At 39.6% G+C, this 144,179-nt stretch overlaps 2 protein-coding genes across 2 annotated transcripts; one reads left to right on the forward strand and one right to left on the reverse strand.

Annotated features, from left to right (window-relative positions):
* Positions 1–22,870: 22,870 nt before the first annotated feature.
* LOC137281997 (F-box-like/WD repeat-containing protein TBL1XR1) lies at positions 22,871–102,269 on the reverse strand. Its single transcript, XM_067813756.1, has 15 exons — positions 101,767–102,269; positions 93,370–93,507; positions 84,658–84,803; positions 78,283–78,433; positions 55,753–55,885; positions 55,139–55,277; positions 54,683–54,746; positions 52,708–52,805; positions 51,008–51,068; positions 45,436–45,557; positions 31,159–31,233; positions 29,747–29,874; positions 29,018–29,183; positions 28,048–28,149; positions 22,871–27,367 (listed from the first exon to the last, which is right to left on the reverse strand). Exons 2-15 carry the CDS (start codon positions 93,425–93,427, stop codon positions 27,341–27,343), a joined length of 1,470 nt encoding a protein of 489 aa, XP_067669857.1. The 5' UTR covers positions 93,428–93,507; positions 101,767–102,269; the 3' UTR covers positions 22,871–27,340.
* Positions 102,270–117,289: 15,020 nt separating this feature from the next.
* On the forward strand, positions 117,290–118,507 carry LOC137281199 (polycystin-1-like protein 3). The gene has a single exon (XM_067812320.1). The coding sequence runs from the start codon at positions 117,290–117,292 to the stop codon at positions 118,505–118,507; it is 1,218 nt and encodes a 405-aa protein (XP_067668421.1).
* Positions 118,508–144,179: the final 25,672 nt, after the last annotated feature.

The raw sequence follows: 144,179 nt of genomic DNA on the forward strand, positions 1-144,179 counted from the left end.
GCTGTTAGTCCACGGCTTACTTTGCACCTACAATTAATAAATGAAATCATAAATTATTTTATATAATAATAATATATACGCTTTATTGTTAGTTAATAGCAATTGTTAGTATACAAATCTGCGTTGTGATATGAGTAAGATGGAAACATTCGCTCCAACACAACCTGTAAGTACTCATAGGCAAAACGAAAACCTGACCTCTCCTCCATGTTGCGTTTTGGCGTACAATCACATGTAGGAGTACGGAAACAGTTTCTCATGAACGTATGAAAGAAACTATTTACAAAACATAGCACACAACACAACTTAAAAATATTAAACATAAATCATCACTGATACATTTACTATGGGTCATATCTTCACATGAACAACTACAAACTAACGTCATAGCAGAATCAGTTGAATTTGTATCCACCAATCAGAAGCCATACAGACTGTAAGCTCAGTGTGTGAGCATGGTACTTTCAAATGAGGAAGTGAGTACGATGCAACGCTGGAGAATTTTAATCCTGAATAATATTTTGGTATTTTACATATGGTAATGTCAGCTTTAGCTGAACTGAAGTAGGGAAACTAGTGTTATTTTGTAAGACTTCACCAACTGGGTGTTAAGTATCTCAAAATCTCAAAAAAAGCGTTCGTGCAACCATTGTTATTGTTCAGTTTTCGGTCAGTGTATTCTTGTGAAGAAATTAACACCTACATAATTAAACAACAAGGAATTGAAATATTTGCAGATTTGCACTGCGAAGAACACATGTTTTCTCAATGATGTAACGCTAAAGCTTCACAAAGTATCACTACATATCATTCGGTAACTGCATCACTCCTATCTCTGAATAGTTCATCTGTGTTACGTCGCGTTTTGTAATGTTGCAAAGCATTTACGTATTTGTCTTACCTCTGGAATAAGGTGTAGGTCTACTGCTTCCAGAGTAAGGCTGCGACTGTGTCACTGGAACTGTTCCGGGGTAAGGTGGGGGTTGATTCACAGGTGTTGGTGTTGCAGCTCTCATCGGTCCGGGTGGAGGAAGAGTTGGTGCAGGCATCACAGGTTTTCCATGTCCAGCCGGTGGGAGCGGAGTCTGTGGCTGTTGGATACTGTTGGAGTTTCCCACCACAGCCGGTTGAGTCAACACAGCAGGCTCAATGTCCGGTTCTGGAACTTCATCTGGTAGGTCAACTAGATGGTGCAATTCAAACTCTTCCACCTTTGCAACATATTCAGTTGCAGAAGCCATAGGTTGCTTGAAGACATCAGAGGTGAATGAAATACTCTTTTTCACCCCCGACTATTCCAGTTGGTGAGATGGGTATATATCACCCCATTGAATGAATTTATAGACAAGTAATGTCTTTCAGCGAACAGGAAGCTGGTGTGGTTGCTGTTAGCCATCTTCAATGCAGAGGAAGCAATGATGACAGGAAAGGAGTTGGTGCTAGTAGTTATACTGATTTCTCAACCGTATCATTTCACACATCAGAGTGCGCACCTTTTCCACGCACCCCTATCCTTTGAAATCCATATTTGTAAGGAAAGTAATCAATAGAACAGCTTTTACAAACTGCAATGTCATCATCATCATCATCATCAATATATAACACTTGATTTGTTCTTTACATTCCCAAAACTGCAATGTCACTGGTATGTTTCACCTGGTTACTTCTCTTTCATCTCAAACACCTGTACATTAAAGATATCATGTGATCTATTCAGTTCACGCTGTAATAACACTGACAAGTTTGAAAGAATGCTTTTCATCTACACCTGTTCAAAACTTCATCACATTATAAGTAATATTTTTTACCATGTCATCTTTGCCTTTTACAAATTTTGTTCAAAACCTTAGATCAAAGTCATGTATGATGAATAAGTTTCTCAGAGTTCTATACAATAATAGCTTTATGAATCATTACCACTTTACTTTGTAACCGAACCAGTAGTTTCAGTAGCACACAGAGAGGTTGCAGATAGGGTTTATGTATTTAACTTTGAAGATTTGCATTTTTCTTCACTCACAAATTGCAATCAAACACACTTGGTCACATGTTTAGCTATCCTCGGGCTCTACTCACACCATCACCAGCAGAAAGGTAAGTTGAATTTTTTTATTTTTTTATTTTTTTATGATATCATTAGTTGAAATATGAATCATTCACAATATTTATTTAAAACAGTTGTTCTTTAAATGTAAAATTTCTATTTTTTATTACCATGATGGAGTAACACAAGATTCTATAAATAAGTATAATACATGTTTCTTTTCTTTATACAGGTGCTTGGTCATTGATAACCATAAACATTTAAATGGTGAATAACCTTTAGGTAAAATGTCTACTCATAGCACTTGTTTAGTGTTTACTTGTGAACTCTGTAATCAAACTTTTAAATATAAACGTAATTTAGTATGCCATGAGCAGTATTGTGCTCGAGAAGATGCTTTGTATACCTGTCAATATTGTCAAAACAAATTCAACAGAAAAGACAGTTTGAAACGTCATACCAAGACCTGCAAACAAAAAGTTGTCTATTGTCGCCAGTGTCCACATTGCTTTCAATATTTCCTCAATGAATCAGACTACCAAAACCATATAACATACTGTTTGTCAAACAAATGTCATAGACTAAATCATTTCTACAAGATTCCTTAAAACTTCATTATTCAAACGATCTATTTATTTCAACATAAGTCCAGGGTGCACCGAAATTCTATCCCCTTTGTCTATGTAATGTATTCATCAAACATTCGGTGTATCCCCTCTTATCATAAACCCCCCTCCGGGCAGGACCCTTAATTCTCAAACGCTATCAATACATGTCAATTAACACCTCCCTAAGTCGCCTAATCTTACGCATGTACTTGTGCATGGGCCAGTGACCTTGCACAATGTGGCGTAATGTCCCTGTGTATAAAAACCTGGCTGATATGGTCAGTGGAGAGACCAACCAGTCGAGGAGACCATCCGGTGAGACCATCCAGCGAGACCATCCAGCGAGACCAACCGGCAAGACCAACCATGGAGACTAGATCACCGACAGAAGTGGACGGATTGTGCGTCTAGTCGGGGTGTCGGCCAAGGCCGTCGCCCCACCTACGACTACGTCGACGATGAAGTATCGCCGTCGGTCTTCTGAATGTGTGTAAGTGACAGAGCGGGTCTCCACATCGGGATCATTGGCCATTCAGTCCTGATGTGCGTTCTGTCACATGTTTACCACTGTATTTACCATTTTGACCATCCTTCGACCAAACAGTAATAAAATATGGCTGCTGCTGTCTTCATCTCTAGCACCGACTCATGTCCTCCCTGTCTCTTGACCACCATCCTAAACTACCACCCGAGAGCGACGACCACGACGGACGCTCTTGGACACAAAACTAGTCATCATAAGTGTCAAACATGTCAACATTCCTTTCGCACTAGTAAAACCTTGAGAATGCACAAGAATGAAACTGGGCATGATATGATAGGTAGAGGTAAGGCTAAGAAAAGGACTAAAACAGCTACTGCATCTGTAGCTCCACCTGATTCTGACACTGACAACACAGCTACATTTCAACCACCACAGTCTCCTCAACCTACTACTTCTGACAGTGATGCTTCCAAACCATGTACTAGTCAAGCTTTAAATGGTGATGTCAGAGATTATGATTTTCATGATAAAACTGCTACTGATGCATTAGAATTTCTCGTGCGGGAACAGATTAATGTTATTTCAGCTCTTGAATCAGAAATACAGGAAAAAAGATCAATCAAATGGTCACTATGTCTACATATCAAATGGAGAAACCAAATGAGGATGCTAATTCAAATTATCATGAAGCCTATTTCAGAAGTGAAATGCAGATAGCCACACAAAGCACAGATTTGATTGATCAATACCTTGAAGCTGTAAACAAAATGTTGCAAACTTTAGATGACTATGAAGGAGTGCATTCAGGGTTAAATGTGTCTGCTATTGTTATGCTGAAACTCACTGTTGTGAAGTTTAATCCATTTAAAGGCGGAAGCTACATACCATTGCCTGCAAGTTTGGCAAAACATACTAGATGTATTACAAATATCAAAAATGAAAACAATGATTTATGTTTCCCTTTATCCATTGTGTCAAAATTTTATCCAGCTCCACAACACAAAGACCGAGAAAGTCATTACCTTCCATATTTGAATACTCTTAACTTAGTGGGTTTTACTTTTCCCATGACTTTAACACAAATTCCTCGTTTTGAACAACTCAATTGTTTGAGCATCAATGTGTATGGTTTTGAAGATGATATCTTGTATCCCTTGTACATCTCTAATCAGTTCAGTGTACAAGAACATTGTCAGGTGGATTTGTTGTTATTGACTCAAGAAAGTGAACCAGATGATTTTGAGGGAGTGCTAGGGTTAGAAAATAATGAACCAGCCATGGATGTAGACAAAAAGCCTAACACACATTACTGTCTCATTGAAAATTTAAATGGGTTAGTCAGAAGCAGAAATGGTAATAGAAACCAGTGTTTTTTGTGTAGGAAATGTTTGTGGCAATTCACTTCTTCAGATAGGCTAGAGGCTCATAAAGCCTACTGTTACAAAAAGGCTCAAAGAGTGGTTTTACCTAAACCAGAAGAAGCAGTGTATCAGTTTGGGTTAAGATCACAAAGCAAGACTGAGAGGGCTAAATTTTTTATTGTAGCTGATTTTGAAAGTTTATTAGTAGCAGAGAGAAACAATACTTCACGCGTGAACCGTCATGTACCCTGTGCTTATGCTTACAAGGTGGTGTGTACTGATGAACAATACTCCAAACCTATTCAAACTTATGTGGGGGAAAATGCTGCAGAACATTTCATTGAAAATATATTAAAAGAATATGATGAGATTATGAACTTGTTTGCTTCAGTTAAACCAATGCAGCTTACCAATGAAGATAAAATAACTATTGCAAATTCAACTCACTGCGGTTTATGTAAACAGCTGCTTGGATCAGATAGAGTATTAGATCATGACCACTTGTCTGGTAAATTTAGACAAGTCTTGCATAAGAAATGCAATCTTAACTTTCAGTTAAGAAAAAAGGTAATCGTGATGTTTCATAATTTGGAACATTATGACGCACATCTTTTGTTCGAAGTAGCACACAATTTTGGTGATCGAGAGATTTCTGTCATACCTCATACCACAGAACAATTTCTATCGTTTACTGTTGACAATAAGTTGGTCTTCTTGGATTCCTACAAATTTTTACAAAGTTCTTTGGATGCACTGACACAAAATCAGTTAAATAAAGGACTTGATTCTTTCATTAATCTGAAAGAAGAATATCCACAACATGTAGACTTATTAACGCGAAAACTTCCATTTCCATATGAATACATGGATTCATGGCAGAAATTGCAGGAGAAGAAATTACCTCCAAAAGAAGCTTTTCACAGTTCATTGACTGATCAGGACATTAGCGATGATGACTATGCATTCGCTCAACAGTTGTGGTATACATTTGTATGTCAGTCTATGTCAGATTTCATGAGATTGTATGTGACAGTAGATGTCTTGTTACTAACTGATATTATTGAAACCTTCAGAACTGGTTGTTTAACTGACTATGGACTAGACATTTGCCATTACTATTCCATGCCAGGTTTCTGTTTAGATGCTGCTATGAAAATCACAGGAGCAAAATTGGACTTATTTACAGATGTAGACACTTATAATTTCATTGAAAATTCTATTCGTGGTGGAGTAAGTGTCATTCGTAAAAAGTATGCAGAAGGCAACAATGAACACATGGATAATTTTGCTCCTGAGAAAGACACTTCCACACTTCTCTATTTTGATGTGAATTCATTGTATGCCACTGTAATGTTACAACCTCTTCCTATAGGAAATTATCATTTCCTTGAACCTGCTGAGTTCAATAGCATAGACTGGATAAAAATAGACACACAAGGAGACCATGGTTACATCTTAGAAGTTGATTTGAAATACCCTAATCATTTACATAATGCCCATGCTGCTTTCCCTATGGCTCCCACCCATGATGATATCCCTTTTGAAGAGTTATCACCCACACTGAAAAATCTTCTTGCTCATTTTAACAAATGTCCCATCGAAAAACTTCCAAAGCAATCTTCAGGTAGAAAACTTTTTTGTACCTTGAAAGACCGCAACCATTATGTCGTTCATTTCAAAACTTTACAGCTGTATTTGAAACATGGTTTGGTTTTGGATCACATACATAGAGTGCTTAAGTTTAGCCAGGGCCCATGGTTGAAACCCTATGTTGAACGAAACCTGAGTCATCGTAAAAATGCCAAAGATGATTGTGACAAAGACCGTTACAAATTAATGAACAACTGTGTTTTTGGCCGCTTCTGCATGAATAAACGCAAGCACAAATTGGTGCAAGTGATAACACAAAGATCTAAACTTCAAAAACTAACGGCCAAAACTAACTTCAAACAGGTCAAAATTTATTCAGACGAGGTGGTTGCAGTGGAAATGGAAAACACAAAAGTTGTTTTAGATCAACCCATTGCTGTTGGTTTCACCATTTTGGATCTGGCCAAATATGAAATTTATGACTTTTACTACAATGTCATGCAGAAACAGTATGGACATGAACATTTGGATTTGCTCATGACAGACACAGACAGTCTTTTCATGCAAGTACATGCAGCTCCACATGAACATATCCTTGATCCTTATGTTTTCATGAAGCAAAATCTCCATTTGTTTGACACTTCCAATTATATGCCTGATGACTACAAGAGGTTGTATTCTGACAAAAACAGAAAAGTCACAGGTAAGATGAAGGATGAAGCAGGTGGAAACATTATCTTTGAGTTTTGTGGGTTAAAATCAAAGATGTATTCTTTTTTGATGAAAACAAATAAAGAAATTATTGAAAAGAAAACCGCTAAAGGTATTAAAAAATGTGTTATCAAGAAATTTCTCAGACATCAGATGTTTAAAGAGTGTCTATTTGACAACAGAGCTGTCACCTGTTCCTTCCACCTGATTAGATCTTTCAATAATACCTTGTACACAAATGAGGAAAGCAAAGTGGCTCTGACATCCATAGACAACAAACGCTTTATTTTGGATGATGGTATTCACAGTGTACCTTATGGTTATTCACCATCAGATTGAGTCCAGAGGAAAGAAAGAAAACTGAAGTCTTTAGTCAGGTATATGCTTTTTAACACATATCTTATCCTGCTAAGTGTATCTATCATTCCTTTTTTTTTTTTTTTTTTTTTATGGTTAATATTAATCATACTTATTAAACTTGTAAGATAATTTGATTTGGTGATCATTGATGTTAATTGCAGTTTTATTTTTCTTCAACAGGATGGCAGACACTCAGGATACATATAGAATAATGCAACATTTGTCAAGGACTTTTCCTGGTTGATGCTCATCGAGAAGATCACCAAAGACTATTTACTGTGACAATTATGTTTGTGTTGCAAACAGTGCTAATTGCTAGCAGTTGACATTTGTGTGCAATCTAAAGAGATGGGGAAAACATTCACATCAAACTTATATACACATACCAGAGGTTTATCATACGTGCTGTTCAGTAAGGAATGCTGTATGGAAGAATAAGAAACTGTGCACATGACACAGTATATACCATAAGAACTGACAACTATGTGTTTGTGTAGCAAACAGTGCTAATTGCTAGCAGCAGTCATTAGATGTTGTGTGCAATATCAAAAGAGATGTGAAGAACATTTGATCCTCAAACACAAAGAACTCATAATAAAGTTCCATCTTTTATTCCTTGTTGTACATACCATAACAATCAATATGATTTCATTAATACGATTCCAATGTTTTGGATTTGTTCATCCCAGGCACACCTTGTGATGCTTTTCTTTTCATGCATAAAGAATTTTTAACAGTCTCTGTTTTCTTTTTCTTATGTATTTTAGTGATCAGACGATTGGGTACATGTAAACGTTTTAAGAGTTTAAGAAACCGTTTATAGGCTACAGGTGAGTGTTTACCTCGTGGTGACAGAATAAAAAAACGAATCATATCTACAATGTTTGAATTTTTCACAACATCTCCATTTGACAAAACAAGTTGTATATTTGAATCTACATCTAGTTGTCCATTTTCTATGCTCTTTTTCACTAAGAGCCACATTGACATCAATTTCCCAATAGTCTTGGTAGAAGTAATATTTTTTATTAATCGTACAGGAACTTGAAACAGGTGTTCTGGTTTCTTGCTGCATACTGGTTGATCCATGTTGTGAACCTGTTGTGAAGTGTCATCATTATGTGGTTCACTCACTTTCTGAGGCTGAGCTGTCTGTTGTGTCTGTTGAGCTGTCTGATGAGCTTTCTCTTCTTCTTGTTTTGTAATGAATCTCTGGTAATTGTCTCTTGTCAAAAGAATCATTGGCTTGGACATCTTGTATAGTGGTTAGATAGGTTAGATAACTCCTTATGCAAATAGGAAGAATTGAATGGTGTAAGATGAGGAGCTCACGTTTTCTGTGTCTACTGACACCATTGTTGGCTAGCATGCGAATGGTCTTTTTGCGACGAGACAACCAAGTTTTATCTTCTTCCGACACCTCTATGTTACCCATGAGAATATTATACACAAGTGTAATAATTGATAGGAATTGATCTGATGAAGCATGAGACAGCATAGCCTTTCTCTGTATAGGATTAGCATCTGCTAACACTGTTAAGAAACTTACATGATTTTTTATCAATCCACTCATGATGATGGTGTAGTAGGGTGGCTATTCCGCTTTCAAATGAAGAAACACATGTTTAGTTATTGTTATTTATCCCCACACAAAAATCTTCTTTGCACTGGTTACAATCATGCGGTGGGTCACTTTGCCAACTTTCCAGCAAATCTTCACCCTTAACACACACAGAGCTAGTGTGTTTTGCGACATCGTAATCTTGTAAAGACATAGCCTTTTGAAATATATTATTAGCTACCGCTCTGTCATTTTCAGTACTGAAACATTCATATCCTACCCTTCCATCTATCCATATATCTTCAGCCAATATGTTGGGACACAGTCTGTTATTCCACAACAAGTCTTTAATGACTACAGTCCATGAGTCATAGTGATGTTCTATTTGTAAAGCAGCATAATCGTCTCCCCACACTGACACTGTAAACAACATTCGAGAAGCTGTTTCTTTCAATGTTGTACCATTCTTTCTGTGTTTTTCAATAATGTTGATGGCACAGTTCCTTTCTTTCACTGCATACATTTTGTTTGCTGAAGGAGAGGTGGCTGTAGTAGAATGAGTGAAGTGAAGTGAATTGACTGTTATATAAGGTTGATAGTTGTTGAAAAAACATGATGATTTAGCATTTATTCACAGTTGTATGTTTCGGAGCTGCTATCATGTTGATATAGTTACAATGAGGAGACAGTCTGAAATGTTCAGCCATTGGGTCATCTTCTGATAGCCACTGTGATGCATAAAGTTTACACTTGAAGCAGTAGACTTTATCATATTGTCCAGTGTAAATAAATCCAGCTTCAGCCATGGCTTTAGGCGATTGTTTGATCTGAATTGGCCATGTCTTGAATGAAGCCAGTCTATCATTAAACTTTTCTCCATAAGGAGAATTATGTGTCAAACCAACACAATCTGCTTCTGCATGAGGAAAACATTCAAATGGCCCACATGTATCCATAGTTCTGTTCAGTTCAGTGGTTGTAAATGAAATGGTGTATCAAATGCATCTATGTGCATATTTAAATCATGCTAAGTTATTTCTGTGGTAGGTAGACTGTACACATTCCATCATCAGTAAATATGTTGGTCCTTAAACGTCCTTACTGTTCATCAGCATAAGGTGACACATCTAAGACAAGATAACCATATTTCTTTCCTCCTACTGCATCTTGAAACGATTCAGCAAAATACTTAGCTTGACCTGGAAATACTTGCGATGCTAAAATCTTGTATTCATGTGCTGAACGTGGATTGGACAACAAGACAAAGTAATGTGTGTTCAGTGACATTGTTCTTGCATATTCGCCTTTAGGGTAGACACTTTGCATAATGTTGATCACTGTAATCCCTAAATGATGTGATAGTGTGGTATACAGATCTAAAATCAAAGGACTTTTACAAATTTGTTGCATGTAATCATCCAGGACAAGTAAACATTGTTTGTCTGATTCATGAGAATAAGCTTTCAGTTCCTCTTCAGTAGGCAAGTGATCTTGAAATCTAATATTGGAAACACTTTTTTCAAGCTCTGAATAAATGTCTTGCCACACAACATAACAGTAAATAATCAAGTGAGGTGGTGGATCAAACATGGTATCTGCTTGTTTTATAAGACGAGCAGTCCAAACACTTTTACCACTAGAGGATCCTCCAGCTACAGAAATTGTAGTAGGTGTATGAAAGGGTAACAGACATTCTTCCATGGTGAGTTGCACACTTTGCCTGTGTATTGTACTAGTGAGTTAAAACCTCACATGACTTCTTTTTTATACAAAGAACAACCACAGGATTTAAACTAAGCTACTTTTTATTGTGTTTTTACTTGCCATGCAAATATGATACATAATTTCATTGACAAACAAAACAGGATGGAGTGCAATATTTAAAATAGCGACAAATATATTGTGATACAAACATATCATTCCAATTAAAGTTTTGTACATCAAACTGATGATAGAAATGATGAAAAGTCCAGTTGGCACTGAATTTACATAGCAGATAATACAAACAATACATTCCACATACATTTGAATCTACTGATTGTAAACGTATGCTACTGTAGGTGTAGGAATGAACATAAGACTTTAGTTAACTATGAAATACATCATCTACAGGTTCAGCTAAACTATCAAACAGTTCTACTTTATTTCCTTTAAGATAGATAGCAATCCAGTGTCGACCTTTCTTGCTTTTAAAGTCAGTATTTACAATAAGTCCAACTCCTTTCCTTATCATAGAAACTGACAGTATAGGTAGGGTGTCTTTGGCAAACACACCCAAAACATGATTGTGTAAAACAGGGTCACATTGTAGTTCACTTGACAGTTCAGTTGCTTTCATCTTCTTTACTTGATGTAAACATTTCTGGCTCTATCCACTTCTATAATAGAGTTTCTTTCACTCATGATGATACAGCTCAATGTCTTTGTAAGAGCAGATTTAAATTCTATTTCTAGTCTAACATTTCCTGATTTGACAAGATTAAGATAGTCAGTACCTATTTCATCAAGATGATAAACAAACAGAGCACTTCCAAGCAAGAAGTTCTTTCTTGAAATGAAGTTTCCTTTGTCTTGACTCCAATATTTGAAGTTATCAAATAGGTTGAGATAGGTGTCTGCATCATCTGAGGGAGTAGCTCTTCCAGGGACACTTACTCCATTGACATACAGGTTAACAGTTTTAATCATGCTAGATTGAAAGTTAAAAGGATTCTTAGTATACTTCCCATTGAAACTGTCACTGTCTACAAACCCAATGGTATACTGGTTAGCAATAGGGTTTGAGATATTGTCTATGGTATGAGTTAACTGTGAGACCGGAATGCTGGTGACCTTCACCTCAGACTTAATGAAAGGATAGAGAGCATTAGAGTTGTTTTCAAACAAGGTGTTGTGAGCCAGGATGAGTGCAGGGTTGACTTTCAATCTGCAAATTTTGAGATAAACATCCAACAGGTTAATACTGTACTCTTTATCAGCTACCCCACTCATCAGACAGAAGTCAGGAGATGATCTGAAGAATTTCAAACTCAGGTCTACACCATTAATCATGTGTCTGTTCATGTCAAACACATCTTCAAAAAGATTACCAGACATGGTCATTTCTTTGCTCAATGCGATAAAGTTTGCTTGTGTTGACAACCCACTGTTAGAGCCTGTGACTGGATCAGTGGTTTCAATATCATCATTATCATCTCCTTCATCTTTATAAAACAACTGTGAGCACAGTTGAGTTGATTTCGCATCAGCTCCATACTTCAGCAATGCTTTCATCATGCTCTTGTAAGCATAATGGTTGTTTGTGGAAGAAACCAATTGTCCATTGAAATAAACTGACAGTGAACTGAAGATGGATTGAAGGAACAGGTTCACACAGGAACAATGTTCATCTTTTGCTAATGGTGTTCCATCTACATGAGTAACCTTCAGTTTCACATGTAGTCTTGTTCTCTTCAAATCAATGTAATCACTACCTGAATTGGAAACATGGAATTCCAAAGGTGCCGAATCATTGATTTGACTAAGTGGACGAACATTTTCATAGTAATGTTGTTGAATACATGTCTGAAAGGGTGGCAGGGTAAATAAGCTCAAAGAGTCCGGAACTACTTCCTGAAAACTTCTTTCACAGGACTGCACTTCAGCACATGAGCTGTCTTTGAAGGGATGGTACATGTGCGACGTATCTTCTTGGTTGTGACCACTTGTTCTCCTGCAGCTCTTTTTAAGGACTTGTGACGCTTCTCTTTGGCATCTGCTCTTTCCACCACACTTTGAGGTTCAGAAGTCATCTGCAGTTTGACATTAGTCTTGACTTTTGATGAGTCTGGTGAGTGCGATGTAATGATTTTAGGTTGAATTTTTCCATTTACAAGAGGGGAACTGTTTGTCATGTGTGTTTTAAAGTAATTCTGCCATTTGTTATAATCAGGGACATAAAGTGGTAAAGACTCCATATCAGTTGGTAAAGGGGTAACGTTGAAGGTGAAGTGTGAGGTGTGTCTCCTCTTTTAAGAATGAGAGAGGTGTTCCATCACTTGCTTTTATACATACTTCAATGTCTGGAGATTCTTTAACCATGACATGAATATTGTATTCATTGGCAAATTTGAAATTAGGTCCCTCTCTCAAATCAATTTGTCTCAACAAAGGAGCTTGAGTATCGCCTACTAATGAACTGTCGCATAAGTTACACAGCACATCTACATAAGGGTTGTTCATGTGTGTGAGATCAGTCTTTCCAAAACTCAGTTCAGTGAGAGAAACAACCCAAAAACCATCAAACACTAATCTTTGATTCAGTTTCACTCGAAAATGATAAGGAGAGTTTTCTTTAAAATATTTACTTTTAGAGTCTGAAGACTTCAGAAACACATATTTCTCCATTACAAGACTTTCAGTTGACTTTCTTCCTCATAAGAATCGAAGGAACTAGGCCAACCTAGCCAGTGAACCAAAAAATAAGTCTTTCCATTCATCCGCTTCTTTTTTAAAACCTTTTCCACCTGCCACTCAATATCTTCTGCTTTATCAACCTTCTGCAGTTCATTAGTGTAAAATGTGCCTTTGATCATTTCATCATGAAAATCTTGGATTTTGTAGAGAGGAATTTCCTGTCTCTTGTAACGGTGAGCTACTTTAAACAATTCCTGTGTCCACTTCAAATCAAGTTCCTTGCTGAATGCTCTCTTCAGATATGGAATGCGAACAATGTCACCTACTTTATATTTGAATTTCTTCCTTTTGTGGAGACTTTTCAGTTGGTTCATGTAAGGTTTGACATATACATGTTCCCAAACTTTCAGTTCATTAGCTTTACTGACTTGAGCTGGAGATACACCAGGTAGAGAGGAATGTAATGTATGATTGTAGTTGTGTACTAGTTTAGGTAGAACATCTAGGTAGTGCTTGGTGTTGTTGTGAGTCATGTACCGGGTGATCAAAGATTTCAATGTCCTGTTAAAACGTTCCACATAATTACTTTTAATGTTTTCATTGTGTGCAATGATATGAGTTATGTTTTTCCTTTTTAAGAATGAGCGAAACTCTGCTTTGAATTCTGATCCATCATCTGTACGTACCTTCTTAGGTTGTCTAGTATTCAGTATTTCCTTGAAGGCTTTCAACACTGTTTCAGGTTTTTTATTGGTTAAAGGTAGAACAAAAGCATATCTGCTTAAGATATCAATAGCTACCAGCAAATATCTTATACCATCATTGTGTTTGCTAAATCGTGAGAGATCCGTTAGATCCACATCAAACATTTCATTGATGAAATTGACTCTGACTTTCAATCTCTTGAACTTATGCTTGACTGGTTTATGTAAAGTATATGCATCTTGATTATTGACAAATAGTTTCACCTTCCTCAATTTGATCTTGTGTGGTTTGTTTTTCGCTAATTCATCACGAAGTTTTGATGGACCAAAATATGCTCCTGGATTTTGAGCATTGAAATAATACTTTTCCAATGCTTTCTGTTGCTTAGTGCTGTTCTTCTTTCCAGAATTCATGATGAATTGAAAAAAACATGTTTTACAATGAATATATAACATAATGGAAACATACATTTACTGATATATATATATATATATATATATATATATATATATATATATATATATATATATATATATATATATATATATATATATATATACATAATGATATGATACATGTTTTAAGAATTGTTTGTGCACACTGTTTAACATTGAGCAATAATAAAGCGGTTCATCACACCAACTTTCATAAAGTTCTAGAGCTGAGAAATATAATCATGTGAAAGTGATTACCAATATAATTTCATGTATGATACATAATATACACTGTGACATGTGTGCAACATAACAGCTGCTTTACATTATTGAGGTGACAGACAGTTATTCCATAATAAGTTCTTAGTCATGTGCACTGTTCTCAAGTACTGTACCTCTTCTAGTGTGTAGATAAAGAAATGTGATGATAACATTGGGATGACAGCTTGAAAGTGACACCATGTTTCTTCTTTTATGATGATCTAATTCTGTGTTTACCACATACACAAGGATGATGTTTGATAAAAACCACTATTGACAAATGTGAATGTTTAGAATTCAGACAGTAAGGATATGACCCTCAAAGTCTTGAGATACCATGTGTTCCATCATACCGTCAGGATCATGATAACACAGACAGTTCATAAGATCCATACAACACACATGACACCGAACCTGACCACTATTACAACTCATATGTCTTAACATATTATTGTGGAGACATATACTACAACCTTTTTGCAGAGGTGTGAGTTTTTCTTCTTCAAATGGATCATCCAACAAAGAATTGTCTAACCATTTACCATCAAAGTAAAACATATTTGGATTCCAGTCATCCAGTGAAGGAAATGTTGTGGATTCTATGATAGGTGGTGTTGTGGATTCTATGATAGGTGGTGAAGTTGACAGAGTTGACATTAAATTGTTGGGAGGAGTATTTATATCATCCACACTGTAAAGAGAAACAAAAACAAGATAATATAGTTTGTGGAACATACAAGAGCATTATGTGAATGAATAGAAATGACAAATTACAAAGAAAGACATAACCTTGAAGGAGACGAAATACCACTTACTTTGGAGGAAAAGTGATTGTTGCAGCAGGAGTTGATTTCTGTTTTAGTGTGCTGTGCTTCTGTTTAACCTTCTTTGGTTTACAATTCATTGATTCCTTGGTAGTGCATTGCTTCTTCACTTTTCCACTCTTCTTAGCTTTAGGAAGAGAACTGTTAGAAGGTTTAGCATTAGTACACGCACCGACAAGTTTAGTGTAATCCATCATCAAATTCAGAAGAGCAGGGGATACTAAGGGAAGCTTCTGTTGTACAGTTTTCATCTTCTCTGTGATGTGAGTGTATGTGGATTTGTACAATACACTTGTCCTCATCATGGTTTCATGCAAATGTACCTGAACATTTATGATGTCCCTGACTTCTTGAAACACAGTAGTAAGTAACTGATCTGTGGAAAAGTCCACATGTGGAATGTCCAATATATTCTCTGCCATACTGACTATGTACACAGATGCTTTTCTCAATGTTGTCTGGTTGATAGTGACAGGGAAAGTGATTATGAAATAAGTTTTAAGTAGAAGGTGCAACATGGGATTGTGTAAAACATGAGTTGTATGATTGGACATGGAGTAGAACTACTACCATTTGATTGGTTCACAAGCTTATCCAGTTGGAATACCTTCATTTAATTGTTGAATGTATATTGTAAAGGAATGTTATTGCATCACACCACAGTTATGCTAAGTATTTCCATTGTTTAAGCAGTTGCTCCACAGTTATGCAAAGTATTTCCATTGTTTAAGCTGTTGCTCCACAGTTATGCAAAGTATTTCCATTGTTTAAGCTGTTGCTCCGCACTGCTCCACAATGCTATTGTTTGGGAGATGGAATGTGTATTGTTAAGTTCAGGAATGTTATTGTTTAGCTTGGAATGCTATTGTGTAGCGCATATTTTCCATTGTGTGGCTGTAAGTGATTAATTATATACTACTCACGTTTTTTTTCAATAGTCCAGGGCTTGAATAATACCATGCGGGGTCCAACCCATATTGCTTTGAACACGTTTTCCTGAATATCTCAAACACATCTGCCAGCAACAACACAGGCGTTTTCAAACATAAATCACGATAATCACCTAGATTCTTACAGCCTAGTTGTTCCCATACATTTTAGCGTGTTTGTAATCGTCTTCGAGACAGATGCGTCAGTCAGTTTGCTATAAAAGCGGTCAATAGGAGGCAATTGTGGGTTGGGGGACACCCTCATGTGGCCGTAAGCGTAAGTATGGACACCATCCGGGGCTATCCATCGTTTTGTGTTTAACGGTGATAGAGATGTCTTGTTTAATGTCAATCCGAATATCTTATGCCCATCACTACGAAGTGTGTTCATCTGATGTTTGAAAGTTTTTTTCTCGAATAGAGTCTGTTTGTATAGGGTATGCATGAAATGTCGTTTCACCACGTTCTTTTCCACACCCTTAACGTTTCTTATTTCAGCGGCCATCATTATACAATAGAGGACTTATTCTGTGCACTATTACTTTTTTACCTGTATGTCCGAATAGATTTATAGCGAAATCTGGGTTCTGTTTTTCTATTTTTCAGACCTAAGATATGGGGGTGGGTTCATGTATACCTTCCCAATTTATCCCATAACCTTCAGGGTAACTGTTATTGTTCGTGCCTTCGCCTCGGTCCACACTTCCTCATTTGCCTTCGGCACAAGTAATGCAGAGCAGTTGCTTGGCCGTTTATATCTGTCCATAATGTCCTTCAACTTATCATGAATTGGTTATTTGACAAGTCCATTCTCGATTGAGGAGGATCCTCGTGTATGCATTCCGAGGTGGAATTATCATCACCGAAGAATACCTTTAAATTCGCAACTAGTTCAGTGACACTCACCTCTTCCTCGTCTTCAGCTGTTTCTGGATTCGGTACTGGTGTACCGTGCCATGTCACTTTCCAGAAAGTCCATCTCATCGTCCGAATGGTGTTCCGATTCTGACGATAGTTCACCGTCCTCGTTTTCAACAACATGGCGGCTTAATGTTTCTTCACAAGCATTCGGGTCTTTCTGTGACTTTCCGGATGATCCTCAGAACACTTCAGTAAATGCAATCATAGCAGCACCAAACTGTTGTATGGTCTCCGATTGTCCCTGCTGTGTCTCCAGCATAGCACCCAGTAACTTCTGTATGTTTTTCGATGTCACCGTTTTGCTTTCCTAAGCCTATGTTGACGGCATGACACTGTCCGTTTCACTGCCTTCTTTGGTCAAAGTTGCAATTCTGCCTCTTGCTTGTTGACTGCACTGGGTGCCTGATTGGGATTTGGAACTTTCCTCGCTTTGCACAATTGCTAAAATGTTTTTGCAAGTCGGTTTCCATACCGACGCCACTGACTTAACCAGTTCAGTTTTTTCAGACGGACATTCTCCAGTGCCTGTCGCTGGCATCCCCATTTTGAACTTTGGCCTATAGAGCCGACCATGACCAGCGGTCAATTAACCCTCCAGAGGAAGTTTAACCCCCAATGTAGTCTGCTGCAAATGTTTCTTTGGGTGGGTACCAAACAGCGTCGTAGTACATGGCAGCTGAAGGGATTCGTGACTTTAACTGATTTCTTCTGCAGACAATGAAAGATGCGTACATAGACTAATGGTTAGCACAATCTCACAGAATCCCGTTTCACAGAATAGTGCGGTGGAATCCATACATAATAGTGGACATCAGTACTTGATGCAATACCTACCACAAAGCGTTATCTGCCTGCATCACCGTGGATAGCATTTGTGGATACTATCTTACTGATACTTATAAATCTCTTAAAGAAGTTTCCTCGTCTCATTTGCACCTCTTTTTGTAAAGCCCCAGATCTCGTACCCTTACACTAGAATAGGAACAATTTTGGAATAAAATATCTTTTAAACACTACTGAAGGAGCCAGATATTTTCGGAAAAATGGCTGTATTGAAAAAAGTGTTTTAGTGGATCGTAGTGCTAAGGTTTCACGGGCTTTGGACCAATATACTCGGGATGAAAACATAATTTCTAGGAATTTATAGTAAGTTGCAGTCTGGATTTCAGATCCTCTATAATACTGTCATCAGATGGTGGATCAGTAATATTATTAGGATATATTATTAGCAGTTGTTGTGTCAGGGTTCAGCTGGTTTCTGAAATATTCATACGACTCCACTGATATATTCAAAGTGGGACTACCATCACAAAACGATCATTTGATACAATTCCAAAATGATCTGCAATCATTGTCATTTATGACATTATTTATATTTTCCATTATTTTATTGTGTATTATCACATATAACTATTATCAGAGACCATATAATAGAGGGACGGCCCTCAAGCCAATGCGCGAAACCATCCGCGCTACGGCTTGTACTGCGCAGCCTATCCGGAAGCTTCGAGGAACGTGTGTTCACCTCAGTCATAGATTTTGCGTATTTTCATAACAAAGGTAAGATTTAGTTTTTCTCATTTATTCTCATGTACATACATATATTTGTAAGAGTGCATCTGAGGTTTTTAGTGGTGCTAAAGCGTATACATGTCTTTGTATTTGATGAATGCTGTCATGTGTGATCGTTGGTCTGTGAGGACAATGGCGGCGGTGCAAAATCGGCGAAAGTCCCGATTTTGATTTTCAAGAACAGCTACATATTTTCAATACCAATCCTTAGTTACCGGGGTGTAATAAAAGCAAATTAGATAAAGTTTGGTTTATTGGTATTTATAAATCTGTGGAGGACGTGTAATTCCTTATTTTGACTCCTGCAATACGACGAAATGTGAATGTTTTCTGAAATATTTACTCCACAACACTTGATTTCCGCACGCTTTCACAATAACAGCTTACTACTAGCATTTTTAAAATAAGTATGTGAACATTTATGGCGAATTCCTCTTTTGCTTGGTACTAAATTTATATGGCTATGATCTGTAGTTTATTTTTTATGATTTTTTACGTAAACCCGCATTTCCATCATGTACTGCACATTTCAGATACCATGTAGCAGACGACACAACATTAATTTTGTTTGTTAATATGACCCGAATATATGTTTAACCCATTCTTCAAAAGTCTCATGCACTTATGGGTTGTAAATAATTGTACATATTTCCATTTTTGTTCATTGTGATGATTATGCTTGTAGCAAATATCCTTATTTTTCATGAAATAATACATTTTTCTGTTTTGATCATTTTTCATCTTAATGAAGTTTAATTATGATTCAAAGTACCTTATTCAACTTTATACTTATATCATTACACCAATCATAGCATAAACTTATTATTTTGTCTTGTAGATGCCCAGGAAAAAGAAAGTTCAATGAACAGTTCTTGATTGCAGGTAAGTAATAATGGAAGTAATATTCAAAATGGTGTCTCTGTTAACTAAGGGTGCACACCAAAGAAATCATTTCATTGGATGAAAAATTGTTGATAAAAAGTTGATAATTTGTAATTATTGGTATTTATTTATTCTATAGGTGTATATCTGCAGAAAAAAAAAGTTTGAAATATCAAAACGTTTGCATAGTCAAGAATTAATTTTGCTTCTTTTCTTATGTAAGGAAAGATACAGTGTTAATTAAGTGCAATATTCCCATCTTGAGAGTAAGTAAACAGATCTTGTTTGAAAGAGCATTGACAACCAGCTATCATATAATTTCAACAAGTATTTAGAGCACTGAATTCATGTTATAATTTCTTTAATATCAAAATTGTTCCTCTCCTTTTTTCAGTTCAATAGATGTACTGTGTGACAAACAGTGGAAGTCATTCTTCATTGACCTCACTGATGAACGCACAGACACCCCATGCCAGCAGGAACAGACAGATTATGATGGCTGTTCTGCCATTAATTCTGCGGTTTAGCAAAAACTTGGTGAAGATGTGAATAAGTCTGTGATGGCTGCTGACTTTTTCTATACAGGTGTGCATACTCTAAATAAAATCTTCCTGTATGCACATCTGATCATATATGATCCAAAGTACCTCTCGAGAGCTTGATAATGAGCTTCAATGGCAAAACCATACAGTGTAACTGTATTGTCACAATAACTATGAAATAAAGAAATTGACTGTCCAGATAACTTGGTTTTGTCTTCAACTATAAAATCGTTTGTGACATGGGAATCTCTACTAAGGGCTTTTACGATTTGAATCAGATCATGACCAAGTATTGAACCTGACTGTGATGCATCATCCATCATAGGGTTGCAAATACACTATCTTTCAGGCATCCATCATTTGGACATCACTTGCAAGACGCAAGACCTTTGAACTGTGTTTTTCATCAGGTTTGAAACTGTGGTTTGATTGTTATTCTCTTAAAGATATCCGTGGACGAAGTTGTGTACAGATTTGATATTTTTCATTTACAATATCATGTTTTAATATTTTAAAAAAATTAGTGTATTCTTTAGTGTTAGTCTCAATTTCAAACAGTTGACATTCATATTTGTTTTTAATGAAAGCTTGAAAGAATATTATCTAAATAGTTGTATTTAGCAATACATATACATTTATTGTTCTTTTATAAAACATATAACATAACATCACAATCACACCTGCACAGTCCCAGTCAGTTGCAATTCCGGTATTTTCGGAAAGGTATGTGACAAAGTTTTCATAGTAAGTGTCATGATAAAATTAAAGTTATGAACCCTATGAAAATAATTAATTTCATTGGGTGGTGTGTTTGGGGGGATGCCTCACGATCTTTATATCATGACAAGTTCAAGTTCTCAAGTCATTGCTTCATTCCCTCTCAATCTACTGTGAAAGAAACGGTCAAATGGTCACAAGATCAACTATACGCGGTTACTGTATGTAATGTTGTACATTGACGTTTGTGAAAATGGTCCTCGTGGTTTTAGTAGTTCTGAGTAGCTTTCCTTTGCAAAAAAAACATATTATAATGTGCCTCTGTCTCCGTACGGCTCCGAAAGCGTTATCACTGTCAGCCCCAAACTGGCATTCAAACAAACATTACTATAACGTTAGTGGATAACGTGTAATCGTGTTTCGTTTCGACTATCAGCTTCAGAAAGTTACGCAAATTAATATGAAATCAAAATCCGAGACTAATAGCGTCATTTAGTGAACCACCAACCAGTGGCAACGGATACTTAAAACAAAATCTAGAGGTTATGTGATGAAGTTCAGCGAACATCGGGGATATTGACAACAGTACTGTTACGTGACTGGCCTAAAACGGCACGGATTTCGCGAACGATACACATTTTCAGCGATTTTGTCAGTTGACATGTGCGACAGTTTAAAAGTTGACATCTTCTGAGAGACAAGGTAGAGATTACGATTAGTGTAATCAGTTTATTGGAGCTGTTCATGTAATCTTTGACTGTCAGTCGCAGCCGGTGAAATCCAGCTAAGGAATTAACTCTCGGTCCGGATATTAAGCAATATTGTTTACGTGGTTACCAGAGTGTTCATTTGCGAATGTCTGCGCATCTGCTGCGCATGTGTTCCGGCAACCGGAAGTTAGCAGCAGGGTGTCGATGTGTATCAGTTACATGCCAGACCGTAGCGCTGATGTTTAATGATGAACTGTTGGAGAGGGCCGTCCCTCTATTATATGGTCTCTGCTATTATCAAAACGCAACATTTGTACCCCAATGACCACCGACCAACGTGCCTGAGGCACCGAAATCAAGTTATACAAGTCAGAACCCGCCATCACAGAAGGTTTCATCAGCATGGATCCGGTGATGATACATCTCGTTATGTCAGCATACACAACAAATGCCGACTTTCATCAGACCAATGAACCCTATGCCAAGTAGCAATTTCTAGGACCTGCACGTCTGCCCCATCAGACAAGCAGCCTATGGTCTTATTTAGAAACTACTGGTGGCGAATCGCAATCACTCTCTCCATTGCTACACGTTTTCGGCAAGCTTCATGGGAATGTGTCCTGCAAGGTTCTTTACTTCATTCGTGGCTATATGCTTCCTCACAAGCGGATCATCAACCATGTGGTTACTGTTTAAGTCAGCTGCAATACCGCTGTAGAACATCACTGCATGCCATCGATGTGTATTTTCTGAAGGCCTGCATCTTGCCATTTACTTTTAGAACTATAATTGTCTTGTAAATCAGGAAACATTAGTGTACCCACTGCAATAATGAAATTTATAAACCCATTGGCCATGGTACCATTCACAGAGCGATGTGACCAACAGCTATTGACAGTGTTGAGCATGTTTTTCATATACATTCCTTTTAATTGGGTACTCACAATGTTGGACCAATATTCTGAAAAGTGCTCTTGAATAGATGTGCATAATTATTCGTGTATGATTTTACGCACTGAAATAGAACAGCATGAACTTATTTCATCCATTCCCATCAGATCCCAAGTAACCAGTTAGTTTTATTGTCAATGGCACATTTCTCTCATCAACGGTCATTTGAAGCTAGGATTCAATCAATATTTCAGGTCAATCTTTCCCATCCGGTGTTCAAAATGCACCCGATAGACATTAGTGTAGTGTGTCTTGGTATTTTTCTAAGAACAATAACTGTCTGATAGTAAAACAAATCTGAGATCAAGTAATTATTTAACTTTTTTATTTTTCCATTTTTTTAAACATCTCAACATGATACAAAACATGAGTCTCTGATGGACAAAGTGTGAGACATATGTACACCAACACCTGACACTTCAGCGGCCATCACTGCGGCAGCAGGAGCAGCAGCAGCAATGTGTCAGATCCCAATGTGATGATGATGATGATGATACAGAGCGTATACTCCGATCCAGTGACTGATGACAGACCATGCACCGTACAATACTAGCAGCGCTGTACAGCAAGTTTACCACAGTCAGCATGACACACCATTTACACAGCATTCTTGTGTGTCCACACCTACCAATGCACCTTTGTTATGAAACAGAGCGTCCATGCCACACACCCTACTTTGTGTACACATCATGTGATATAAAACCCACTGTACAATGCAAGAAGGATTCCGCAGTGAGATGCATCTGACAGAACTGGACACATCCCCGTGTGCAAGAAGCAGCCTTCATTACATGACACAGTGAAAAGCATCTGACAGTGCAAGACACTTTCTCCAGTTAATGAGGTAATCTTCATTACATGACATTATACAGTGAGAAGCATCAGTACAAGACATCTTGAAATCTGAGCTACATCCAACAGTGGGATGCAGTACACAGTGACACCCTACAGATCCCCTGTACAATCAGACTACAATCACAACCTAATGCTTAATGTGAGAATGAGACGATACCTGAAGATGGAAACACTAGCTTATCACTAATATGAAACAAATTAAACAGAAAGGCAAACATTCATTCACAAATGTAACACCAGCAATTCAGTTAAAAGGTTTTAATACAAACCTTCATGAAAATAACTCTTCTCACATGCACTGTGGTTGTTTTTGAGAACACCTTCCTTTCATGTACACTTATTTGAATAAATACGTTCCTTGTCATAACTTTGTTTACTGAGGAAGGAAATAGCTAATTGTGAATGTCATCTTGAATATCTTCATTCTCACACTAAATCAGACAGCACACTTCTTTTTCTGAATGACAATTCCAATGGAATACCCTAAAACATTTACTTCAATAATTAAAATTGAGCAGAGCAGTAGGCACTGATGAGAGGAATATCTGACAGACCACAACAATACCGAACAAACATGTTCAACCAATGTATATGGACAGCTGCACAATATGTTCCACTATATGTCCATGAACAGCTACTTTACATGGACTGTCACAGAACATGTCCAATTTCTGTGCATGGACAGCTGTAGAATGTGTCCAAATGGTGTGCACTGATAGCTGCAGAATATGGTCAAATGGTGTGCATTGACAGCTGTAGAATGTGTTAAAATGGTGTGCACTAAGAGCTGCAGAATATGTTGAAAAAGGACAGAAATATGAGATTATGATAATGTCTTCAAATATATGTGAAAAGTCGGTTCTTGATATGCACTTGTGTTGTCATAGAAAATTCCAATGAGACACAGGTTTAGGATGATAACTTCACATCAGATGTTGTAGCATGATTCCCTGTAGAAAGAGACTCATAGGACATGTAAATGCAAAATCTTGTGAACTCAGGAGGACCAGAGACATACAAGTTTTCGATATCAAATCCTGTGTTTGTGACAAGATTTCAGTGTGTCTCATCTTTGAAATTTGAACACACTTGAAGGATGAACATTCCACAACAGATTTTCTTTCACTTGGGGCGTAGTGCAATGCAATGATGACTCTAAGAGTAAGGAGTAGTTCTGATGCTTTGGACTGTAGTTCACTACATTACAGCATTTACCACTTCAGCTGAACTAAATTTATCATTAAAGCCAAAGGATAAGATCCTGCCTGACTGAATTGAAGTAACTATGCATGGTGCACAGTGTTACATGAAAGGGCCAACCCTAACCCTGGTCACTGTATACAACAAGAGTAATACACCAAACGGGGCATTGGACACTTGCAAGTAGCTCACACCCCTTAAAATGAAATATTTTGAGGGACAATGACAACTTAAAAGTTTCAGTTTTGTATTTCATCTACAAAATATTTTCTGAAGAATAACTTGTTCTAAGGACATAACAGATTTATCTTAAATAACATTTCTTAAATTGTAATTGATAGCAGATTTTGTGGAAGTCTTTAAGAAAACCAATTAAGTTCAAGTTGCATGCAGATTCAGGTACTGGCAGCAATGAATTTGAAACTATGGACTATCACTATGGACACCCCTACCCTCCAGTCTGGATGACAAATGAACAGATGTGAAGTCACCTCTCAGAGGCTGACATAGGAACACTGCATGGGTTACCATAGTAACTGAGTAAACTGATACATGAACATAAGTGGTTCCACGATGGTGGCAGCAACATCAAACATCACAAACTACGTATATCAAAGTAAAATTAGCACATTTACTACTCATCATCTGGTGGGAGGCCCGTACAGCTGGTAACAGATCCATTACCAGTTACAATGTCACTGCAGCCAATAGGCACTAGCAACAAATGTACTTTGGATCTTGGCATGACATCAGAGCCAAAATGCTTGAATTTACAATTCAGTAGTTACCACTTCTAATCCAAAACAGGAAACATTAGTAAAGATAATAACATGAACTACAAAGCGATCTGCTGTCACTATTCTCAAACAGGATTCTTGCATATACATTTTTATACTGACCTATTCTGGCTGTCACTATTCCCAAACAGGATTCTCGCATATTCATTTTTATATTCACCTAAAGAAGTTGCATAAAAATTATAAGTTTACTTGAAGTTTAAAAACTATTTAAAATCAGATGATGTATGTTTATCAATCTGTGTTTGTTTCCAATGAAAATAAACACTAAATTAGAATTTACAATTTGTTGTAATATTTACAATTGATAAATCACTTAAGATTTGCGGAAAACAACATGATACAAGAAATAATGTTATTAACAATTCCTACTTGCTAGGAAACAAACCTGTCATGAGAACTATGGAATTCATAACTGTATTGAAAAATATATATTCCAATATAAAATCTTCTAAACCTCCAAATTATGAAACTAATTCCTGAAGTCCACAGTTTTATCTTGAACTCCAGAATAACTTGACATATATTCTTTAATTGGCAGGTCTGGTATCAACTCACTGTCAACAGTAAATGCATAAAATACCTCCATAGAAGTAGTGAGTGGGTGAGCGAGCAGGATTTGCTTGAACCAGTATTTCAGTCGCGTCACTGTTGGCTGACAGGAGTGAGGTCATCACTTGTGTAACTGAGGGCAATGGTACAGTGCAAGATATATTAGAATCAAACTAAGGTAGGCTCTAGTATTCAAGCCAATAATTTTACGTGGACAGTAGCCATTCAATCACTTCAGTAATGGAAGGTAACAAGGTATACAGTGATAGACAGTGGTGAGACACTTAAACCTAGAATACTTACCCTAGGCTCTAAACCTATCACCAACAATCTCATCTGTTCCCAGGAACCTAATTTTTACATCAAGTGAAGTAAATCTTTCAAGCATATATTCAAGAATCAAGTGTGATAGACAGTTCGGTGACAAGAACAGCATATGTATTTGACAACTCTTAACCGTAGCACTTTCTAGCACTTTGGGAACGTGTGGAGGATTGCGAACTCTGAATGCAGCAGAACAGGAAAGTAAATGATAATTAGAACATTGTTAGTTTCTCTGCTGCTTGAATATATGAAGATCACTAAGGAAGATGAAGATGAAGATGATGAAAGCTGCTCATGAAGCAAGTGAGGACATTCATTGATAGGCTTCTCATGAGAGAAGCCAGTTTCAGGCAATGGACCTATCTTATGACATTCTCTCATACATGCAAACACACTCAGATACGCTCCTTACACACATAGCCAGGCTTTAAGCACTTGTCAATGTAACGCTGACTTGGGCTCCATTGTGAAAACTGAATGGAAAGAAAGGAAGTGCAGTATTGGAGCTAGCTAACCTCTGCTGACGTATGTTGTTGCGGTGGTCATACTGCTATATCCTGGGACTCAACTAACAGTGTCAACAGCACTTCGAAGGATTCTGTGGTGGGAATGGATGCTGTTCTGTGAGGAGGGCATGAAAAGTCCTCCGTACAGTTTGTTTTTAGGGTGCCACCGCAGCATTTCTGGAGGTTTCCTTGCACCGGGGAAGACACTGGCTACACCTTCACATCAACCAATGTCAAGGTCAGTTGTGTTGTTCCAGCATCTAAGCTTACACACAACATTGTCAGGGTAAATATGCTGTCCACCCCGTGGAACAAACGTGTGATCATCACGTTCTACATTCCAGATCCCTGGACACCCTACATGCCTGTGAGTATCGTGGAGATCACTTCAGTGAGCTTATTTACTCCATGGCAGTCCCAAGCAGGCTCCCCAGAAAGCTGTCTTTGAGTTGTCAGTCAAATGTGGCGACTTCCTCCTCTTTTCCACTGTTGCCATAACGGCACCGTTATGATGGTAGTTAATCACAAGGTTCCCTGTTCCAGTTTACTTCCTCAAGTCTAGTACAAACACCTACAACACACACATGTCAAGCCTTATTTTAGGGCACCTGTTATCTCCTTACTTCTACAACAACACATAATATCATAAATAGGAGAAACATACAAAGAACTACACATTCGGTTAAGCAATTTCAACTTTACAGATGCCAATAAGTATTTTGACAGAAATAATAATCATGATAAAATGAGGCTCAAACTATGGCCTAAAAAACTGGAACAAACATGTTGAACTCCGTCATAAACTTAACACGTACTAACTTTAAAATGTTTTGTTTAAACGCAGATTAACTGCTGCAACATGAGACTATGTCTGCAGTCAGAGAAAATTTATGATATCTGTTTATAGCTTGGACCAATGAAGCTGAAGACCTACTTTGAGTTTTGCTATTCAGGTGACAGTGTGACAATGTCACTTATTGCACTATGGAAGACAACATATATGCTGGCTGCATCAGCATCATCCCACCACCACCACTAAACAGCACTGTGTTCCCTTACTGCTTTGTTGAGTAAGTTAACATGAGTGCCCAGCATGTCAACATGTGGATGGTTTCATGATTAAATGTATATGGTACAAGTACAGTAACATGTGATCATTGGCACACAGCTCATACTGAGAACTACACATTTCCACAAACTGAATACATCTCCACCAATAACGGCAATCACTGGAAAAGAACAGCTACTCACTGAGCCATCCGACGCACTGGCACCAACTTTGTCCCCTCGATGATTCCAGCAAACCTCGAATATTCCCCCTGTTCCTCTATAGCTATTAACTAGTGTTCCATTCTGCAATAAATGGTTGGGCAGTCAGAGCTAATATACTAGTTCATGCTCAATACATCATTCCCTTTGCACTTGAATCAGCTATGCTGGTATCAGCACTTGTGCTCTGTTGCACTACTGTGTGTAAATTATCAGTCATCAAATGCAATGCCTTCTTAGGGCATATTGCAAGTTCAATATCTAGCACAAAAGCAGCTGACAAACATTGAGCACAGTGTGGTCGACTGTGGGACCGACCATCAAAGGGAAATAACTCATAGCTCCATGACAGTGATAAGAAGGTTTTACTTCACAATAGTCACAATAGAGATTACTTAACACTCATTATCATTCCAAGGTATTTTACATGTATTGCTTACATAGGGCCTTTTCATGGCAAATGTTCAACTTTCAATATTTTTTCAAGGCCTTGCAACCCCTGGAATATGAAGCTGCTGTTACTGATTTCAAGTCTTTTAACCTTGTACAGTTGGATTAAACTGACAAAATTGTTAGATAAGTTTGTCTTTTATCACAATAATTCCCAACAGCAACATATACTGGACAAAATAAGTTAGGGATATTGATATGTCTATTACTGCTATTTTATCAGTACGTCAGTAAACAAATATATCATTATTCACAACTTCCATATTTACATATATCCCTAACTATTTTTGTCCAGTACTTACAGACTTGTAGAGAACCAGAGTAACAGAGAAACAGCCATACGAGGGAAGTATGACATTATACCAGCTGAACAGACCCAGAAATATTTGATATCATGACCACAGGTCAAACCAACAAGGAAATGATTGCATACAACTAAGTCTGACCCCTGATCCATTTACCGCCCTCTTGTGACCAGACTGCTGGGGAATGGTGAACCTACCTGCACATTCCATATGTGAACACACTTGTCGAAGGACCCGCTGGCCAAGTACCTGCCGTCTGGACTGAAGGCCACACTGTAGACAGGCTCCTGGTGCTGAGTGAGGGTGTGGAGGCAGGTGCCTCGATCCACCTCCCATAACCGCACCGTGGAGTCAAACGATGCACTGAAACAAACAAACAAACAGCGTACAAGTCCAGGAATCAGTTTAAGGGACATGGATACTACACAAGTAGCACTCACGTGAACACTCCCTCCATGACTGAATGATATTCCCTTAGTAGCCACAAAATTCCCATCTATATTTCCACCATCAGCAACATCTGCGATAAACTGTGTCATGCTACCAAGTTGTTATCAAAGGAGACAATAAGTTAGCGAATACATATGAGATGCTTTTTTGGATATGTTTTCATGAAAACATTAAAGTAATAACGAAAACATCATAAATTATTACAACAGTGTCATGTGTGGAAAAATTATCATGCACACAAGATATCCTCCATTAACAATATTGCCTTGGTGCTGTTAACTTGAACAGCATTGTGACAGGGTAGCAAACATTAACAAACCAGAGTCGTTGGTTCCCTAAATCTGCTAGGATCAACACACTGTTGGTTTGCCCTTTTTGCAAAGAACATCAGAGACCTATTGCTAATGGTTGCACATGATCCTACAGCTGAGCTCTGGCTCAGATTAATGGAGCACAAAGGCCATTGGATCACTCACCTAGCTAAGATTAATGGAGCACTTGGGTTGTTGGTGCCTGGTCCTGTAGGACTCCACTTGATAGTGTAGATCTCCTTGTTATGAGCTTGTAAGTCATAGACACATGAATCCTGCTTCATACTCCAGATCTGCAACAAAACACAAGAATATCTGTTAACTCAGACAAATAGTGAGTACTGGGTCAGCTCACTCCCACACAGTCAGTGCTGGGTAAGCATTAACTCCTACTACAAGCAGTGGATACTAGTTCAGTCCACACCTACTACACAGTCAGTGCTGGACAAGTATTAACTCCCACTACAAGTGGTGGATACTGGTACAGTCCACATCCACTCCACAGTCAGTGCTGGACAAGTATGAACTCCCACTACAAGTGGTGGATACTGGTACAGTCCACATCCACTCCACAGTCAGTGCTTGGTAAGCATTAACTCCTACTACAAGCAGTGGATACTAGTTCAGTCCACATCCAATACACATTCAGTGCTGGACAAGTATGAACTCCCACTACAAGTGGTGGATACTGGTTCAGTCCACATCCACTACACAGTCAGTGATGGACAAGTATGAACTCCCTCTACAAGTGGTGGATACTGCTTCAGTCCACATCCACTACACAGTCAGTGATGGACAAGTATGAACTCCCTCTACAAGTGGTGTATACTGCTTCAGTCCACATCCAATACACAGTCAGTGATGGACAAGTATGAACTCACACTACAAGTGGTGGATACTGCTTCAGTCCACATCCACTACACAGTCAGTGATGGACAAGTATGAACTCACACTACAAGTGGTGTATACTGCTTCAGTCCACATCCACTACACAGTCAGTGATGGACAAGTATGAACTCACACTACAAGTGGTGGATACTGCTTCAGTCCACATCCACTACACAGTCAGTGATGGACAAGTATGAACTCACACTACAAGTGGTGGATACTGCTTCAGTCCACATCCACTACACAGTCAGTGCTGGACATGTATGAACTCCCACTACAAGTGGTGGATACTGCTTCAGTCCACATCCACTACACAGTCAGTGCTGGACAAGTATGAACTCCCACTACAAGCGGTGGATACTGCTTCAGTCCACATCCACTACACAGTCAGTGCTGGACAAGTATGAACTCCCACTACAAGCGGTGGATACTGCTTCAGTCCACATCCACTACACAGTCAGTGATGGACAAGTATGAACTCCCACTACAAGCAGTGGATACTGGTTCAGTCCACATCCACTACACAGTCAGTGATGGACAAGTATGAACTCCCACTACAAGTGGTGGATACTGGTTCAGCCGACATCCACTACACTGCTGGGTAAACTGTGGAGTGAAACTGCTGCTGTAACATCAAGCGAAGGGTCTGCAAGCACAGCCTGCTACCAACATCAAAAACACATTCTCACTTTTAATGTCATATCATCTGAACATGATGCCAGCAGCTGCCCTTGGGGGTCCCATTTGATTGCGTTCACCTCATTCTGAAACAACCAAACATGATAATGTTAATCATGGTCACTCACTCCAAATATACCATAAACACTAGTAATGACAGAATTCACTGATTCATGCATGAAAGGTTTTGCACGATAAACAACACGATTCATTTGTTTCATTATACATCCATATCTTGACGTAAATTAATTATCATTGTGATGTTGCAGCTATTTTCATATAGAATTTTCAATTACAGCCAGTCTACAATCTATTTGTCCTTCTGACGAACATGAGACCTCCCAGATAAATAGTCTTGCTAGCTTTTCTTTTAAGCCTACATAATGCTTTGTACCAAACAGGAGTTTTTGTAAGTACCTTACTGAGACATTGTAAGTTTCCAGTTTACAATATAGCTCGGGTGCTGAAAAAGTTTGCAGCAGAAACAGTACCTCCCACCACGTTATGTCTCTTGAACCACGTCATCTCTCTACCACCACGTCATCACTCTCCTACGTCATCCCTCTCCCACCATGCCATCTCTTTCCCATTATGTCATCACTCTACCACCACATCATCTCTTCCCGACTTCATCACTCTACCACATCATCTCTTTCCGACTTCATCACTCTACCACCATGTCATCTCTGTCCCACCACGTCAACACTACCACATCATCTCTTTCTGACTTCATCACTCTACCACCATGTCATCTCTGTCCCACCACATCACCACTCTACCAAATCATCTCTCTCCTATGTCATCACTCTACCACGTCATCTCTGTCCCACCATGTCACCACTCTACCAAATCATCTCTCTCCTATGTCATCACTCTCCCACCATGCCATCTCTCTCCCACCACACCATCGCTCTCCTATGTCATCACTCTCCCACCATGCCATCTCTCTCCTACCTCATCACTCTCCCACCATGCCATCTCTCTCCCACCATGCCATCAGTCTCCTACGTCATCACTCTCCCACAATGCTATCTTTCTCCATCATCACTCTACCACCATGTCATCACTCTCTTACGTTATCACTCTACCACCACATCATCTCTCTCCTATGTCATCACTCTCCCACCATGCCATCTCTTTCCTATGTCATCACTCTACCAAATCATCTCTCTACCACATCATCCCTCTTCTGTCATCACTCTACCACATCATCTCTCTCCTACGCCATTACTCTCCCACCATGCCATCTCTCTCCTACGTCATTACTCTCCCACCATGCCATCTCTCTCCTACGTCATCACTCTCCCACCATGCAATCTCTCTCCTGCGTCACCACTCTCCCACCATGCCATCATCATCACTCTCCTATCACGACCTCTCTGTTCCACCATGCCATCTCTGTCATCACATCATCGATCTCCCACGATCTCATTTCTCTCCCACCACATCATCTCTGTCTCACATCTGTCATCTCTCTCTTGTCATCACTTTCCCATTACGTTGTCATCACTCACCCACCATATCTCTTTCCTACCTCCTTCAAAGAAAACAATACCTTCACCTGGGTCACAGTTGTAAGTCATCTGCATGTGAGTTTCTAAGCCTCAAATTGCTGCATTTTGAGGAGAATGAGCCAGAGCTTGTTACTTTACTGGCTAATTTTGTGTCATGAGTTAACTGTCAACTAAGAAGTATGGAGCTGTGAAGCATGAACAGTGAGATTTTAATTCATACTGTGGCAAGCTGTATCAACTTGTTTTGATAAATAAAAGTTATCTACAGTGACAGTTGGTACAATTATGTGCCCTTTGATAACATTTAAAGAGAATGAGCAAGTAACGGTTATATGTTCGCCTGTTGGTACAGAAAATTATTGTTTAAAATCTGTGACATTTAATTGAATACTGAGCAGAGTTGAACCAGAAGAAAGTTTAAATCATGTCTTGTTGAATAAACAGTGGACTGACTTTATGTAGTGATCTGATCACATATCTCTGTTGTAATTTTCTCACAGTGTGTTATGAGAGCGTATTTTCTGTCCGTTGTATTCAGTTGTATTATAGATTGAGTGATAATTGGGTCACATCTTTAGAGTTTTGGGTGATAGTTATTATGGGTCACATTTTGTATTGTAGATGTTCAGTGATATTAGTATTTTAGCGAAGGGTCTTTAAGGTAGCGCTTTAGAGTTGCCTCCCTTTGAGTATGTGTTTTGATTAATTGTTGACTACCGTGAGACTACGAGAAAGTTTCAAGTTGGTCACAAAGCGCTTGAATGTTCAGGAATCAGTGACTTTGTATATAAAGGCTGGTTAACTGTGTTGACCATGGAACACACAGATAGCTCAATACATATTAATGAAAATTTTGGACTTCTCAGAGTAATACTTTGCTGGTTCTGAGGGGATTTCTTATACCTTTTGTCACAGTAAATTTTTAACCGAAACACAGAGCAACAAAACTGACCCCTCTTGATGAGTACAGTGAGCTTATCACGTTTCTCTCTAGTAGTTTTCTTACATATAACAACAAAACACTCTTAACTAGGGAGTACAATGAGCTTATCAGATTTCTCTCCAGTAGTTTTCTTACACAGAACAACAAAACTGACTCTACTTGATGAGTGTGGTTGATGGGTACATGGCTAGAAGATATAACAAGATATAACTCTCCATGCGCTCTTCTATAACACCATCAGCTACATCCAAGTTGGTATCAGCACTGTACCAAGTTGTCATCGTCAGTGTTCAAGGTGTCACTGAAGGAGTGAAATAACCTACATGGGCATACTGACATAGGGGGGAGCTACTAATGTCAGCTGCTAAAAACATAATATATTTTCTCAGCAACACTACCATCAATGAGTGAGTGAGAAAATGAGTGACTGAGAATGAGAGAGAAAGTGAGAGTGATGATCAAGAAACAAACAGTCTGCTTATACAACTAAAAAACAGCATAATATACAAAATATATTGTCACAACAATTCAAACAATACAAAGTATTTTGTAACACCATCAGCTACATCCAAGTTGGTATCAGCACTGGTACTCTGTACGGCTACCAAGTTGTCATCATCGGTGTTCAAGGTGTCATTGAAGGAGTTCAATAACCAACATGGGCATACTGACACTGGGAGATTTACAAATGTTAACTGGCTACATGTTCTCAGCAACACTACATAAGTGAGTAAGTGAAAATGAGAGAGAAAGTGAAAATCATCAAGAAACAGTCCAATTACACCACTAAAAAAACCCAGCATAACACACCAAATATATTGTTGTAAACTATTGTAAACAGTACCAGTGTTCACAAATAGTGTTTCAAAGTAACAAGACAATGGGTCCTGTAAGTTTCAGATGTCTGTCTGATCCACTGAAAATTCACAGGCCTCAGTGAATAAAAATTAAACCTATTTTTCAGATTTAACCATTCTTACAATTGGCATACAAATTATTAATAAACACAAAATTTATAAACAGCAAACAAGTGTGACAAGTCACATGTGACAACTTCAGTCAAAGTGAAATATACAGTCAGAGAGTGAGACGAGGGTAAGATGCTATTTGTGAACACTGCACTAGAAAATATTTTGCAACACCATCAGCTACATCCAAGTTGGTATCAGCACTGGTACTCTGTACGGCTACCAAGTTGTCATCATCGGTGTTCAAGGTGTCATTGAAGGAGTTCAATAACCAACATGGGCATACTGACACTGGGAGATTTACAAATGTTAACTGGCTACATGTTCTCAGCAACACTACATAAGTGAGTAAGTGAAAATGAGAGAGAAAGTGAAAATCATCAAGAAACAGTCCAATCACACCACTAAAAAAACCCAGCATAACACACCAAATATATTGTTGTAAACTATTGTAAACAGTACCAGTGTTCACAAATAGTGTTTCAAAGTAACAAGACAATGGGTCCTGTAAGTTTCAGATGTCTGTCTGATCCACTGAAAATTCACAGGCCTCAGTGAATAAAAATTAAACCTATTTTTCAGATTTAACCATTCTTATAATTGGCATACAAATTATTAACAAACACAAAATTTATAAACAGCAAACAAGTGTGACAAGTCACATGTGACAACTTCAGTCAAAGTGAAATATACAGTCAGAGAGTGAGACGAGGGTAAGATGCTATTTGTGAACACTGCACTAGAAAATATTTTGTAACACCATCAGCTACATCCAAGTTGGTATCAGCACTGGTACTCTGTACGGCTACCAAGTTGTCATCATTGGTGTTCAAGGTGTCATTGAAGGAGTTCAATAACCAACATGGGCATATTCACACATGGGGAGGTACAAATGTCAGCTGCTAAAAACATTATATATATATATGCATATATTCTCAGCAACGCTACTATCAATGAGTGAGAGATAAGGAGAAAATACAAGAGGGAAAGTGAGAGAGAGTGCAGGTGAGTAATAATCTAAAAACAGTCCAGTTATACCACTAAAAAACCCAGCATAACCAGTGTTTGCCTTAACGCAGAAACCTGCATTTTTCACACACACACACACACAAAAAAAATATATTTAGTGTGTTTGTTTTGCACGCAGATATTAAGAGTATCTAAACACTGAAAATATTATAAAGCTATGAGGCTGCTCACAGCTTGGAAATTCCCACTGCTACAAAAAGTATGCAGCCTGACGCCCAATGGAGCTTCGATACTGTAATATTACAGGTAAATTGTTAAACCTATGAACGGATGGTAAAAGATTATCACAGACATAAACTGAGTGTCTTTTTAACTGTAGAAGGCAAAGCAATATAAAGAACAGGCTATATATCGCAAACAATGGCAGGTAGATACCAAACTAGGGACCATGAGGACTTACAGTGCCTTGGCTACCTGCATGATCCTCTTTGCAATTTAGACAAATTTAGCCATACATAAAAGCACATATATGTTGCATAACTAAAAGGACGGGATGAATACATTTATCTTAAAAGAATTAAAAGAATCATCTTGATTGACAAATGTAAGTTTGAACAATTCTGAATATGTATCTATATGTCTGACTTGGATTATCTTTAACCTATTTATGCATATCGTCCCTTTTCTGGGATGGGTACTTCAAAAGAGCATGACTCTCCTATTGTTGAAGACTGAAACTAGCAGTATAGATGTGAACGAAGCTGAGTAGTTGTGGTAGTAGTGGTTGAACCATTCACATTACTTGTAGAGTTTAAGTTTTAAAAGCATGACCACTTCCAGAGGTAAGACAGGTCCTTTTCCAATTCAGGGACACGAGACATACAGTGATTTTTTTTAATTGGTTCCTTACTTACTATGCAAGTTCATCAGAACGTGATTCAAACTTTCGTTGTTAAAATAGAAAAATCAAATGAAAATAGTTTTCATTTTATCCATACTCATGTTCCACTAAAGCACTTAAGTTAACTTAAATTAGGGACTATATTAGGCTTATGTGGTGGGAGATCAACCTCTTAAATCTTAAAAAATATCTCTTTTAATTTAAAAACCTTCATGGAATACAACCAAACTGGTTCTATAAATTATAAGCAACTATGTGTATTAATAAATTGAATCCCATGAATGTTTTCTGAACTAACATCACAGTATGTATTATGGATGTATCCCCATGTCCTTTGCTGTGGAGATTCTTAACCCATTCAACACTGTAGGCTGAAAAATCAGCCAGGGAGTAATCAAAATGATACTACTTTAGGAACTTTACTAACATATGATTTATTTATCAAATCTATCACTCATCATAATAACCCGTGAAGGTCCCGGGGTAGAATAGGCCTTCAGCAACCCATGCTTGTCGTGAGAGGCGACTAATGTTATCGGGTGGTCAGGCTCGCTGACTTGGTTGACACATGTCATCGGTTCCCAATTGCGCAGATCGATGCTCATGTTGTTGATCACTGGATTGTCTGGTCCAGACTCGATTATTTACAGACCGCCGCCATATAGCTGTAATATTGCTGAGTGTGGCGTAAAACTCAACTCACTCACTCACTCATCATAATACCTGTCAACACTTATTACATTTCAAATGGCCACATATTATCGCCAGAATTAGAATTATAAACTACTTTCCACAATGTTATATACAAAAAAAACATGCTTCGGTAATTAGTCCACATCAGAGTTCTTAGTGAGCAAATTAACATTGTTTAGAGGATATTTAAACAAATAAAAAAAACCTGAAGAATACAATCAACAACAGTACTCATAAAAACTGTCAAACGAACATAATAACTATTTCCATCTTTATTGTGTGATCGGGTAATGTAATTCAAGCGACATCTCGCCGCTGTCATCGCTTCGAACTTCATGCTCAGACATAATGTTTAATGCTAAAATAGAATAGCAACATAGAATAGTTTCGTAAAGATGGACCTCATATAGCATACATGGACGAAACATTTCTTCAATCCAACTATGTAAAGAGTTAATGTTGGCAGCATGATGATCATGGCAGTGTCGGTTTAACACCTCCTTCTGGACCTGGTCAGAGACTTGTAATTGTCCATCAATGTTGTAAGGATGGTTTTGTGTCCAATGTCCAGTATATATTCAAAGCCAAGCTGAATCTGGAGACTATTACCATGAAAATATTTTCTGAAATGGCTGTGAGAAAAACTGATACCCAACCTTCCCTCAAGCTCAGTGGTTGATTATGGACAATGCACTTGACCACTGTAAGATCATGGATAAATGCCTCACAAATGATAACAGAAAGCGAAAAATACAAATGTGTTGTGCATAAATTGTGGCTGAGCATCATATTTGAGACTCCTTAGTCAAGGGTTCTTATTTTATTGAGGGTTTTAGATAAACACACTTTGAGTCAATATCACCTTTAAAAATGATAATAATTTCATAAACTTAATATATGTCGGGTTCACCCCTTCCGGTCATCTCATATTCAAAATCATAATTCATAATTTCTTTTAAAAATAACAGTAAAAACAACCTTATAAACAACTAACTTTTCATGTCCACAATGGAAATAAATTGAGTTCTCTTCCAACAATCATGTCTGCTAAGTCAAAACGTGTTTGTGCCAAACATGTTAAATGCTGAGTTGTTGTCATTTGCAAAACAAGTACTTGAGTACAGCAATATCACATGGACCATATTCCCCTGGTACACGGTCACATAGTGAGTGAGTTTTCGTTTTACGCCGCACTCAGCAATATTCCAGATATATGGCGGCGGTCTGTAAAAATATTTGAGTCTGGAGCAGACAATTCAGTGATCAACAACATAAGCATCGATCTGTGTAATTGGGAACCGATGACATGTGTCAACCAAATCAGTTTGCCTGACCATCCGATCCCCTTAGTCGCCTCTTATGACAAGCTGAGTCGCCTTCTATGGCAAGCATGGGTTGCTGAAGGCCTATTCTACCCCGGGACCTTCACGGGTCCACGGTCACATAGGAATAAGGCTTCTCATACCACGCAGATATCAACCAATCCAACTTATATGGACGAATGTGAAAGATCCAAAATATGTGAACAGTACTATTACTGATGCTATGAAATTCGCAGTCAGGCCTAATCAATCCAAACTTCAGATATCCGAATACCTCTGTTTCCAAACATTCTTCACTAAAAAAACCAAAAACAAAAAAAAACAACAGAATTTCCCGGTTACAAATTACCTTGTATATCCAAACATTCGGTTTCCGTATCTGAAAGGTCAATTTTTCTAACGAAACAGCAAATATGTATAAATTTGCGTCTTATATCTGAACACCAAAGCTGCCGTCAACAAGATGTCCATGTTTACTACTACTCAAAAGTCAGTGAATGACTTGAGCCGCTATATTGCGATTTTCTCACATCAATTGCTATACAATCGCACTCAAATTTATCTGCAGCGATTTGAAGCTGCATCCTGTTCAACTGTACAATTACAAATAATAAAGTGTTTAAAGTGTTTTACTGAGAAAGGCTTTGTTGTTATTGTGCTTTGTCAAGGATATTCCTGTTGATTTCTGCCAACTTTTAATCTTCGAAACATAATTTCTGGTATGGAACTTTGAACATCATTACACAGCAAAGTATATGGTAAACTCTGAACCTCGCAGTACTGTGTTGTTTATGTGTGACGCTGTGTTCGGAAGTGTTCTGCAACACTATGCCTCCCAAAAAGAGTCTGCTAACGAAACCATCTCATTTGATACTACTTTTGATATAGACTACTCGCATCATGAAAAGTTAGATCTCATAAGGTTTGAAAAAAATCTCATGTTTTTGGTCCCATGTGAGATCTCACATCTTTTCAGAACCAGGTTTATCCCTGAACTGTGCTCACTGCATTGATCTTTGACCTTTGTTGCTGCTGAGGTATCAAAACATAAAGTCTGTCGTGTATACTGCTTGTCAAAACATTGTGCTGGCTGCTAGTTAATTCACTGTCCTTCAAAGACACATATTTATCACAGGGCGTGTAGGTTTATTGAGAAGAAGCAATCAAAGTTTGAGATTGAGTCGACACTGATTTGAATCGTTGATTGGGCAAGCATAAATACAGTCAGAGGAGTCAGACAGCTGCAAATTGCTACAGACACGTGAACATCATTCCAGAAGGAAGCCACAACAACAACGAACCAGAAGATGGCATGGTTCTGTCAGAATTGGCAGAAACCCTTCAGGCATATGCTGGCAAGACTGAGACCATGCCCATCACCGTACGTGAGTTTGATGAGGTCAATGACAATGAGGAAACCTGCCAGACCTTCTCAGATGAGGACATTAGCAGCATTCACACGAAAAATCAAAGTGATGGTAAAGAAGAGGAAGACTGTGACGAGAATATGCCAGCCAGCCAGACATTAACTTCAAATCAGGCAACATCTCACATTAAAAATCCCATTTATCATTTCGGAAATGTCACTGACCTCACAAACTTCAAGCAGCAAATAACAACTCTGTCTGTCAACAATCAAAGACTTTTTCAAGCCGATGCAATTTATGTCGTGTCATGCAAGATGCCGTGTTGAATAAATACTGGACATGTAGTTACGTTTCAATGTTAATTGTGTTTGTATTCACGTGAAGCCAATCCCCTAGGTCCTGATTCAGATATTTGAAAGATTTGTTTGTCCAAACAATTCAATAAAAACCCAAAGTGTTCGGATAAACAAGGTCTGACTGTATCAATCATAAATGTGTAAAGCATTCCCTGTTCCCAAACAGTAGCATAAAGGTGAAACTTTTTCTATTTTGAGGGAAAATAGCAAAATATTTGCCAAACCTAAGACTATGTGTTTTGGCTGTTGATACTAGATATTCTACTTTCTTCGTGAGGAGGTAATTTTATAAGTAACAGGGTTATCAGTTTGAAGTAAATCTAAAAGTGTTTGGCATATTAGCTACAGTGATGATAGTTCATAAAACACTTGACTGCCATTTCTCCTGAAACTTGTTTCTGAGTCCGCACAAACAACAATACAGTGGAATCTGTCTATTACGGACATGATTAGGACAGTCATTTTAGTCCAGATTTTAAAGAAGTCCAGATTGAAAAACTTATTTCTGTTAGCGTTCTGTAGAGTTACCTCCCTTGCTAAGAACAATCAACAACTCGAACAGTTGGGTTTTTTTATTTGCTCATACGCTTGTTTATTATTTCATTCATCATTTCATCAGAAAAAGTCTGTCAACGCAGTCTGCTTCTGCCTCTGTAGATTACCTCGCAACACGTTTTCTGTGACTTCCTCCAAATTTAGAATGAGGGAGGAAATCAGAGCCACTGCTTTCTGCAAAATGTCTAATGTTTCTTAACATTTTCAGTACCTTTACGTGAGTCAGATCAGAACTAGCGTGTTCCTCTTCAGCTTCCCCTTCCTCATCTGATGTATGTCCAGTTTCTGTGTCCATGAAAGATGAAACCATCTCCCTTTCGCACTCGTTATCACTTGGATTTTCTGTTGGAATGTCTGAGTCAAATGAAACAAACTCATTTTCACATTGGGAGTGATTGCAGGGATCAAGTTTGACAGCGGTAGATCGTCTTCTTTGTCACTGCTTTTCTTTTTTTTTTTTTTTCAGCAGTGTGGAATCCACACTCCTCAAAGCACTTTACAACTGTTGATTACAGTGTTAATCCAACATCTTAATCTCCATATCATAATCACTCCTTAAGCTTGGAAGGCGTTCTAAGAAGTTGTCAATCACGTCTTGGTCCCGCTGGCACTTTACCCCTTATTGTGAACTGTTTGATGTTGTATCTTGATTTCCAGCTAAAAAACATTCATGTGAGGCTTCATATTCAACAACACCAAGGTCTGTGACATACTGTAGGGCTTCTCTCTCAATATGGGCCCGGACAACGGCCTATAACCTGTCATGTATAAACAATTCAAACTGACACTGAGTTAACTGACACTAATTGACGAGTGTTAATTACCCAATGTGAACAGAGGTAAGAGAGATGTTTATTCAATGGACTGTTATTTCAGTCAGCCACATCCTGACGACGAAGTGAACAGAAGTAACAGAGATGTTTATTCAATGGACTGTTATTTCAGTCAGTCACATCCTGACGACGAAGTGAACAGAAGTAACAGAGATGTTTATTCAATGGACTGTTATTTCAGTCAGCCACATCCTGACGACGAAGTGAACAGAAGTAACAGAGATGTTTATTCAATGGACTGTTATTTCAGTCAGCCACATCCGGATTTCACAGCATTATTGTCAGAGCAAGTTGATTGTCAGGACTGCTATTTTTGTCCGTAATCTGTAATTGAGCGACTCCGCAATATAAAGCAAGCATTAATGATAAATTTGGAATAATTTTGCTGGGACTCAAAGAGGAGTCCAGGTTTGTGAGTAAAAAACATTGCACAGAGTCTGGATTTGACGGAATCAACTGTATATCTTTACAAGGTACCTTAAGAGGCAGGTACCCTTGGATTCCTGACAGATGGCTGGCTGGGCCTAATCCTCAAGAGTTCAGAGGCATGAGATCGATCTCTGAAATCCTTTCTGGATGCCTCTCTGCCTCCAATGGTCAGCCATGGAGACAATCCAGTTGTCCACATGTCATGGCAGATGACAGAAAGTAGCATTTTCCAAATGACTTGGACAAATTATTAGTTGAGTCCCTGAATGTTGTTAGTTAGGCAAACACTCTTGTCTAGTCAGCCTTTAGGTCAAAATCACAAGTCTAAGTAAACTTAGTCTCAGCATATTTCGCTATACTCCACCACTGAGTCTAACAAGAATCATCAGAAGATGACATATCCCCCTGACACCCACATACTTGAAAGGACAAATCATCCGACAGTTACTTATTGTGTTTTAAGATCAAGTCTCAACTGTTTCAATGGAATTCATGAAAAATATAAATGCCATATATCTGTAATCAGAAAAAGTCACTATTTCAAGATCTGTCTCGTATATCTGCCAAGATCTTTTAAAAGATATGAAATGGTTTTCGAGTTGTGCTCCGGAAATGAAGTCAGCAACATGTTCATGGAACCGAGAAAATAATACATCATAAAAACCTCTAAATAGCAAAAGGCACCACTTTGGCATCTGCCACACATATCTACCAAGTTTTATTGACAGATATTGAGAAGCATTTGAGTTCTGCTCCGGAAATGAAACACACCTCTCACTTTGGAGACTATGTCTGAAACATTTCCATGGAAAACGAGAAAACGATAAATCACAAAAACCTGTACATAGCAAAAGTCACCACTTTAGGTACTGATTGATATATCTACCAAGTTTTGCAGAAAAATATTGAACGCTTTTTGAGGTCTGCTTTGGAAACGAAACCCACCCCACCATAAGACTAACACCAAAATGTTTCATGGAAAAACAAAAAAAAATATAAATGCCCAAAATCTATAAAAAAAAAAAAAGGCACAACCAATGGCTGAGATTACTATATCTATCAAGTTTGGTCTAAAAATATTGAACGGTTTTGGAGTTATGATCCAACAACAAAATGATAACGGACGGACGGACAGATGTGGCATCGACTATATCCCCCTGCATTACATCCCGGGGGGATAACAAAACCTAGTTGAAGGTCGCTTGAGGTAAAATTTGAGCAACCAATGACTGTCCAATCAAACGTGAGACGGTTAAATAGACTTAACCAATCAGACAATGGCTACTATTCAGGGATCGAAGAGACTTTCAAAATATTCAGGTCACTGACACAGATCTCTCCACAAACAAAAATCGTTCGGGTTCGAGATAAAAAGTTCAAAAGGTATGTGCGAATGTACACTTTCGTGATATGATAGGCTGTGTTCTGATTGGTCAATCTCAAAGGTTACCTGATGCGACCTCCCTAAGGTTTTGTTAGACTCAGTAGTGGAGTATAACGAAAAGTACTGAGGATAAGTTTACTTAGACTGAAATCACAAAGGTATGATTCTCTAAGAGTGATTTCTCTATAAGTGGTCCATAACGCCTGCAGGCTTATCTCTCCCATCCCTGCCAAATGAAACACTGTCTTGCTCTGTGCAGTTCATGCTGCAAATGGGAACAGCAAGTGCTGTGCATGCTCTGTTGAAGTGTTGGTAACTGCTGATGTCCTGGCCCATTGCTCAGACTTCAAGCACGGCTTCTTGGTTGGAGATGATGCGTTCTGAACATCCTACATAACAGGCCTCTACCGAGGTCGCAAAACAGCCCCAGTTAAGATGATAAATATCCAGTTGAATATGGCAGATGCCAAGCTGATCTGAGTCTAACTAGTGAGAAATATTACTTGCCTCCAAAGCAAAGGAACATCTTGATACGATTTAATCCTCTCAATGCTGCCGTCGAACCCATTCGACAGGAGTGCAGGATAATGACATCTCCAAATAAAACTTGCAAGAACTATTCAATGAGTCGGAATTAGGTGTCATATGAATTATGTATGGAGTGTACTAATTCTCACCTTTTTAAATATATAATGTTCAATACGTTTATATACCTTAAAATGAAACGCCCGCGAAATAAAAATGAGATCACCGAATTTCTCAGCACGCAGTCGAAAATAACGGCCATTGTTGACTTCCAGTGCACCACGTCGTGTGGTACCCAGTCTAATATTTTCTTCATAATGAAATATTTTTTGATAGTTTAATCTATATTTTTTGTTCCTTGACGGAGAGAAAGCCCATAAGTTTCCCATTTTGTAAAAATTAGTAACTTTCGGCTCAAATAATTATAAACAAAACCAATCTCAATGTTACATCATCGTTGGACGAACAGGAACGATAATGGCAATGGCGGTAAACAAACAACTCCACATGTATCGTGATGCCGAAGAAAATGTGCCATCCTTTTGACATATCCAACTATTTTATCTGGAATTAATTACACGGTGTGAATAGGTAAATGTTATTGTCTCTGCACAGAAATTACCAGATTTAGCGATTTTATTTTGATTTTGTTTGATAAACTTTGCAACATTCACAAAGTTGAAAGCCGTAGGTGACCCGAAAGGGCGTGGCCAAACTCGCTGTAAATATCAGTAGTAAGAATATTGAAATCGGTTTGCAAAAATTGGACAATCTATACGGCTCCTAATATAAAACGCATCCGGCTGTCAATCAAGCAGTTCAGTTAAATTCAATAAAATTTACTTTATTTATGTTTGTCTTGCAATTAATATCTGTACGTTTAAAATTATCTGAATATTTTTTTATAATAATGTTTATATTTGTATCTAGTATTAATGAGCTGAATATTTTTCAGTTGTTCCTTATTTAATTACACACCGACTGTTTGAAATCACCCACCCTCTTATCAGCGCCTTTTGCTGAAATTAATTAAGTCAGTATGAGGATTATGAAGTTGTCTGCAAGAAGCTCAATATTTAGTAGTTCATGCGATTGTCAAAATTAATCTTGATTCTTTGTAAGATTTACCTAAGATAAAAGAAGGGACTAATTAAACTTTAGAATTTACCCCAAAATATACAACAACAAAAAAACGAAAAAAGGGGGGAAAATTCTGAGACATATGTAAACAAGTGTTCCAGAAGAAAATCTATGAGTTGCCTAAGCATCTACGCAAGGGGAGATAACTCCCGTTGATTCCATTTTGATGGACAAGGTTTCTAACAAGTTTCAGGATATAGGACAATCAAGTGTTAGGGGGACGTACTTGTAATAATATTTTGTATTACATTTATAAGGTGACATGCATACAGAACATAATTTCCACTATACTCTGTATATAGTTATTAGGAGTTATATCCAAGGTAGTGAAACAGTCATACAAGTTCCACAGTGGTTTTGGGTGGATTAAGGGACGCTGGTGCACTTACTGTGTGTCCTTGGAATGTCTTGGTGGGTCTGTCAGAGCCAAGCCGACAGACATGAATGCACTGGTCTGTAGAACATGATGCGAAGCTGGTGTTGCTCTGCCAGTCTACATCTAATGCAGGAGCTGAAAGTAAACATACACATGTCCCATTGATCTCTAACGGATTTTCTAAACTGAAACAGTATATTGAAACTAACTGTTAAACAAAGGTATCCATAATCAAGTAATATGGCACAAACCTCACTGATCCTCAGGAACAAAAAGGACCTCGTATGGCAGTGACCATAAGACAAAAGCATTTTAGGTTTAATCTTTTCCTACAGATCAGTCTTGTTGACAAATCTGCTACTTAGGATCCACATCCATCTTGCCAAACAAGAGCACATACTTCGACAAATGAGCTCATCCATCTTCACAAGACAACATCCATCTTGACAAATAAGGGTACATCCATCTTGACAAGTAAGATCACATCCATCTCAACAAACAAGGCAACATCCATCATGACAAGACCACATCCATCTTGACAAACAAGACCACATCCATCAGGATAAAAATAGGCAACATCATCCATCCTAACACGAAGAGCACATCCATCTTGAGAACAAGATCACATCCATCTTGACAAACAAGGTCACACATACCCATTTTATTTTAGATTATTCAAAGATAAACTTTCACGTTTTGGGTGGTGTAAAGTATGAGCTGTCTCTTGTGACTATGTGATCCAAAGTTGCAAAACCGTTGTTTATACAGAACAGAATCATAGATGATCATATACATCACAAAATGCTTTTATCATTGTACTACTATTAATTTCTAGAGGCCAGGACCTGGTTGTATCAAACTTTAATGAAGCATTAATCTGCCACTAAGTGTTCATTAACTAATGCATCATTAAATAAAGTTGTATTAACGTTTTGATGATGTTGTGTTGTCATTACATTGTCATTAAATTAAAGAAGGTTCTGGGATATCATCGGAGCATCATTAATTCTTGGAAAAGTGGATGATGCGCCAGAGACTTATTTGAGCAGCACTGGATCTACCTAAATACAGCTAGAAACTTACACATAAATGTAGAATATTAAATTGCCTATCCTGTAGTGTAAACTCAAGTGCAATTACTGACAGATCAAACTGAGCGTGCTCTTATTTCGCGCCTACCATAAGACACTGCTATATGTTATCCCACATTTTGTTATGCATTAAAAACAGTAAATTTCTCTGCTTTTCATCATACACAGATAAAAGTGCTTTGCTCTATATTATGAATTTGGGCATTTTTATGGAAAGTGTGAATGAACAAATACAGTCTGATATCTGAACAACAAGTATCTATTAAATTAGTTTGTGTGCTAATGTATAACATTATACACTTGATCTAAAAAATGTGCTGAAATGGATTTTCTTCTGTCACGTTAACTGAAGAGGGAGAGGTCAATATAATAGGTGCATCACTCTGCTTTCCTTACTTTAAGTCACTTTAACCCATATCACTGTGAGAATTTGCTGTCAGTAACAACACTAACTTTATGTGGCGTTTGGTTCACATAATTATTGAAAACAATGATAGTCAAAACATCTATGACAAACATGCACCTGGCCATTGATTAAATAGGCCATTGGTCTGGTCTGTCAATAAAAGAGTATAAACATATTCATTGAACAAGACAATTTCTTTGAAAATGTGTGCATATTCATTCCACGAAATAATCAAATCATCTTAAAAAGTGAAAGAGTAATCCGGAGGACAAGGTGATTGTGCTATACTATTCAACCTTTCAAAGAAATTCCCAAATACTGGTAAACACATACAAGATGATCCATGACCTGACAAATGACCCCAATTTGCATACTTGGGAATGCCCCACAGAACGATCCACTTGAAACAAGAGGGAGACAGGCTGTCTGATAAATATCCAGAAGTTCATTTTCCCCCGTGCGTTTCACGCATGAATTGTTATAGCACACTCGATTTGGGAACAGGTACCATCCCAAAGAACTGAATCAACACAATATACTGAGCAAACATCTTTAGGACCACCGATCCATTTCACGAAGCAAATGACATTTTCCTGGGGTTTTTTTAACAAAATTGCTGAATATCTAAAATGCTTGTCAATGCCCCAATCATCTATTTGTCTTCGTTTCAACTAAAGGTTAGCGTGGAATATCAGTATCTTATGCCTGAAATTGCAGACTTATCAGAATGAATATGCGGTGTTGTTTTAATGGGTAATGTTGACTTTTCATCTGCTGAATATTAAATAGATAATAGCTACATATAGTTAATTGTGTTTCATTTAACTTTTTAATATGTTAAAAGTTATCTGTTACTGAATGGTGGTGGCTAAAGCAGAGTAGCAAGGGTGAAATGTTTTTATCCCATAATTTTGTTCCTATTTCTCTGTACGGACTGATTTTCGTCCATAATTCAGCTGGTGATCGACCGGGAATACATGTCTTGGAAATATATATTACCGGTTCAAGAGAAATGGTTAGTATTCAAACAATATTTCCAAATTTCTGTCATATTTTTATTATGGTCACCAAAATTGTGTACAGAAAACTGAAAATACCTTCTGACAATGATAAGTCAGTGAGAAATATCTTTGTACGCAAATTTGTCGGTTTGAGGATTACTCAGTACCAGACTCAGTAGATTTATCAGTGACTAAAAAATATAAAATACAGACAACTCACCAAAGATTACTCTTTTTTTATGACAAAGTATGGGAACAGTAAAATCCTGATATAGTATGCGTCAATTATTATACAAGACACAACAATGCTGGAAAATTTGGCGGACTTACTGATTTATGCTTTAATTATCACTCTTTGAATCAGTCTCGGTGTCTGAATCACTTGCAAGTCTTAAGTCAATCACTAGTGTTTCAATTTCCCTTTCTACTGTGATTTTGCGTCGCCAGTAACCATCTTCAATTGTTTTAACATGTTTACAACATTCCGACCATTCTTTTGCACCGATTGCAGACATCCTTTCATTTATGGCAACTCTTAAGGAACTTTTTGTGAACTGCAAGTTTTGTGAAGCGACATAATTTTTCACATTTGCCCAAATTAATTCAATCAGTTTTAGTTCTGCGTGGTATGGAGGGAGACGTAGTACATGATGACCATGTTGCTTCAACATCATGTCTACTCTGTAGACAGGGCCCGATTTGTTGGATTTTGCAAGAAACAATAGTTTGGCTTTAGGCATTTTCTCATCAAATGAGATATTGTGCTGTTGTAGCCACGCTTTTATTTCATCTTTTCTGTTGGCGGTTGTCAGACATTTGTCCACTTGCTTGCTATGATATGGTGCATTATCCATAACGATGACAGAGTGCAGTGGAAGGTTTGGGATCAACTTTTCCTGGAGCCATTTGGAAAAATTATCAAAGTTCATCTCGTCATGATAGTCTGCTGATTTGAGTTTGGAATCAAAAACAAGCAAAGCATATGGAACAAAACCATTTTCACCCCCTGCATGAACCACAATAAGCCGAGGTCCAGTGCCAGATGGAGGTTGAACCCCATTTATTACGACTTTACCCTTAAGTTGCCAACACTTTGGGACAATGTGGTGTATATGCAGCGATGTTTCATCGATAAAGATGAGTGTTCGATTTTCTTCTCTGTATTTCTTTATTGCATGACATGGATGGCATCATGCAGTACAGAACATTTGTGTGAGCTTTTAATATTCTAGTTCTTCCAACGACACTTTCTGTACTGAGCATACAAAAAACACACTGAGCCCATGTATTCGATGAATGGGCGAATTGATGTCTAAAAGACTGATAAAATGCTGCTCAGTATAAAGTCTGATGTTTTCTCTGTTTACATTTCTAGCAAAGAGCTGTGTTATGATCACAACACTCGTTTTCACCACCAGAGTGTTTCGTTTTCTTCTACCTAGTCATTTGGTTTTAGTCACTAAGACCATTTGGAATTTGACTCTAAACTGTATGAGGAATTCAGAGATCCTTTGTTACAACTGTTACTAATGAAATATCCATTATACAACAGACGTCCTATATGACCTGCCTTTAAACAAACTCTGTCCAATATGGCGGAAAACTCACTTTGTCATTCGTGTTTGTGTATTTTCCATAAAATCCTAACTGATTCTAGTTTTATCAACGTTTTAGAATTATTGAGATACATTTCTACAGTTTGTACAGCTGTACAAATATCTGCTTTAGTTCCGAGGTTTAGCCGTAAAAATGCCATTTTGACAGACAACAGAGATTAATGCTTACATGTTTAGTTCTGGGAATTGTGGGAAATATTTAGGCTAATCACTGAATTTAATGAAAATATTAACATTAGGACATAGAGGAATATTAGGAATATACACTAATAAGTGTTTGATACAAACATTTTCAATGATGCTATTAACTAATGATGCATTAAGGATTTATTGTATCATTAGGGTTTAATGCTGGCATTAGTTAATGACGCAATGATACAATCGGATCCATGGTTTCAAAGAAATGATTAAATATACAAGAGTCATCAGAAGATGACATATGCCCCTGGCCCCCACATGTTTGAAAGGACAAATAATCTGAGAGTTACTCACTGTTTCTTAAGACTAAGTTTGAATTGTTTCCATGGAATTCATGAAAATTATAAATGTCATATATCTGTAACCAGCAAAGTCACAATTTCAAGATCTGTATCATATATCTGCCAAGATCTGTTGACAGATATGAAATGGTTTTCGAGTTGTGCTCTGGGAACAAAGCCCACCATTCCACTTTGAGACTAAGTATGAAACGTTTCCATGGAACCGAGAAATAATACATCACAAAAACCTTTAAAAAACAAAAGGCACCATTCTGGGGTCTGCCACACATATCTAGAAAGTTTTACTAACAGATATTTAGCAGTTTTTGAGTTCTGATCCGGAAACGAAACACACCTTTTACTTTTTAGACTAGGTCAAAAACGTTTCCATGGCAAAACGAGAAAATAATAAAGCACAAGATCCTGTATACAGCAAAAGGCACCACTTCAGGTTCTGACTGATATATCTACCAAGTTTTGCAGAAAAATATTGAACGGTTTTTGAATTCTGCTCCAGAAATGAAGCCCATCCCTCCATTTTGAGACTAAGTCTGAAATGTTTCCATGAAAACCAAGAAAATAATAAATCACAAAAATCTGTGGAGAGCAATCTGTAAATAGCAAAAGACACAACCATAGGCTGAAATTACTATATCTATCAGGTTTGGTAAAAAAATATTGAAGAGTTATGCTCCGGAAACAAAATGATTATGGACGGATGGGGGACGGGTGAATGGACAGACGAGGCCTTATTAACCCCCGCATTAAATGCCATGGGGATAATAATGTGAATTTCTAGTCATTTTCACGCTGAAAGAGAATACAAAATTGAGATCTTTAGTGTGCACACTTTGTACCAATAGCGGCACCAATTTGTTCCTATGTTTACTAAACAACAACATACAACCATACCAGCTTGACTGACATCCCTAGTTTATGAAGAGTGGAAATATGAAAAACATACTCTTAGACAGCTTGAGTCTTGTTCTTACCTGAGTGAAACGCAAACTGCTGAGTGCTGTTCCCTGAACTGGCATCCCAGATTATCGTTGTCTGAAGAGTACAAGAACATGTTATACACATCACATCCGATAAATTTGATAGGAACAGCTTGATTAAACAGATATACTCATAGCAGACAATCTTTCAGGTGTGTATTTTCATACCACACAATTTTTCTTCCTGTGTTATGCCCACATATCTTTAAAAATCTATTTTCAAGACAGCCAATCTAAAGTTTAGAAACAATGTTTTCAAAATTATTCAATCACATTCTTTGGGAAATAACATAAAGTATGCAAAGGTCTTAAATCAAATAAGAAATTACGAAACTAAAAAAAATAAAATAAAAAATAACAAATAAAAAAAAGAAAGACGCAAATACCAAAAAAACTAAACAAGAAGATGACATATTGCCCCGGCCCCACATATTTGAAAGGACAAATCATCTGACAACTACTTGATGTTTTTTCTTGGATTAAGTTTGAATTGTTTCCATGAAAGTCATGAAAAGTATAAATGCCATATATCTGTAAACAGCAAAAGGCACCACTTCAAGATCTGTCTCATATATCTGGCAAGATCTGTTGAAAGATATGAAATGGTTTTCTCCGGAAACAAAGGCTATCCCTCCATTTTGAGACTAAGTCAGAATTTCTTCCATGGAAACCAGGAAAACTGAAAATGCCAAAACATTGTAATTAGCAAATGGCACCACTTTATGGTCTGCCCCAAATATCTGCTAAGTTTTGCTGTAAAATATTGAACGGTTTTCAAGTTGTGCTCCGCAAACGAAGCTCATCCATCCATTTTGAGACAAAGTCCGAAACGTTTCCATGGAAACCAAGAAAATAATAATAACAAAAACCTGTAAGTACCAAAAAGCACCACTTTAGGTTCTGACTGATGTATGTAACAAGTTTTGCAGAAAAATATAGAATGGTTTAAGAGTTCTGCTCCGGAAATGAAGCCCATCCCTCCATTTTGAGACTAAGTCTGAAATGTTTCCATTGAAACCGGGAAAATAATACATCACACAAACATGTAAAGAACAAAAGGCACCACTTTGGGATCTGCCACACATTTCTACCAAATTCTGCTGACAGATATTACAAAGTTTTTGAGATGTGAATATATCACAAAAACCTGTAAATAGCAAAAGGCACCACTTATCTACCAAAGTTTGCAGAAAAATATTGAATGGAATGAAAAAACAAAACAAAAAAAAAATAAATAAATAAAAATGCCAAAACTTTGTAAACAGCAAAAGGCACAAATATAGGTTGAGATTATTATATCTATCAAGTTTGGTCAACAAATATTGAACGGTTTCTGAGTTATGCTCCGGAAACAAAATGATAACGGACAGACGTGGAATTGACTTTAATCCCCCGCATCACATGCCGGGGGATAAAAACGTGAAAGTATAGGCCCTGTAAGGTGTTTTAGGAGAAGGTGTATGCCTTATGAGAAGGGATGACACAAGAAGGAATAGCCCCTGCAAGTGTTTACATGAGAAGGTATAGGCCTTGCAAGGGGTGACATGAGAAGGTATTTGCATCATAAATAGTCCCCTGAAACAGGTATTTCAAGAAAACAGCTCATTTATAGCCCCCTTTCACTGGTAGCCATGGATTTAGCTCCTTAATTGTAAAAATAGAACAGGGACCACTTGAAGAGGCTTGTCACTCACCTTGTCTACACCTGCACTTAAAATATAATTCCCTCGCTTGTTCCACTTGAGAGCGAAAATAGGTCCTTTATGCTGCCCTAATGTGTTTACTAAACGACCTGTAATGCAACCAATTAAAGCTGACAAATCCTGAAAACAATGATGATTTTTTTTTTATCTGAACCAAATGTAGTGATGCAAAGATGACTCTGGATAGTCTGCAAATGGGAATATATACTACAAACAAAAATGATGGGAACACCTTAAAATATGAAAGTCCTATATAAACTTAAAGGTGGTGATGTCATTTATACACTAAGGTAAATGTAACATTTGTGTGCCCATGGGGCACTTGAAAAGGGATGTTGGAACATGCAGTGAAGCAAGCAATTTAATATTCATTGAGTTTGAGTGAAACGCAACATTGTCAAATGCATCACCACCATGTTGTTATTCAAACACAACAGCCTATAGTCTGTTTGCAGTGAAAACATACTGATAAATTTCACTTTAAACAAAAAGTGAATCAACGTGAAATTAAGATTGCGAATTCTCATAATTTAACCTTGCCAAATGGACACATAAATCTGAGAATATTATTCAACTTACCAAAAAACTTGTTTAACAAATAATTATAGTTTTAAATCTCCCTTTTTGGTTTGTATTACATGGGGGTATGTTCATTGACTCTTTCATCAACAGTCAACCAGAGGCTTTCACTGCCACGACGCCAAGTTCCCAGGTGACTCTAGGGTCATACATGAAGCCTATGTTTATCAAGGAAACTGTCTGCTTGTAAAGCATTATTCCTACTACATATCATCCACTGTGTCACAACTCTAATCCTACTGCTTATGAATATGAATTTATTCTATCATATAATTCAAATGATAAAACAACTTAAAAGTTTATTTCTACTGAAAATGCAAGTTTACACATCTATAATACAAATGTGGAAATGTTTTTCATTTGTAATATGTCATAATATCCCTTTACCTTTTTCTTCTATTTTTCATATTTATGTAAATCAGAAGATTATTTAAAACAAAAATTCTTAAATATGTATGGTCGCCTGGTTTCTGATGACACTTATTTGTTGCGTTCTGCAGTAAGGACTACGATTGGTCAAAACCATCCACGTTACCTTAGGCAGCCAATCACATTACAGCAATGGAATTACATGATCGCTTGTGTAAAAGATGGAAATAATAAGTTCTGATCTATATTTGACAACCTTCATGAGTACCGTTGTTGACTTTATTATTCAGTATTCAGTTTGTTTAACTATTTTCTGGAAACATAGTTACTTCTCTCTTGGACAACTTTCATGATGACCCGTGGCTGAAGCATGTGTCCGAGAATGGTTTTTTTTCAAAAACATTTTAAAAAAATAGTACAATTCTTATCCAGTTGACTTACAATCATCTGAAATTTAATAAGTGTTTTCAGACATTGGGAAAAGTGACAGATTTGATAGAAGAATACGTCAGTTGGGTTCCGAAAATTATATATCATTTTGATGCAATTACTGGGGATTCAAGTGTTGGCTGTATTTTTTCTGGCCTACAGGGTTGAATGGGTTCAATGAAATGTTGAAAACAATTTGTGTTGGCCAAAGTAACACTCACCACTACCACACATGCATTACTTTCATTGTCCCAAATACTGCACTTACACCCTTGTAATAGTGATGTGAAACTATGGTTGTTTGCTATAAGCCTTTATCCTAAGTTGGACACAATTTTCCGATTTACACGTTGATTTGGAAACAACTGTTTTGGAAGCATGTTTGATGAAGCTGATATGATATAGCTGATATGATGTAGCTGATACGATATAGCTGATATGATATAGCCCATGTACTTTCACATGCCACTGTATATCTCAAACTATATTGAGAAAATGAGTCCTAATGTTTCCATTTCTAGAAATAACTGCTAGACTTTCACAAATCAAAATGTCAATCCAACAGTTGGACAACTCCTGGCCAACTTACCATCTGTACTCCATATTCTGGCATACCCATCATATGACCCTGTAGCGAGTAATGTACCATCACACTGAAACATGAACAAATACACGAGTAATGTACCATAACGCTGAAACATGAACAAATGCACAAGTAATGCAGCCACTACAAAACAAAAAATCATCAATTCAACAAAGAAACATTGAAATATCTCATGTGATGTAAAGAGAAAAATGGCTTCACCATAAGATTTTCTTTCTTATTCCAGTGTCCTTTTCGACAACACAAATTAGCAGCATTTCATCTTTTGTTGCATAGTGGACATTTTCCCTTGTTTGTGACAGAGACTATTACTAGTTCACTCATTGTGAGTTCGTGAGCTGATTTTTTTTTCACTTCTGAGCAAGATCGAAGAGTTGTTTCCCTTGGTGACTAATACAGAGCAGCACATGCTGACAGCCTGTTGTCAGGAGCCATACTAACATTCCAGTCCAGAGACGTGACATCCTTATTACTGGGGACCTCAGTACCCCCCTTCTGTATACAGTGTCTCAGCACCAGCTGGTTGGCATTGCTGCTGTTGTCATTCATGTTCCAGATGCGAGCTGTTGAGTCTCCAGACCTGCACAAACCAAATATATTTCACAAAATACTGACTAAAGCAGCACTGCCATGCATGTTTTGAATGTAACATGTTATATTTGGGATTACACTTTCTCAGTAAAAAACAGACACTAGTACCTTTGTTGGGTCGAGTCTGATCTAGAATTCGAACCACACTGTCATGATTAGGCACCAAATACATCGTCCATACAGAGGCTTCCACAAAATGGTAAAACAACTGGTAGAGTAAATCACAGACTTTGTGTAACCCCTGATAAGTGTAATTTGATGTCTCCCTTGCCTAAAGCTGTGAATACACAATGACATTTAGGAAGGGGTCACAAGTAACATGTTATATTTGGGATTACACTCTGTGTGATGATCCATGTTAGAATTGGTCTTCAGGAACCCATGTTCGTACTATCAACAGGATTGGGTGACTGAATTAACTTACTGCTTTGTTTGTCATTAGTCAGTGCCATCAGTCAACTTACCCTGAAGCCAAGAGATCATTGGTTGGGTTCCAGGCACAGATGAACACCTCAGACTCATGGCCGCGAAGCACTGTGGCTCGGTTGCCTGGTATCTCCACAGCTCCATCAACCTCCATTGTGTCTGTGTGGTTTGCTGAAAACAGATTGAACTGAATCAGTAGTAGAAATTAACCGTCTAACCAAGCCATCCATATAGCATCACACTGTTTAAAAAAAAACAACAGATATCAGGACACCCTCACTATCACGTGTGTCACAATTAGTTGATGTCGACATCTTACATCATAGACAAAGCTGCAGAGCATAACAATAACATCTGTATTGGTTCTCTCACCAATAGCGGCAACAGGGATACATAGCAAAGGTGAGTGGGCGAGAGTTCATATTTATTGCCACACTGGCAATATATCAGCCAGATCATGGCAGGCATGCCTAAAAGGTGAGCCTAATAGCGTAACCAGCAAAGATAAATTAAGTTTTAGGGAGGGGCACCTGCAGCTGGTCGACAATTCAAGATTAACATGCATAGTACTGCTGGAAATTGTCCTCTAGAACCACAATCGATCAATGATTATTGATGTCTTCTATGGATCCATTATTGATAAATGATCTACTACAAGTATGGATTTATGAACACAAGACCAGCTGATGGGATGACTGCTACACGACTGCTTGTAACAAAGGTATGTCATATGCCAAGAGATCGTCACCTATTCTTCCTTAGAAACAGGATTCTGACACTTTGACAAAAAGATATTGAAAATCATGTAGTATTTGACAAGTAATATGGATTTAGATCACTATTTTCACTGTTAAAAATGATACAATCAATATGTCAATTATTTGTGTGTGTGAAAATTGAGAAATGCTGAAGTCACTGATATACATGTTTAATTTAATACAGAAATCTGAATAGAACGGCTATACATCTATGAGAAGATGTGGCAAATATCATAAAGCTATCCATTTCCAACCTTGTTCGTGAATTCAAAGATAATTAAGCCTTTCACAAATACAAAATGTTTTCTCAAAGAAAACGAGTGGGAAAGCAGGTATTTTGTTGACAGCCTGACCAGTCAATCAAATTGCTTGTTATATGTTATATCACGTGTCATATTCTCCTGAGCATTCGTTGTTTTCATAACATACTACATTTACATTAATCAGTGCTTGTAATTGGCATTAATCAAGCATGTAATTGAACATGGGCCTCGCTTCACAAAACTCTCGTAAGGTTTAGTTCTCGTAACTTTACTCATAGCACTTGCAAATCTTATGTTACAGTAAATCAGGATAAAAAAAAACAAACAAAAAATAACGAGAAAAGTTACGAGATCATAGAGTTACCAGAGTTTTGTGACATCGACCCATGCACAAGAAGACAAGAGTTATCAGAAGATGACCTATCCTCCCAGCCCCAACATATTTGAAAGAACAAATCATCTGACAGTTACTTGACCTTTGTTTTGGTCTAAGTTTGAATCTTTTCCATGGAAATGATGAAAAACATAAATGCCATAAATCTGTAAACAGAAAAAGGCACCAATTCAAGTTCTGTCTCATACTCTGCCAAGCTCTGTTGAAATGGTTTCAAAGTTGTGCTTCAGAATCAAAGCTAAAGTCTTAATTGTTTTCATGGAAACCAAGAAAACCAAAACTGCGAAAAATCTGTAAACAGCAAAAGGCACCACTTTGGGGTTTAGTTCACATATGTGCCAAGTTTTGCAGAAAGATGTTACAAAGTTTTCAAGTTGTGCTCCGGAAATGGAGCCCATCACGATATTTTGAGATAAAGTCCGAATCGTTTCCATGTAAACCCAGAAAATGATAAATCACAAAATCTGTAAATAGCAAAAGGCAGCACTTTTGCTGACAAATATTGAGAAGTTTTCAAGGTTTGCTCCGGAAACGAAACACACCTCTCACTTTTGAGACTAAGTCTGAATCATTTCCATGGAAAACGAGAAAATAATAAATCACAAAATGAGTGAGTTAATATTTAACGTCATATTAGCAATATTGCAGCCATATCATGATGAGAACGATTAATTATAAAAATACAAATGAATTAATAGCACATACCTTGTAAAAACCTGTCAACGAAGGACTGTAAAACTAACTAGAATATCACAGAGTAGAATGTAAAACAAGTGATAAGACCTAAAACAATGTATCTATAGAGGACAATATAATATATAAATGAGCTATGGTACATTTACATTTTACAGTACTTCAACTCCCTTACTAACAATTTGAGTTACTAATCTTCCAATCATAAAATATTTATCTATTTACAATTCATTTAACAAATCTAAGTCCTTTAAAAATGCAATAATTAAACGAGGACTTATAGGGCTAAAAAGATCCTTCATAGTACATGAATTAAAATACTGATCCCTTGTGATGGAATACTCAACACAGTCAAGCAGACTACGCTTGACTGTGATTCTTTCATCACAAGGGAAACAAAATGGAGGATCCTCACCTTTAAGCAAATATTTATGAGTATATCTTGTATGGCCAATGTGAAATCATTGCATGATGACCTTTTCAAATCTGTACTGACAACCAAAGTAGGTTTAACCAATATAGGGATTTATATCATGTAATTTATTAATACCTACTTGAGTGTCCCACTTCAGCATCAGATCACGAATGTCAGGTCTGACGAGTTTTATATTCAGTTTATGGAATAATAAATCACAAAAACCTTAAATAGCAAAAGGCACCAATATAGGTTCTGACTGATATATCTACCAAGTTTTGTAAAAACATATTGAACCGTTTTTGAGTTATGCCCCGGAAACGAAGCCCACTCCACCATTAACCTCAGACCAAAACGTTTCATGGAAAAATAAAAAAAAAATAATAAAAATGCCAAAAATTTGTAAACAGCTTAAGGTACAACCATGGGTTAAGATTATTATACCTATCAATTTTGGTCTAAAAATATTGATCGGTTTTTGAGTTATGCTCTGGAAACAAAATGATTATGGACAGACGGTTGGATAGACAGACGAAGCGTCGACTATATTCCCCTGGCATTACATGTCAGGGTATAAAGTAAAAATACCAAAAATCTGTAAATAGCAAAAGGCACAACCATAGGTTCAGATTATTACATCTTCCAATTTTGGTCTAAAAATAGTGAACGGTTTTTTGAAAGAAAATGATTACAGACGGACAGACAGACAGACAGACAGACAGACAGACAGACAGACAGACGAGATGTCAACTATAGACATTACATGCCAGGACGATCAGTCAGTAAACTTTGTCTCTGTATTTTTCGTTACACTCCACTACTGAGTTAAACAAAACCTAGGAGGTCGTGCCAGGTAACCTTTGACTGTCTAATCAAACGCGAGAAGGCTGAATGGATTTTACCAATCAGATGACGACTACTGTTTAGGGTTTGGTGGGACTTCGCTAGTCACTGACACTGATCCATCAGTAAAGGCAAATCTGCATAAAACACAAGTATTTGACCTGCAAAATATATTTTGGGCTTTCTGATGACATGGTTACCATTAGCTAATATTTCCGCGAGCTGACATTCTTGAATATTGACAAAAACTCTATTTTTAGCGACTAATTAATCACTGTTGACAGTATTGTAGCATGCTCCATGTGCTGTACCTGGTAGCGATCGTATGGAAAACAGCATTCAGAATCATTCGGGTGCAAACCTCTCCTAGGTAAATGTTCAAAAGGTATGTGCAGATGTCCACTTTTGCAAATTTGGTAAGCTGTGTTATGATTGGTCAATCTCAAAAGTTACCTGATGCGAAGTCCAACTTGGTTTTGTTAGACTCATTAGTGGAGTGTACCGAAAAGTACTAAGACTAAGTTTGCTTAGACTGCCGGGGGGATAAAAATGACTGCTCCCTTGACAAGCTATAAACAGACTTGATTTCCTGTATCATGGCTGCAATTGCGAGTCTATTTTTGAAGGTAATATACGGTGTTATTGACTGGAAACTTTTTCAATCAGTTATCAAAGTTTGATTGTCAAAAGATCAATAAACTGCTTATTTGAACAATCAATGCAGCACTAATAATGGAACATAAACAGGTTAATGGCCATTGTTTGATACATCTCCAAGTGACTACTACAATGATATTTTGCATACAGCATAATTTGAGCACTAACTACCACAGTTGCCACTGAACATATTCCAGCAGACAGGAGCCATCTGAGCAGGTCAATGAACATGTTCCAGCAGACTGCGGTCATCTGAGCAGGTCAATGAACATGTTCCAGCAAACTGCGGTCATCTGAGCAGGTCAATGAACATGTTCCAGCAGGCAGGAGCCTAGCCTTCAGCAATCAGAAGCAATCTCAGCAGGTCACTGATTGTTCCAGCATGTCAATCTGAGTATGTCACAGGAACATGTTCCAGCAGGTTGCGGTCATCTGAGCATGCCACTGAGCATATTCCAGCAGACAGGAGCCATCAGAGCAGGTCAATGAATATGTTCTAGCAGGCAGGAGCCATCTGAGCAGGTCAATGAATATGTTCCAGCAGGCAGGAACCATCTGAGCATGTCACTGAACATGTTCCAGCAAGCTGCAGTCATCTGAGCATGCCACTGAACATATTCCAGCAGACAGGAGCCATCAGTGCAGGTCAATGAATATTTTCCAGCAGGCAGGAGCCATCTGAGCAGGTCAATGAATATGTTCCAGCTGGCAGCAGCCTACCCTTCAGCAATGAATGTTCTGAATGTTCCAGCACGTCACCTAAAATGTTCCAACAGGCAGGCACCATCAGAGCATGTCAATGAACATAATCCAGCAGGCAGGAACCTAGCCTTCAGCAATCAGAAGCAATCTCAGCAGGTCACTGATTGTTCCAGCATGTCAATCTGAGTATGTCACAGGAACATGTTCCAGCAGGTTGCGGTCATCTGAGCATGCCACTGAGCATATTCCAGCAGACAGGAGCCATCTGAGCAGGTCAATGAATATGTTCCAGCAGGCAGGAACCATCTGAGCATGTCACTGAACATGTTCCAGCAAGCTGCAGTCATCTGAGCATGCCACTGAACATATTCCAGCAGACAGGAGCCATCAGTGCAGGTCAATGAATATTTTCCAGCAGGCAGGAGCCATCTGAGCAGGTCAATGAATATGTTCCAGCTGGCAGCAGCCTACCCTTCAGCAATGAATGTTCTGAATGTTCCAGCACGTCACCTAAAATGTTCCAACAGGCAGGCACCATCAGAGCATGTCAATGAACATATTCCAGCAGGCAGGAACCTAGCCTTCAGCAATCAGAAGCAATCTCAGCAGGTCACTGATTGTTCCAGCATGTCAATCTGAGTATGTCACAGGAACATGTTCCAGCAGGTTGCGGTCATCTGAGCATGCCACTGAGCATATTCCAGCAGACAGGAGCCATCTGAGCATGTTAATGAATATGTTCCAGCAGGCAGGAACCATCTGAGCATGTCACTGAACATGTTCCAGCAAGCTGCAGTCATCTGAGCATGCCACTGAACATATTCCAGCAGGCAGGAGCCATCTGAGCAGGTCAATGAATATGTTCCAGCTGGCAGCAGCCTACCCTTCAGCAATGAATGTTCTGAATGTTCCAGCACGTCACCTAAAATGTTCCAACAGGCAGGCACCATCAGAGCATGTCAATGAACATAATCCAGCAGGCAGGAACCTAGCCTTCAGCAATCAGAAGCAATCTCAGCAGGTCACTGATTGTTCCAGCATGTCAATCTGAGTATGTCACAGGAACATGTTCCAGCAGGTTGCGGTCATCTGAGCATGCCACTGAGCATATTCCAGCAGACAGGAGCCATCTGAGCATGTTAATGAATATGTTCCAGCAGGCAGGAACCATCTGAGCATGTCACTGAACATGTTCCAGCAAGCTGCAGTCATCTGAGCATGCCACTGAACATATTCCAGCAGACAGGAGCCATCAGTGCAGGTCAATGAATATTTTCCAGCAGGCAGGAGCCATCTGAGCAGGTCAATGAATATGTTCCAGCTGGCAGCAGCCTACCCTTCAGCAATGAATGTTCTGAATGTTCCAGCACGTCACCTAAAATGTTCCAACAGGCAGGCACCATCAGAGCATGTCAATGAACATATTCCAGCAGGCAGGAACCATCAGAGCATGCCACTGAACATAATTCCAGCAGGCATGAGTCATCAGAGCAGGTCAATGAACATGTTCCAGCAGACAGGAGCCATCTTAGCATGTCACTGAACATTTTCCAGCAGACAGAAGCCAGAAGGCAGGTATTGAAATCAGCTTCGCTAATATTACTAAAGTTGTGACGATACACCCATGCCACGATACGATACGTATCACGATACTGGTAGTCTAATACATATGATACATATCACGATATTTTGTCCTTGTATACAGAAAAATAAAAGTACTGGAAATAATGTGCTGTTATGTTATCATTTCAGGGGAGGTATTCTTCTCCCAAGAAAAATAAAAACACGGCATCATGAAAGACATTTTATTTAAAATGTTTAGCATGTGTCAGTAAAATAGTGTTTTCCCCAAAAAATGGAACAGTAGGGATAAACATTGTCACAACTGGCTTTTTTGCTCAGATAACAAAATAAATTTGTGAAAATTATCTCAGTTGGAGCATGTCCATGGCAATATTTTCCACAAAAATCTAAATAGAAGGGGAGACAGTGTTTTCGTAGACTGCTAAGTATGTAAGTATCGTGTTGAATCGATACACGACAATCGTATCGATGTATCGTATCGTGCAGCTCTTGAATCGTGATAACTTGCATATCGATTAATCGTCACAACTCTAAATATTACGTTTGTTACTTGCAATGATTCCAGTTTAAATATGTCATTAAATTTGATGTACAGAAGGTACATGAAGTCCGAAAACGTATTTCATCGTTGAAAATACGTGTTTGTCTATATATCCGAATTTTAATGCATTTTACTCAAATTTTGAAGGAGTTCTAGTCGAATCGCATTGGTGTAGTTTGAAGTTAAAAATTGTAGAGCATTCATTTAATCGTGGAGGTTGGCATCTCTGTTAATGGGACAACTCACCCTCCTGTAGATACAACACATTGGTGTGCCTGACAGTGCACAACCCATTGTTCCTTTAGATACAACACAATGGTGTGCCTGACTGCATCTGGGACAACCCATTGTTCCTTTAGATACAACACAATGGTGTGTCTGACTGTGCATCTGGGACAACCGATCCTTCCTTTAGTTACAACACAATGGTGTGCCTGACAGTGCATCTGGGACAACCCATCCTTCCATTAGATACAACACAATGGTGTGTACTGATGGTGTATCTGGGACAACCCATCCTTCCTGTAGATACAACACAATAGTGTGCCTGACGGTGCATCTGGGACAACTCATCCTTCCTTTAGATACAACATAATGGTGTGTACTGATGGTGTATCTGGGACAACCCATCTTTCCTGTAGATACAACACAATGGTGTGTACTGATGGTGTATCTGGGACAACCCATCCTTTCTGCAGAAACAACACAGTTATGCAGAACTAGATAACCCACTGCGTTACGTACTTGCTTGCGTTCATAGCAACTGGGGATCCTAATTTTCCTTTGAATAAACAAAGAAATTGTACCCACCTCACACAAACTCACCTCTTAATTGGATATATTGCCAAATTCCATTACTTATAAAAACAAGAGTCATCAGAAGATGACATATCCCCCTGACAAAAGGCACCACTTTGGGGTCTGCCACACATATCTACCAACCTTAGCTGACAGATATTAAGAAGTTTTTGAGTTCTGACTAAATCCCAAACATTTCCATGGAAACCAAGAAAATAATTAATCTCAAAAACCTGTAAATAGCAAAAGGTACCACATTAGGTTCTGATTGATACATCTACCAAGTCTTGCAGATAAGTATTGAACGATTTTTGAGTTCTGCTCCGGAAAGGAAACCCACGCCATCATTAGACTAACACCAAAAGGTTCCATGGAAAAACAAAAAAAAATTAAAAATGCCAAAAATCTGTAAATAGCAAAAGGCACAACTATAGGTTGAGATTATTATATCTATCAAGTTTGGTCTAAAAATATTGAACGGTTTTTGAGTTATGCTCCGGAAACAAAGTGATTATATACAGACGGACAGACGAGGCGTCAACTATAAAAAGAAAGGCTTATGTGTTTGTAATTGTATTTGATCTGTAACATGAAAAACAACTAGAAAAAGAACAAGTTGTGGGGTTTTTTTGAGCATTTTGTGTGCTGAAAAAAAACCCTCTCAATAAACCTTAGTTACTTTATCTATTTGGAGTGTACGTTTGTAATATCAAATTTATAGGGTATTTACAGAAATTTGAGTGTACCTGCCCAAAGAGACAGGCAGGAGTTGAGTTATCATGTACATATTCGCATAATTTAAGCAGGTTATCTGTACCTCTAATGGTGTCTACTGACTATTTACCTAGAACATTTTCAAGAAAGTCACAGATGGATGAATGCATCCCATATAATGAACTACTCTCTACTAAATTATGTGTTTCAGGGTGAGTGAATGAGGGAGTGAGTGAATATTTATCATCACATCGGCAATATTTTAGCCATATCGTGACAAGAACACATTTAACATTGAAACAGAACATGTGCATGCTATATGAACCTGTTGTCAAAGGACTGTTTCATGCACATTACATGAAACGCCGAGAACAGGTTGGTTTTGGCTAAATAAACGCTCATCACGTTCCGTAGGTGCATTTGTTTCAACAACCGTGTTTACCTCCGTGTAATAAAATCAATAGTAGCCATTTGAAACTATGATTGTTTGTTAAACAGCTTTCACCCTAGGGTGAATAAAATTCTGAGATTTAAATGCTCAGTTGGTAAAATTATGAAGATTTGCAATCTTACTTTCACTTCATATGATTTACTTTTTTATTTAAAGTGAAATTCATTTACACTGCAGTCTATAATGCATTTTTCACCACCACTGAACTCAACTTCAAAAAGTCAGAAAACAATCCAATCTTAAACACTGGGACACACCTGCTGCCTACACCCTTCACTCACAATTAAAACTTTTTATCTGAAAATATATGTTACAAATATCAAGTTCAATACAGCAGTAATTTCTTTTACCACTATCAACAATTAGCATCCTTTCAAACACTGTTATCAGATGTAGTCCACTTACTACAACCTGTTCCAGATAACAAGACACTCCATTTTCCCTCTGTAATGAGATGCTCATGTCAGATATTAATACATGACCTAGAGTATGCACCTGTTATAATGATCATAAGTTCTGCCTGTCAGTAGTTCTCACCATCACAGTTGCCACCTGTGTTGGATTGTCAGACACACAATGTAGCAGTCATTGTCAGTCAATCACCCATAACCTAAAACACTAGTCTAGAAGCATTAAACAATAGAAGGAAAATCTTGGGTCTTTTATATTCTAATTTTCATTCATTTCTACAAATGGCCAATCATGTTGTACATATTACGTTGAAAAGAAATTAACACCCATAGGCAGGCTACATCATGTCCCAAATCTTCCATTTTTCATGGGCCATGTAACATCCCCTCCCTGACCAGAACATACATGAACTGGTCAAAGTCGAATGATCTCCACCTCCTTGCTTGACATGGACTCAGCCTGCAGACAGTGCCGTCAGTCAGTCAGTCAGTCAGTCACGTGACATCTTGTTTATCAGTCCTAATGACATTCCCAAGGGCAGGCAATACTATCTGTGTGCCCCAGGTACACAAATATAAATATCACATGACCTTGACCCTCCCAAAGCTCCTGGCAACAGCACTTCCGACAACCTTGTTTGCTCACATGACTAAATATTTCCCGGAGGTTCACTTGAATGAGTCAGTGAGGCTGCAAAATCAATAGTGGGTCATGTGACTGCAGCAACTGCAATACATGTATAAACAGTGGCAGCTGTTGGTCGATGCTGCTGCTCCTGCTGCTGCTTAAACTGGTTCACCTCAAGTATCAGAATGAGGCAAGAGGGAGCGCTATTATCAGTAAATGGCATGACTCAGCCCAACCACTATATGCCACAGAGTCTAGTGCAGGCTACACGTGACTGTCCCACTTACATCTCCACCCCTCCCGTCTTCTCCCCCTGCCAGAGTGCTCACTGGTTGGCTGTAAGATTTGACTCAGCCTCTTGGCACAGGGCCAGGGTTTGTTATCTCGGTTGAGCTGCTGTGTGTTGACTGGTGTAAACAGCTGGTGGTGCTTTCTGTGAATGTACCACATTACACAACAGCATGCTGGCCCCATTCCTGGAGGAAGCCAGATGCCTGCATTCAGGTCACATAACACGCAGTAACACATATAAATATAGACGGCCAGATTACACCTCTATCTTGCTGCAACAAAAAGGTCCACAGAAATACACACAGTGAAGCTTGGTTAAAGCTGGGTCTCATCAGATATATATTTAGCATGTATTTTTGGCAATCTGCTATACTGCATGTAAACAGTTAAGAATTTTCTGGCTGAACATCAACATACAGGACAAAAATTTTTGTTATAAAAGAATTTCTGGTCACTGGCCACAACCCAACAACGATATTGAAATGTCAAATACATAATTCCACATTTTGATGGTAATTTTCCAGCCAATATTCCCTTTCTGTTCTAGCACCTGAGTCTAGTACATATTTCTTTAACTATGTGAAAGCAATAGATGCATCTATTTTACTTGTCTAAGTCTTAGTTTCTTAAGGTTTCATCTTCTTTAGTTTGTTGTCCTGACTGCATGCATAGGAATGAAGAAAGGGGACATATGGTGTAATTGGGACAGAAGCAGGGTACATCATAATTACAAATGAAGAAGGTGACATGTCATCATCAGGCATAGGTGTAGTTCAGACAGAATTAACTACTCCCAATTCAGGATACTGCAGCCCTGATGATGGGCTGCTGTGGACGGTGAGGCTAGACAGGTTGATTACACTCATAATTCAGGATACTGTAGCCTTGATGCTGGGCTGCAGTGGAGGGTGAGGCTAGACAGGTTGATTATACTCATAATTCAGGATACTGTAGCCTTGATGCTGGGCTGCAGTGGACGGTGAGGCTAGGCAGGTTGATTACACTCATAATTCAGGATACTGTAGCCTTGATGTTGGGCTGCTGTGGACGGTGAGGCTAGACAGGTTGATAAAACTCATAATTCAGGATACTGTAGCCCTGATGATGGGCTGCAGTGGACGGTGAGGCTAGACAGGTTGATTATACTCATAATTCAGGATACTGTAGCCCTGATGATGGGCTGCAGTGGAGGGTGAGGCTAGACAGGTTGATTATACTCATAATTCAGGATACTGTAGCCTTGATGCTGGGCTGCAGTGGAGGGTGAGGCTAGACAGGTTGATTATACTCATAATTCAGGATACTGTAGCCCTGATGATGGGCTGCTGTGGACGGTGAGGCTAGACAGGTTGATTACACTCATAATTCAGGATACTGTAGCCTTGATGCTGGGCTGCAGTGGACGGTGAGGCTAGACAGGTTGATTATACTCATAATTCAGGATACTGTAGCCTTGATGATGGGCTGCAGTGGACGGTGAGGCTAGGCAGGTTGATTACACTCATAATTCAGGATACTGTAGCCTTGATGTTGGGCTGCAGTGGAGGGTGAGGCTAGACAGGTTGATAAAACTCATAATTCAGGATACTGTAGCCCTGATGATGGGCTGCAGTGGACGGTGAGGCTAGACAGGTTGATTATACTCATAATTCAGGATACTGTAGCCTTGATGCTGGGCTGCAGTGGACGGTGAGGCTAGACAGGTTGATTATACTCATAATTCAGGATACTGTAGCCCTGATGATGGGCTGCAGTGGACGGTGAGGCTAGACAGGTTGATTATACTCATAATTCAGGATACTGTAGCCTTGATGCTGGGCTGCAGTGGAGGGTGAGGCTAGACAGGTTGATTATACTCATAATTCAGGATACTGTAGCCTTGATGATGGGCTGCAGTGGAGGGTGAGGCTAGACAGGTTGATTATACTCATAATTCAGGATACTGTAGCCTTGATGATGGGCTGCAGTGGAGGGTGAGGCTAGACAGGTTGATTATACTCATAATTCAGGATACTGTAGCCTTGATGATGGGCTGCAGTGGAGGGTGAGGCTAGACAGGTTGATTATACTCATAATTCAGGATACTGTAGCCTTGATGATGGGCTGCAGTGGAGGGTGAGGCTAGACAGGTTGATTACACTCATAATTCAGGATACTGTAGCCCTGATGATGGGCTGCAGTGGAGGGTGAGGCTAGACAGGTTGATTATACTCATAATTCAGGATACTGTAGCCTTGATGTTGGGCTGCAGTGGAGGGTGAGGCTAGACAGGTTGATTATACTCATAATTCAGGATACTGTAGCCTTGATGCTGGGTTGCAGTGGAGGGTGAGGCTAGACAGGTTGATTATACTCATAATTCAGGATACTGTAGCCTTGATGCTGGGCTGCAGTGGACGGTGAGACTAAACAGGTTGATTATACTCATAATTCAGGATACTGTAGCCTTGATGCTAGGCTGCAGTGGAAGGTGAGGCTAAACAGGTTGATTATACTCATATTTCATGATATTGTAGCTTTGATATTGGGCTGCACTGGAGGGTGAAGCTAGACAAGTTGATTATAGGGGTAGTGAATATCATTTCAAGAGCATATGGGTACGGTATGTCATCTCCATTTTATACCATTTCATATCAAAGGTCTTCGTGACAGATTGAGGAAATATGGGACTGTATATTGCTTCTACAGTGTACAGTGTCAATACCGGCATCACTCACTCAGTTGTTTGTGTGTGTGAAAATTGAGGAATGTTGAACTCAAGATGTATGTATCCAATTCAATGCAGAAATCAGAGTAGAATGGCTATAAATCTCAGAGTAGATGTGACAAATATCATAAGTTATCAATTTCCAACCCTGTTTGTGAATTCGAAGATAATTGAGTCGTTCACAAATACAAAATGTTTTCTCGAAGTAAATACGTGCGAGAAAGTAGGCATTTTGTTGCAAGTAGCCAATCAAACTGCTTATTTTGATTACATCTTATAGTTTCAGGAGTATTCGTTGTTTTTAGAATGTTTTTGTAACATACTACATTTACATTAATCAATGCTTGCATATTCAAAATAATATAAGTATCCACGCTGAAATTGTTAACAAGTTGCAAGCCACTCTCTGTACAAGAAGAAAAGGACAGCTCCCTCAGCAAGCTATAAATAGACCAAACTTCCTGCATTATGTCTGTGATCATGAGCCTTCCTGTAGTCCATGAGGTACACAACTTTTGATGCACACATGGGGTGACCAATGTTTGAGGTGTTTAAAATAAAGATACATCACTAATATCAACTTTAAAGCATGATAGCAATCATATATTAGCAGCTGTGGACTTTTATGGCAGTTTTAAAAAGTTGCCTGACACTGTTTCCCTAAAAATAGATATGTAATTAGTTGTAAGGTAATATTATGCGTAATCCAATATGGCCGCACTTCCTGTTTATACTGTTGCTACAGAGGATGATGTCACTGATGACATCAGAAACCACTACAAGCTGTGAAAGTGGTAAGTATTCATTAAAAACTGTTTAACAGTATTTCTGAAATAATATATGATATGAAAAGCAACACAAATCACATCATTTCATTCATTATATTGCTCCAAATGACATAATAAATTTCCCAATGTGAAGACATGCTTAGCACTCAAGCTTCATGCACAGTCTAATTCTTTGGAAAACTATCCTTTGAAATGTTCATACATTAATATTTAAATTCTAGCACTTGTAAGATACTGATTCTAGTTGATAATTATAAGCAAAATGAATTGTTTTTCTAACATATTTGCTTATAAAGAGAGCACCAAAACTGTCAATCAAATGTCTTAGATACTATTCACCTTCAACTTTTCATATATATTTTTTCAAAGCAACATGTCTGGTGGTTCCTAAAAATTTTAGAGCCTGATTTTGTCAATTCAACTTCATCAAGTCTGAAAAAGATTATGATTATATTGTACCATTTTATTGTTTATTTGATTCGATGTATTTTCTATGTTGTAAATATTTACTTTTTTTCCATCAAACATCAAAAATTCAAATATTCATAATTTTTCCCCCTTCTTCAGGATTTTTTTTTCTGACACTATCTTCTACTTATTCATATTAAACTGTAATGCATATGCTGTAAAGAAATCAGAAATATGTACAATTATTTGGGCAGAATGATGGACAATGGAAAGTTTGGAATCTTCTCCAAAACTCCTAAATGCAATTTGGTAAATACAATCATTTCCACTTAAATTTTATCAAATTTTTCTGGTTTTTTTTTATTTTTGTGTTTATTTTATTTCATTTTAAGGGGAGGTGGGAGGCTTCTGTGTGTTTTTGGAAGGTGTGTGTAGGGTGAATAGAGGCAGAAATTGTATGGTTGAAACTGCTCTTTAGTTTTCAATGATAATGTCTGATAGGATTTTAGCCTATTGATGTCAGTTACCAACATACATGATCATGTTGACAAGGTTATATTATATTGGGTATGATGTCTCGGGAATAACCCTACAATCATAATGTTTTCCAGATGTTACTTCATCATCATGACAGCCCCAGTGTGCATGATTCATACTGGCACAGAGGATACCTCATCCAGTCTGGTATCACCAAGAGATCTCGAATCATGGACTACGCTTTACAGGGCAGCCCAGTTAAAAGGACATAAACCAATCCTTGAATTATGTGAACATTTGCCTGAAGGTAGTATACCTAATGTTCACTATCACAGAAAAGGTAGGCAGATATTTACCATGAAGAGGGATTTAGCTAAACGTGAAAAAGAAAATGAGTCAATGGCAAAATCCCCTAGGAAATCTGCTCAATCAACCAGCATACTTGACAAGGTTTGTATATTCTGCCCTCCTGGAAGATGCAACAAGTACCTGAAGTCATCAAACACAAGGGAACCTCTTACACAGTGTGTGGAACTTCAAGCAGACAACACAATTAGAAAAGCTGTACTTGACAAAGAAGACAAGAGGCTCTTACCCCTGGTAACAATGAAAGACCTTGTTGCCGCAGAGGCCTGGTATCACAAGTCCTGCTACAAGAAATACACTAAAGGTACAGGAAAAATAATGCATGAGGGTGTACCACCAGACAAACCTGACGACCAGGAAGATAACAATTACAAAAAAGCTGAAGAAACCGCCCTGAATTATTTATTCCATTTTGTCAGAACAGATTTGTTTGAATCTCCTAGAGTCATGCCTCTTACAGATATGACAAATTTTGTCTCAAGCAAGATGACAGAATTGTATAGTGGATGGCATGGCAGTAGTCCAAAAGATAATTAGTGATGGGAAGACTTTTCGTGAGTTGGCATCTGCAATCCTATCTGTGGCAGTATGTGAGGCACGGACAGCAGAAAGAATAGACATTGTCTTCGATGTTTACAACCAGACCTCGATAAAAAATGCAGAGAGACAGCTGCGGGGAATGTCAAATGAAGACACTGTACAATACAAGGGGATTTCATCAAAGCAGACTATCACACAGTGGAGAAAACTTTGAAAACAAACAATTAAACAGAACTAATCAAATTTCTGGTGGACGAATGGCAGCGATCTGAACTCAGAGAAATGCTGGGAAACAGGGTACTTTATGTCACCAGAGAAAAGGAGTGCTTCAAGATCAGTAAAGATGGCTCTGTCAGAGATGAAGATCTCCAGTCAAGTCAGGAGGAAGCAGACACAAGGCTACTTCTTCACAGTGCTCATGCTGCAGACCAAGGCTTTCAGAACATTTTGATGATTTCTGATGACACAGATGTATTTGTCATGTGCTTGATGTATACCTGGAAAATTAAAGCAAAGATCTTCTTGAAGGCTGGGTCAAAACTGAGAGTACAGTACATCGAAATTCACGCCATTTCAGCAGCGCTTGGTAAGTCACTGTGTGATGCTTTACCTGGGCTACATGCCTTCAGAGGATGTGACACAGTTAGCGCATTTGCTGGCCAGGGAAAACTATCAGCTCTGAAACTCTTAAGAAGTGATCTGCTATGGCAAGGCACATTCAAAGAACTCGGGAATGATATGCAGGAATCAAATTCTCTTCAGAGTCAGCTGGAGGAGTTCACTTGCCTCTTGTATTCAGCCAAGACTAACACAAAGAAGGTGAACAAACTCAGGTATGAAATGTTCGCTAGTAGGAAAGGAAAGATTGAGCCCCATCAACTGCCACCATGTGCTGATGCCCTTCAGAAACACATTCAAAGAGCCTCAAAGAACTACCAAAGCACCATATGGAAGAACAGTCTTGTGCAGATGCCAGTTATACCATTACCAACTGGTCATGGATGGAAACTTGAAAATGGAAATCTTAGTTTTGATTGGATAGATGGAAGTCCCGCACCTGAAGGTGTCCTAGAACTGATTTCATGTCCATGTCGTAGGAACTGTTCTCTGCCTCAATGCATTTGCCTTGCGAACAACCTGAAGTGTTCCGAATTATGTAGACTGGCAGACTGCTCAAATCAACCAGATGATGAAGAAGATGATGAACACGGCCATTCTTTTTCCGGAGAAGACAGCGACAGTGATGAGGAGTTTGCACAGTAACAGAAGTGACTGTATAATTAAGAGTGGATGTACAAGTGATACTGAAGCCCCACCATGATAATAGGGGAGCTGCTATCATGTTGATATTTGTTATCATTCTCTCTGAAAATGGATTTGTTTTAATCAAAAGTATCAAATGGTTACAGGTTATTTTCAGTAATTTGAACTTGTGTCCACTGAAAGAAAATGGCAGCAATCTCAGTATTCAATATTCATATAATGTCATTGATTTGGTTTATTACCAGCCCTATGTTGCTTTTATGTATCATATTTTCTCCAATAAGGATTTGGGTTAAAGTAGCATTTAGGAAATAATCGTGCGGTCTTTATTAAACATCAGATGCAACTTTTTATTTATAAACGTATTCCCCGTTGATCCCAAAATATATTTATTAAGGAATGTTTTGCCTTTGAGGTAACGCTCACTAACAATTAATTAATTTCTCCCACCGGGCGCTTATTAGAGGAAATACAGGATATTTTAAAAGTCTAAATATCATTACTAACTATGATTACTTAATATCTGTTATATCTTTTTTAGATTATTAGAGATTTCTTAATAACTACTGCATGGGATTTCTACTGATTGTAGTACAGTGAAAATCATGCTACGGATGAGGTTTTCCGTGTAGGGGGTACCCATATTCAAGTAGCCAGGGAAAGTGTAAGCTGTGTCACCCATCTTGCTATCATGTTTCTTATTAAACTAGATATATTGAGCTTCCATAAAAATACAACAAACCTTGGTCACCTCAAATGGTACCGATGACTCAATTTTCAAGCAGTACCTCATGGACTACTGAAGGTATTTATAAATCTTGCATGCACCACTCACTAATTAACAAGATGCTCACTGACACTTCCCATTACTGGGAGTGAGTGAGTTTTATGCTGTACTCAGCAACATTCCAGCTCTATGGTTGTGGTCTTTAAATAATCGAGTCTGGACCAGACAATTCAGTGATCAACAACATGAGCATCGATCTGCACAAATTGGAACTGATGATGTGTCAACCAAGTCAGCAAGCTTGTCCACCCGATCCTGCCAGTCACCTCTTATGACAAGCATAATCGTCTTTTATGGTAAGCATGGGTTGCTGAAGACATATTCTATCCCGGACCTTCCCGGGTCCTTCATACTTCTGAATAACCTCGGGAGTAACCACGAATTGTGTTGTTACATCATTTGGATCTAACTGCATCAGAGGGTTGCTCCGTTTTTCATGTGCCATTTCTTACGGATTTGGTTTCATAACAATTTGATAGTCTGGATTGAAAAATAATGCTTATATCCTGAGTAAACAGAGGCTGATGTGTACAAATGTTTCGATATATTAATTAAGTGTATTTCTGTCGGGACTGAAACTTTGTGCTGAAGTAGGCAGAGAGGGAGTGTTTACAGTGGCTGATACTGTTGAGTCCACTGTAATTTATGGTGTGTGGGAATGAGTAAGACATGCGACGAGACCATTTAGTAACTGACTTCCACTGACATATGTGCAACTAATAAATGTGCTGCGCAAAATACAAGATGTCTGTGTGCAGATTTGCTTCAATGTGTTTGTGTCTTCACTGTAAACTTGACCTTTGTTTTAAGCTTCATGTCAGATACTTAAAAGACACTGAAACTATCTTAAATTGTTTTCATGTCACAAAAATTCTCTACATTCATTTGGGAAACAAATTCTTATGAGAGAAGTCTGGGCAATAAAAACCACTGCCATAGGTGGTCGCAAAACACTATCACTATCATAATGGTATGTCGCAAAACACTATCACTATCATAATGGTATGTCGCAAAACACTATCACTATCATAATGGTATGTTGCAATGGGCTATCACCATCATAATGGTACGTCACAAAAGGCTATCACCTTCATAATGGTATGTTGCAATAGGCTATCACCATCATAATGGTATGTTGCAATAGGCTATCACCATCATAATGGTATGTCGCAACAGGCTATCACTATCATAATGGTATGTCGCAACAGGCTATCACCATCATAATGGTATGTCGCAACAGGCTATCACCATCATAATGGTATGTTGCAATAGGCTATCACTATCATAATGGTATGTTGCAATGGGCTATCACCATCATAATGGTATGTCGCAAAAGGCTATCACCATCATAATGGTATGTTGCAATAGGCTATCACCATCATAATGGTATGTTGCAATAGGCTATCACCATCATAATGGTATGTCGCAACAGGCTATCACCATCATAATGGTATGTCGCAACGGGCTATCACCATCATAATGGTATGTTGCAATGGGCTATCACCATCATAATGGTATGTCGCAACAGGCTATCACCATCATAATGGTATGTCGCAACAGGCTATCACCATTATAATGGTATGTCACAACAGGCTATCACCATCATAATGGTATGTTGCAATAGGCTATCACTATCATAATGGTATGTTGCAATAGGCTATCACTATCATAATGGTATGTCGCAAAACACTATCACTATCATAATGGTATGTCGCAACAGGCTATCACTATCATAATGGTATGTTGCAACAGGCTATCACCATCATAATGGTATGTCGCAACAGGCTATCACTATCATAATGGTATGTTGCAATAGGCTATCACTATCATAATGGTATGTTGCAATAGGCTATCACTATCATAATGGTATGTCGCAACAGGCTATCACCATCATAATGGTATGTCGCAACAGGCTATCACTATCATAATGGTATGTCGCAATAGGCTATCACTATCATAATGGTATGTCGCAACAGGCTATCAACATCATAATGGTATGTCGCAACAGGCTATCACCATCTTAATGGTATGTTGCAATAGGCTATCACTATCATTATGGTATGTCGCAACAGGCCATCAACATCTTAATGGTATGTTGCAATAGGCTATCATCATCATAATGGTATGTTGCAATAGGCTATCACTATCATAATGGTATGTTGCAATAGGCTATCACCATCTTAATGGTATGTTGCAATAGGCTATCACTATCATAATGGTATGTTGCAATAGGCTATCACCATCTTAATGGTATGTCGCAACAGGCTATCACTATCATAATGGTATGTTGCAATAGGCTATCACTATCATAATGGTATGTTGACAGAGGCTATCACTATCATAATGGTATGTCGCAACAGGCTATCACTATCATAATGGTATGTCGCAACAGGCTATCACCATCTTAATGGTGTGTTGCAATAGGCTATCACCATCATAATGGTATGTTGCAATAGGCTATCATCATCATAATGGTATGTTGCAATAGGCTATCACCATCATAATGGTATGTCACAATAGGCTATCACTATCATAATGGTATGTCGCAACAGGCAATTGTTACGAGTGTCTATTTTCTGTATATTTTGTTATTAATTAAGTAATAATTATTACTGGGTCACAACATTTAGTGTTTTGAATATTAATTATGATGGGTCACATTTCGTTTCAATAGCTGGTCAACACTTTTAGGATTCTGGTTTTCAGGAATTTATCTGCTCCTAGTTTCCTATGTATTTACTTACGGGAGACTTATTCGAGGGCATTCTACAGTGTTGACGATTGTCGTAAGTGCCCGAACTTTAGGGAAATCACTTAGAATATATAAAAAGGCTGGTTGCTGTGTTGACGGCGACACTCATTCATATTTGCGGAGTTACATTGCCAACGATCATGAACGCCTGAATCTACATATCTGCTGTCACACCGATCGCTGTGTTTACATTCTGCATAGTTGATTCTCTCTCACACTAAGACTTTGGTGAGTTTGCTATATTGTATTTTGTGACCCATTGACTTAGATTTTGTCTCTCTTGAATTGTATTTGTAATCAGCATTGTTATATTGACTTGTGACTTTGTATATCTTGCTCTCGTTGCATAATAATACAATTTGAAGGTTTACGTCTTGTCTTTGTTCTGTTTTGCTGGTTCACAAGGGGATTTCTTACATCGTTTGTCACGGTAAATTCTTAACCGTAACACTATCACTATCATACAAATTGTTTTGCGCTCAATAGTCACCTAATAACAACTCATGAAAAGGTGACATATCTCCCTGACCCCTGCTTATTTGGAAAGGCTGTGTGAATCCTACCCCTTCCAAAAATATCACCCATCCCTGGCTTTGGGCTCCTGTGTTTTCGCATAGTGATTACAAAGACAGCATCTGCTGAATCCTCAGCACTCGTGTTACTTTTACTGAACATACCCATCTACCTGATTCTAGGAAATAGCCTTCCACTAAGGGGTGCTTCTAAAATGGAATGGATTTTCCGTTTCTGCATTTCATAATTATCCACTAAACTAGTATGAGTGTCCTCTATTATGTGTACAATTCAGTTGTACCATATCTGTAAGTAAAAAACACAGAATATGTTTAAATTGGAGATTTATGAAAAAGTCAATTTCCACATTAACTATGAAACAAAGCATGGTCACGTGGGTCATAATTTGCTACAGCTATGTTCATTGGTCATTTGCCAACTGAATTTGAGAAATGGGAACACCAAGGGTGACAGGTGCATCAGTGTTGTGTCTGCATGAGGTCGTGTTGAATCAAAAATGCATCTTTCCCTGACTAGATCACAGCTTAGCTTCGTGCTGCCATCATTGGAGTCGTATATCGAGATGTTGGGTTTTGCAAATACATATTCACTGAATTTGCGTTCGATCCAATAAATAATCATCTTAGTAGAGATGGTGAACTACTGCGTGGCTGGAACTGTCATTCATCCAAGTACAAAGCAGGACTTGAAACTGACAGGAGTTTGCACCAGTTTCTGTCAGATCCAGTCATCCGAGAAAAATGGATGTAGTTTGTTTGCAACCCACAGACATACAAACATATCACGGGAACAAGTATAACATCTGCCTAGTTACATCATGCGGGAGAGACCGGACTTGGGTGCACGAGTCATAAATCAACTTATTTTGTTTATGGCGTATGTCTTGATAGGTGTTAAGTTCAAATTGCATGTGGTGAATGATTGAAGCTGTGTACTGCATATTGTCATGAGCAGACAAGCAGGCAGACATATAAGTGTCAATAAACCAGACATTGAGCTTTCTCTGTGGTAGAGGCTGCTTACCACAATCAACCAAGTTTTTTTATGTAACAAATAGATTATTTACTTGTTTGTGTACACAACAAAGATTAAACTACTGCTCATGAAATCATACCCTGTGCTGTTTCAAGTTCCGCAAACCTATTCACTGTGCATGTGTTATGGGAGGAGTGCAGCACAACTGTTGAAACCACTTTTCCCCCCGAGCGGTGGGGGAAATTTAGTGAATCGTTTGAAATTGGACTTCGCAGGCTTTTTTTCATCACGTTTCTTTTTCAACTTTTGAATTGGCATTTTTGATGATTTGTTTTGGTAAGTGCACACCGAAAGGTATCAGAATTTGCAAAGTTGTGTTTTACGTTGCATGTGTCCTTTAAGGAAGCATGTTTTACTTCTGTCCTTTTCCAAAGTGATATGATATATTAACATTTGACGATACTGTTATGTGTAGAAATCAATATATTAGTATTTCTATGCACGACAGTATTTCAAACTGTTGTCCTTAGAAGAAAGTTAATGTTGACTTGGTTATGTTGGGTCCAACAGTTTGGCGATCAGGGCTTTTCTTAGAATCGGCTTTCAGCAACCAATACTTATTATAAGAGGTGGTCAGGCTCAATGACTTGGTTGATGCATGTCATATCCTAGTGGTGTAGACTGATGATCACATCATGTCTATCACTGGATTGTCTGGTCCACTGATTATGTACAGACTGCATCACACACTTGGAACTTTGCTGAATGCAGTGTTAAATAATCCACTAACAGTTTGAGGAGATAGATGAGGGACAGGTATTTTACTCACAGACTGTCAGAGAAGCATCTTCTCCATTAGTGTTGGCATTCTCAGTCTTAATGGGGTGGGCCTTGGCAGCAGCCTGTTTCCGAGACTCCACCACATCGGGCATAATGGCATCAATCAAGGTCAGGGACTCGAGTACTCTCTCTGACCCATCCTGAAAATGATGTAAGCAGTTAGTGCTTATTGATCAAAAACATGAAGCAAAAGTGTATAGCTAGAAGTTGATGCAAAGACCAGAGCAAGCCAAGTATCTTGTGGCAACTGTCATATTTAGGTACCACTAAGTCACAACCTTTGTGACAGCGGCCAACTTCACAAGGACTGCCCTTGGGCTCAGTTTACAGAGCACTTTAGAACTTTGGTGCATGTACTATGATGAAGACCTAATTATTAGAAAGTATTCTTGAATAAAAGGTTTCACTAATGCATTAAGATTATTACCTTGAGCCCTAGGCTTCAAGTACAGTGTAACAAAGATTTTTTCTACTGAACTACTGTAAGTATACCAGGAAGACAATTTAGTTCAGGGTAAAACTAGTTCTAGAATCCCGATACCAAATTTTCAGCATTAGACTCATGATTAAAAGCATTATTGACCAAAGCCTGTTCGTCTCCCCTCGCGCCATCTTTGATGATGTTAATGCTGTTTCGGGATGCTGTGGTTGCCGTTTTTGGATGCTTTGACTGCCTTTTTTGTGTGCTTGGTCCGTTCACAGGTGCTGTTGCAGCTATACGCAAGCTTTGTTTCCATTTCAGTAAATTAGTTTTCTCTTACAGAGCATTTGTTTCGGTTTTAAAAGATAATGTTGCAGTCTGTGTTTTGTTGTGTATGAATTCAGTCTCAACGATTTGTTCACCATTTGTATGGTAGGCTTGATAATAATCATCATCAGATTGTTTGGGTGTTTCAAACCTGCATTGTGCATGGAGTAATGCACATAATAAATAAATGGACTGTTATTATCATTATTATTATTGTTAGTGTATATAAATGATCTCACAATGTTCTAGGGTCTTCCCATCCCATATTTTTTAACACTAATAATATTTGGGTGTTCCTATACTTTTTGTTTGCAGCATAAATTGCACTAATAGTTTTAAGGTCTTCCCATACTTTTGTTTGTCGTATAATCAACACTAATAGTTTTTGGCTCTTCCCATACTTTTCTTTGTAGTATATTTAACAATAATAATTTTCAGTTGTTCTCATACTTCCTGTTTGCAGTATAATTAACACTAATAGTTTTAGGGTCTTCCCATACGTTTGTTTGCAGTATAATTGATACTAATAGTTTTCAGTATAATTGAAACTAATAGTTTTAGGATCTTCCCATACTTTTGTTTGTAGTATAATTAACAATAATAATTTTCATCTACTGTGCAATATGTAACATTTGTAATGTCATACAAATGTTGAGTTTTACATCACATCAGAATTATCTCCACCATTTAGCAACAAGACAAAGTCTATGATTACACAATGCCATTTAGAAAGTGGTCAATTGCAACATATGTCATATTTGGGATTTCACTATTTTAGTAAAGTAATCCCAGTTTCGAATCCCGGATGGGACTCAACCCAAAATGTGAGTTGTACTATGAAATCAACTCTGCATTTGCACACATTAGACGTATAAAGTCCAAATAATTTTCCCTTTTTTTTCTAAAAAAAATTCTATATATTCATTATATTATCATGTATCATGACAACAGACCCCCAACATATTTGAAAGGACAAAAAAAAATATCTGACAGTTACTTGGTGTTTTCTTAGATTAAGTCTGAATCGTTTCCATGGAAGTCATGAAAAATATAAATGCCATATATCTGTAAACAGCAAAAGGACCACTTCAAGAGCTGTCTCCGATATCTGCCAACATCTGTTGAAAGACATGAAATGGTTTCCCAGTTGTCCTCTGGAAAGGAAGCCTATCCCTCCATTTTGAGACTAAGAATTGTTTCAATGGAAACCAGGAAAAATAGAAATGCTAGGACATTGTAAATAGAAAAAGGCACCACTTTGTGGTCTGCCTGAAATATCTGCCAAGTTTTGCTGTAAGATCTTGAATAGTTTTTGAGTTCTGGTCCGGAAATCAAGCCCATCCCTCCATTTTGAGACTATGTCCAAAACGTTTCAATGGAAACCAAGAAAATAATAAATCACAACAAGAGTCATCAAAAGATGACATATCCCCCTGACACCCACATATTTGAAAGGACAAATCATCCGACAGTTACTTATTGTGTTTTTAGACTAAGTCTGAATTGTTTCCATGGAATTCATGAAAAATATAAATGCCATATATCTGTAACCACAAAAAGTCACCCTTTCAAGATCTGTCTCGTATATCTGCCAAGATCTATTGAAAGATATGAAATGGTTTTCGAGTTGTGCTCCAGAAACGAAGTCAGCAACGTGTTCATGTAACCAAGAAAATAATACATCATAAAAACCTCTAAATAGCAAAAGGCACCACTTTGGCATCTACCACACATATCTACCAAGTAACACTGACAGATATTAAGAAGCTTTTGAGTTCTGCTCCGGAAACGAAACACACCTCTCCAATTTGAGACTAAGTACGAAACGCTTCCATGGAAACCGAGAAACTAAGAAATCACAAAAACCTGTAAAGAGCAAAAGGCACCACTTTAGGTTCCGATTGATATATCTACCAAGTTTTGCAGAAAAATATTGAACCTTTTTATGAGTTATGCCCCAGAAACCAAGCTCATCCCTCCATTTTGAGACGAAGTCCAAAACATTTAGATGGAAACCTATTTAGGTGTAAATAGCAAAAGGCACCACTTTGGGATCTGCCACACATATCTACCAACTTTTGCTGACAGATATTAAGAAGTTTTTGAGTTCTGACTAAATCCCAAGCGTTTCCATGGAAACCAAGAAAATAATAAGTCACAAAAACCTGTAAATAGCAAAAGGCACCACTTTGGCACCTGCCACACATATCTACCAAGTTTTGCAGAAAAATATTGAACGGTTTTTGAGTTCTTCTCCAGAAACGAAGCCTGCCCTACCATTAGACTAACACCAAAAGGTTCCATGGAAAAACAAAAAAAGCCAAAAATGCCAAACATCTGTAAATAGCAAAAGGTACAACTATAGGTTGAGATTATTATATCTATCAAGTTTGGTCTAAAAATATGCTCCGGAAACAAAATGATTACGGATAGAAGGACGGACGAGGCATCGAATAGATCCCCCTCTACCAAGTTTTGCAGAAAAATATTGAACGGCTTTTGAGTTCTGCTCCGGAAACGAAACACACATCTCACTTTTGAGACTTATGTCCGAAACGTTTCCATGGAAACCAAGAAAATAATAAGTCACAAAAACCTGTATATAGCAAAAGGCACGACTTTAGGTTCAGATTGATATATCTACCAAGTCTATCAGAAAAATATTGAATGGTTTTTTAGTTCTGCTCCAGAAACAAGGCTTACCCCACCATAAGACTAACACCGAAATGTTCCATGGAAAAACAAAAAAAATATAAATGCCAAAAATCTGTAAATAGCAAAAGGCACAACCATAGGCTGAGATTACCATATCTATCAAGTTTGGTCTAAAAATATTGAATGGTTTCTGAGTTATGCTCCGGAAACAAAATGATTACGGACGGATGAGGCACCGACTATATCCCCCTGCATTACATGCCGGGGGGATAATAAATATTTCTTCATCAATGTCTAAATGCCTCTCAAGAATCTCATCAGACATCTACATGAAGATGAAGCAGTTTGTATCCTAAATGTGAATTATGCTACCAACTCTAAGATAATCAAGACCCAACTGAAGAAGGTGCAAGAAGTAGCCCAGAAATGTTGTGTTAGACAATAAAACAATGTCATCCAAATACTCGTCTTATTATAATATTTCTTCATAAAGAAATGATAATGAATTTTAAGTAACACGAACATTCAACATTTATTTGTTCATGAAAAATGTTAATTTATATTTTTACACCACATAAATGTAAAGACTATTTCAGATTTCTCTAGTTAAATGAGTGGTTGTTTTGGGATCAAATTCTCTCCTGGAAACTGCCCTTTAAACGCATGGGAATGTTAAATTGATTGAAATATAAATTATTTTATAATTACATTATAGGTGGGTTCACAAATTGACAACATAGTACAACTGAGGCTGAAAAACATTTTATAGCATTTCCGACAGTACTTCACATAAGCTTTTCTGTTATATTTATTATGTCTTTTAGCTTAGAGGCTGTTATGTCCATCATTGTCCACTGTTTAGTCTGTTTTTGCGGGGGCCCACTTTCACTATAACCCTTCAAATATACTGTTTATGGCATAAAGAACAAAGATCTGCTGAGCAACATTATGTAATATTTGTAATGTCATTCAAATGTAACATTCATTTTGTAAAACTATAATAACACCTACTGTACAACGTATTTAACATTTGTTGCATTACTCAAATGTAATAGCTATGATGTAATACATGTAGTAACACCTACTGTACAACGTATTTAACATTTGTTGCATTACTCAAATGTAATAGCTATGATGTAATACATGTAATAACACCTGCTGTACAACGTATTTAACATTTCTTGCATTACTCAAATGTAATAGCTATGATGTAATACATGTAATAATATCTGCTGTGCAACATATTTAACATTTGTTGCATTACTCAAATGTAATAGCTATGATGTAATACATGTAATAATATCTGCTGTACAACGTATTTAACATTTGTTGCATTACTCATATGTAATAGCTATGATGTAATACATGTAATAACACCTACTGTACAACGTATTTAACATTTGTTGCATTACTCAAATGTAATAGCTATGATGTAATACATGTAATAACACCTACTGTACAACATATTTAACATTTGTTGCATTACTCAAATGTAATAGCTATGATGTAATACATGTAATAATATCTGCTGTACAACGTATTTAACATTTGTTGCATTACTCAAATGTAATAACTATGATGTAATACATGTAATAACACCTACTGTACAACGTATTTAACATTTGTTGCATTACTCAAATGTAATAGCTATGATGTAATACATGTAATAACACCTACTGTACAACGTATTTAACATTTGTTGCATTACTCAAATGTAATAGCTATGATGTAATACATGTAATAATATCTGCTGTACAACGTATTTAACATTTGCTGCATTACTCAAATGTAATAGCTATGATGTAATACATGTAATAATATCTGCTGTGCAATTCAGAGTTGAGTTTTACACGGCATCCACATTTTTTTTTCAGCCATGCAATGTGTAAAACATAATCTGTTGTGTAATAAGTGTAATAAACACAATGAAATAATCATTTATGTGGTGTAGCATTCATTATGATCATGCATGGTGTAAGAAGTAAATACAACACTCTGACCCAGTCCCCCAGGCCTGCTACACTGACATGGGTGTGTATTTCACCAGTATAACCATACATACATGTCAAGCTGGGCTACCACAGGGCACAGTCTATGTACTGATGTACAAGTGAGCTTGCTGCATCAAGGGGAGAGGGTGGTGGGCAGTGAGTGAGTACAGAGATCTGTCCACAGAACAAGGCAGGCAAGCATAGAGTCCACAGAGGCCAGGTGGGACCATTACTCAAAGCCCCAAACACTCAGTCTATCTGGAAACCTGAGTCAGCAGGCCTTAATTCAATACATATATTCTGTTTCAACATTCACAGCCCTTAACCCATTAGTTATAGCCTGCTCCAACATTCCAGGTTATCACAGCTGCAGAGTATAGTCTGTTTCCAGATTTCATTGATCATATCAACTGTCAGCTATGGCCTGTTTCTGGAGCTACGCTGATTATAGTCAGTTTCACCCTGACACATCCATGCTGAATTTGTGGCTGTGGTGACCCAACATTACATCATATGACAACCTGCTACATTAGGTGTGATATAATGGTGTGAGCCACTGTAATAAGTGGCTGGCAGGCAGGAATGAGTTTAGTTGGAAGAAAGGCTGATGTTAGCTACAGGTCACTCCAGGGGTCAACCCAGGATTGATGCTTCAAAACATACACTGGTATTGTTTATCATGCCTCAACACTTCTACAATATACATTGTTACACAGCACATCCACATGCCAGATTTCATGCACGGGAAGCATTCATCAAGATTAAATGCTTATTTTGTAAACGCAATGTATAGCAACAGTAACAGCTGTCAACAGATAGACGGACCAGTACATATCACTGCCTCACTGAACAAGGAGCATTTTCAATACTTTCCAGTACAGAGACAGGTTACTGAAGATTTTGCAGGAGCAGTATTACAAGTGTTTAGAAAAAGAGATCATTTGGCATGTTATGATTACAAATGTCCTACCTCTCCAATGCTGATCTCTGCCTCAGTATACTGCAACCCCTTCTGGATGATGCTAAGCAGGGCAGCTGGAGGCACCAAAGCCCCATTGATGTTAGACTGGCTGATATGACTCTCAATACCAAATGTGTATGCTGAATGCACAAACCCTGAAACAATGGCAACAATAATGATGTACACTCAAAGACCACATGATAATGATGATAATAATTCACTTATATAGTGCCTAGTATCCATCTGACTAGTTGCTCACTGGACGCTCTAATCAGAATCTGATTATTACCCTGGATAACCCAAGCTGTCTTAGGCGCTAGAAGGTTATAGTCACAGGACTCTATCTCACCGGGTACCCATTTTCTACTGGGTGAACAGAGGCAAACTTGAACAAACTCACTTGCCTAAGGTGAGACCCTATGTTTCCCATGTGCTTCGCTGTGGGGCAGGACCGTAGTCCTAGAAACTCTCATGAGTTAAACTGCCAAACACGGCCACCCATCCAAGGACTGTCCGAGCTCCAAGGTGCTTAACTTCAACTGATGGTGACCTGTGCACTACGCACAGGACCACTCGCCACCACAAGTCACATATAGTCTAGACACATATAAGACACATATAGTCCCCTCTACACATATATAGTCTAGGGGGTCACAAATACATAAATCATTTACTGGCATCGTTATAAGTGACACCCTGTCATTAAAACACCATTTTGACATTTAATTACCTTAAATCAACCTATTCTGACAAAAGCGCACAATTCACTCATGCAAATGAAATTTCCCCTAAAGGGGCATGCATTCATGATGTAATGTGAGGTATGCCTGTGTGGGGCACTGTAGAATTCATGTATACCTCTGGGGGGAAATTATCATGTTTACAAGTTTGTCTAAACCTGCAATTGTAACAAATCTACTGAAAAATGAAAGCTTTATGTTTTCACAATCTACTGTCATTTAATCCTATAAAATAAAGTTGTAAGTCTGCCATGTAACTAGGAAGCAGCAGGCCGGTGAGCAGACGCTATTTCATACACTGACTTTTGGCAACTCTTAATCACTCGGTATTAATCAACCATAACTATAGAAATGAATTTGGTGCGACGTTTAAGAGAATGCACAAGTCTTTCATATCTAATGATTAAATGAACCCCAAAAGTTCATTCATTTTTTAATGAATGGACACGACACACACAGCACGAACATAAGTCACTGGGGATATATTCTCTCTCTCGCACGCACGCACGCACGCACGCACGCACGCACGCACGCACGCACGCACGCACGCACGCACGCACAGAGGGTTTGATTCTCCACAAGGCTGAGGGACCTATGCCTGGAGTCCACAGCCACGATATTGCTTGAAGCGTCATGAATCCTGAACTTATTTACTTACTTGAGGCATCACAATATTTTCGTATTACAGGTAACAGAATAATAACATTGTCTGCTACCTGACATTCTACCAGTTTCAGGTGACATTTTACTGATTTCAGATCATTTGAAAATGGGAGCATAAATGTATATTCTAGAGGCAAATAAAGTGTCGAAAATTCTGACATGGGGTCTAGATCAATCTTGTTCATAATTACTGGAAAATTATGTACCACTTTTTTTATCAAAATATCTTAAGTTTCCAACACTTTGCTGTTTTGGGGTGTTCTTAAACAAAATTTGGTATATGTGGTGATTTGATACCCCTGATTTCATTTTTGGCATCAGAATTTACATATATGTAATGCACTGAGAGTTGTTATATATATTTAAGCAAAATATCAAATGAATAGCAAGTGCTAAAGTATTATGGACCGCGACTCCAAGGGCAGTACACTGTCTACAACTCTGGAATTCATACAAAGATGACTCCTATGTATCGTTAAATAAACAACAAACATACTCATACTCTTTAAACAGTTTTCTTCTTGATGTACTACATGAAACATGACCAATATATACTTGACTGAAAACAATATCCCAGTCAAAACCCATGAATCATTTTAACTGATGTAAGCAGAAATCTCTTCATCTACACAAAAATTAAATGCATGACATAAAATTGTCTGTCTCAGCAAGTACACAATAAGGGAATAACAATGTTTACAATATTGTCTTTAAATATTTTTTTGCCTTAGGTACTTTCTTCACTGGACTTTACACTTTTCCATGTCTTCGCTGCTTAAAACCTGCAAGAAAAAGGGGAGTCATTTTGAAACCTTCCATCACCATCTGTATGTCACACACACAAAAAAATGTATAAAAGATACATTAGTTTTTTGCCAGATTACATCTGTTTTTGCTGTTTTGTTTTTACATTCCAGACTTTCGGTAGCAGTAAGCATTACTCTTATTCATGGAATTGCAGCTTACCTGTTTGTAGTCTTCAGACTGAAAATGTAGATATTGAGGGTGGAAAAACATTCTCCTACCAAATGTTGGCCTAGAATGGCAGAGGCTAGTTGAAAAAATAAACTGGCTGCTGTTGACATACTGGTCATCCCTGGAGAGATATATAAACTGCCCTGAATACTGGTGGGATGAAGGAACTTCACTCATGGCTGAATGAAGGAGATGCAGATGATCTGACCTGAAACAATATTAAGTATAAATCTTGTTAAGTTTAACTGTTTTTCACATCAGTTAGAAATTTACTGGTAAATGAGCTAAATCTAACTTTTCTTACTCTTTCAAGTAGAGAAGCAATGATCTTATGCATAAAATTTCATTTTTTAATTTAAAGCATTTTTCTGATGACAAAAATAGATTTTACAAACACTGTGTATATCTTCACTTGACTAATCATTTTTGGAATGGTTATATATTTTTACTTTGTCCCTAATTTCTCAATGTTACCACAGTATATCATATTATTATAATTAATACATCAGTCATCTTGCATATTTGCTCAAGAGTGCCTTTATATGACATAATTTCATCGTGACTTTCAGGCTATATAATCAGGGATTTTACAGGCAGTCGAAACAGCACAAACAATTACTGGAAGTTTGAAAAAACATTTACACATATTAGATGATCACTTTTGCACGGGGATTAGAGAATAAAACACAATCATTACTTACAATAAATATAATGGTGTATTGCTTGTTTATCGTTAGTAATATTATATATGACTGTGGTCAACGACCATACCAAGAAGCAGACACTATCAGAACAACCTGACCATGTCAGTGAACACTTCAAACTTGCAATCAAACATCACAAGACAAGATTATGTACCACTTCAGTCCTAATATGTATATGCTAGGCATTGTACTATTTGCAGGAATTAAGATTACCGTGTGCATTTGTCTATCGTGCACCATGTGCATTTACTAAGAAAGTGAAATCCGTGCACCGTGTGCATTTACTAAGAAAGTGAAATCCCAGATATGACATATGTTGCATTTGTCTCATACACAAAACCAGATATAGAAATCAGCTGTGAACTACTTTTCAGGCTATCTACCGGTGAATTAGTGAAAACATACCCCATAATACAACAGCATCAATTCTGATAGTAATTGGCGAAATATAGTATATAAAACCATTACTATACCAACAAAAGTAAAATCTATGACTGTGCCATTATAGTTACAGGTTTTGTTGCATAAATATAAAATATTTATAATCATAACTTGGGTTAAGAAGCAGCACTTTAGTGTTATGCTGAGTCGTTTTTCATGCATGGAGCAACTTCACCTGTCACCAAAAGAGGTTTCACACGTTTTTGCTATTTCCACTACGAAAACAGTTTGTTGACATGTTTTTGTGCCGCTACAAAATGACTCTTAGCGAAACTACATATGTATATGTATCCATTTTCTATCAACAACACTAGCTACATATCATGCTGTTCACAGACTGAACTGAAATCAGCATAATGTGAACCATCAATCAAACCAAAGGTAAATACAGCAGTGTTGTTTGTTTCTAGGAATTGTTTCTGGTAATAAAATATGTGTCAAATATTTTCAATAAAATCAATTTCAGCAGATGATGATTTTAGCTTTCATCAGTCACTATTCTATATGCAATAACTGTCCGAAAATTGTTTGACACAGCTGAAACCTTAAGTGATACGCGGGCAGCTGCTGCTGTCAGCGGGTTGGGCTCCAGGGGTGAAAATGGCACATTTTGAACAGCATTGTTTCATATTACGCGATCTGACGCTGTTTTGCCCATTTTTAATATTGTTGACATATACATCAAAATAAAGGGGAAATGTTGTTCTTTATGCTATGCAATATTACAGACTGAAAATGGACTTACCTTGCAAATGGCAAGTACTTGAAAATGGGGAAGATTTTCCTCTTCATTCATCGAAATAGAAAATATACCTCATGAGAGACCATCTTCTGCTCTTATTGTCCACCAAATTTTATGGCATTTTAGCTCAAAACAGCAGCACCACAGTGCTTTGAAAACATCCCAAGGAAACTGGGCACTGCCATGAAATGGTCCACGGCTGGAACCTTTGACAGACTGCCAAAGTTGGCATTCACCTTGCTGTCACTAAACACCATTTTTTGATATCATTTACTTTAATATGTTGTCTAAATATATCTGAGGATATAACTGTAAAAAATTTCAATAGTTTTTTCTGTAGTATAGGAATGAAGAAAATATTCCAGGGTAATTAGGCAAATCTTGTCAATTACTAGGGTGCTGTGGTATTGTTACTAGGAATGTATTTACACTCACACACAGGGCTGAACAAATCCACTCGTCCGCTCGTATTTACAAGTGGTACCTCATGTCGGGCAAGTTAAAAATACAAACTACTCGTCCTATCGGGCGAGTACCGTTTTTTTGCTGTGAAATAAAGCATACATTTATTAAACAAAGTATTTTACAAGCCATTTAAGAATCGAAAACGTGCATTGATCTACAACAGCGTACTAATATTGATCGTGTCGCTTATGCCAATAATAAATCAATAACACTGTTAAATACGTAAGGAGGGGAAGTAATTCTACTATTGCTATTGTCGTGGATGTAAGGGGCTTGTTGCTAGCATTAAGAAACGCCAGCATGGACATTCGAAAGTATGTGGGAGGGGCAGGAGATGGGGAAAAGAAAACGGAAGAAAAACAAATTCAACAAAGAAAGCTAAGTCAAAAGAAATATGACAGAGAAAAACGAAAACGTTTCGTACAACCAACGTGGTTTAAGGAATTTAAGTGGGCGAAATTTAGCGAGTCGGAAGATGAATTATTTTGTATTCCATGCCGAAAATGCCCCAAACTGTCAGATCCAAAATGTGGACTTGTGATAGGTCTTAGAGGTAAATTTAGGAGGGAGACACTGAAATTCCACAACAAAAGTAGGAAGCACATTCAGTGTTGTGAACATGAGAAAGTCGTTGAAAATCCACAAACAGCACAATACACTAAGTCAATGCAGAAAGTTGACGAAAGAATGCAGCGTGATCTATAACAAGCTTTTTACAACAGCTTATTATGTTGCCATGGAAGGGGAACCTTTTTCAAAATTTGCGAGTTTTTGCCAATTATTTTTAATTTACATCTGCTGTAGTTCTATGTTGGTTCAATCCCATTGTCACTACAGTGATGTAATTTCATGACAATTGAAAACCAGTTACCTCACACATCTGTTGTCATTTTTAATACTTGAACTTCCATTTGGATCCTAGCCAGAAGGTATAGAATAATGTTTGTTCACTGACTATATAAAAGACAATAACACAATCTATAGGAATCAATATCTTTTATTCAAGAAAACACATCATGATCATGGTGAGATTGCAGATTATTTCAGTTAAAAAGTAGGACGAGTGAAAATCTTGCAGGACGAGTACAAAAAAAAGAGTACTCGCCCTGCAGGGTGACTGAAGTTTTCAAAATTTGTTCAGCCCTGACACACAATACAGGCATGTCATTAGGAATGTATTTACACTCACACACAATACAGGCATGTCATTAGAAATGTATTTTCACTGTATTATAGCACTTGAGAGTACATTTTGAGTACAGATTGGAATTTAATGGAGTGCCAGTAATATTGTTCATTCAAAATGTTAGTCATCAGAAAGTAATTTATCACTGAAATTGAAAGACTGAAACAATTAAAGTCAAATGCCAATAGTAGTTAGCTTCACGACACAACTTTAACATGTGCTGCCTTGTTTACACGCATGTGCACAATTTTGACCATTCAGATTTAACCGTGATGATTCACTGTGATATGCCAATTCCTTAGCAGCCAGTATGCCAAAAATATGCCCAGAATATGGGAAACCCAAATGTGCCGCTATTAAGTAAATTAAAAAATGGAACACTGCTTGAAATCAGATTGATATGTTTTAGATAAATACATCTGTAAATGGTTCCAAGACCACACACCATTTCTGTGGTAAGTATATGCTACATGTTCTAAAAATATTTCCCTGCATAACATGCATATTTTTTATCTGCACATGCAGTAATACTGCCCTCATCTGGAGCCCTGCTTCAGTTAGCAGATAAACCTAGTGCATTTTGAAATCAGAGACATGCTGCACTCAATGGATGGTGAGTAAATATTCCAATTGAAATTTAGTTGCCATCAACTCAGTACAGCATGTCAAACGCACAAACTTTATGTACATTCTAGTATTTCTACCATGATCCATTTAAGGTCAAACTTCTTCGCTCTGTGGACGACACTGTGTAATCCAGCACAGGACAAGAGGCGGATTAAACTTGTCTGTGAAGGGAGTGTTTGGTATGTTTTAAACATTTCAACATGACAAATATTCAGTCTAAAGAAAACAAACGACTGTTTATGCAATGCAATAATATAGAACCGTTTCCCATTCTTAACAGAAACAAATATACCATTTTCCAGGTAGGTAAATGTTTACTAACGTTTCGATGCACAATTCTGTACAGATAGAGGAATATCTTTGCAAGGAATTCTGATTTGTATGTTAGATATTGGTTATGTTAGGGTCTGTGTATTGTAATTGAATATTTATATAATAGAGGGTAATATGATAGTGAAATTCCCTAGTGAAATTCCCAGATAACTCTCGAGGAAAAATCATGTAATTGTATTTTTTGCGTTTTAATAAATGCTTTATCAGCATTTCCATCGTGTATGTTGTGTTGATATCAGTCATGTTGGTGGTCAAGTTGAAGCAATGTTTCAGTGTTCTATAGTTGGTGGTCAAGTTGAAGCAATGTTTCAGCGTTCTATATACATGCGCAGTGAAGTGCCGTGAAATTTCAAATAGCATATGTGGAAAATTCTCAAGTTCACATCAAATACCATGGAGTTGTTGTTATGATGCCATCATTGTGGTCAATCCAAGGAGTTATCACAATAAGGCTTGTTAATGCACTGTGAAATGGCCTCAAATCAGATGAAGGTCAATCCAAGGAGTTATCACAATAAGGCTTGTTAATGCACTGTGAAATGGCCTCAAATCAGATGAGGGTCAATCCAAGGAGTTATCACAATAAGGCTTGTTAATGCACTGTGAAATGGCCTCAAATCAGATGAGGGTCAATCCAAGGAGTTTTCACAATAAGGCTTGTTAATGCACTGTGAAATGGCCTCAAATCAGATGAAGGTCAATCCAAGGAGTTATCACAATAAGGCTTGTTAATGCACTGTGAAATGGCCTCAAATCAGATGAAGGTCAATCCAAGGAGTTATCACAATAAGGCTTGTTAATGCACTGTGAAATGGCCTCAAATCAGATGAGGGTCAATCCAAGGAGTTATCACAATAAGGCTTGTTAATGCACTGTGAAATGGCCTCAAATCAGATGAGGGTCAATCCAAGGAGTTTTCACAATAAGGCTTGTTAATGCACTGTGAAATGGCCTCAAATCAGATGAAGGTCAATCCAGAATTGAGGCGTCTGATTTGAACAATCAGAATTTTCTTCAGTCATGGTAAAATGGATGACAAACGATGCCTAACACGATGTGGTGTAACCATTTGTCGTAAACATGACCGTTATTTGTGGTATACAATACTGAAAACAAAAAGTCTCATCACAGAAAGCATGTGACAATGCTCAAAACATGCTAGTTGCATGTGAATGCCTCCTATTAGTGTTGGGAATTGGATGAAATCTCACAGTTGATGACTGCTTCATTACCAACGAACAATCATCGAAAACAGTTGGTTTGCATCATTTTTCAGACATTCCTATAAAGGTTGATATTGCAGATGTGTATAACATGATTCAACTTGAGACTTTTAAATGACGACTAGTATATCATGAGTATACACTTCCTGGAGTCTTCAAGAAATATTCAGTCCTGAATTTTCTAAGAACTGAACAAATTTTCAGGCTCTGGCAACTTTGAAGACATGTTCCATTGTCAACTGTTTCAAAGACCATAAGAATAGTTCCACGATGTAAGATCTGATTATGAGAAATTGCAACTGATTGCTTGGTAATCTGGTCAATGACCCAAATCTTCCATTATTTCAATTAATCAGAACACCACTAACTCCCATGCTGTCACTTGCAGGATTTTTCCCTTCATCTTTTAATCACTGCATTTGAAATGGCATTTGTTTTTCTTGATTTCACTTTAATTTCAATTTTCAAAAGTTTTACTTGAAGCATTCCATGGTCCTTAGCAAATGTAACAGTATTACATAAATGGTTTTCTTCTTCAAATCATTTCCTAATTATAAACAAATACGTGTACGTCAAACACTCAACATGCTCAACACCGATAAAAAAACAAGAAACTACATACCTGATTCCTGCAGGTAGCGATACACAAGATAGTTGACCTCGTCACTGCCTAGGCTCATGGTCACTGAGGCTCACGAACCATCCAGGTAGATCGGGACTCACATTATCTGCCGAAGCTGTTCACATCAGATAGCACTGTCTGTCAAAACAAAATAAATAGACAAAGAAAAGTTATGATTATTTCACATCAGACAGCTTGCACTATCACAAATACAGGACAGTTACTTTCATTTCACATCAGACAGCTCGCACTATCACAAATACAGGAAAGTTACTTCCAGATCACATCATACAATTCTTACAATCACCAATACAGAATACTTATTATCATTTCATGTCAGACAGCTCTCGCTATGACCAACACAGTACAGTTAGTGTCATTTCATGTTAGACAGCTCTTACTTTCTTCAATACAGAATACTTAATATCATTTCATGTCAGACAGCTCTCGCTATGACCAACACAGTACAGTTAGTGTCATTTCATGTTAGACAGCTCTTACTTTCACCAATACAGAATACCTATCATCATTTCATGTCAGACAGCTCTCGCTATGACCAACACAGTACAGTTAGTGTCATTTCATGTTAGACAGCTCTTACTTTCTTCAATACAGAATACTTAATATCATTTCATGTCAGACAGCTCTCGCTATGACCAACACAGTACAGTTAGTGTCATTTCATGTTAGACAGCTCTTACTTTCACCAATACAGAATACCTATCATCATTTCATGTCAGACAGCTCTCGCTATGACCAACACAGTACAGTTAGTGTCATTTCATGTTAGACAGCTCTTACTTTCACCAATACAGAATACTTATTATCATTTCATGTCAGACAGCTCTCGCTATGACCAACACAGTACAAGTATTATCATTTCAAGTATTATCATTTCATGTCATACAGCTCTTACTTTCACCAACACAGTACACTTATTATTTCAGATCAGACAATTCTCACTACCAGCAACACAGTACAATTATCATCATCTCCCATCAGACAGCTCTCACTACCAGCAACACAGTACTATTATAATCATCATCTCCAATCAGACAGCTCTCACTACCAGCAACACAGTACAATTATCATCATCATCTCCCATCAGACAGCTCTCACTACCAGCAACACAGTACAATTATCATCATCTCCCATCAGACAGCTCTCACTACCAGCAACACAGTACAATTATCATCATCATCTCCCATCAGACTGCTCTCACTACCAGCAACACAGTACAATTATCATCATTGTCTCCCATCAGACAATTCTCACTACCAGCAACACAGTACTATTATCATCATCATCTCCCATCAGACAGCTCTCACTACCAGCAACACAGTAGAGCTGTGTAACAGAAAACAACTGTCTTAACTTATACTAAAACAAAGAGCAATATTCCTAGATACTATGCCACACAGACATGCGCATCAAGCAGGGACAAATCTATGGGATGAACACTAAGGTTGCCACCTGCAACATACCTGTAAACTATTCATGTACTGAACCCAAAACACACATTATAGACTTGTATTATATTGTCAACAATATTTTTTGCAGCAATCAAAGTGGTAGGCACTGAGGAAAGGCAACTGGTGACTAGGGATCACTCTGGAGCAAATTGCCACTGGGGGGAATCTCCTCCTTAATTTGAAACATAGGACTGTTAGAAGAAATTCCTGGATACGTATATTACTGCATAGTGTAAACATGCATACGTAATGAAAAGTTCAAACTGTATTAAGTTTTAATGGGAGAGTTTGTATTTCAATGGGCAAAAATCTCCAAGTCCCTTTCCAAACATCCTCGATATCTCCAGGGTATACATTCCGATAAGTCTCCACTATACCCTGGACGCATCTACAGCTCTGCCTGCTAAATTTATTACCTCCCTTGACTGTCCCTTGATCTATTCAGGTTTCTACGCTGGGAAGTTGAGCGAACTGATCACAGGGCTCTACAGACATAATTTTATTTAGTTGACCTTTGACTAGCAAATTTTCACTTTCGTTTTTTTAATTATCTAACTGATTATACTTGGCAACAGAAACAATGCAGAGGTTATCTGGAAGAGGGAGAAGGAGTTCTTGCATATGTTGTTTTAAAGTTTTGGACTTGTCAATTTGTTTGTATGATTTCCCTAATATCTGAGTTGCACTGCAAGTAAACCTTCGCAGTTGCAACCGCTACCTTTGTTGACAGTGAATGACACTGGCAAGCTCGGTTATAACGGCAGCCTAGCTGATTGGCTACAGTGAGAAGGCGGAGCCAGCAAAGGGAGGTAATACATTTATCAGGCAGAGCCGTAGATGCATCCAGGGGAATAGTGGAGACTTATCGGAACGTATACCCTTGAGATATCGAGGATGCTTTCCAAAGTGATGCCTATAAGTATGTATGTGAAAAAGACATAATGAGTTTGTTTATGTTTAGCAATTCTTGCAGAATTTAGCAGGCCTTTGCAACAAAAACAAAACACTCAGCTCATGACTTTCAACCTGTGTCTAAAATGACAGAGCAAAACCCACAAATCGGTCAAATGAGAAAAAACAGAGCTCCTAGAATAATTGTGACTGGTCAGTTTCATTTTGTGAACAAATCACATTCAATGTTGCAGTTTCACAATGCTTTTTGCCACAGGGGCACTCATCAGTTGATTTCAGTCCAAATGTCTTTCATATTTCCAGAAAAAGCAACATCACTATGCTATTTTTTTTTTTAAATATGTGTGGTTTTAACTTTGACGGAAGCTTTGCATCATCCACGACATACACAATGTTTGAACAGGGTATCATGGGGTAAGGTTGGAAATTTCGAACCAGTACTGCAATTTCAATGTTATTACAACAAGCACTGTCATAAAGGTGACATATTCCCCCTGCTGCATATTATCAAATCAAACTTAAAAAGGAATGAAAGTGATGGCCGTAGTTTAAGATGAAGTAAAATGTCAACAAACACATTACTCTCAAACTCTTTTGATATCTTGCACTTTAGTTGTCCAAACACAAAAAATATTTTGAACAGTCACTTAGACCTTGACCAGTGTAAAGAACTACTAAAAAACACAGTCAAATCTGACTGAGACTTTTCTTTTACTGTGATATACCTACTCACCAAATATGAAAAGAACCTAGTCAACGGTTCTTAAGATATTCCAATATACTATAAACTATATCCCCCTCTTTGTGCTAAACAAGCGACAGGGATAATAACACAATAAAAGATATGTCATCATCCCTGTTAAAATACTTGCACAAGATGTAAATTTATCTGATTATGGAATTGAAATTCTTTGACATTATAACAAATAAAACAGTGAGAGAAACTTTGTGGAAAATCACAGGCTTATGTCACGATCACTGCATTTTGATTCAGATTCTAGTACCATCATCAACCAGGACTGTAAACCAAAAGTCACTGTGTCATTTGATCTGTTTTTTTTTGTAAAAAAAAAATATGATTGAACAGGTATTCGACTCCTGGAAAAAGTAAGACTTTTCACTGAGTATACAGAAATATCGCACACACAACTGTATTGCTGTGTCAACAGCATTCCTCACAGCATTCAAACTGCATAGTGATGTAAAGTTGCCATGAGGTCACAAATGAGCAGTTCCAGATGCTACCATGGGAACCAGCTGATGACAAGTCATAGACTGATGTTCAGTTTCTGAATATATTTAATTCTGATAGAAACAAACCAGCCCATATACATTGAGAAGGAGCCCATGGAAGACCAGACATTGAGAAAAAATCTAGATTGGCTAAGTTTATCATTTCGGATCTATTCTAATTTTTGCTGCGCATTATACTCTGAAATAAAGACTACTGTGAGCATGTAATTGTCTTGTGCGCAGAGCCTGAAATAACTATAAGCTGTGCACATGTCCCCACGATTTTACTGGAATTTTCAAGATGGATTCTGATGTAGTGATTAGGAAAATACAGTATCTGAAACAGTTATTTCGTCAAGAGAAATATATTCTAAAATGTTTTGACCAATCATCACGCTAAAGAAATTACGACCATGGACCCGCTGCTTCATAAGCAGCTCATGATTGGCTGAAAACCTACAGACTGTATAGAAGATTTATATATACAAAACCTAAAATAGATATAGGTCAAGAAACCACTACATGACAGGTATGTGGTCATTTAAATATTATTTGACTAGTTCCGCACAGTTGGGTGACTGATTTCATTGATTGTGGGAGATGTATGTAATTAGAGGGGAATCTCACGACTGCGGGACTGAAGGCAACACTGTACACACAAACAGTTCTTTCAAACAAAGGTTTCCCAAATATTTCTCAGATGAGGTTGCAAACTTTCAGTCATGTAACTCCAGTGGTTTCTGGGAAACCATGTTCCAAAATGCTCTATGTGAAATAACATGAGGTAATGTATTTATCACTGTCAAGAGGGGGCGTAGATGCATCCAGGGTACTAGTGGAGACTTGTCGTAACGTAATTGTAAAAGCGATTACTGTCAATGACTGATCCTCAGCATCTGCACTAAATTCTACCAGAACATGACTGAACTCCTCTTTACTACATTTACGTCTTCTTTTTATCATATTCCATTCAAACCTGGTAATGGGTTTGCATCAAAGAACAAAAAGAAGGTGAAATCCAGGAAATTCTTAATGTTTAACCATTGTGGTTGCTCACATACAAAAAAATGGACAAGAAAAAAATCATTACATTCAAGCAATATGATTCCAGCAAAATTTGTGAAATTTTGTATTGCATGGAAGTTAAGTTGTATGACACTTGCTGTGACATAATCTATACTATCAGTCCATGCATCTCCAAAACCAGCAATTCTCCACACATTAAACATTTAAACACAACTGTCTACACTTAACAAATCCACTGAGAAAAAAAATGAACATAGTTTGAACATATTTCCTCCGGAGTAAACACTTACAACTCACAGTAATAGACAAATAAATATATAGGTCAGTGCTGTAGAGCTTCAGAAACTGAGGCATGATATTGATATATAAATTTAAAGTCAAAGTCTCTTGATATAGGATATAGGTACCTGGGCCAGAGAGCATGACAAAAAGCCAGGGATTGAGTTCAAAATTGTACTGGATCTAAACCATTTGACCTTTAGCACAAAGGTAGCCTGCAGTTATTTTTGTGAAAGTTGGCAGGTTGCCAATATCAGAAGAATGAGACTATGGCCTGTTTCACAATTCTCACAGGATTGGTTTTGTCTGAAACAAAGCCAGCTTGACTGATTTGGGTAAAATCTTTCCATTAAGTAATTATGAAGGCCTGATTATCAAAACTTTCTGTGATTTATCATGTTGACATTAAGCACAGCTTTCCAGCACAATGAGGGAAAGTACACTAAAGCACTTTAACACAAACCATTAGTCACTGATATTAACAATACAAATTTCCTAGCTACTGACACACACAGAGAATGAATACTGACTATCACTGCACTGCAAAAGACAAGTGTCAACATGAAAGACATGATGTACATAATAACTTTACCACTGCCACATTGGAACACTACTGGGGATGAAGCACAGGTGCCCATCGCGGGTCCGAAAATCAATAAACTAAGTCCTAGTTATCCAACCACTATACTTTATAACCTGTAAAGGTGCATCATCACATCATGGCGAAGTGATTGAAAATCGAACAATTACGCACTCATCATTGAATATGTTGTATTTTAAAAGTATCACAAGTATCAAAAGCTTCTGTCCACATGTCCGATGTGTGTGGGCGGCATATACACAGGCCTTTCAATAGGATGCATTTATGAGGGGATGCACTTACTGTTTTTTATTAATTCGCCAAAGACTGAGTTGCTGTGCAAGAAGTATACAAAACTAGGTCGACAGCAACAGGCTTTACGACCTCTGGAAAAAACACACTCCAGTTTTTTCACCCATGTGAAGTTGTAGTTTGCATTATTAACTAATAATATGATTGTGCAAATATAAAGATTTCATTTTTCAGCTGTCATGATTGCAGGATTAGACAAACATATAAACAAGATAATCCAACATTTCAAGTACATAATGGTGTCTGTAAATGATTTATGTATTTGTAACCCCCTAGAGTATTTGTGATCTTTATACAACAGTATTCTCATTTGGTATCTTCCCATTATGACTACCCCCATTATGACTACAACTCAAAACACACTTATAATGAAGCACCCCTGCAGTCAATAATGTGCTGATTATTCCGAATTTGACTACTCCTTGAAATATACCTATAAAGGAGCCCTCAGGGCCTACCCATAATGATTGATGCCAAGGCATCTTGTGATCACCCATTGTTTGTTTTAATATTTGGAGACTCAGATTAAAACTTGTGAACTTAAGAGAATGAGGACATTTCTGACCTGTTTACATCTGCTGTAGGAATTGCCTCTTAACCCCCTGAACTTGTCCAAGACACGTGGTTGGGGGCCATGAACCAACCACTCCAGTGACTGAGGCATCCAAGGGCTACCTTGTGAGTGTGTGGGCTGATGACTACGTATATGTTTCCCATCACTGTGTGCAATCATTCCAAAACAGATGGCCCATGAAAGAATAATCACCTTGAAGGTTTTCATCACTCGCTCAACCACAGCACCAGTCACCTGAACTTGTTTGAATTTATTGAGACTATCAAGGAATTGAGTCCATGACTAGGAGACAAATTGTCCAGCTAAATCATGGAGCTCCTGCACCACCCAGGATAAGATTGTACAGAGATTTCGATGCTCGTCTCCGCCGTTAGCAAGATCAATTTAACTACTTAATTCATGTACTATGTAGTGTGTGTGTGTGTTTGTGTAATTACCTATGTAATTAGCTGAACAAGTATTGTCTGAAGCTGATACAGCTATAACTGTAAGTGTTGGCGGACCATGTGTATGTTGAGCAGTCAACATGATGGAGGGGAGTGAGCTAGTAATTAATAAACACTTGACTGGAAAAGTACACATGTCTAGTACCCATGCCAGTACCACAACTACAATATCATATATTTTGGATTGGATTGGAAATCACAAATTCCAACTAACAAAAAGTAACATGACGTACTACAACTTATTTTAGTGTCTGCCACGAAGGACTATTTTCTAAGATTATGAGCATTATTGACTCTAGACGATACAGAAACAGCTCATATCTGTCAGTGTATGCCACTAATCATGACAGTAATACTATTATGACGACAATAAGATTTTAGGGTTAGGTGACCCTAACCCTAACCAACTGGTTTGATACTACAAATTCCAACTAACATGACATACTACAATTCATTGTGGCGTCTGCCTCCAAGGAATATTACTTCAGATTATGTGCATTATCGGCTCTAAACGATATAGAACAGCTTGGATCTGTCAGTGTTTGCCACTTATCATGACAGTTATACTATTATAACGACACTAACATCTTAATTATAACAAAAACCTCAGTCCTCCGCTCCATGTACAACCAGCTAAAGAGCCAGTTAAGTAACACAATTGGCTAGTTCGCAAAAAACATACCTAGTAACACAAAAGAGTCAAACCATTACACAAAATTCCTAATAACATGTGAAAATATCAAACAATCACTGGGAAAGTCAAAACATCAAATTGGAATCATCTCTACACCACATGACTTAATTCTCAAAATCTCAAGAATAACACAGGCATGTCACACAGGATTGAACTTCTCCATCATAAGTTTATTCTAATGAAATAATGCATTTGCAAGCAACTTTAAAATATTACATTTCACAACAATCTCTTAAAATACCTTGTTTCGGGGACATGGTCGGATCTCCAATTATAAATCAAAGAAAGGAGCTATTTATAGCATAATATTCCTCACGGCACAGCTAAATAGAAATAGACTATATCTGTTGGAGAGAATTGGAGAACAAACTATAGCAGTTTGTGTTGACACTTTGAGAAACGGACTATAGGCACTGAATTAGTGGATTCTTTCGCGTCCAGATGAACTCACTTTATGTTCTCTGAACATATTCTAGAAATAATTACCTATTATGACACTATTACCATGATTGAAAGCAAACGGAGTTGCCCAAGCTGTACATAACTATACTACAAACAGCAAATCATTTTCATAGTCAAACTGTTTACAAACCAAATAAAACGAAAGAAATAAATGTACCTGGGCATCAAATGTACCTTCGCGACATACAATACCCAAATATTCCCCCATAATCACAGGACTGGAAACCTCCAAATAGAACCGTTATCAGTTCTCATGCCACGGATGTGTGAAACTATAGCCTTTTTCAACTTTCCTCTCAAACTAAAACGCGGCGCTTTCACTCCTTAGTGGACTATTCATTCATTAGTCAACACCATACAAAAATATACATATGTTATCATAACACTGAGAAAAGCTAAGCACTTACCTTGCTGTCACAGCCCTGCTGTAGAATCTTATATCGGTATGATAATACTGCGCCTCACGGAAAGTTCACAGCAGGTTCCAAACAACGCAACACAAGTTGTGCACGTTTCTCAGAAGAAGAATACGATACTCCAAACGAAAAGGACAAACTAGAGTACTGTTTACATCCAAACACCGTGCGAACCACAAAATATTCCTTGAATAATTAGCAGAATCTTTAAATTATAATTGGTACTCTTCAGCGTTGCCTTCACTTCCCCTCCTTATGGCGACAATGGCGGAAGAACACGATGCAGTGCGGCAAACAGGCTTCTGACTGCAAGTACGAGAGTATATGTATGTACACGCAAGACGATCGATGAGTCCAGTACGGTGCATTAAAACCCACTGAGCGATTTTCAAAGTGATGTTAAAAATAAATTCACGTTCAGTATTGTTTGCGGGTTTCGTTGCACTAATCTCGCGGAGTGATACATCATCAGAGCCACGCAACACGACCGAATTACTGCTAGTGACGTCACAAAATTGGGTTGAAGTATTCTCATTTTGAAAGGGGTTGAAGGTGTGAATTAAATGTGGCATTATTGGACACGGCAATTGCCCAGTAGGTTTTCAGTGTCACACGCAATGTATATTACGATGAAACCTCTGAAAATAGTGAGATATTAGTACGGATGTATGCCTCATGTTTTCTTATGGTAAGAATACCACATTCTGACTCATATGGTCAATGGTGAACTCTTCCAGATTAGTCGACACGCAGTGAGTGTTAAAGCAACAGAGGACGGGCTTGTCTGGTTCTTTACAGTTGATCAGATCAAACTTCAAATGTTCCTATTAAAGAGAATATGTACTTACGACTATGCCAAAACATTGAAGGACAGATTTTTGAGTGAGGATGTCACTGTCTGGATTTAATAGGTCAGGCGCTCACACTAACTCACGCCCCCAGCTTTTCGTTTTGGTTTCGTCTATGACCTAGTCTGATTCACCTGACTTGACAACTCACTAAGTCTAGTCAAACGCAGGCTCCCTCTGTACGGTGAACTCTTGGAGGCTAAACCGGTTATCGATCGAGTATCGGCGTTCCGCGAACAATGTACATTTTATTTGCCCTTTTCCGACAAGGCGCCCACGTGGCACTGCTATTTACGTGCATCAAGGAGAAATGAGACTTTACTCTGTGTACACAGAAGATCAATAGTTTTTGCATGAGAATAAATATTGTTATTTCTATGAACACTCCGTACTGCGGCAGTTGTTGTCTTTGTTCGCGACAGCGGAACACGAAACCTGACACACCCGAGATGTCACAGTGTAAATCATTTCTTTCGGAGTTCGCCAGTACCGTTGATAAAACTAGAAGATGACGGAGAACAATTAAAATACCGAAACATAGTTGTTATCCATACTGAATTAACACAACACAACAACCCACTGTTGACATCTCTGAATCACTAAATTCTTTAATTGCCCAATTTCCAGGTACTTTAGGATATTTTGGTAATGGCAACACGAGCAATCATGCACTTGTTTCACTGGGTACATTGAGGTGCTTGCTGACGCCTGCAGAGGCCATGATAATTGAGTCATGCTCAAGAGATGCAGATATTTCACGTATCAGGATGAAAACTTCAATATATCAACATATCATTGTGATAAAAATCTGATATCTCATTCATTACCAATATCCAATATTCTGGAATGGGAATTCGTTATTCCTGTTTGCAGCAAGGGACGTGTTGTTTGCCTTGTATCGGGATGCAGAAAGTGACATGAGGTGTCTACTGTGCACTAAATTTCGTTTAAGAAGATAGTGTTTCTGGAGTAGTTAAAAAGAATAGACCTTTTCCCATTCCTGGTAGATGTTTATGATTTTCAAGTTGAATTTTGAAGTTAAAAACAATAATTTTCTCTTGTATACAAGAAAAATGTCTTTCCTGTAACAGTTCCATAAAAGTGTGAAATAATCACTGATCTCTCATCCTGTGAAAGTGGAACTCCCTAACATGCTCTGGTTGAGAGTGATAAACATGTGGTGTTAAGTTCATAGCAAAATTTTCAAAGAAAATCAAGTTGAAAAGGTAAACATTTGCGAGTATTTTGTATTGGTGTAGAAACAAACAATTGTCCAAAAATATGTGTTTCTCTTTGCATTTGGAACCATAATTACAACACAAGGATGTTGTCTGAAATGGGAAAAGGAATAGTCATTATTTTTTTCTGAATTTACTTTTACAATTTGTCTCTCAAATAACAGTCTTTTCTGTAACAGCTATTTTTTTTATTGGCAAGACCACCAGTGTCAAAGAAAAATATCTTCATTAGTCACATATTGTTTTTATTTTAATGTCAATGTCATTAACAGCTGACTTGTGATAAAGATCTAAGGTATATATATATGCTGAAACTGAAACATGTTTTACACTTTCTCTTCTGAATGCATCTATACTTATTTTTGTAAAAGGTTGTTTCTGGAGAGATGAGTTATGTAACAGCAAAGAAAATTAAATACAAATTTGAAAATACCCAATATGTCTGGTAGGTCTTTGTTCATCTAGATTTGCTATGTGCTCATATTAGGACCATTAAGTTTATATTTTAGTAACAATTGAAATTTTCCTGAACAACTTGTATGTTTCACATCTTACAAAATACCTGTTACTTAAAGGACTTATGTTGTTACTGCAAAGACACTTTAATGTAAACGATCTTTGATTTTTTTCTTTCCTGATTTATTCGGATGTGCATTAAGATATGAGACAAAATTACCTTATGCTTAACACAGAAATCTGTTCTTGAAACTTTGAATGCTTATATCCATTTTCAAGACTGTTATTTGAAGATGGTGTTTGAATGATCATACTTATTATGACAGTGTAATAATCAGTCTGCAAAACCACCAAAGCGTTGAACATCTAGTTTTCTAAATAAAGTACAGTGGAAGCTGTCTAAACCGGCATTCATCAGGACTGAAGAAGTAATCCAGTTTAGACAATGTGCCAGATTGTAGAGCTGATGACGATAAATGCTCAAGTCACAGACGGGGCTGAGATCTGATACTAGTGTTGACACCTTGCCAGACTGGACAGATGCCGGTTGTGACAGATTCTACTATAATTGTTGATAATCTAAAACAAAAAAAAAATCAGTGAAACATTCATTTCTGTATGTTTTTCAGAACTGGCAGGACGAGTATAACAAATACGGAGATTAATTTTGTTGATTTATTTGCTACTTTGACAGTTTGAGGCAGATGATCAAAACTTTGATACTTTTGTTAGTAGCAGAGGCAGACGATCAAAACTTTGATACTTTTGTTAGTAGCAGAGGCAGATGATCAAAACTTTGATACTTTTGTTAGTAGCAGAGGCAGACGATCAAAACTTGGATTCTGTTGTTACCGGTAGTTGTAAATCTGTTTGACAGTTTGAGGATAGTAATCCAGACTTTGATACTTTTGTTACTTCTTAACCTGTTTGACAGTTTGATAAATTCACGACAGTTACTGTCAAACTTCTTGTAAAAATCTTTTTCTGATTTCGTAAAAGAAACAAATTTCAAGATGGTAACTGCTACTTTAATTGTTGTTTATTTAAAGCACTATATCTATAGTTTTTAATTCATCTTTGCCTTCCATCAACTTGATCTCAAACGTCTTTCTAGTAACACTGACATGCCTTTAGGGTAACAAATAGGCAAAGTTCTAAAATACAGACTATATATTTTGATCTTCACGTATGGTAAAAACAATATTTTTAGAAACTGATTGACATGAACCTAGCTTATCATCAAAGCCAATGATGACTTCGTATCATTCACTGAAATATACGCTTGAATTGTCTTCTCTGTAACAAACATGTCGGTGTTAGTCACCTTATTTAGAGATACGGATAAAACATGTAACACTTAGTGTACTTCAAATGGTTTCAGGCAAAGAACTCTGTCTTTCATTACAGATAGATCAAAGATTTTTGTTACAATTAAATATTTTTTCAAATTTGTATGACATAGTTTCTTTCCAATAACATAGGGTATCTGTGGCATAACGATACATATCTTTCATATAACAGGACTAGAAAATAACTGTTTTATGATCTAACGAGTAAGACATTGTCAGAAATCAATCAGAAATATCAAAATATTCTCTTCAAATCACATTCAGTGCAATAATTTTTTATAAAGGGCAGTTGAGGTTATATCAAGAGCATTGAAAAGTACTAACAGATTTCACTTTTTCATCTGACACAGTGCAGAACAGGTTTATTTCATAAACATGCAATCATAGAACTGAATTTTTAAGTGTTTGTCACAAAATAACAGGTAAAGTAGAATTTAGAATGCAATATCTCTAAGTATCAATGTATTTTTAAGAAAAATGTAAATATTACTGTTGTTACAGGAAAGACATTGTGGCTTCGACCTAATTACTTTAATTAGTCTTCATAGCAATAATAAACATAATTAAATCTCAAATATTATTGGTAATATTTGAACCTTAACAATGTAGCTAGCCATTTGTGAGAATAGAGATTGAATATTTTGTGTTTGAATTATGTTGTTTTTTGATGGTCACTGTTCAGATCACCTAAACCCAAACCCTTGTACACCAAATAGCTGTAAGAACGACTCAGTTATGTTTCACTGGGTACATTGAGATGCTTGATGCTGCATCTGAACAGTGACCATCACTTGTTTCAGCAGGTACACTGAGATGCTTGATGCTGCATCTGAACAGTGACCATCACTTGTTTCACTGGGTACATTGAGATGCTTGATGCTGCATCTGAACAATGACCATCAGTTGTTTCAGCAGGTACATTGAGATGCTTGATGCTGCATCTGAACAGTGACTATCACTTGTTTCACTGGGTACATTGAGATGCTTGATGCTGCATCTGAACAATGACAATCACTTGTTCTACTGGGTACATTGAGATGCTTGATGCTGCATCTGAACAGTGACCATCACTTGTTTCAGCAGGTACACTGAAATGCTTGATGCTGCATCTGAACAGTGACCATCACTTGTTTCACTGGGTACATTGAGATGCTTGATGCTGCATCTGAACAGTGACCATCACTTGTTTCAGCAGGTACATTGAGATACTTGATGGTCCAGATAAAGAGTAATCACCCGTTAAAATTGTTTTGAGATGCTTCCTGAGACCAACTTGGACAATTCCTTGATTCACTTGGTACACTGAGATTCTTGGCCAGGTAAAGAACGACCAGTACTTGTCACAGTGGGTATATTGAGATGCTTGTTGCTCCAGGTAAAAAAGGACATCACTTGTTACAGAACAACCAATCAGACGCTTGATACTCCAGGTAAACACGAGTCTTCACTTGTTTCACTGGAGAAGTATAGGGAATGGGGGTTCTGGACCAGGTCCTTACTTGTCGGCCCGTAAACCAGGACCCCCATTCCCTATACTACTCGTGAGTTGCATAAAAAATTTACGAACATGGGGCAAATAGTTTTGTAAACCCATGGGGTGGTTTGGGAAAAGGCTAAAATCATCCATTTTTGGCCGTAATTAGGTCTCAATTAATGATGTCATCGAGAGTGTTCCCCAATGTCATATGGCTATAGCCCAACCATCTGTCAAGACACTTGCAAAATTTCCTGAAAATCGATCAGATAGTTTAGCAAATAATCACTTTTTAGTGAGCATATGGTTCGCTGGCAAAAAGGTTAAAATAATCAACTTTTGCTGTAATTAGGTCTCAATTAATTAACGATGTCATCAAGAGTGTTTCCAATCTTATATTGCTATAGCCTAACCATCTGCCAGGATACATGATTTTATGAAAATCGGTTGAATAGTTAAAGAAATAATCACTTTTTAGGGAGCATGGGGTCGATGGGCTGACCATCCGACATATCGTGAGACTTATAAATATTAGCGACGGGCATGATCTGAGTGAGCGCTGCATGTGTAGTCTTGTTTATAATGATATATAGTTGGTTGCTACCGTCTCAAGCATTGCTATGAGTGATCTCTCTGCTAAAATTGAGCACAGCTGGCTGACTAGCGAGGGGATGGATGCCTGAAGGTGAAACAAACGCAGTTCTGTGTAGTCCTCTTGGAGACTCGCCCGCCCAGTAGACTAGCGATCGGAGAGATGTTTCAACTGAATGAAACGCAGATTTCGGTGCTATCCCTGGGCATGGTCCGACTACGTTGTGGTGATGTCTGTGAAGCAGTTTATCATCAATCTTCTTCAATAATGATTTATTTGGTTTTCATGACTAAGGCTTCTTGGGCTTTTTGTCTCCTGGGTGATGGTTTTCTCGAGGGGTCATGTCAGTGATGGCGCTCGTTGTTTTATCCATATGTTACTTGATAATCTTCAATTGGTCTCTGGATAATTTCGTGGGCGTGCACTTCAAGCCTATGAAACAGAGATTGTCAGTCAAGAAAACTTTGTCTTCCACGGTGATGGTAACTTCCTGCAGGCTGGTGTAGGCGTTCACGTTCACTCGCACGTAAAAAGAGCCAGTACAGTACTGTCTTTGAATGGCATTTTGAAGTGATACACATAAAGACAAGAGTTGTTATGGATGACTTCTTTAATGTGAAGAGTCACAACGTATCTAAGTGATGATGAAGAATTAAGAACATACTTCGAAACATCGTGACTCTTCAAAATAAAGAAGTTGTCATCCATAAAATCTCTTGTCTTTAAGCATGGTACTGTTGTTCGTTTGACCACCAGAGGTTGATCCCTTTCATGATTATGACTTTGCGTGATTCCGAAGGTGGTTGTTCGCCTAAGTAGACTTGGATGACCAGCATAGAATTTGCCGGTGCATTTTCCAGGCCTGCATCTAAATCATCAAATTCCCGGGAACGTTTGCCAACTCATGTTTTCCATTGTGGGTATTCTTCATAGCATGTGACATATCTAAGTGTTCCTCGAAAAGGCACTGAGGATCACTTTGTGTTTTTGCGTAGGGACATAGACCAAGATCAGCGTTCCTTCGTTAAGGACTTTCGTGAGGTGGTGGTCTTTGTTTTCTGTGAAAATGAGGGGGAGCCGACTGTGATGTGGATGATCCAGTTTATTCGAGAATGTAACGACACTCATTTGTTGTTTTCGATGAAGATGAGATTGTACGGCTTGTTTCAGGCAATGACCATGTGTTTCACGTCTTTCAGGTTGAAGAGTTTGCCACCCAAACCTTTGGAGATCGTCTTTATCGTTGCGGACGAGGGCATACCATGTGTTGTTGATTGCTCCATCAGAGTTGATAAATTTCACGTGTGTACGAATGCATTTGCCACGAATTCGACTTCGATCCGAATGCGGTCAGTTAGTGCAGGCATGAATTCCAACCATGGTTTGGGCATTCTGTACTTTTGTGTGAAATCTGTGAAATTGGGTCATTACATCAGGACTTTGCTCTCTTGAGCAGTGAATGGCGAGATGATTGCATGAATGTCTTAGCGGGCGTTGCTTTCACCATTTCAGGGGTGGAGCAGCCCCAAGACACCAAAGACGATTGGAAAACGTTTATGTTGGACAGGTCAAAAGTGTTCACTCACGCGGGCACTGTTTGTTTAAGCAAATCAATTCGAAAGTACGTGTGGGTGCTGCTGGGTGCAAGGGAACCAAGGGAAGGGAACCACTTATGACTTGCAGAAACAGTTCATGGTCAACGTCCAACATGCCATCGTGGCTCTGATCGATCTGCCAGGTGCCATCAAGCAATAGGACATACTGGAAAACGCCAGCTTGAAAGTTGACTATGTGTTTGGCGTGGGTCTTTATGTGGCCCCAAGTGACATGTGACTGAGTATGAACAACTGGTGGGCTACAACAACATCGTCAACGCGACTGCCGATCAAAAGTTAGACATCAATCCCAACGTCAACATTGTGAAGAAGAATGTGGTGGTGGTGGTGGTTGGAGATGACGCGGGGATCATGGCCTCACCATTGTGTGGAGTTGTGCTTTGCCTTCGACACTCCCTCCTCACCTGCATGTCATCTATTGATGACACGTCAATCATATGACGGAGCTGGTGGTCGGTGGAGTCACGATCAGTCTGATTATGAATTTTTTAGTGGTGACAGTGTTGGCAAAAGTTTACATATGTTGTCTGAGCCACTTTTGACAGCACGCCTAGCAGCCACGTGATGCTGCTGCCTGTGATTCCACCGCTTGGCCAGGGCTTCGCTGAGTGATGTTTCTTGATCTAGTCTCTGATGTTGTCACCATCTCATGGTGCTGGTGCTGGCAGGGTTGTGACACAGTTTGGGGTGATGAATACCAGTCCCATCAGAACACTGACGGTGGTGGTTCCTTGCTCCCAGGACAGGGTTCGGATCCTGTCAGACAACATGATGTCTTCATTCAGGATTTTAAGGATTGTTTCACGTATGCAACTGATTTGAGATCGGAGGGCCTCCGGCTGGTGAAAGCGGCTTCCAGTCGAGCCACTCTTTCCTCACACAAGTCGTGCAACCTCACCTCTATGCGGCTCCATCTGATCTTGTCACGCTATGCGTATATGCACATGGTTTTAAAATGCCTGTGCATGTCGTAGTTATAGCTGGCAACAGCATTAATGAGTTGAACACTTTGTTTTAGTTTCGGTGTAATAAATGTTAAGAATAATTCTTTTGAATTTTCGTTTATTTTGTAAATGTGTAATGAGAACTGGCTCATTCCCATACGGCAGCAGAGCGTGGTTTCAAGGAGTAAGCCAAGCAGTAAGTCAATTAGCCAAGTGGTAAGTCAATTAATCAAGCAGTAAGTAAGTCAGTTAGTCAAAGGAGAAAGACTCTGTAAGGAATGGCAAGTTAAAACCCCAAGAATCAAGCGGATCTTAGTCAGAACTTAAGAACATTTTGAAACTAAAACAACTGAAAGCCAATGCAAAGCCAGCCTTCACCAAAGCTGAACATATGTTGTACAATCTACTGGAATCACCTAATCAACCATCTCGTACAGACATAAAAGATGGCATAAACAGAGTGAACGAAAGTCAGTGGAAAGCAATTAATCTTATGACAAAATTCACTTTAGCTTATGAAAAGAATCAGCAGGGCGAAAATGTTACTAAAATGGAACAAGAGATTAGTCATCTTAAAGATGAAGCTAATGCTGTAATTGAACAGGCACAAACTCACTTAGATAATAACATAGATGCAGCGTTGGGGACTTTGTAGATTGCGCAAGAGGCGACTTACGGGATCGGGTGGTCAGGCTCGCTGACTTGGTTGACACATGTCATCGGTTCCCAATTGCGCAGATCAATGCTGATGTTGTTGATCGCTGGATTGTCTGGTCCAGACTCGATTATTTACAGACCACCGCCATAGAGCTGGAATATTGCTGAGTGCGGCGTAAAAGTCAACTCACTCACTCACTTTCTAGATTGTATAAATCTGAACAACAATCTGCAGAAGGTTAACCACGTGTTCACAACAAAGCCACCAATAAAGATTATGTTCCACACCACAGGAATACACACTTTGTTATGAAGCTGAGTTGCACAGTCATGCAACAGGAACTGATTTGTGGAAACAACTCAAAAGCGTTTCTATCCCAGTATTTTCTGGCGATGTAAAATCTTACGAAAGTTGGAAAGTTGTTTCTGACATGCACTGACCAAACAGAAGCGACTGCTGAGTACAAACTATTGTACATGAGGCAACATCTGGCTGGTGATGCGTTGAAAGGTATTAGAAGAAGTGACAAATTTGAAGCATATTTGCCTAGGCTTTGTCAGGGATGTTCCAAAATTTGCAGATGTCTTAGACATTGTCGTCGTTAATTTGAGAGAAGCAGATAGAGTAGAAGAGCTAGGTAATGGGTTATTGTATTCCACACTACGAAAGAATTGAAGAAAATGTTAAGAGAAGTGGTACTTCAGGAAGCTGAATACCAAACAATACAGAAATAATACATAGTGTTTCTGACAGGAGCAAATGAAAAGACTCGTTCTCGATTGTCAGTGAGATAGGACAGAGTAGAAAGTCAGGGAAAACAGGGATGTTGTATACATGTTCAAAAACATGACTGTTTCCGAGAGATGGAACACTGCTAAGAAACTGAAATTATGTTTCCGTTGTCGTGGTGGCAATCATCGTGGTGCACAATGTAGATACACATATTGGTGTGGGATCAGTGGGTGTTCGAAAACAGACTTTTACATGATGACATACTCAAAGCAGACTTTCCACAAAGCAATCTGGACTTAAAAATGGTTCAGTTGTGGATAGGTAAAACACTGAGGTAATTTCTGAAACAAAAGGTCATGATCAGCTGTTTTCTGAAAGAGCGCACGCAACTATACCATTAGATGATGACCAACCTCTCATAAAACTTAGGGCAGTCCAAATAATATTGAAGAACGGAACTTCGTGTCAACACATTGTTGGATGATGAAGGTACTAGGTCCTATATCAATGCTGATGTGGCTTCAGAATTAGGGATGCAGGGTTCAATAGAGAAGATATCTGTGAGTGTCTTGAATAGAAATAAAGGAACAGTTGAGACGAGGACTGTTACATTTGAGATTGAAAGTGTGATTGGTAGAGTGAATTGGGAAATATCTGCATTGAGTTATAGGTGACCTTCAAACACAAATGGGGTCAAGTACAGACACAAATGGGGTCAAGTACAGACACAAATGGGGTCACCTAGAAAGCATATGCTTTCCTAACATTGAGCGACGTCCAATAATTGATCTGATAGGGATTGAAAATGTGCATCTGCATCGGTCATATGTAGATGTTTGTGTCGAAATAGGTGATCCTACTGCAAGGAAAACGCCCCTTGGATGGACATGAAGGCAAGCTAAGCAGTGAGGTCACCTCCCAAACACACTGTGTGTATATATATCATGTATACAGCAAAGACAGTGAATTATGTTCCATGGTGAAATCTTTTGAAATTCAAGAATTCACTCAAACCCCTTAAACCAGATGACGGAGCACATGACGCCTTACTTTATGAGATTGGCCATTACCAGATTGGTATTCCCTGGAGCAACACTCCATATGATATGGCATTCCGTAGGTTGCTTAGCACTGAAAATAAATTATCCAAAGACCAAAACACAGCATTAGCCTTTGAAAATCATCTCACAATATGTGGAGAAAGGATGTCTATAACGTAGAAGGTGAGGAATCAAGAGACGGTGTATAGTATCGTCCCCATCTCCCTATCTTGCGCCCAGATAAAGCCACAACAAAAGTCTGTAGATGCTTCAGCAAAGTACCAGGATGTAATCAGTCCAGATTCGAAGCTTCACAGTGAACTAACTGGAAGGGAAGAAGTCTAGCAGGATAGTTGCTGTAAAATGTTGTGTAGCTCCGTTGAAAGCTTGTGGCATACCACGCCTTGAACCGATGGCAGACTTACCTGTGAAGTAGTCAAGATCCTTCAGATAGAGATTGAAACAGTTACATTCTGGTCAGACAGCATGGATATGCTGGACTAAGAACAGTCGTACTTTCAAACCTTTTGTTGCCAACAGAGTTGGTGGAATGCACAGTATCACAAACCCAATGCAGTGGCGACACATACCTTCGGCTAAATATCCTGCAGATCTTTTTCCAAGGAGTGTGATGGTTTCTTGTCTAATTGACAACCAAGTATTGAGGTCTGGACCCATGTGTCTGCCAAGTCCAGAACAAATCTTATTGGGCATCAAACAAAACATTGTGGCTTGACATGTTAAAGGATGACAAGGAAGAATAAAGATGGGCTTACAGCTTTCATTGCCCATGCACAGGCGGAATCATTTTCAGTAGAATATGCTATTTTGCAATCAAGAAAGACGCTGCCTTTCAGTTCTAAACTCCTTACACTCCAACCACAACTAGATGAAAATGGAGTCACGAGATTGAGTGGGCGCCTAGGTGATGCTGAATGTTTGCCTCTTGGAGCAAGCTTTCCCATATTTCTGCCTCGCAAAAGTTAGGTGAAAAAGGTCGTCATTAAACACAAAGACGGTAAACATGTTCTGGGCACAAACCAAACATTTTGCTGCAGTGTCAAATTCATACTGGATTATCTGTCGAGAAGCTATACGTGAATGGCAGAAGGAGCTTGCTACATGTCATACGTTCAAAGCAAAAGCAGTTGCTGCAGTCCATTGATAGCGCTTACCCTTACCGAAAATGAGACTCCTAAGGTCACTCTGTGCATTCAGCCAGACGGAAGTGGACTACGCTGGGTCATTTATCACAGTGCAAGACAGAGGAAAGCCATTAACGTTATTTGTGTCGATTAACATGTTTAACTACACCAGCCTTTCACTTGGAGATGGCATACAGCTTGGACACACAAATGCATTTCTAAATGCTTTCTATAGACTGGTAAATCGGCGAGGTCTACCACAAAAAGTAACATCGGACAACCGGACCATCTTTGTTGATGCCGTTTAAGAACTCAAGGAACCTTTCCAAAAGCTGAATCAGGGTGCTGTTCAATGTTCCATTCAGCCCTCCATACTCGCCTCACTTTGGAGGGATATTCGACACGATGATAAAGTCTGTTAAAGGTGCCATCTTTGCTATCCTAGGGGATTGTGATGTCACAGACGAGGAGCTGGAAACTGCATTTATTGGAGCTGAGTCGCTGATCAACTTGCGTCCTCTCAAAAAATCAGTCGACTAAACCCCAAGATGTGATTCCTCTGACACCGAATCACTACCTGCACGGCCAGATCGAAAGGATATTTGCTCCAGAATCCGCTCACACTTCAGATTGCTATCCACGAAAGCGGTGGAGACGTTTTCAAGAAATGATGAGACACTTTTGGAAGTGCTGAATGAGGTGATGGCTCCCAAATCTGAACCCAAGACGGAAATGGAGAACTCCCAGCAGAGATCTGTGTGCCAACGATATTGTTCTTGTGGTGTCTCTGGACACTCTACGAGGACAGTGGACCCTTGGCAGGATTATTAAAACATATCCAGGACGAGACGGACATGTTCGTGTGGTGGATGTACGAATCCACCTGGCCAGCAAACAAAGTCTGTCCACTGGAGTGGTCACCTGAGAAATGTGATACAGATATCAGAAATGTGACTTCAGATACATCGAATACAGCAACTTGGATTCTGCGACACAGATTCTGTGGATTCTGTAACACTGGAGTATGTGATACTGGATTCTATGAAGACAATGGATTCTATGGATTCTGTGACACTGGATCCTGTGGATTGTAACATTGGATTCTGTGGAGACATTAGAATCCCCGGATTCTGGGACTGTGGATTGTGTGAGGTCAAGATTGACACTGAATTCTGAACTGTGAGTCTTGATCTTTGACTGTGAAATGTTATATTAACTGTTTGTGACATAATAACTTGTTTTAATCATTGTTGGGTATTCAAGGATTAGTGGATTATATTGATTTCAACTTATAAGCATAGGAAATATTTATACTAGGCTCATAAAGAAACTGTGCATACAAAAAATTTAAAATCTAACTTTTGGAAACCTGAGTTGACACAGAAGAATATAGACACGGAGATTAGCGACATGTATCCAACATGCAAGTACGTGGCACGTTCTTGAGACGTGCAATACGTTGTTGCATTCTTGTTTGGGTGAGGAAATGCTGTTTTAACTGATGAGCCCATGTTTAACATTTCCCAAAGTGATGGACGTCAACGTACCTTTTAACGCTCGGGAGAACGTTATGCACAAGCCTGTCTCTTGGAGACGAATCGCTTTGGTGGTGGTTCCGGCGTGACATCCCACAAGCCTTCCTGGCACGTTTGATAGGCTCTATCCGTCGTCGATGACATCCCACAAGCCTTCCTAGCACGTTTGATAGGCTCTATCCGTCGTCGATGCACTACTGGTCTCAATGCCTATGGTGGACATACCCGTTACTGAGCTTGTGACATGATCGTTTGACCCCCGTCCCGCTTGTGGACTCGAGACGTCATTGTGATTGACTTTTCAATTGAAATTCTCCCGACTTGTTATGGTCTCATGATCCCTCCAATAAAGTTTATGTGTACCTTTGACATTGTTATCGTACTTATCAAGTGGGATAATATTTTGACAATTCACAGTTTCTTCATGAAGTTTATTGTAGATGCTAGAGGTATTAGTATTGAATGCTTGTATCGTGTTGACAGGAGTCTGTCAAGGAGAGTGGTATGAACAGAAGGAAGAGGACAGATATGAGGTCAGAGTCTTACACATCAAGTTGATGCAGCCATTGCTATCATTACCACATCTGGACAAGACAAGTGATTACATGGCTGTACTTGCTTAGTCACGAGTGCTCCATCACTGCGCGATCTGCGCGAGACGAGACGATAAGTTGAAGATAAGGAGAACTGCAACATTTATTGATCACAAGATTCATAACACTGCCACGAGCAGATCAGCCATGTCACGTGATATGAGGTCCCATTTCCTCGTGTCGGTTCGCGCCGAGACTGATTTAGCAACTGAAAGTAGGTCGGTATCGATCGCAAGGCGCACTGGTTTACCACGCGTGTTACGTGCACTCTGTTTGACGTAGAAAGGATATATACCGCATATCTCGGGGGCTTTAGCACAATTGCCGTGGCAACCAGGCTGAGTTGACAGCACGTGTGCGCGTTATGTCCTTAGGCACTCGCACGCAGTCTCGGTGGTGTCGCAACATCCGGCTAACACCGTCGATGGTGAGTTCCATCAGTCAATAGGTATAAGGTCTGACAGACAGCAGTCAGTTCCTGAATCCTAGACTAATTTATTCTCCAAGCCCGCTTTATGCCTCATTTACACACACATACTGGATCAAATTCAATTAGGCACATGTTAGTGGCTGAATCGGTTTTGTGATACAGTTAATCAAAATAACGCTGACGTGGGACGCTGGACAAGTCGTCATCGCCACCTAATGATTACTCTCAATTCAGTGGTCATTTAGTGCACAACAACCTTGGGACGAATGTAATATGTACGTGGTATTGTCATGGTGGAGCAGAAGATGTTACTTGTTGTAATGTGGAGCAGAAGATTTCACTTGGTGATAACATAAGATAAGATAAGACAATGAGGGCAGGTCTAGTTTAGTGGAAATATATTATTTTACTATTTCTATTATCATCTCCTTTTAGTGTAAAGTATGGTTTACAGCAGATAAGTCCCCCGTCCCTATGACTGGTGCTGTGCCAGAAGTGGGATACAACTTTGAACCACCCACATGGTATGCTTGTTTACACAAGAACATATGTAGTCCCCCTAATGCCACCCATGCCCACAAGAACATAACCAGTCCCCCTAATGCAACCTATGCCCACAGGAACATAACCAGTCCCCCTAATGCAACCTATGCCCACAGGAACATGTTTTATCCCAACTGGGGCCACCCATGGGAACAAGACCGTATCAGGTGCCTCTAATACCACCCATCTCTACAAGAACATCTAATGCCACTCATGCCCTTCAGAACATATCAAGTCCCTCTGACGCCGCCCATGCCCACAAGAACATATCTGGTTCCCCTGAAGCCACCCATGCGCACAAGAACATATCTAGTGACCATAATGCCACCCATGTTCAAAGGAAAATATCTAGTCCCCCAAATACTTCCCAGTATCCATAAGAAGATATCTAGTCCCATTGACGCTTCCCACGTGAACAAGGAAGCATTTAGTCCCTGTAATTCCACCAATGACCACAAGAACATATCTAGTAACCCTGACGCCACCCATGCCCACAAGAAGATATCCAGTCCAACTGACGCCACCCACATCAACAAGAACATATGTAGTCCCCCTAATGCCAAACATGTCCACAAGAACATATGTGCTCCCCTTAATGCCACCCATGCCCACAAGAAGTCATCTAGTCCAAGTGACGCCACCCACATCAACAAGAACATATCTATTGAACCTAATGCCACCTATGCCCACAAGAAGATGTCTAGTCCAACTGACGCAAACAACGTCCGCAAAAACATATCTAGCTCACCTCATGCCACCCATGTCAACAAGAATATATGTAGTGTCCCTAATGACACCCATGCCGACGAGAACATATCTAGTCCCAATAATGCCCCCCATGCCCACAAGAACATGTTTATTGTCCCTAATGCCACCGATGGTGACAAGAACATATTGAGTCAGCCTGATGCCATCCATATCCACAAGAACATGTCTAATCCTCCTAATGCTCCCCATGCCCACGAGAAGATATCTACTGCCCCTAATTCCACTCATGCTCACAAGACCATATCTAGTCGACCTAATGACACCCATGTGAACAAAAACATATCAAGTGAAAATAATGATATCCTAGTCCACAAGAAGATATCTAGTCCCCTAATGTTGTCCATGTCCACAGGCACACATCTAGTTCCCCAAATGCTGTCCGTGTCCAGACGAACAGACCTAATGACAATAATGCCACCCATGGCCACAAGAAACATATCTAGTTCACCTTATGCCACCTATGCCCATAGGAACATGTCTAATCTCCCTAATGCCACCCATGGGAACAAGACCGTATCTAGTGCCCCTAATACCACCCATGTCCACAATAAGAGATGTAGACCCTCTAATGCCGGCCATGTCCTTCAGAACATATCTAGTCCACGAAAAGCCACCTATGCCCACAAGAACATATCAAGTCCCCCTGACGGAACCCATGCTCACAAGAACATATCTAGTCTCCATGTCCTTAAGAACATATCTAATCCCTTTAATGCCATCCAAGTCCATAAGAACATATCTATTTCCCCTAATGCCACCCATGTCTACTAGAACATATCTAATGACCATTATGCCACCCATGTTCAAAAGAACATACCCTAATACTTCCCAGTATCCACAAGAAGATTTCTAGTCCCACTGACACTTCCCATGTAAACAAGAACACATTTAGTCCCTGTAATTCCTCCAGTATCCACAAGAACATATCCAGTCCCTCTAATGACACCCACGTCAACCAGAACATATGAAGTGAAAATAATGATACCCAACCCCACAAGATCATATCTAGTCCCTTAATGCTGTCCATATCCACAAAACAGACCTAGTGACCATAATACCCACCCATGGCCACAAGAACACATCTGGTCCCCCTGACGCCACCCATGTCAACAAGAACATGTGTAGTCTCACTAATGCCACCCATGTCCACAAGAACATATCTGCTCCCCTTAGTGCTACCCATGCCCACAAGAAGATATCTAGTCGCCCTCACGCCAACAACGTTCACAAAAACATCTGGTTCACCTAATGCCACCCATGTCCACAGGAACATGTCTAACCCCCACTAATGCCACCCATGGGAACAAGACCGTATCTACTGCCAATAATACCACCCATGTCAACAAGAACATATGGAGACAATCTAATGCCACCCATGCCCTTCAGAACATACCTAGTTCACCTAAAGCCACCTATGCCCACGCAACTCATGCCCACAAGTACATATCTGGTTGCCCTGGAGCCACCCATGCGCACATGAACTAGAAGATCTAGTCTCCGTAATGCCATCCATGTCCTGAAGAACATATCTAATCCCTTTAATGCCACACACGTCCATAAGAACATATCTATTTCCCCTAATGCCACCCATGTCTACAAGAACATATCTAATGACCATTATGCCACCCATGTTCAAAGGAACATATCTTGTACCGCCAAATACTTCCCAGTATCCACAAGAACATATCTGGTCCCATTGAAGTTTCCCATGTAAACAAGAACACATTCCGTCACTGTAATTCAACCGATGTCCACAAGAACAGACCTAGTGACCCTAATGCCACCCATGGTCACAAGAACATATCTAGTGCCCCTAATGCCACATGTGTTCAGAAGAACACGTGTATTTCACCTCATGCCACCCACGCCCACAGCAACATAACTAGTCCCAGTAATGCCATCTATGCCCACAGGAACATGGCTAATCTCCGTAATGCCACCCATGGGAACAAGACCGTACCTAGTGCCCATAATACGACCCATGTCCACAAGAACAGATGTAAGCACTCTAATGCCACTCATGCCCTCCAATACATATCTAGTCTAACTAAAACAGCCTATGCCCATAAGAAGATATCAGTTCCCCCTGACCCCACTCACGTCCACAAAAACATATCTAGCTCACCTCATGCCACCCACGCCTACAAGAACACATCAAATCCCCCTAATGCCCCCCATGCCCACAATAATATATCTAGTGCCTCTAACGTCACCCATGTTGTTAAGATGAGATCTAATCCCCCTAATGCCACCGATGCTGGCGAGAACATATCTAGTCCCCCTAATTCCACCCATGCCCACAAGAACATATCTATTGTCCCTAATTCCAACCTTGTTCACAAGAACATATCTAGTTCCCCTAATGACACCCATGTCAACAAGAACATATCTAGTGTCCCTAATGCCATCCTTGTTCAGAAGAACATGTAGTTCACCTCATGCCACCCACGCCTAAAAGAACATATCTAGTCGTCCTCACGAAAATCACGTCCACAAAAACATATCTTGTGCCCATAATTCCACCCATGTCCACAAGAACATGTCTAATCCCAATAATTTCACCCATGTGCACGAGAACATATCTAGTCTCCCTAATGCCACCCATGGTCAGAAGAACATCTCTAGTGCCCCTAATGCCACCCATGTCCACAAGGACATATCTAGTGCCCCTGACCCCACCCATGCCCACAAGAACATATATAGTCCCAGTGACGCCACCTATGTCCATGAACATATGCAGTCCCCCTAACGCCACCCATGTTCTCAAAAACATATTTAGTCGCCCTAATGCCACCTATGCCCACAGGAACATGTCTGATCCCCCTAATGCCACTCATGGGAACAAGACCGTATCTAGTGCCCCTAATACCACCCATGTCCACAAGAACAGGTGTAGACACTCTAATGACGCTCATGTCCTTCAGAGCATTTCTAGTCCATCCAAAGCCACCCATGTCCACAAGAACATATCTGGTTCCCCTGAAGCCACCCATGCCCACAAGAACATATCTAGTCTCCGTAATGCCACCCACGTACATAAGAACATATCTATTTCCCCTAATGCCACCCATGTCCTTAAGAACATATCTAATGACCATTATGCCACCCATGTTCAAAAGAACATATCTTGTCCCCCTAATACTTCCCAGTATCCACAAGAAGATATCTAGTCCCACTGACGCTTCCCATGTAAACAAGAACACATTTAGTCCCTGTAATTCCTCCAATGTCCACAAGAACATATCCAGTCCCCCTAATGCCACCTGGTGCGCAGTGGAATTGAAATGTTGTGTGTACTATTTGGGGAACAAAACGTGATTCTCTTGGCTATAACTGTATGAAATAATCCACCCAACAAACATGGGGAACTAAACGTGAATCTCTTATAATGGGGAAAGAAACTTAATACGAAACTTTAAATTCTATTATCTATACTATCTATTAGTATTCCAAGATTGCTGCACTGTTACAGCTATGGGCTACTTCTAATTTAATGAACTGTCTGTTCAAAATTCTATTTAACTATATAACTGCATCCTACATGGACAAGCTAATACAATCGTGACGAACAGTCACCTTACTCAAACAATCCTGTACAACACACTGATCGATTAGTCAGTGTCCCACGTGGTCAAGATCACGTGGTCTGTTCGCACGTGAAAAAGCATGCTTCTCTGTGACCTGCGAAACCGGGTGCGTTTGTGCGATCCGTCCATATGTTTGGTCTTCAGACCACCACCCATGTCCACAAGAACACATCTACTTTCACAAATGCCACCCATGTCCACAAGACCATATCTAGTGCCCCTGACTCCACTCATGCCCACAAGAACATACATAGTTGCAGTGACGCCACCTATGTCTACAAGAACAGATCCAGTCCAACTGACGCCACCCATGTCGACAAGAATATATATAGTCCCCCTAACGCCGCCCATGTCTTCAAGAACATATTTAGTTCCCCTGACTCTACCCATGGCCACCCATGTTCATAAGAAGATATCTAGTCCCCTGACGCCAGCCACGTCCACGAAAACGTGTCTAGTTTCCCTCATGCCAACCATGTCCACAAGAACATATATATTGCCCCTAATGTCCCCCCCCTCCCATGCCCACAAGAACATATCTATAGCCCCTAATGCCACCGATGCCGACAAGAACATATCTAGTCCCCCTGACGCCACCCCTATCCACAAGAACATATCTACTACCCCTAATGCCGCCCATGGCCACGAGAAGATATCTAATCCCCGTAATGCCATCCATACCCACAAGAACATATCTGTTGCCATTAATTCCACCCATGGCCACAATAACATATCTAGTCCCCCTAATGCCATTCGTGCCCACGAGAAGATATCTACTGCCCCTAATACCACCCATGCCCACATGAACATATCTATTGCCCCTAATTCCACCCATGGCCACAAGAACATATCTAGTCCCCCTAATGACACCCATGTCAACAAGAACATATTGAGTGTAAATAATGATACCCTAGTCCACAAGAACATATGTAGTTCCCCTAATGCCACCCACGCCCACAAGAACATATATTGTCCCCCTGACCCCACTCATGTCCACAAGAACATATCTATTGTCCCTAATGCCACACATGCCGACAAGAAGATATCCAGTCCAACTGATACAACCCATGTCCACAAGAACATAACTAGTCCCCCTAATGCCACCCATGCACACATGAACATATCTAGTGCCCCTGACGCCAATAATGTCCACAAGAACATATCTAATGCCCCTAATGCCAACCATGCCCACAAGAACATATCTAGTCCCCCTAATGCCAACCATGTCCACAAGAAGATATCTAGTCCCCCTAATGCCAACCATGTCCACAAGAAGATATCTAGTCCCCCTAATGCCAACCATGTCCACAAGAAGATATCTAGTCCCCCTAATGCCAACCATGTCCACAAGAAGATATCTAGCCCCCCAGTGCATCAATGGAACGCTTGCCCTGTGAGGCGGCATATGTTCCAGCGGACAATTTTCACCAGATTACATTTAGTAGTATAGGGAATGGGGGTTTTGGACCACTTTCAAGAAATGTCTCTACAACGCCTTATTTACTAAATAAGACGTTGGTGGGCCCCTTAGCTCTTGCTACTATTACCCCTACTACAAAAAGGTTGGCGGTAATTACTGTGCCTATGTCATGTTTATATCGATGAAACAGTTTAATGTGAACCGCCTACGATCACTTTGGTATTCGTAATAAAGGCTTGCTGGGCTTTTTGTATCCCCTGTTCTATGTACTTTTTTTTCTCGTCCTCGCTGATAGCAGACTTACGAGACTTGGATCGAATATCTTGTTTCATTCCGTTATATTTTTTGAGTTCAGAGAGGATTGAACGAAACTCCTCTTCTGAGATCTTACTATCAGAGAGTGCTGTGGAAATACGCTCACTCACTGTGTTCAGCTTTGCTTCGGCCAGAACCCTGATCTCGTCGTGTTTCAATGCCTTACGATTAAGCCTGCGTGATACTAACTTAAGCGCCAACCCTGCCAACCCTGCCACCCCTGCCGTTATTTCAATACCTAGCACTATAGGTGCAGCCACGATGGTAGCCAACAACCCAACACCTGCCGCCCCTAGTCCCATGCTGGTTGCCATAAGGGTAGTGTCAGCCCCGTCCACGATATTGAAAGCTCTATTGTACTTTTTACATAGTGCTTTCCGCGTGTCACGGTCTTGTTCTAGTTGACGTTTCACATCACATAACTGCCTCAAGCGGAACCCATCTACGGTTTCCAGCGTCTTCGCTACTTCCTCTACGACTGGGTACAGACCCATCCTATAATATATATTTTGAAAGATATTTTAATTGGGTTTCAGTTAAAAGTCTATCAATGAATTTGAAGTCTACAAGATCTATCTTATTAGTCAGGGTAATAGGTGAGAGGCTAATATACTTTTCTGTTGTAATAAAAACCCCACTGAGGCTTATTAAGCGGTTTATAGGACCCGCGTGATCCTGTTGTATAACAATACGACAATATTGGTCTAGGTGTTCGTCAAACCAGTGTATTGACACCCCGGGTAAAATTTGGTGTACGCTTGTGGCGTTTTCATTACTTGAATAGGAAAAGAAGACTTCTATGATGAGTGTGAAAGGGAGTAATATTTTATCAAGATATCTACTATAAAAATTATTGCTAAATGTTAATTTATTTTTTGGTACAGACTTTAACATATTTTTTTCGATACCAAGAGTTATCATGTGTAATTCACCCTCCGAAATGAAATCCCCGGGCCAGATACCGTTATTCCTAATCTTAGAGACCAACTCCAATTCTTCCACCCCATCTTTTAATGTGATATAAGGTGAGGTGAATGTTAAGTTGACCAGCCATTTGGGCTCTTTTAAATCTGGCAACGGCACCCGTCTGTACACGTTGTCTTTGAAGTGCAGGATGTATAATTCATCTTCCTCACCAGGCTGATCGAATCCCTCCGTATCTCCTAGGTCGTTAAGCGTAGTGTTGGGACGATGACTGGTCATTATTATACTATTACGATATAATTTCCAACTGGTTTTCTGATAATAATTCAGGGGTGAACTTCATACCCATGAAGTGTATGTTGGCAGGCAGGAAGATATTGGTTAGTGATATCTTGTTTTCCACGGTCACGTTGACCCCCTGCAGACTGGTGTTGGAGCCGACACCCACCCGCACGTAAACGTTGCAAACTTGATACTGGTGTCGTTTCACCCACCCGAGTTTGATCCCTTTCACTATCTCAACATCATTCCCCGATGGTTCCCCTAGGTAGACTTTGATGATCAGTGTTGAGTTTGCCGGTAGACTCTCTAGTATACTGACAACGCCTTCGAATTCAGACACCAACTGCAATTTCACGTTTTGTATGTTCGGTTTACTCGATAGCATGTGAGCTGCCATAGTGTCGAGTGGGCTGACGACTATGCTACGTCTCTGAGTTGGGACGTAAGCCACGAGTATGGTTCCATTGTTCACGACTTTGTTTAGGTGGTTGTCTTTGTTATCCGTGAACACGTAGGGAGAGACGAGCCTAATATTGAGAAACCAGTCGTCGTTATCGGGTAACAACACCCACTTGTCATCTTCGGTGAAGATGAGCATATATGGCTTGTTTCGGGCGACGGTAGTGCTCTCAACATCGTCTAAGTCGAACAGTTTACCCCCGAACGATGGGTATATTATCCAATTATTATCACCGGTGTTGACAAGGGTGTACTTAGTGTTTACTGTTGCTCTTGTGGTATCTACTATATCACTTAGGGTTCCACCGGAGGGGATTTCAACGCGTTTGTAAATGTTGTTTTTCAGTTGCAAGGCGTACGATGTACCATCTACTCCGGGAGCGTCGAAACCGCGCGTGTCTCCGAGGTCGGAGATCCCGATATTAACGCATTTTTTCACTCCGGGCCCTTGTGCGCTGGTCATTTTACATGAAGCGTTAAGCTGAGGTATCCTATATTTACAGGATTATGATTTATATCTAACACCGATATTGTCAGCTCAGGTATGTTGCCCTGGGTTAATTTCTTATACTGCCGTGGTGAAAACGACTCGGTTCTACCGTCGTTGTATTTCTCAGTTTTCACCGGCACTGCTCTCAGTATAGTTGAAGGGTGACCTCCTTGAATGTTGTACGTTGTGCTCACCTGATCGAGATGAATGTACAGCTCTCGGTACGGTACTAGGTCGGGTAACTTCGTGCCTGTGACGGTTGTTGTTGGTTTTATCTCGTCAGGAGACATACCGAGTATCCTCGCTAATGGTCGGCCGAGCCTCAAGGGGTTTCTTCCGTTGTTGATTAACACCACTGTGCCGTTTGAGTCGTTCATCTTGAGTTCGGCTCCCAGGGGTTTGAAGACCTCGTCGTTTAGAGAGCACACGCTGTAGTAGCCGTCAGTTATCTGACTGCGAGTTCCACTGACGAACAGCTTATTGTTGCTGATATTGATGTTAGTCCATTGCGGTAGGTAGGTGATATCGCAGAGTGCGACTTCGAGTTGACCTGACGTGTTATCGATCGCGTGTGTCAGCTGAACGGCCTCACCGCTCGTTATTCCTGGAAGTGTTATGTACATATTATAATATATGAATTATATATTATAATATGGATTTAGCACACTTGAAAATCGTGGTGAATGCAGATGGTACGGGGTTTAAAACAACCTTTATTGATATCTTTGAAAAATATATCGTGTCCGTTAATAACGCGCAGGCGGTGGTAAACTGGAATCAAAACCCAATGCAGTTTTGGCAGAACCAACTCAACTTTGCTGTGTGGTGTGCGACGACAGGGTCGGGTGTGACACCAGACTACGGTATAGACGAACTGAGTAAGGCGGTTGTTTTGTTTCATATTTATTATCAAACGAGACGAATATTGAAGGAAATAAGTGCTCCTCTTCCCCAAGATAAAGCGTGGAGTATGACGAATAACCCCTATGATAGGCGCGCTTATGAACGTATTTGTGGGGAGTTTGAGATTCCAACGAATAAAGACTTTCGCCTTCCTGGTGTGAACCATGGTCTCGGTATAGTTCTCGTGTACTTCTACAGGTCCGGAACATATTATGCCGGTTCTAAAGATGGTTCATACAACCCAAACCGTCATACATTTACAGGCCCCACAACGAATGAAAAGATCCATGTCAGCTGTATAAAACAAACCAGTCCTGATGCAGCCACAGCCTGGACTAAAATGATCTCAAAAACATCGAAAGGATTCACTCGTGCTGGTACAATACGCTTGAACGACTCGATTCGAACGTACGTGTGGGCGCTGTTGGGTGCGCAGTCTATGACGCGTTCCAACATCCTCGGTAAGGGAACTGCTTACGACGCTCAGACACAATTCGTTTCCAACGTTGAGGATGCTATCAATTCTCCAGTTGATCTCCCGAGGGCCATCGACCGTTACCAAAACGTGTTAGAATACGCCAGATCGAAAGTCAATTACGTGTTCGGCGTGGGGTTGTACATGGCTCCGAGTGATATGCAACTGAGAATAAAAAAAGTGGTGGGTTATAACAACAAAATAGTCATAGCCACGGCGGACCAAAAGTTGGGTATCAACCCCGATATTAACACCCCCTATATCCCACACATCCCACCACGTGAAAAGGGTATAGTGGCGCCACCCCCGGAGTCTAAAGTTCATGTACCCCCCCCACACACCCATATACATGTGGGGGTACCCCCCTATCAGCAGCATATTGATAATAAAACAGCCTTAGTGGTTGGTGGGGTAACTTTGGGACTTATTTGGTTAAAGATTTCTTAGCCGCTACGTACACCAGACCAGCCACGGCGACGATGGCTGCCCACAGGTTTTGACTGAGCCACATGGCAGTTTTAGACAGAGCGCTCAACAACCACGAGACGATGCTACCCAGGATGCCGGGAAGGGCTTCGGCGGCTTTACCAGCCAGTTTAGCTAGGCCTTCCCCGAGTTTTTTTATCCAGTCTTTAACACCGCCTGGGGGTGTGGGGGTAACTCCCCCACCGGCAGGCCCCACAGGGGTTCCTCCCACCAGTGACACCACCAGGGTTGATATAATTAAACCCAATGCAGTCAGAATGCTGACGATGGTGATCCCTTGCTCCCGGAATAATATCCGAATCCTGTCTGCTAACGTGGTGTCTCGGTAGAGGACTTGATTGATGGTTTCCCGTATACGGCTGACCTGGGATCGAAGCTTTTCTTTGAAGGAGGATGCTGTCTCCAGCCAGGTCTGCTTTTCATCTTCCAAATTACGTATTCGTTCCTCGATGGTGGCTTTCATAGACTCGTCCTCAGTTTCACCGAGTTTTTTCTTTTCATAGGCGATGTGGTCGTCTATCTCACTCATTTTGGCTGTGCTTTGGCTGTCCGCGAATGGTTTGCATCGTCAGATCCAACCCCCGCAGTTCCCGAACGGTAAATTCGAGCCCTGGGAATGGTTTGTTCTCGTAGTCGGCCAACACCTTTTTAATATCATAAGTCATGTTTTGATCTGATGTGGCGTCCCTGATGCCTTCCAGACCTTGAACTAACTTCGGAGGATACTGCTTAGGTCGCGCGCCACCGTAATCTGTGAAGCCTAGTTCATCTTGGACCAACTGACTTCCATGTTTACCGGCTAATGTTGATAAAGCAAGCGGTTCTCTAGTGCGTTTATTCATGAGATCGATCTCCGGGTGAGACTTCAAACGCAGCGTGCCATTGCTGAGGGTAAAATTGGAATAGTTCCTTCCCAACGGTTTGAGTTTGGATTTATTTTCAACTGCGTTGTAATAATCGTCGACGGCGCCCTTAAGGAGCTCGTCACTTTGCGAGAATGAGGTCTCCTGGTCATCATCGAATGCCTGGGCACTATCGTCCCACATATCATCCATAGGTATGTCTTCATCCATTAGTATTAAAAATATATTTCATTTATATAACAATGTACGGTAGAAAATTAGATCCTTTCAGAAGATTGAGAGAGCCATTAGGCGCCAGAGCCGTGCGACAGTCGGTGACCATCACCAACAATCCCAGCAAGATAGACCAGAATCAAACTCTGCTGGTTAGATTTCCAAACCTTGGTGAGAATGACCTCATTGTACCAGGCACTGTTCGACTGGCGTTCAATATCACGTTGACCTCCGACAACGACAAACGCGAGCTAGTGCGGAACGTGGGTCGAGCTATCATCAAGAAAACGACCGTCAAGATCAGCGGTAACGAGGTGTTGAGCATCGACGACAGCGACGTGTTTCACTGCTACAAGGATCTCTGGAAAAGCGATGGAGAACGAGTCAATGATGTGTACCAGGGTATCAGCAAATCAACCCGGGCGCGCATAGGGTATGTCTTCACGCAAGAGCAGCAAGACAAGCTATCGGCCGGTGAAAAGGCCATCGCTCTAGCATACGGGAATCGATTCTGCGTGCCGCTCGACTTCGAGTTGCTCACGGGACACGCGCCGTTTTACCAGGCCGCGCTGGGTGATAGGCTCGAATACGAGCTCACGTTTAACGACTATAGCAAAGTAGTGCGTACGCCGAACGGTGATGAGGCCAGTTATGCCATAGACAACATCTCTCTGGAGTTCGACATGGTCACTAGCCCGGAGCTGGCCAGGCAGGTTCGAAGTCAGTACTCTGGGAAGATGGCTATCCTGTACGATCGCGTACTGAGACATAGATCAGTCGTGCGAGATAAGAGCGACACTGTGTGGAATATCAACCTGAACGTGCCGGCGCGATCGATGAAAGGTATCCTGGTCGTCCCCGTGGAGGATTACGAGCCATTCCAGAGGGACAGCGAGAAGTTTTTCAACCCCGAGATTGAAAAGGTGGAAGTGACCATCGAGGGCGTGCCCAACCAGCTGTTCAGTCATGGTATGAGGCCACACCAGCAGTGGGATGAGATAAAAAAGCTACCAGTGGGGAATTACATAACAAAGGACCTGGACCTAAGCTCCGTGCAGATCGGTGAATACCTGACCACCAAGTACGCCCTATGGTTGGACATGCGATCCACGGATGATGATAAACTGCACGGCAGCGGGCGCCGTATAGATAACGGCAGCGAAGGGATAACCATCCAGATTACTAAGAAGGCTCAAACCGCTGGTAAGTTGAAATTATATCTGTACGTTATTATGGACGCGCAACTTAATATAGACAATGGGAGATTCGTGCAAGCCATCTACTAGTGGGGGAGACCCCCACACCCCCCTGGGGTTACCCACTGACCCACACTGCGCCATAGTGTGCGGGCAGACTGGCTGTGGGAAGACCGTTTTCGTGTTGGATATGTTAGAGGGTTACTACAAGGATGTGTTCGATAACATCGTTATCATGTGCCCTACTCTGAGCATGAATAAAACGTACGCGCGACCTTGGGTGATGACGGACCCGGACGTACACAAAATCGACCCTGGAACACGTCTGCAGGACTGGTTGAAAGCTCTTCACGAGAAATTTAAAGGAGAACCGACGCTGTTCATACTGGACGACTGCAGCGCTAATCGCGAGATAACAAAAAAGAGAGACATGCTATCGTACCTGGCCTTCTCCGGCCGGCATGCAAATCACAGCGTCTGGGTGCTAACGCAGAAGTTCAACTCGGTGTTGAAAGACCTCAGGGAGCAGACGCGATGGGTGGCCTTATTTCACTGCAAGGACAGGGATTCGTTCGAGGAGTGTTTGAGAGAGAACGATGTGATGAGCAAATTAGAACGGGAACGGGTGAAGAAACAGCTCGCTGAAACTAAACACGCTAAGCTCGTACTAAAGACCGACCAACCAGTAGGATATATAGTATGCTAAAGCTAAACAAAGCTAAGCTAAAGCTAAGCAAATGCTATGATATTCGAAGTGTTTGTCGTGTGCAACTTAACCTTCATTTCTCTGTGTTTTGTCTGCATCGGGTATTATATAGTTAAAACTAAATCTTACTTGTTATATTATAAGATGGAGTGTGAGGAATTGCTCGAACAGTTGGAGGGTTCCCCCACTGGGGATTCCCCCAAGCGAGAGAAACTGGTGGCGTTGGCTGTTGGCGGCAAAGCCAAACATTACTTTGGAGACTACACTCCGGATAAAATTCACAAAATGTCAGTCGAAGAAATCGATAAGCTGTACGCTAGATACGAGTCCCGGCTCGGAGCAGAAATGACAAAGACAATAGGATCGGCTATGACCCAGATATACACCGGTATTGTGTCACATTTCCTTCCCATTCCACCAGAGCGCCGACTTTACCTGTGGGAGGACCTCGAGAAAGACCCTTTTATCGAACACGCCATGAGCTCTATCAGCTGCGGGCTGTACCACAAATATGGTATGTTGTTGGCTCCAGTGACGGCGGCGATTATCACGGCAAAACATTGCCAATTTGAGAGAAAGAATAATAATAATAGTATAGATGGATGCTGCACAGGAAACAGTGATGGAGGAGACCCCAGTGGTGGTACCCCCCACACCCCCAACAGTGACCCCTTCACAGGAACCAGTGAGGGAAGTGACCAGGCAGAAGAATCCTAAGAGAGAAGCTGCCGGTAAAAAACGGTGGTGTAACCAACATAAAGTGACCAACCCAACCCGACTGTTGTTGGCTGTAGGTGTAACTGCTGCCGTGGTTATAACATGGTTATATACACGTGAGGGAAACTCTGGGGGTGTGGGGGATACCCCCACGCCGCCGGCAGGCCCCACTGTAGATCCGCATATCATGTTATAATTTTAATATTTTATATCATATACATAATGTCTGAGGGGAAAACGTTCGTCAACGACGCATACCACGCCACAGTGGTCGCTAGTCTAGCCGTAGGGTACGCTCGGTTGACTAAAATGGTGCTTAAACAACCAACTATCAAGCTAGATTTCAACCTGCAGGATATGGGTATGCTCATAATGAACCTTGGTATGGCGATGGCCACAAAAGACATCCTAGTAAAACAAGGAATAATACCTGATAATATAATGAAATAAATATAGGGATGGCCACGATAGCTATGATGGTCGGTGGGGCGTTAGTGAATGCCCTGGCATTTTCCGGGAGTAATTTCCTCTTCTTGAAACTACGAGATGATCACGCGGCTGAAATACAGGAAGAAAGGAAACGGCACGATCTCGCTACTGAGAAATTACAAAAGGCACAGGCCGAGTACGCTAAAAAACGCCTCCAGACGATCGATTTTATTAACGAACAACTCACGCGTGAAAACCATGCCGTTCAAACATTCAACGATGTCGATGAAGCAATGAAAGAATACTACCTACTAACTGGTAAACAATTGGAACCGCTCAATAAACCCACACTCGCTCAGTACTACACACCATCCAAGGGGCAAATGAATCGTGAACTGGTCTTCATAGTGTTGGGTATAGCAGCTACTGCGTTGGTTGCAAAGCAATTAAACTAAAATACCTATATAAGTAAACATGAGACCCGCTCCATACCGATGCGAATACATATTTATGGGGAAGACCGAGGCCTGTGGTAGGAAATGCAGGAATCAGGGGTTCTGTTGTTTCCATATGGGAAGTCCTAACTACACGTGTTCTGTGTGTGGTATCGGGGTTAAAGGGCACTACTGTTTATGTAAAGCTCACGGAGCGAACGTAGTCAGACATCAACTCATCTACGAGAATAAAAAAGGCTACATAAAAGAACGTAGGCGACTGCTCAAGATAGCCACTTAAGGGTTACCTCCCCTTACTGTGAACCAATTAGACATTAGTTCTCTTAGGTGTAAACACGATGTCTACTGTAAGCGAGCTCAAGCGGGTCGCAAAACAGAGAGGTGTGATCGGGTATTCTAGAATGCGAAAGTCAGCATTGTTGAGATTACTAGGTTTAGAAGCCCCTCCTACGGTAAAACAATTAAAAGCTCAAGCAAAACAGCTTGGACACACGGGTTATTCAAACCTGGGGAGAGCCGGGTTAACCGCATTGTTATCACATGCCCCCGTAGCAAAACCTCCCACTGTAAAACAATTGAAAGCCGAGGCACACGATTTGGGTTTAGGCGGGTATTCCCGTATGAGGAAACCACAGCTTTTAGAATTATTACGACAGAATAGAGCTATTGACCTACAGTTCGTGCGCACTGAGCACGCCGTAGGCAATTATTTGAGAGGTTGGCGCATGCGCGTTGATAGAAACATAGACATTACAGATATCAAGCCTCTGATAGCTGATAAGGTCAACCAGGAACTAAATAACCTAGGAAGTATCAAGTTTCAGATCACAGTGAAAATGTCGCTCGATAAGCAGGTCTCCACAGGGACCACTGAGTATGTTCAGCCTTACTTCCGAGGTAAACAAGAGGTCGTCACACATGCAGAGACCATTGACGCATCAATCGATACCAGTTTTCAGCAGATACGAGAATACCTAGAACGCTACACACACTTGGGGTCCGGGTGGGCTGTATATAAAATCGATAATGTCTATCTAGACATAGCTAACTACGTGCCGTTCAGAGGTGGGTCATACCTAGCCTTGCCTCCCTACTATAGGAACAAACATGCCATAGTAAACGTTAAGAATAGAGGAAACGATTGCCTGAGGTTAGCTATCAGGTCAGCCTTATTTCCAGCTGACACTCATTCAGATAGGCTTTCTAGCTATCCCCAAGACGATGGGCTCAACTGGGATGGTATAGATGAACCCACCCCCATATCCCAGATCACTAAAGTAGAAAAACAGAATAATCTGGCTATAAATGTCTTTGGGCACGAAGGTAACACAACAATAGTACACAGGGTCAGCCCGGTGAAGGATCGCCAAGTTATCAATATATTCATGATCCAGCGAGGTGATAAGTATCACTACACGTGGATAAAACACTTTAGCAGGCTGTTGTATGACCAATCGGCACACAGAGAAAAGACCCACTTCTGTGAACGATGCCTACATGGCTTCTCCCGAGCTGATTTATTAGAATCCCACCGGGATGATTGCCAAGGTGTGGGGCAGACGGCCATACGAGTCGACATGCCTAAGGAAGGTGAAAATATCCTAAAATTCAGTAACCACAAGAACCAAATGTCTGTGCCTTATATCATATACGCCGACTTCGAAGCCTTAGTTGTGGGTGGGGATTCCCCCAGTGGTGCCTTCACCCACAAGACACAAGAGCATAAAGCATTGTCGTCCGTTGTGACGGGGAAACTAAAGCTCCGGTAGTGTATAGGGGCCTGACGCGGCTGAAAGGTTTCTAAAGTGTTTGCAGGAGGAAGAAAAAATTATTAGGAATGCATTGTATAAAATCGCTCCCATGCGTATGACCCGAGTCGACAGGCTAGCTCACGCTAGTAGCACTAACTGTCACGTGTGCGACTCACCACTTAACGGTGATTCGGTGAGAGATCACTGCCACATAACTGGTAAGTATAGAGGCGCCGCTCACAGCGCGTGCAACCTCAAGCTTAAAATCAACCCTAAGACAATAAACATCCCCGTTGTCTTTCACAACTTGAGAGGGTACGACTCACACTTGATCATGCAGGCCATCGCGAAAATCGATGGTAATATAACGTGCATCCCCAACAACATGGAGAGATACATCTCCTTCAGCTTAAACGGACTTAGGTTCATTGACTCGTTTCAGTTCCTCCTGTCGTCACTCGACAGTCTGGTCAAGGCCAACAATACCTTCCCTATCACCGATCGATACACAGACGCCGAGACTAGACCCCTGCTTATGAGGAAGGGTGTGTACCCCTATGAGTACATGGATAGTTGGGCCAAGTTCACCGAGACCAGACTACCCCCTATTGACTGCTTTTATAGCAAGCTGAATGAGGCGTCCGTCTCACGAGATGATTACTCGCACGCGACTAACGTATGGAATAAACTGGGTTGTAAGAACCTGGGTGATTATCACGACCTGTACTTGAGGACAGATGTACTGCTGTTAGCCGACGTGTTTGAAACGTTCAGGCGGACTTGTTTAAAGCAGTATAAACTCGACCCCGCATGGTATTACACCAGCCCAGGTCTGTCGTGGGACGCCTTGCTTAAAAAGACCGGAGTTAATTTGGAATTGCTAACAGATTACGACATGCACCTATTCATTGAGAAAGGCTTGCGAGGTGGGATTTCCATGGCATCCAAACGATACGCTAAAGCAAATAATCAATACGTGAAAGGTTACGATCCTAACAAACCAACCAATCACATTCTATACCTCGACGCAAACAACCTGTACGGCTGGGCCATGAGCCAGTATCTACCTACAGGGGGATTCGAATGGGTACCCCACGTTGATGTTATGGAGGTTGCACCAGATTCGAACAAAGGGTATATCCTCGAAGTTGACTTAGAGTATCCCAAGGAATTACACACATCGCACAACAGCTATCCCCTTGCACCCGAACGTATGAGGGTTAACACAGACTGGATGTCTGAGTACCAACATAACTTGTCAGGTGGGCGTGTGACAGACGTTGAAAAACTCGTGCCTAACTTAATGAATAAGACCAAGTACATCGTTCACTATCGCAACCTACAGCTGTACCTGTCGTTGGGTATGAGGCTGACCAAAATACACAGGGTGCTCATGTTCGACCAGAGCCCATGGATGGAGCCCTACATCAGAATGAACACAGACCTACGAAAAAAAGCCACCAGTGATTTTGAGAAAAATCTCTACAAGCTCATGAACAACTCGGTGTTTGGTAAGACTATGGAGAACCTGAGGAAACGAGTGACCGTGAAGCTGGTTAGATCTAGTGAGGAAGACAAGCTCAGGAAATTGATAGCCAGTCCGGCATTCAACCGTAATAAAATATTTACAGACAACCTGGTTGCCATACACATGAAGAAAAGCCACATAAAATTCAACCGGCCTGTTTACGTGGGGATGAGCATCCTCGATTTATCCAAACACCTGATGTACGACTTTTACTACAACGAGCTCAAGAAACAGTACGGCGACAGGTGTGAAGTACTGTACACTGACACGGATTCCCTGCTGATGGAGATTCGAACCGAGGACGTGTACGAGGACATGAAAAAACACCTCGATTTATACGACACCAGCGACTACCCTAAGACCCATACCCTACACAGTACGGTAAATAAAAAGGTCCTAGGTAAGATGAAGGATGAGTGTGCTGGCACGCCCATAGCCGAGTACATAGGTTTGAGACCTAAGATGTACTCCATACTGAAAGCCGACAATAGTGAGATCCGGAAGGCTAAGGGGGTTAAGAAGTATGTGGTGAAACAACACATCAAACACGCCAGATTCAAGGAAGCCCTGTTCAAGACCCGTACCTTTAGACATAAAATGAACACACTTAGAAGTGATGGGCATAAGATATACGGACTGACTATAAACAAGACGTCCCTATCGCCTATGGACACGAAACGTTGGATAGCTATTGATGGAATAAACACATACGCGTATGGACATGAAAAAATTTGAGGCTATTTACTACAGCCCGCGTGGGTACTGGAAAGGAGCTAACGCAGTAGATAAGCTAGCTAAAATAGCGCGAGTACCCCCGGAGGAAGCCAAAGCGTGGCTTGAAAAACAAGCCCTGTGGCAGATCTATTTGCCGGCACCACGCTACATGCCTAGAAGGAGGTTCGGTATTAACATACCTAATAGCATTCACCAGGCAGACCTACTGTTCCTACCCCACGATAAGAGGTACAAGTATGCCTTAACCGTAGTGGACGTAGCCAGTCGTTACAAGGAAGCCGAACCCTTGACCACGAAAGATTCGGCCCAGGTAGCCAGAGGATTTGAACGCATATACAAACGCAGCCCACTGACGTGGCCAACAGAGCTGCAAGTTGACCCCGGACGGGAGTTCATGGGTGCCGTGTCACAACTGCTAGCCAAACACGATACAAAGGTCAGGCGTGGCACGGCCGGAGCCCATCGCAGCCAAGCCATAGTTGAGAGATTTAATAGGACTTTGGCTGAGCGCTTGTTCGGCTATCAGTATGCTAGGGAGATGACCACCCCTGGAAAACGATCGACTGAATGGGTCACGAGGTTACCCAAGGTGGTGTCGGCAATCAACCATGAAGTCACCCGTCTCACCGGTAAGAAACCGGCAGACGCTATCAAACTAAAATCAATAGTTGCAGAGTCGGCCGCTCCATTGCGTGGGAAGGAGAAACAGATACCAGATAGGGCTCTAGTGAGGTATCTATACCAGCCGGGGGAACACGAGGGTGATAGCCGTAAGCGGGCCACCGATCCTATATGGTCAGTCAAAACTTACAACATAGATAAAGTGGATATGAAAGCCGACGAACCTAACTTGTACTACTTGAGGGATGGGCCGGGTAGGGGGTTTGTAAGAGAAGAATTATTGATCGTACCGTACGGCACAGTATTACCTCCTACCAAGGCACAGTAATTACCGCCAACCTTTTTGTAGTAGGGGTAATAGTAGCAAGAGCTAAGGGGCCCACCAACGTCTTATTTAGTAAATAAGGCGTTGTAGAGACTTTTTGTGAAAGTGGTCCAGAACCCCCATTCCCTATACTACTCATTTGCATGGATGTACTTCTTGAAATATGGTGAAGACTTTGTAATGTTTCATTCGATGGACTTTATCTCTTGAATATGTTGACTTCAATGTATTTTTCTATTGTATTTCATGCAGGGTTGTGTACTATTCACTCCTCTCCAGAAAGGAATGATTACCCAAGCCAGGACTACCTGACGTCACAAAGAATGACTCTCAATAAGCTCCCAGTCTGTTACTCAAGAACTGAATTGTTACAGCTGCAATAGACACATACATTCTATTGTTAGTAAACTCAGATCTGCTTGGGTACCTGTGAGGTCATTCAGAAGTAACAAGCGCCCCTGTCGTGCAGGACGTAAGAAACGAAAGAATTCCCATTGGTCATGGACAACACAATGACATCCCTTGTTCAAGGGCTGTCAACTGTGATAACTTAATCCATGTACATCCAAAGCAAAAACAGAGAAACGTCTCTTAAAAATGTCATTATGGAATGCCCAATCCCCCCGTAACAAAACTCTTGATATTGCTGACATGATCATTGAAGCCAAGTTGGATCCTTTGTTTCACAACCAATTTAAAGGAAAGCCGAAGTTGTTCATCTTGGATGACTGTAGCGCTAACAGAGAGATAACAAAAAAGAAAGACATACTGTCGTATTTAGCCTTCTCTGGCCTACACGCAAATCACAGCATATGGGTGCTGATTCAAAACTTCAACTCGGTGTTGAAAGATTCGAGGGAGCAGGCACGTTGGGTGGCATTATTTCACTGCAAGGACAGGGATTCGTTCGAGGAGTGTTTGAGAGAGAACGACGTCATGAGTAAATCAGAGTGGGAATGGGTGAAGAAACAGCTCCCTGAAACTAAACACGCCAAGCTCGTGTTGAAAACCGACCAGCCAGTGGATTACCACGTGGCCTAGCTGCCAGCCTAGTAAATGTTTTGGTAATAGTTTAGTAAATGTTAGTAAAATGTCTGTTTTTGAAGTTCTAGTCATGTGTAATCTAACCGTTATCTCTTTGTGTTTAGTGTTTGTTGGTTATTATTTTTTAAAAATAACGACTAGAGTATTATATTATAAAATGGAGTGCGATGAATTACAAGTGTAGATGTTAGTTCCAGGACAACAAGCAGCGTGACAGATAATGCTAGTTGTGGGAAAACAGTATTTAGGAGAAAACATCACTGCTGATAAGATTCAGAACATGTCAGACGAGGAAGTCAATAAATTATACACTAGGTATGAGACACAACTCTGGGCTGAGATGACAAAGATCATAGGTTCTACTATTACCCAGATTTACACCGGCATAGCATCGCACTTTTTACCTATCCCACCGGAACGTTGTCTTTATTTGTGGGAGGACTTAGAGAAGGACCCGTTTATCGATAATGCCTTGAGCTACCTAAGTTGTGCTTTATACCTCAAATACGTTATGTATCTAGCCCCGACGACGACAGCGATCATCACAGCAAAGCATTGTAAATTTAATAAAACAAATAATAATAAAAATGATGGATAATAGCAATGGATTTACAGAGACTGTCCCACACCTTGTCAGTGGATACCCTTCCTTGGCACAAACAGCATATCTTAAAGGGCATGATGGCATGGCTTGCTGCTTTTACTATCATCTCCGCCATGCCTGTGGCTTTGACCCCGAGGTCCATCCATGGTACGACCCTGAAGATGTACTGGGCGTCCTGGGAAATGATGCTTTTAAACTTCTCTGGAATAGGCCAATATACAGCCTGAGACGAATTCCAGCCAACAGACCTGTCCTTTTTGATAAAACTAATGAAATTAATTATATCATAGACTTTTGACAGCAATGTGATTGGCAAGATTCAGGAAAACCATGATAAATATGCGCACCTCGCCTTTGAAATATCTCGCCTGCATCCCAAGTACACTGTCGTCAGGCTCCCCATTGTTCTCGGTGCCCTTGGTTTGGTACCTCTTGATCTCTTGGTACAGATCAGGAGAGTGCCCGGGTTCTCCACCGGGAGCACAGCCCTTCTGACAATCTGGGTAATGCAGAAGGCTGCAGTGTTGGGGAGCCTCCATATTCTCCGAAAAGTTCTTCCTGGGTTTGACTAGGCAGTGTTTCCTGGGAGAAGTCCCATTCACTGTCTGGGCTGCGTGTAGAGGGGGCGAAGGCCCTGAGCTGATGATGAGCTTTACCAACCTGACTGTGCCAGGATCACCCAAACCCTCTCTGCTGCATTTCAGTTCTAATCTGTAAAAAAAGATGGATAATATAAAATAACAAAGGATGGAGAGCCCTGCAGCGTGGGTAGCTCTATGTGGTGTAGTAGCCATTGCTGCTGTTTCATTATACATTGTCCTGCGGACAAGTCACCCCATTGGGGGTTCCCGTCACTCCCCCCCCTCCCCCCGAAATAGACCCTCATACTATGTTATAATTAAAATTATATCTCTATTAGTAGTATAGGAAATGATAGTTCTGGACCACTTCACATATAGAGTGTGCAAAAGCTAAGCAAAGCTAAGCAAAAGCTAAGCAAAGCTAAGCAAAAGCTAAGCAAAGCTAAGGAAATTTCCTTAGCTTTGCTTAGCTTTTGCTTAGCTTTGCTTAGCTTTTGCACACTATATGTGAAGTGGTCCAGAACTATCATTTCCTATACTACTCTATTAATATATATTATGTCCGGGAAAACATTCGTTAACGACGCATACCACGCATTGGTGGTTTCCGGGTTAGCAGTAGGATATGTGTGACAGTGACAGATTTTTGTATATTTTAACATGTTGTGTATTGATTAGAATTCATGTAAATAAATTCTTCAAAATTCATTACATAGTTTTAGTTATATTATTTATCCTTTTACTCAGCCCTGCCTTATCTATCACTCACAGCCAGTTCACAGAGCATGCTTACCGCATGTTCAGCACACAACACAATAACATAAGCCCTTTCCCACTTAGGTCCTTTTGTCTTCATAGCCAGCTTGGGCAATCAGCTAAGCTTTACACCTTTTACACATTACAAGGTTTGTGGTCACTCCACATTCAACCGTCAGTTGTTGATATGACATGTTGATTTGACGGGACATACATTTGGACACAGTCTTTGGATCGCATTCTGAGACAATCATTTGATAGAGACAACAGCGTCCCCAGGTGTGAAAAAAACCTAGACCCACACATCTGGGTTATTGTTTTCACCTGTATTCATCTCAAATAAACCGTTGGCCATTGAGGAACAACACAAGCAGTTTCTGTTGTCTGTGCGTGACTGACACAGCCCTGCTACATTGGGGCCCCCAGTAAGGAATGGCCTAACTGGAGATCTGCGGACGAGTCTGTTGTCATCTACACTTGGGATACTAGCCACACCTTTTACCTGAATCATGACATCATCCATGGGAAACAGCATGACCTGAGCTACGTTTTATCCTGTCATACACAACTGGTATCTTATCTGTAGATACAGAGACACTTGAGTGTAGATTGAGCTACACTTGTACATTGTACAGATTTGTACTCAAGTTACGCTTGACTTCTGTAATCGGCGGTTCAAGGAACCATCACGTACACATTCATGTACATATAATCATTCTTATTTGCAAACCAATGTTTGAATATGTTCTGAATTTCCGCTTGTACATTTTCACTGAATATCATGTACCCGGGTTGTGCCTTTATGGACAGTATTACTTGGCCAATTTAGATTTTGTTGCAAACATGTTCGGTGAATACTTAGACATAGAATGAAAGCTCATGCATTTCAGAACTGATTTCCATAAATGTGGCAGTTGTCCAGTGTTTTTCTTCACCTGAGCCTTGATGATTGTGTGCGTGAATGAGAATACCCAACAGATATGAATGCTTGACTTCATGCAACAAACAAAAAAAGTGCATTTAGACATTCATATAAATAGATCAAGAATTACTTTAGCATCCGATAGGTGTTGTGTTGTTCATCTGGTTATAGGCAGTATTGCTTATGGTTGTGGTTCATTTTGCCTATGTTCAGGCTTCTGGTTTCATTGATTAGGATTGATTGTGGGTTCATGGGAATGGGCAGATATTGTGTTACATTTAGTCGTCACACCTTATAGCCATCCCCCTTACCCTGCCACGCCAGTCAATTTATGACCATCCCCAGTGCTCAGTCACAAATAGCACTTTCTTATGCATTTGACCCTACTTGTTTTGGGGTTTTGGGGTTTTGGGGTTTCTTGTCTCGCGCCGAGGTATTTCTCATTTCTCATGAGGTCAACTGGACACATACCTATACGGTTCTCACATCCGCTTTTCCTCGTTTACATTTGATTGCTTCCTTCATTTCTTTCACTACATATGACTGAACCAACACAAGAGGAAGTAAAGAATCTGATTGGAGCTTTCAAGGCACTAAAGACCTGGCCCAAGTCCGATAGTCCAGAGGACTTAGTACAGTGGATGAAGAGCTATACTCGGACTATGGTAAAGACTGAAGATGAATCTGAAGATGCATTTAGTTCAGGACAATGTCAGAACCAATCTCCCTCCATTTTTTCGTCACCAGTTACCTTGACACAATCCCCAAGGTTACCATCCTTCTCAGGCGAACAGAAGGGTGAGACTTCATTCGAAGTCTGGAAGTATCAAGTTGAATGTTTGCTACAGAACAAATCTTTGTCTCTGCACGCTGTTGCCAATACCGTGCAGCATTCTTTACGTGGGAAGGCAGCCACAATCGCTATGTGCTTAGGTCCAGAAGCTGATTTGAAACAGCTAATTTCTAAGTTAGAAAGTATTTTCAGCAGCGTTGACAGGAATCAGTCTTTGCTAGCATGTTTCTATGGCGCACGCCAGGGAGAGTCAGAAGATGTTGCTGTATGGGATTGTAGGCTCGAACATCTACTGAACCAGGCTGCAACTCAGGGATCCATTCCACTGGAGACTAGGAGTGAGATGTTGAGGACCCAGCTATGGTCAGGATCAAAACCAGAGCTGAGAGATCTGACAGCACACGTATTTGACCAGGGCAACAGTTACGAAGATCTTCTAGGGGCTCTTCGACGAGCAGAGGCAGACCTGCAGCAACGGGAAGGAAGGACAGGGAGGAAAGGTACAACCCCCAATATGGCCGCTGTAGCCGTCCAGGATCCAGAGATGAAGGAGATCTAGGGGATCTTGAAACTGTTGACAACTGAAGTTGCTGAGCTGAAGAAGCAACGGGACACTCCTCAATCTGACAACAGCACACCATGGCAATATCCACAAGGCAACCATCGATTTACTGCAGGAGTTGGGTCAGAATCATATTGGCGATCACAATATCCATCTCAGGAGCAACATTGGTCATTGCCCCCCACAAGACCACAGACTCGAAGGTGGAATCAATCAACTCCAAGAACCTCCCAGGATCAGCATGATTTTAGACACCCAGATACCCAAGAACCTATTTGTTTTTGATGTAAACAACCAGGACACTTACAGTATGGATGTCGTGTGAGGCTGGATCATTCAAAGTTCTCAGGAAGACGCCTATGGGACGGGGCAAACCATAGGCTTTGGACCTAAACGCCCACCCAACAGCAACCAACAGGTAGCCACCTTGATAGGCAAACCTAATGAAGGTACAGATTTTGTAAATGGAATAGAAGCAAGAGCCTTATTAGATACTGGATCAATAGTATCAACTGTGTCCCATAGCTTTTACGTTGAGTCCTTATCAGCTGCACCCCTACGGCCCTTGGATGCCATTCTGAAGATAGAGTGTGCAGATGGCCAGCACCTTCCTTATGATGGGTATATAGAGGTTGAAGTTGAGGGTGTAGGTGCAACCTCAGCCAAACTGCCTTGCATTATGCTAGTTGTCCCTGATACACCATATAACACCACAGTCCCAGTGCTGCTAGGCACAAATATTTTATCTTGCTACATGGACGAATGCAAGAATCAGTATGGGAGCCGATTTCTTCAAAAGGCTGATATCCATACACCATGGTATATGGCATTTCGCAATATGCTCTTACAAGAGAAGGAACTTGCAAGACACAACTACTCATTAAGTAAGGTTCTCAGTATGAGCATGGTCGTGTTACCATTTCACCTAACACTGAGAGAGTTATACAGGGATACTTGTGCAAGCCTATAGTCTACAAAGACACCTGTGCTGTTGTACAACCGACCAGGAACTCTGCCATCCCACCCGATCTAGACATTGCACCAACCATTGTTGATTTCCATTACGACGAGAGGATCATGGTTCAAGTTCATGTTTCCAATATCACCACAAGGACAGTATCTATTCCGACAAAAGCCCTGCTATGTGAGCTTCAAGTTGTTTCCATTGAGGGTCTCCCAACCCAAACACCAACACAGGATGAAGGTCAGCAGGCCTTGAATTTAATGGTTTTCAGTGAGGCTGGAGTCACACCTGAACAGCTTGGGAAGGAGACCATTTCACAGTTTCTTGATGTATTTTCTATGGGCGAACAAGACATCGGACATGTGACATCAGTGAAGCACAGGATCGACCTTAAAGATGACCAACCTTTCAAGCAGAGGCACAGAAGGATTCCACCCGCCATGTACCAAGAAGTGAAGGAACATCTGCAACAACTTCTTACAAGTGGAGTCATCCGTCATTCCTTTTCACCTTGGTCATCCAATGTTGTATTAGTGCGCAACAAAAGCGGAAAATTACGCCTATCGCCTATCGCCTGTGTCGACTTCCGACAGCTTAACTGTCAGACCATAAGGGACTCCTATGCTCTGCCACGTATAGAAGAGATGTTTGACACCCTTGTAGGATCCAAATTCTACAGCACTCTGGATCTGAAAAGCGGGTATCACCAGGTGGAGATTGATGAGTGCCATAAAGAGAGAACAGCTTTCACCGTTGGTCCATTAGGTTTCTTCGAATACAACTGTATGCCATTTGGACTTTGCAATAGCCCAGCAACATATCAGAGGCTCATGGCTGAGTGTTTTGATGGACTTCACCTCAAAATATGCCTGATTTATTTGGACGATATCATCGTGTTCTCCACAACATATGAAGAACATCTGGAGCGTCTGCAGCAGGTTCTTAAATGAATCAGAGACACTGGAATGAAGCTCACCCCGGACAAGTGCTCCTTCTTCAAGACTAAGATTAAATTTCTTGGCCATGTCGTCTCAGAGCATGGTATAGAGGTTGATCCAGATAAGGTGCAACGTATCAAGGATTGACCCATTCCTAGGAATCCTGAGGAAGTTCGAAAGTTTTTGGGTTTTACAGGATACTACCCTAAGTTTGTGCGAGACTTTGCAAAGATTGCCAAACCACTGACCTCCTTAATACCTGGTACAAGGCCCAAGGAACTTGGAAACGCAAGAACTACAGATGCTAATAAACCGTTTCTGTGGGGAACATCTCAACAATCAGCTTTCTGTCAGCTCAAAGATCTTCTCACTTCACCACCCATCCTCGGATATGCCGAT

This window comes from Haliotis asinina, chromosome 4, assembly GCF_037392515.1.
Source record: "Haliotis asinina isolate JCU_RB_2024 chromosome 4, JCU_Hal_asi_v2, whole genome shotgun sequence".
Classification (NCBI taxonomy): Eukaryota; Metazoa; Mollusca; class Gastropoda; order Lepetellida; family Haliotidae; genus Haliotis; species Haliotis asinina.

What these genes read in the sequence shown, in the direction of transcription:
- LOC137281199 (XM_067812320.1), top strand. Translation starts at nt 117,290, where the DNA reads ATGCCACCCATGTTCAAAGGAAAATATCTAGTCCCCCAAATACTTCCC.
- LOC137281997 (XM_067813756.1), bottom strand. Translation starts at nt 93,427, where the DNA reads ATGAGCCTAGGCAGTGACGAGGTCAACTATCTTGTGTATCGCTACCTG. An exon ending in CAGAATATGGAGTACAGATG is followed by an intron (nt 52,806 to 54,682) that starts GTAAGTTGGCCA and finishes GTTGCATTACAG; the next exon opens with GTCGTTTAGTAAACACATTA. An exon ending in GCAGTTTGCGTTTCACTCAG is followed by an intron (nt 45,558 to 51,007) that starts GTAAGAACAAGA and finishes GTTTACTTTCAG; the next exon opens with CTCCTGCATTAGATGTAGAC.